The sequence below is a fragment of the Bufo bufo genome, chromosome 3 (genome assembly GCF_905171765.1).
Source record: "Bufo bufo chromosome 3, aBufBuf1.1, whole genome shotgun sequence".
In the NCBI taxonomy this organism is placed as follows: Eukaryota; Metazoa; Chordata; class Amphibia; order Anura; family Bufonidae; genus Bufo; species Bufo bufo.
In genome coordinates this window covers 581,362,065-581,506,243 of record NC_053391.1, presented here as the reverse complement: position 1 = coordinate 581,506,243, position 144,179 = coordinate 581,362,065, and the positions used below count along the sequence as shown (strand labels likewise).

The 144,179-nt window shown below is 43.5% G+C and overlaps 1 protein-coding gene across 1 annotated transcript; it reads right to left on the bottom strand.

Moving 5' to 3' along the window:
- Positions 1-34,804: 34,804 nt before the first annotated feature.
- On the bottom strand, positions 34,805-123,215 carry LOC120993919 (sterol O-acyltransferase 2-like). Its single transcript, XM_040422382.1, has 11 exons — positions 123,112-123,215; positions 103,373-103,655; positions 102,460-102,532; positions 81,789-81,873; positions 56,278-56,323; positions 54,313-54,442; positions 43,682-43,779; positions 43,502-43,600; positions 43,283-43,418; positions 39,402-39,547; positions 34,805-34,938 (listed from the first exon to the last, which is right to left on the bottom strand). Exons 1-11 carry the CDS (start codon positions 123,213-123,215, stop codon positions 34,888-34,890), a joined length of 1,251 nt encoding a protein of 416 aa, XP_040278316.1. The 3' UTR covers positions 34,805-34,887.
- Positions 123,216-144,179: the final 20,964 nt, after the last annotated feature.

Below are 144,179 nucleotides of genomic sequence, written 5' to 3'. Positions count from 1 at the left end.
CTATTCAGTAGGACTATCAGCTGTGTATCCACCTGACTTCTCCTCAACGCAACTGATGGTCCCAACCCAATTTATAAGGCAAGAAATCCCACTTATTAAACCTGACAGGGCACACCTGTGAAGTGAAAACCATTTCAGGGGACTACCTCTTGAAGCTCATCAAGAGAATGCCAAGAGTGTGCAAAGCAGTAATCAAAGCAAAAGGTGGCTACTTTGAAGAACCTAGGATATGACATATTTTCAGTTGTTTCACACTTGTTTGTTATGTATATAATTCCACATGTGTTAATTCATAGTTTTGATGCCTTCAGTGTGAATCTACAATTTTCATAGTCATGAAAATAAAGAAAACTCTTTGAATGAGAAGGTGTGTCCAAACTTTTGACTGTACTGTATATGTTAAAGGCATCCCTTCTTCTGTCTCATTCAGTAGCTATATAACTACTGAGAGAGATGTATTTTTTTTAAATACATTTACACATTTAACCCTCCATTTTAATTATATTATTTACCCCAGTGTTAAATTCACCCCCCCTGGATGCTTGTTTTTTTCCTACAGTGGGGTAGATAATTACACACAGGGTTTTAAAGAATAAACTTCCTGACTCAGACCAAGAGCCGACTCAGCGAGTCAGCAAGTGAATCGAATCATCCGCGCATGCGCATTGCGCAACCTAAGCTTCGGTTCACTTGCTTCTTGTCAGCTCAGCGAATGAACCGAAGATTCGATTCATGAATCGGTTCATTTGAATGAACTGATTCAAATGAACTGATTCAAATGAACCGATTCATGTGAAAGATCCGAACTTCCCATCTCTAGTTTACTCGCAGTAAACCTTTCCGGCAACCTGTGGCAGTGTCTCCTTCTCGGCCCGTGCGCACAGTGCAAGAAGAAGCCGATGCCAGCAGTCCGCAACGGCGCATCAGGCTGAGCCTGTGCGCACACGCGGGATCTCAAAGCGGGAGGAGGGAGGGAGAGGCGGCACTGAGGACTAAAAGGCGGCGCTGGGCACGAACGGTGATGCGTGCGGCCGGGCACCAGGCATTCACAGACCTCCCCTGCTTGGGCCCCTTAATTCAATGATTGACAGGTTAGTAAAACCTGTTTTTCTGCAGAATAAAGCCACAAATAGCTTTTATAAGGCCACCTTAGAAATCAGAATACTACCCTGGACATGAGCATGTGTTTAGCTCACAGGGCTTATAGGTGGTGACAGAATCCCTTTAATCATATACATAAAAATGATAATTTGGGGCAGGGTAATGAGCCCAGTCCTCCACCCCATAGAGCAAAGTGTGCAGATACTGCATATGTTTGGAAAATGTAATAAAAAGTTTGTGAAAAAAAGAAAGAAAGAAAACCTCCCTGAAATGAGAAGTGCACCTCCCTGAAATGAGTTTTTGCAGGTTGGGATGTCTGCTCAGCTTTCCTGATGTCCATGCACAAGTGCGGAGGCTTGAGAAGATATGAGGGTAGGTGGGAGTTGTGTTACTCAGCTTTCTCAGACTATTCTCATGTCTCTCCACATGTGCCATGCAGGACAGCAGAAAAGCCTTGGTGCTATTACATCATGTAATGTCAATCAGATTTTCTGCTATCCTGCAAGGCATAAATGCAGATAATAAGAACATGGAAAGGCAGTGTCACGGCCACGTTTTTGGCCGTGACTCCTTGGGAGCCGCATACAGTTGCCCGCGGTTTGGGTTGTTGTTTCAACCGCAGCTTGAGGCTTGATGTTGTTTGCCTCAAGTGCGGTTGCCGCGGACAACAGGTATGTGTGCGGTCCCTTTGGAGTTTGTGTGCGTGTATGTATGCACTGTTGTTAGTTTGTGTGCACTCTGTGTATTATGTGGTGTGCACGGACACCTTTCCTGCACTGTGGTTGCCCGTGGCAACGTTTGGTGATGTGTACATGTGGTGGCAGTGTCCCGGCCTTTGGGGCTGACTCCCAGGACACGGCTGTCACCCATGTCGTTGCCTGCGGAAACAACCACAGTGTGTTTGTTGTGTTGGACACTTTCCCTTTAAGTTGGTGTTTTCCCTTACCTGTGGTGCTGGAAGGGTTAACTCCCTTCCCAGTGTGTGTGATGTCACGGGGTGTGTCTGACCGTTGGGTGTGGCCTTTTAGGCCTATAAAGCCTCTCACTTTGGCATGGCTCAGTAGGTTGCTTCAGTCATGCTTTGCTGTTGCAGCCTCCTGTGATTTCCATCTTCTTGTAAGGGCCACCCTTCCGGTCATAAGTTCTAATTCTGTGATGTGTTGTTGATGTCTTGTGTCTTTGGTTTTTGTGCAGCTATGGATGTCCTGGTCCCTGTGTGTCTGCATGTGTGTGCTGTTACCTTTGTCTGTGTGGACAGCCTTTCCTAAGCACGGGTTCCAGTCAGCAAGGCTGAGACAGGTTTGGTTGGAACTGTTTGGTTCACCTGTCTTATCCATAGTCATGTTTATGTACCCCCCTTCTTCATACTGCTTGGCCAGTAAGACTCCTGCTCCTCCGTGCCTAGGAGGAGTGGGTTGTCTTACCCTGCTCCTTAGCCCAGGGACCGGTCGGAGGGTAAGTCAGGGATCCGAGGTTCCTGCGCATGGGTCCTCCTACCATCAAGGTCGGCCCATGCAGGTAGGAGACAGGGTCAGCGTTAGAGATGCAACAGGAGGTGACCTGCTCCCTGATTGTGTTCCTGGCGAGTAGCGACTGGACATCTTCCGTCACCGCACGGCTGAGGATTTCCCCCATCCTCAGCCGTGACAGGCAGAGGGGAGGGGTTCACTCAGCTTTCCCAGAGACTCCTGTCTCTGCACATGTGTCATGCAGGATAGCAAGTAATGTCTCCCAGCTGTCCTGCATGACACAGAGGATGGGGGAAGGGGGGCACTCACTTAATCAAACTTTTCTCATGTCTTTTCTCATGTGCCATGCTTGAAAGTTGGGTGGTATTACATCATGTAATGCCCCAGATTCTTGTCAATATATGCTGAACACCGCCAGAATCTACCAGATCCCATTCACTATAATGGGTCTGTTGGGTTCCGGCGTGAGTACTGCCATTTTGTAGAACAAAATACTGCTGCACGAGGTGGGGCAGGGGAAAGGTTAGGGAGGGTAGTGAGAGGAGCCAGGGCGTATAGTGGGAGGGACTAGGAACGGGCATGGGGGCCCAATTTAAATTCTTGCTATGGGGACCAATGATTTCTGTGTACGCCCCTGATTGGCTGCCAGTGTACCTCACTGCATGTTTCTTTACATTTTTTTCTTCATATCTTTATTTAAACTTTGCTGTTGATTGGAGTCCAGGAAAGAAGTATTGCATATAATGGAATCTCCTGATTGTAATAAAATTGTCCTTTTCATTTATACATTTTTTCATAGACAAAGCATTTTTAAGGAAGGGAATTATGTGGGTGCTTACCGATTACCGGTAAGTGTAATCTAAATTTTCTGCTGGATTGCAGGGTGGTCTGTAACCATGGAAACGAGCAGTGTCTAATGTAATGGAAAAATTAATCCAGCCATCAAAGGAGGCAATTTGGACAATCACAGTACATTAGTAAGTGCCTTGTATTAACTTTCTCTACATGATAAATGTGGACAGCACACATATAACATTCTTGTGCTGTCCACATTTTTTTGCGGCCCCATAGAAATGAATTGGGTCCGCCTTTGATCTGTAAAAAATGCAAACGTTTGTGTGCATGAGGCCTAAGGGTCAAGAATAGGACATGTTCTATTTTTTTGCGGAGCCGCGTCATGGAAGTTCGGGGCTGAAGCCCGGAAGTTCGGGGCCGCTCTACTGAAATGGGGATGCGGAGAGCACATAGTGTGCTCTCTGCATCCCGTTCTGCCTCATTGAGAATTAATGGGTCTGCACCCGTTCCCGATATTGCAGAACGGATGCAGACCCATTTGCGAACGTGTAAATGGACCCTAAGTGAGTGGCTTATTACGCTTTGGCCAAAATGTACACCAATGCCTCATTCAACATCCAGCATAGAGGCAGGGCAGAGTGCTGGTTGCAGAGTGCTATTGCATTTGTGTTTTTGAGTTTGTATATGTATTTCGCCATAGCGATGTGCACCTGCATATAGGGTTGTGCTGACTGAATCCCCCACATTTTTTCTTTGTAGTATATATTGGAGGCGTGGCGATCTCCATGCAGTCATGCACACCTGACCAGTTAGTCTGCCCTGGAGGCTGGTTTTAAAGTCAGTATAAAACTGAGTCTACTTTTACAGCGCCTACCAGTAGCCATTTGGCTCCAGGAGAAGTATATAGTGGGCTAAGCATGCATGTTGGTACTTGCATCTCTGGATCCGATGAAAGCTGTCACGGCACCGGACGGGGTTAAAAGCAGAGTGTGCTTGGCGTGCATGCTGTACCTGCATTCCCTGGACTTTGTGTGGCTATCATGGCCTATAAACAGGTAGGAACTAGTCTTAGGGACCACTCATAGAGGCGACCTTGACGTGGTGAGTGGCTTATTACGCTTTGGCCAAAATGTACACCAATGCCTCATTCAGCATCCAGCATAGAGGCAGGGCAGAGTGCTGGTTGCAGAGTGCTATTGCATTTGTGTTTTTGAGTTTGTATATGTATTTCGCCATAGCGATGTGCACCTGCATACAGGGTTGTGCTGACTGAATCCCCCACATTTTTTCTTTGTAGTATATATATATACATATACATATACAATATATATATATATCTACATAGCACTCAGTCACTGGTAGTTGACCGGGGCGGTCTTAAAGGGTTGTGTCACTTCAGCAGATGGCAATTATAAGGTAGAGAAAGTTAATACAAGGCACTTACTAATGTATTATTATTATCCATATTGCTTCCTTTGCTGGCTTGGTTCATTTTTCCATCACATTATACACTGCTCGTTTCCATGGTTACAACCACTCTGCAATTCATCAGTGGTGGTCGTGCTTGCACACTATAAGAAAAAATGCCAGCCTCCCTGGTGGTCGGGACCGTGGGAGCTCACGTAGGCTGGTGCTTTTTTCTATAGTGTACAAGCACGGCTATGATGCTGGACTGCAGGGTGGTCGTAACCATGGAAACTTTTTCTGAATAATAAATGCTATTTGCTGAAGTGGCAAAACCCCTTTAAGTACTGTACCGTGCAAGCGCCGATTCCATAGACGCATGCGCAGCCATGATATTTCAGGGCTAGGTGTGGTTATGTCGTCTTTGCCATGTCAGTCAAAGAATACAAGCAGAGCCTTAGGAGCAACAAGGTGCAAGAGCAATACCCTCGTTGCACTAAGGGGCAATTTGCATAAAATTGAAAAGCTAATTTCTCTGGATTTGGGCCATATCACGATGGGACGAAGGGCATTAGAATCTGCTGAAAAAGGCACGTCTGCCGCCTGCGCAGGATTTATTGCAAAATATGTAGTGACAGATCACCTATAAGCAGTTGTAGGACTTGTCCAGGATTTTAAATGGTCTCGGACATCCCCTTTTAATATGTTTCTATTGATTTCTATAATTTTCTTTTTACTACAAGTAAAAGAAACTGGTTACTAGAGTCTGTAGTATTTCCGTTTTTGAGTTCAGACGCTTTATAACGCGTTTCAGCCCCTTCGATGTAGATATCAGTGAGGATCTGAGCTCTTGTTTCTTCGCTCTTGGCATTTTCTTACATTTTCCCTAAATAGGAAACGCTGTTAGAAGGTGGAGTTTCTCTTTTATGGTTTTTGCCCATCTTATAAGGTGACTAGAATATGTCATCACTTTATGATCGCTGGGGGTCTGGCCCCTGGTATTTCCACCTATCTTGAGAATGGAGGGGATGCAGCTCTGGTTTAGCCTCATGCACACGACTGTATCTATTTAGAGGTCCGAAAAATACACAACGCCTGTGTTGCATCATTTTTATTTCTCTTTTCTGTGGACTGATTGACTTCAGTGGGTCCGTGGTCTCCTTTTGCAGCCAAGTATATGACATGTTATTTCCATTTGCGGAACAGACATGCAGAAAGCACACAGATCATCCATGTGCTTTCAGCATTTGTTACGCAAAAAGATAGCACATGTCCTATACTTAAACGCAAAATGCAGACCGTGGACCATTGAAGTCAATGGGTCTGCGAAAAAAAAGAGACAACATAGACATCACACAGATATCATGTGTTTTTTATGAATCTGCATTTTGTGGACCATAAAATATATACGGTCTTGTACATGAGGCCTTAGAGCGGCGTGCCCTTCTGTTTTCCCCTGGATTTTCAGGCAACTGCGATGAGACCCCTTCATTTGGCAGAATAAGGTGGGCTCCAGTTCCCTGCACAGCTGAGTAGCGGGAGCGCAGCACTAAATGCTGTAGTCCCTTCATACTCAGGATCTTGGGGATCTCAGACTCCCACCATTGAGAAAGTCAGTGCGTAGCCTAGCAGTATTAACCCATTAACCACTACTCACATTTGGACGTGCCCGTGCTTCATCAGCAAGACACTCTTCCCAGCTCACAGCACCACAATCGCCTTTCGGGATTTTTTTTTTTTTTCAGTGAATCTATGGCTTCAACTTTACTGGATTAATGTGGTCATCCCTGGCAACGTTTGGTCGTCAATTAGAACTTGGGCTCTGTTCACATCTAATACACACTTGCATGCTGGAGCAGATGTAAGAACGAAAAAAAATCCAGTTATTAGGCTACGTTCACATCTGCTGCAGCGATTCTGGCAGAGAACAGCCTGGCAGAATCCTCCGGATCCGGCACTGCTGGATGCAAACAGAATGCCAGCTGTCCCTATTAAGTATAATCTCACATTCTGTCAAAGATGCCAAGAATCAGCCAGACACAGAGCACTGCATGCTGAGATTTGTGTCCGGCTGATTTGCGCCATTTTTGCAGGATCTCCATGTAACAGATGTAAAAGTAGCCTTACTCGTGACTGTGACTTGAAGACAAACGCTTGTAAAATCGCTCAAAACACAGAACGCACTGTGGTCCTCACCGCTCTGCAGCGTCTCCTGGCGCATCCTTCTTCTCACCGATGTCACTGGGCGCAGTGACGGATTCGATGTGTACTGGTGTATGCAGGGCATTTGTAACGTATATTTGAAGAGTGGTGCCACATGTATGTAACTATATAACTGCCTGCGTCTGCTTCTGACTCCTACTGTAATAATACATGACGATCTTTGAGTGACCCAGCCGTTGAGCTGCAGACGTCAGTGCTGGATTTTTTTGCAACTCTTGGGTCACTGTTGTGGCCATTTGCAGCCCCATCCATTTCTATGGCTACACAGCGAAAATGGGTCACACAACTGGTGTCGCCGTGTACCCCAGCCTCATTTTTGCAGAATCTTCTTGTATTTAGCGTCTGAATGCAAGAAATAAAGCTTACCAGCCAAAAAAAAAAGAAGATCTTTTGGCATACGTGTGTGGGCACAGTGTCCTGTACGCTGGGACAATTACTTGATGTTTATACTGGAGGTACATCACTAGTGCTGTGTGAACAGGGCCTTAACAGGAATTTTGACCATGGTAGCTTGTCACATGGGTATGTAGTGACCCCTTCTCATTGCTTGACACCTCTTCTGGGAGTCACCAGCCTATACTGATCCATTTTTGACAAGAGTCAGGAGGTTTTTCACTTTTGAATGTTTTCCATTCACTGACACTAAGCAGATGTCTCAAATGATGTGGAACCATGAGTTATGTGGCAGGCGCAGCACTATGAAGTGCCTTTTGCGCTGTGGCATTAGAAGAATTTTGATATCTCTGACTTTTAGTCTAACCACACTGTCTATTACTCTGTAATTCCTCTAGCGCCGTTCTATGGAAACAGTAGGTTTAAAGAGCACACCAAATGCTTCAAATAACTTATTTATTAACTTCAACTTTTCTTCATATATAACACTGCCTCCTCCGCAGCAGATAGTCCATGTACAAAACACGTGTTGAATAAAGTATCATAAAATGGCGGTATTTATAAGATGGTGGTTCAACTGTTCAATCTTGTCATTCAACATAAAATGGTGGATATATTTCTCTCTTGAGTATCTGTACTCTCACTTTAAGTTATTTAAGCACGCTATGATCTCTCTGAGAGGTATATCTGAGGTCTAACTAATAGTTTACTTGCAGTATGCAGTTAGCAGTGACTATTTGCAGATTGGTGGAGTATGATCTGGTATTATAATTGAATTAGTATTTGGTGGAACTGTAAGTAAACACATATATATCTAGTTCAGAATACAGTTCTAAACACAATACTAACAATACGAACATTATATAACTGTTTTAAATACCTATTTTGGCCTCTCCTGCTTCCATAAAAACACAGCTTTCAGTGGAGTGAATGTCTATTCAGCTCCTGTCTCTGGTAAATAATGATTCCAGCAGCTCCTGCTAGGGGAATTTCCAGACAGGTTGTGTGTGAGGCTGGCTATGATTGGTGAAAACTCTTGCTGTGTGAGAAGCTGGCTGTGATTGGTCTAGACTTCTACCCAGCAACAACAGATTAACACTATACTTTCTGTTGAAGAAGGGCTGGAATTGTCTCAGGTAGCCCGAAACGCGTAGACAAGACTGCTAATTTTTGTAATTCATGGATGAGTTTTTAACCGCAAGCTGAATAAATGCACATTCCTTTATCCAAGTGGAGCTGGATTTCTCTCAACTTCTTTCTGCTATACTTTCTGTTGTTTCTGCTGTGTCACTGAACTTACCTTACATTACAAAATAAATCTTAAAGGCATATTATCTTTTTCTGCTTCTGTGAACACAAAATATAACAGTTATATGACATCCAAAACATGATGTCACAGTAAATAACTCTTCTTTTGTCTTTAACACATAAACATGTGAACTGTATTAAGGCTATTGGCAGGTCTAGCTGTATACACATATAAGCTATACTAGCAACCTAGGACAGGTCTTAGCTGGCCAGCTACACTCCCACCAAAATTACCTATACTTCTATGTTCTTAATGGTAAAACTTGAACATGAATTTAGGGAATTTTCCATCAGGTTCTCAACTTCCAAGTGTCTTTTATCACTCTCAAGTAGAACAACTAACTTCTGTATAGGACGTTCCAACTTGAGTGGAGTAGTGAGACGTTTTCCTTTTTTGTCAAGTTTTGAGTCTCCTATTTGTAACAACACTCTTCTTACTAGTTTGTCTTCATCCTTTTGAACTTCTAGAACTTTGGCCAATTTCCATTGACTTCTAGGTAAATCTTCTTCTTTCACTAACACTATGTCACTAACTTGGACATTTCTTCTGGGTGTTTGCCATTTACTTCTTAGCATAAGATTGGCTAAGTACTCTTTCTTCCATCTATTCCAAAACTGTTCTGATAGATATTGAACTCTTCATCATCTCCTTCTGGCATATAAATCCTCTTTGGTAAACTTGCCAGGCGGTGGCTGTATGTAATCTGACTTAAGGTGAAGTAGATGGTTGGGAGTTAAAGGGTCCAAAATTGTTGGATCGTTGATGTTATCAACTGTAAGTGGACGACTGTTAACAATAGATATTACTTCATAGAATAGGGTCCTAAGTGAAGCATCATCTATTCTTTCGGCGTTCTTTTTCAACACTGAACTTAACACATTTCTCACAGTTCTGATTTGTCTTTCCCAAACTCCTCCTGTATGGCTTGCACGTGGAGCATTCATATGAAAATCACACTGTTTATCTAACAAATACTCAGTTACTTTTTCTTTATCGATCTCTTTTAGAGCTTTCTTCTATTCATTCTTTGCTCTGACAAAATTAGATCCTTGGTCAGATCTAAGCTCTCTGACGGTACCTCTAATCGCTATGAAACATCTTAAGGCGTTGATGAATGCGTCAGTTGACATATCCTCTAACATTTCCAGGTGAATTGCTCTGGACCTCAGACATGTAAATATTAGTCCATATCTCTTGTACTCCTTGCGGTTCTGTTTGGTGATGAATGGGCCAAAACAATCCATTTTTGCTATAAAGAAATAGTGGTGATGGGTTTACACGATCTGCCGGTAAATCTGCCATTGTTTGCTCTTCGGTAGGTCTACGTGCCTTTCTGCAGACTACACATTTACTTATATACTTTGCTATAACTTTGCTTCCTTTCACAATCCAGTAACCACCTTCACTCAAACAGCTTTGGGTAAAGCTTCTTCCTTGATGCAAGGATATGTTGTGGTAGTGATCAATAATCAATCTTGTGATTGTAGAGTTTTTGGGTAGAATTGCTGGATGCTTCACTCTGCTAGGTAACGATGCATTTTCCAGTCTCCCTCCCACCTTCAGTATACCATCCTGCAGAACAAGATTAAGCTTGTACAATGGGTGGTTTCTTGGAAGCCTTTTAGGTTCTTGACTAAGTCTCTTCAACTCTTCACTGTAGAATCTCTGTTGAATGAGTCTTTTGACTGTTTCTTCAGCTTTCATTCTTTCTTCTACATTCAACAATTCCTTTTTTCTGATTCCCTTTGCCAAACATTTAATTCGAGCTACTACATTTATGACTTTATTCCATTTTGAACATCTGGCTAGTCTTTCAAGTATGTCATCTTGACACTTGGCAGCAGTGCTCAATGTTTGTACAACTTTTACTTCTGGATCACCCATAGACAATTCTGTGTAACCTTTACTGGGCGTGATTTCCTTTTCCCAAAGGAACTCTGGACCGGCGAACCAGTTAGAATTTTTCAATTCTGTTGCATTCAGGCCTCTTGAAGCATGATCTGCTGGGTTATGCATTGTGTCATTGTGAAGCCAATGTTCCGGATTTATTTCCTGAATTTTCTCAACTCTGTTGGTGACAAAAATACGGAATCTTCGAGCTTCGTTGTTCTTTGTATCCTAGGACAACTTGTGAGTCTGTCCAAAAATATTCTTCATCTATTTTCAATTCCAATTCTTCTCTCAGAAACTTGCTTACTGATGCTGAAACAACAGCTGCTGTCAGTTCAAGTCTGCATATTGTCTGAATACTGGTAGGTGCAACTCTGGCCTTCCCCATAACCAGGGCACAGTGTATCTTTTCTTCTCCTCTCACTCTGATGTATGAGCACTGACCATAACCATAACTACTGGCATCTGAAAAGTGATGATGTTCTATTTTCTTGTACTTTCCGAAATCATGAGGTACAAAACATCTGGGTATCTGAACTTCTCTCAAGTTTTGTAAGTCTCTTATCCAACTCTCCCACCTTGGCCTCAAATTTTCAGGTATGGGCTCGTCCCATCCCAACTTCTGTCTGCATAATTTTTGCAGTATTTCTTTTGCTCTGAGGATTACTGGGGCCAAGAATCCCAATGGATCAAATATAGAAGGCACTGCGGAAAGAATGGTTCATTTAGTTGCAACTTTCTCCTCAATAGATACTTCAAAGAAGAACTCGTCGTTCTCTACATTCCATCCCAATCCAAGTAAGTTCTGAACTGGAATATGATCATAATTGAGATCTACATTCTTCATTGTTGCTGCACGTTCAGAGTCACTGATGGATTCCAGTACCTCTCAGTTGTTTGAGATGAATTTGTGAAGGCGCAGGTTTCCTCTTGCGCATAACTCTTGGCTTTCTTTCACTAGTTTGATTGCAGATTCTGTGGACTCTAGACCTATAAGACCATCATCTACATAAAAGTTTTTCGTCTGAAAATTTGCTGCTGATGGGCAATCCTTTTCATTCTGATTAGCTAAGTACTTCATACCATAATTGGCGCAACCTGGAGATGATGCTGCTCCAAACAAGTGTACTTTCATTCTGTATTCTGTTGGCTCTGTATCTGTATCTCAATCCTCCCACCATAGAAACCTCAGGAAGTCTCTATCTTCATTTTTCATATGAAACAGGTGGAACATCTTTTCAACGTCACACATGACCACTACAGCATACTTTCTGAATCTACAGAGTACTCCAGGCAGAGCTTTTGTAAGATATGGTCCTTTTAGTAGATGATCATTCAATGCAACACCATTGTACTTTTCTGAGCAATCAAATACTACTCTAATCTTATCTGGTTTCTTTGAGTGGTAGACACCTTGATGTGGGATGTACCACATGTATCCTTCTTTAGGCTGATTATTAACTTTCTCTACATGTCCTTCTTCAAGGATGCCTTCCATGAATTTCAAATAATCATTATTGAATTTGGGATCTCTTCCCATCTTTTTCTTCAAACATTTCAATCTTGCTAGGGCAGGATTTCTGTTATTTGGCAGACGAGGTTGTTCCCTAAAAGTTAAGGGCATTTCAAGTGACCTTGTTGATTCTGCTGAATACTTTCTTCTAGAGTGTGTACGAACTTTATGTCTTCTTGGGATGCACTCTTTTCTTTAGAACTTATGTTGCAAAGTTGGATTCAAGGATCTTTATTACTTTTGGTGGACTTACAGTTGGTAACTCTTGGATAGATATTCGATGACACAATCCTGTCACCTGTCTTGAGTTTGCGATCTGCTGTTTTCCTCCAACAACACCCCGTCCTAGATGAGTTTGAACAGTGTAGGGTTCACCCTTTCCTCCTGTGATTACCGTTCGTGGTACCAAGGCTTCGGGACAATCGCAGCCTATCAACAGTCCAACACCAAACTCCTTCAGCTGGGACATTTCATGAGATATGACAGATAGGTGCTCCCATTCATTGGCTGTTTCACAGGTACAGTGCTGCCCATAATTATTCATACCCCTGGCAAATTTTTACTTAAAGTTACTTTTATTCAACCAGCAAGTAATTTTTTGATGGGAAATGACATAGGTGTCTCCCAAAAGATAACAAGCTTTTATTTACATTTGAGCAAAAAGTGTCCAGTCCAAAATTATTCATACCCTTCTCAATAATCAATAGAAAAGCCTTTATTGCCTATTACAGCAATCAAACGCTTCCTATAATTGCAGACCTGCTTTTTGCATGTCTCCACAGGTATTTTTCCCCATTCATCTTTAGCAATGAGCTCCAAATCTTTCAGGTTGGAGGGTCTTCTTGCCATCACCCTGATGTTTAGCTCCCTCCACAGATTCTCAATTAGATTCAAGTCTGGACTCTGGCTGGGCCACTCAAAAACGTTAATGTTGTTGTCTGCTAACCATTTCTTCACCACTTTTGCTGTGTGTTTTGAGTCATTGTCATGCTGAAATGTCCACTGGTGACCAAGGCCAAGTTTCTCTGCAGACTGCCTGATGTTGTCATTGAGAATCCTCATGTATTGCTCTTTTTTCATGGTGCCGTTTACTGTAATTAGGTTCCCTGGTCCATTGGCTGAAAAACACCCCCAAAGCATTAGGTTCCCCCCACCATGTTTGACAGTGGGGATGGTTGTCTTTGGGTTGAAGGCTTCTCCTTTTTTACGCCAAATGAAGGAAACATCATTGTGACCAAACAATTCAATTTTTGTTTTATCTGACCATAACACAGAAGACCAGAAGTCTTCTTCTTTGTCCAGATGAGCCTTTGCAAAGGCCAAGCGAGCTTTTGTGTGCCTTATCTGGAGAAGTGAAACCCAGCAGTGTGCAGTGTCCGTTGGATTGTCTGCCTTGAAACATTGCCACCAGCAGAGCCCAGATTCACCAGGATGGCCTTGGTGGTGATCCTTGGATTCTTTTTCACCTCTCTAACTATCCTCCTGGCCAGCACAAGTGTCACTTTTGGCTTCCGACCACGTCCTCTAAGATTTTCCACAGTGCGGAACATCTTGTATTTTTTTGCTCAAATGTAAATAAAAGCTGAGAAATGTTTTTATTCCACAATAATGCCTCTTGTACATCGTCTTATTATCTTTTGGGAGACACCTATGTGATTTCCTGTCAAAAAATTACTTGCTGGTTGAATAAAAGTAACTTTAAGTCAAAATTTGCCAGGGGTATGAATAATTATGGGCAGCACTGTAGGTATGCGATCTCGATCTAGAGGTATATCGTCTTTTGTATAAGCTGGAAGTAGATCAATTGTTGGCACTTATGTATGGAGTGGTTCTCTCCACAGAACATACACTTTAAGGTAGTCTGAAGATTTGTCGGTTCTGCTCTCTACTGATCCCATTAGTGACTTTGAACTTGCTCTCGTAGGTATCTGGACGTTTAGCTGCTGTGTTAGTTGCAAAGCTAGTTGCTCTTGCACATCTTATCTCTATTGCAGGCTTTTCTTCTAAGGATTTTAAGACGTAAGATGATGTTCCTTATTGACGAACTCAGAGAACTCATTAAAACTTGGGAAGTTCTTGCCTAGATCTAACTGTTCAGTCACATAGCGATTCCATCTAGAAGCCACTTCTTCAGGTAGCTTAGTTAGCATCCTGTGGTTTTCTAGATAGTCATTCAGTACTTCCAGTCCTTGAACGTGTGGGATGGCATTGCTGCATGCTTGCAGGAAGTCACTGTACTCTTGGAGTTTTAAGTGTTCTTTTTAGTGTTCTAAGGACCTTTTTTAGGCCAGTTATTCAGTCTCTCTCTAAAGAAGGATGACCATATCTTGCATTCAATTTTTCCCAAGCTTGTTTGAAGGCTTCTTCATCTTTTCTATAGGAGTTACCTTCAAGAACTTTCTTTGCTTTCCCACCAACATATCTCTGAAGGTAGAATAACGACTGAAGCAATGATGCTCAATGATCATTTGAAAACTTACCTTCCACTCGATGAACTTCAGTACATCTCCTGAAAATACAGTGGGTTCCGAAACGGGAAGTCTAGCTAGGACTGTTCTCTGTGGTCTTGCTGGGACAATGGTTGTAACACTCTCCTGAGCATTGCCGTGGCATCTAGGAATAGAATCATCCGGTTCTATTTTCTCACTTAGTTCTGAATTAGGTAAGTCCTTTTCTTCATCTTTTCCGGTAGAGATAGAGGGTAAATTCACACACCTTTTTCCTTTGTTTTTATGAGCAGAAATGGAAGGATAATAACTTTTATTTTTTTCACTACATGCTGGAGATTTCCTTCCATTCTCCTGGGCATATGAAGGAAAGTAGGAGTCTTTTCCTTCACTTAGTACATATTTTAACCTATGACTACTCTGACTCATATCCTCCTCATGTACTCTGAGTCTGGCTTCTATGATCTTAACTTCTTTCTGCTTTTCCAGACTTTTCAATTCAGCTTCCATTTGATGGCGCTGTGCCTCCATTTCAGCTTCCATTTGATGGTGCTGTGCCTCCATTTCAGCTTCCATCTGATGGTGTTGTGCATTCATTTCAGCTTCCATCTGATGGCGTTGTGCATCCTTTTCAGCTTGCTTTTCAGCCATCAGTTGACGCTGTGCCTCGATGACAGCTTCCATCTCAATTTCTGCTTTCTTGACAGCAAGTTGTTCAGCTAATTACTTTCTATTGGCTGAAGTATTTGAGGACTCTGATATGTGGGTGGCACTTCTGCTAGCGAATGAAGCCACACTTGTGATTGTGGTTCCCGCGAAGGACCTAGCATAGTCTCTCATAAAAAGCTTGTTCATTCTACTTCTTGCTTTAACTTCATCATAGTTTTCTGCAGATGATAGTTCTCTCATGAGCTTTACTAAATCTGACCGTAGTACATGTGTCCATGTTCCTTACAATATCCTGGGAAGGTGTCGTAAGTGACTGCAGGTTGACATATGCTGCCATAAGCTCTGATTCAGATTCTTCTACTGTATCACTCAAGTTCCTTTTTATACTTTCTTGCTTTAGCTTTCTACGAATGTCTTTAATGTATGATTTCCACTTCTCATACATTCTGGCGAACATGCTGCTTCTTGCTCCAAATTTTCCAGCATCTTTGGGGTCGGTTTTCTGGCACGTGATGAACGTCTTAGTTCATCCGCTTGGGCTATATTTGTTTGAGGCAAGACTAATGCTGCAAAATAATCTTCTACCTCAGACAGGTTCCCTTGCTCTTTAACTTCTACTCTATCTACACTCACCTAAAGAATTATTAGGAACACCTGTTCTATTTCTCAGTAATGCAATTAATGCAATTATCTAGTCAACCAATCACATGGCAGTTGCTTCAATGCATTTAGGGGTGTGGTCCTGGTCAAGACAATCTCCTGAACTCCAAACTGAATGTCAGAATGGGAAAGAAAGGTGATTTAAGCAATTTTGAGCATGGTTGTTGGTGCCAGACGGGCCGGTCTGAGTATTTCACAATCTGCTCAGTTACTGGGATTTTCACGCACAACCATTTCTAGGGTTTACAAAGAATGGTGTGAAAAGGGAAAAACATCCAGTATGCGGCAGTCCTGTGGGCAAAAATGCCTTGTGGATGCTAGAGGTCAGAGGAGAATGGGCCGACTGATTCAAGCTGATAGAGGAGCAACGTTGACTGAAATAACCACTCGTTACAACCGAGGTATGCAGCAAAGTATTTGTGAAGCCACAACACGCACAACCTTGAGGCGGATGGGCTACAACAGCAGAAGACCCCACCGGGTACCACTCATTTCCACTACAAATAGGAAAAAGAGGCTACAATTTGCACGAGCTCACCAAAATTTGACTGTTGAAGACTGGAAAAATGTTGCCTGGTCTGATGAGTCTCGATTTCTGTTGAGACATTCAAATGGTAGAGTCCGAATTTGGCGTAAACAGAATGAGAACATGTATCCATCCTCTGATGGTTACTTCCAGCAGGATAATGCACCATGTCACAAAGCTCAAATCATTTCAAATTGGTTTCTTGAACATGACAATGAGTTCACTGTACTAAAATGGCCCCCACAGTCACCAGATCTCAACTCAATAGAGCATCTTTGGGATGTGGTGGAACGGGAGCTTCGTGCCCTGGATGTGCATCCCTCAAATCTCCATCAACTGCAAGATGCTATCCTATCAATATGGGCCAACATTTCTAAAGAATGCTATCAGCACCTTGTTGAATCAATGCCACATAGAATTAAGGCAGTTCTGAAGGCAAAAGGGGGTCCAACACCGTATCAGTATGGTGGTCCTAATAATTCTTTAGGTGAGTGTATCTTTGTATCCTCTAACAGTGGCATGGTAATACTAGGCTCAGACATTTTACTTTAAATGCTATAACAATCAATACAAATATTAAGATGCCTTTTACTTTAAATGCAATATTGACAAATGCAGAAATAAATGACTTTGACTTTAAATGTAACAGCGATAAATACAGGCAATAAATCACTTTCATTGAGGAAGGAGTCATAGTTAACTCCGAAACGCATATGGTATGGTAAAGATTTCTCATGGAAACAGACAATTAATCCAATCGGTATAACTTCTACTGTCGATTGGTACTATTTCTGCTGCCTTCGTTAAATGGGCATACCAGCTATCTATCAACTCCCCGAAGATCCCCAGAGCCGTTGCGAGGTTTACTCACTGGGAGAGCCAACGAAGTCTGGATTACGATCTCCAGTTCCATAATACGTGGGATGCCACAGTGTGTGCGGCGAATTCGGTGGAGTCCAACGAAACAGTGAGTAGAACCAAAGCTGAGCAATAAAAAATAAGACAATATCTGTCACATATATACAGCGAATGTATGTGCACAGAAATTTAATGTTTCATTTTTCAAGGACTGCCATAGGTCCATCGAGGCCAACACTACTATGAAATAACATTGCATTAATTTGCCTTTTTATATCCGGAACGAAAAAGATAAGGACAATACAATTGGAACCCCTCATAATCTAGCTGGTAAACAAATGTAACAATCTATTCTGTCTTCAATAGATTTATGTAATATACAGTTTGTAGAGGAGGAAATTAGCGCATTGCACGAACATTGCCATCTCTCTGTAAACCACAGATATATACATCATGTCGACAGTTCATCACTAAAATGCCATCTATTTTTGATTGTATATTTTTAATAGGAATACGATTGATACTATTGATATGAACTCCATGCATGTTTTTTAAACACCGTACATTTTAAAGGGTATAGACCAGGGGTGCACAACCTGCGGCCCGGGGGCCACATGCGGCCCTTAATATCATTCTGTGTGGCCCCCAACCATCTGGTGACAGACATGTATGTCTATGTCTTGTGGCTGCTCACATGCATTTTTCATGTATTCTCCCATTAGATGGGAATTCTGTAGGTGTAACCAGATATTTATAGTATATACTGTATGTACAATACGCCATAAATACAGTATTTCAGTTGGTAATACCCCTTTAACTTTTATTTTCGGCTCTTGGGATTCCTTCAGTCTGACAATGTGGCCCCCAACCCGAAAAGGTTGTGCTCCCCTGGTATAGACAGTGTTTTATATATATGATTTGTGATATATTTTAGTACAAATAAATTGGAATTGTTTATATAGTCTGCCTCCATGTGTAGCTGAATGTAGGTGTGCCCTACCAAAAATACAATACAATTTTTACATACACTAGCGAAGATTGGGTGAATCTTTCCAGTAGGTGCACCCTTTCCATATACTGGACAATAGGTGAGCCATCTCTTACCAATATTCCTTGAATAAAGGACTTTCACTTTAAATGCAATAGAGTCCGTGTAATACAAACTATCCTTTGTTTTACTTTAAAGTGTTTATCTGAACACAAAAATGTCTCTTTATGCCAAAGCCTTTATGTAATGATAAGTAATAAAAGGAAAGCTCTGACCTTATTCTGAAGAGCAGGATACTGCGATGTGAAGGTTGCTGGAACAAATGTCTGTCTTAAAGGAGATTTGTCTTTTCTTGATGTGATGCGATGCTCTTTGCAGACTTGCGATGCTTTGTGATGACTTGCGATTATCTGTGATGACTTGCGATGCGCTGGCTTGGATACGCTACTGCAGGCTTTGGGCCTAGTGGCGGGAAACTAGCTGGCTGCAGTACGTGGTCTCTCCGTGGATAGCGGTGCAGGCACTCTAGCTCTGGACTTTGGCCTCCCACCATGCTTCTCTTTCTCTCTCTAGGGATCGCAGGAGGGTTGGCGCTCTTTCTCTATCTTGCCTTTGCCGTTCTGCCACTTTAAGAGTCGGCTGCAGTTTGACTAATGCACCCGTTTTATGGCCTTTATGGTAGCTCTGCTGAGGTGTCTTTGCTTGCTCACTCAGGGAACAGTTGCTGCGCGGTGGTATATGCTGGCGCTTCGCTGCTCTAATGCGCCCTTTACTGTGCAAGTTAAGAAGCGCTATCACTTCGCCCTCTGTGGGGAATAGTTCCACTGTGGCAGGCGCAGCACTATGAAGTGCCTTTTGTGCTGTGGCATTAGAAGAATTTTGATATCTCTGACTTTTAGTCTAACCAAACTGTCTATTACTCTGTAATTCCTCTAGCGCTGTTCTATGGAAACAGTAGGTTAAAAAAGCACACCAAATGCTTGAAATAACTTCTTTATTAACTTCAACTTTTCTTCATATAACACTGCCACCTCCGCAGCAGATAGTCCATATAAATAACACGCGTTGAAAAGATATCACAAAATGGCGGTATGTATAAGATGGTAGTTCAACTTTTCAATCTTGTCATTCAACATAAAATGGTGGATATATATCTCTCTCTTGAGTATCTGTACTCTCACTTTAAGTTATTTCAGCACTTTATGATTTCTCTGAGAGTTATATCTGAGGTCTAACCAGGGCCTCCATCAGAAATTTTGGGGCCCCTTACACAGCTCAAGGCCTGGCCCCCCCTTCTACCCCGCCCCTTTAGAATCTGTCCGGACTCCGCCTCCCGGCCCCCCTCCACCCCCAAGGACCCACCCCCAATTTCATAATTTTTTTTACAACTACAGGTAACGAGTGATGTCATAGCGCAGCGGACGTACCTCCCGGCGGCCACTGCTGTTTTAAAGTAGCAGTGGCCGCCGGACCCAGAGGTATGACCAGGTGCTGCATGAAAGTGTATGATGTCAGTGTGTGTGAGTGTGACTGATCGATTGACTGCACTGAGTACAAATTGCAATCAGTCAGTCAGGTCAGTAGCGACTCTAGGAACACTATATAGGGGGGGCACATAAGATACCACAGTCAAAAAGGTGGGGGCCACTAATCATTTTCACCACTTAATCATACTACTGTAAAAAACTAAATAAGTATACAGTATATAAATAAGATATCAAAATACGAGAGTATTGCAGTATGCAGGGATGCCACATTATAGCACCACTACACATTCTTCACATTTATTATCAAAAAGCATCATACATAACAAAAAAAAATTTTTTTACTGTCCCTTTAAGCAAAAGCCAGAATATAATAAAAGACAAAAACAGACATTAAACTGCATTAATAACATAGTAACATAGTACATAAGGCCGAAAAAAGACATTTGTCCATCCAGTTCGGCCTGTCATCCTACAAGTTGATCCAGAGGAAGGCAAAATAACCCTGTGAGGTAGAAGCCAATTTTCCTCACTTTAGGGGAATAAAAAATTCCTTCCCGACTCCAATCAGGCAATCAGAATAACTCCCTGGATCAACGACCCCTCTCTAGTAGCTATAGCCTGTAATATTATTACACTCCAGAAATACATCCAGGCCCCTCTTGAATTCCTTTATTGTACTCACCATCACCACCTCCTCAGGCAGAGAGTTCCATAGTCTCACTGCTCTTACCGTAAAGAACCCTTTTCTATGTTTGTGTACAAACCTTCTTTCCTCCAAACGCAGAGGATGTCCCCTCGTCACAGTCACAGTCCTGGGGATAAATAGATGATGGGATAGATCTCTGTACTGCCCCCTGATATATTTATACATAGTAATTAGATCTCCCCTCAGTCGTCTTTTTTCTAACGTGAATAACCCTAATTTTGATAATCTTTCAGGGTACTGTAGTTGCCCCATTCCAGTTATTACTTTAGTTGCCCTCCTCTGGACCCTCTCCAGCTCTGCTATGTCTGCCTTGTTTACAGGAGCCCAGAACTGTACACAGTACTCCATGTGTGGTCTGACCAGTGATTTGTAAAGTAGTAGGAATATGTTCTCATCACGGGCATCTATGCCCCTTTTGATGCAACCCATTATCTTATTGGCCTTGGCAGCCGCTGCCTGACACTGTTTTTTGCAGCTTAGTTTGCTGTTTATTAAAATTCCTAGATCCTTTTCCATGTCAGTGTTACCGAGTGTTTTACCATTTAGTATGTATGGGTGACTTGCATTATTCCTTCCCATGTGCATAACTTTACATTTCTCAGTGTTAAACCTCATCTGCCACTTATCTGCCCAAGCCTCCAATCTATCCAGATCCCTCTGTAGTAGTATACTGTCCTCTTCAGTGTTAATTACTTTACACAGTTTAGTGTCATCTGCGAAAATTGATATTTTACTATGCAAGCCTTCTACAAGATCATTAATAAATATATTGAAGAGAATAGGGCCCAATACTGACCCCTGAGGTACTCCACTAGTGACAGTGACCCAATCTGAGTATGTACCGTTAATAACCACCCTCTGTTTTCTATCATTGAGCCAGTTACTTACCCACTTACAGATGTTTTCTCCGAGTCCGAGCATTCTCATTTTATATACTAACCTTTTATGAGGTACAGTGTCAAATGCTTTGGAGAAGTCCAGATACACGACATCCAGTGATTCGCCGCTATCAAGTCTAGTACTTACCTCCTCATAGAAACTGATTAAATTAGTTTGACATGACCGATCCCTCACGAAGCCATGCTGATATGGCGTTATTTGCTTATTTCCCATAAGATGCTCTAACATAGCATCTCTCAGAAAACCTTCAAACAGTTTACCCACAACAGATGTTAAACTTACCGGCCTATAGTTTCCAGGCTCTGTTTTTGGACCCTTTTTGAATATTGGCACCACATTTGCCATGCGCCAATCCTGTGGGACATTCCCTGTCAGTACAGAGTCCGCAAATATCAGAAATAAGGGTCTGGCTATGACATTACTTAATTCCCTTAGGATACGGGGGTGTATGCCATCCGGTCCTGGCGATTTGTCTATTTTGATTTTTTTAAGTCGCTGTTGTGCTTCTTCCTGGGTCAGACAGGACACTTTTAATGGCAAATTTATTTCAGCATTCAGCATTTCATCTGACAGTTTATTTTCCTCAGTGAATACATTGGAGAAAAAAATATTTAACAGCTTTGCTTTCTCCTCGTCGCTCTCTGCGACTCCCCCCTCATTACTCTTTAAAGGGCCGACACCTTCAGATTTATACTTTTTAACATTTATATAATTGAAGAACATTTTAGGGTTAGTTTTACTCTCTTTGGCAATTAATCTCTCGGTCTCTAGTTTGGCCGCTTTTATTTGTTTTTTACATGTTCTGTTTTTTTCCTTATAGTTTTTCAGTGCTTCCGTGCTACCCTCCTGTTTTAGGGTTTTATATGCTTTCTTTTTGTCATTTATTGCTTTCTTTACAGTTCTGTTTATCCACATTGGTTTCTTTTTGTTCCTTAACCTTTTATTCCCATACGGTATGTACCTCTCACAATGAGATTTTAGGATGTTTTTAAAGATATCCCATTTTTTGGCTGTATTTTTATTTTTGAGGACTTTGTCCCAGTTAGTTAGGCCTATGGCCTCTCTTAGTTGGCTAAATTTAGCTTTTTTGAAGTTTGGTATTTTTGTTTCTCCCTGTAGAAACGCTCTTTTGAATGATAATTGGAAGGTTATTACTTTATGGTCACTATTTCCCAGGTGTCCCCCAACCTGCACGTCTGTTGTTCTGTCAGGTCTATTGGTTAATATTAAGTCCAGTATGGCCGTCCCTCTAGTCGGGTCCTGAACCAGTTGGGAGAGATAATTGTCTTTGGTTATTGCCAAGAATCTGTTTCCTTTATGAGATATACAAGTTTCAGTTTCCCAGTCTATATCTGGGTAGTTGAAGTCCCCCATAATAACCACCTCATTATGATTTGCCGCCTTGTCTATCTCGTTTAGTAGTAGATTTTCTGTGGACTCTGGTATATTAGGTGGTTTATAGTAGACTCCTATTAGTAATTTATTGTTGTTTTTAGCTCCATGTATCTCTACCCATAGTGACTCCACATGTTCATGTCCCTCACTTATATCTTCACGGAGTGTGGGCTTTAGACAAGATTTTACATAAAGGCAGACCCCTCCACCTCTCCGGTTTTGACGATCCTTTCTGAACAGACTGTAACCTTGTACATTAACTGCCCAGTCATAGCTATCATCCAGCCATGTCTCAGTTATTCCCACTATGTCATAGTCCTCCTCACACATCACTAATTCTAGTTCACCAGTTTTATTAGTCAGGCTTCTGGCATTAGTATACATACATATGAGAGGTTTATGTATATTTTTTACCCTACACCTTTCCTTCTGAACTGTTCTTGTCCCTCCTTCCATTTCTCCCCCAGTCCCACTACCTTGCCCCCGGTCTCTATCTGCACTATCTTCCCCTTCTATAGTGTAATTACCCTCCCCCCCAGTCCCTAGTTTAAACACTCCTCCAACCTTCTAGCCATCTTCTTCCCCAACACAGCTGCTCCTTCCCCATTGAGGTGCAGCCCGTCCCTACGATAGAGGCTGTAGCCGACAGAGAAGTCGGCCCAGTTCTCCAGGAACCCAAACCCCTCCATCCTACACCAGTTCTTGAGCCACTTGTTAATTTCCCTAATCTCCCGCTGCCTTTCTTGTGTGGCCCGTGGTACCGGTAGTATTTCTGAAAATACTACCTTTGAGGTCCTTGCCCTAAGCTTTTGCCCTAAATCCCTGAAATCATTTTTAAGGACTCTCTACCTACCCCTAACTTTGTCATTGGTTCCGATATGGACCATGACCGCTGGATCTTCTCCAGCCCCTCCCAGTAATCTGTCAACCCGATCCGCGATATGTCGAACTCTAGCGCCAGGAAGACAGCACACTGTTCGGCGATCACGGTCTTTGTGACAGATTTCCCTATCTGTTCCCCTAATAATTGAGTCTCCCACTACCAGCACCTGTCTGGCCTGCCCTGCTCTCCTGGTCCCCTGCTTACCGGAGCTGACATTCCCCTGACTGGCAGAGGAAGTGTCCGGCTGCGGCAGTGCCGTCCCTGGACTGATATCCCCCTCATCTGCCAAACGTGCAAACTTGTTGGGGTGTGTCAGATCAGGGCTAGCCTCCCTGGCACTCTTCCCTCTACCCCGCTTTCTAAATGTTACCCAGCTAGCTACCTCACTTTCCTCAGCCTCCTCTCTGTCACCCTCTCCCTCATCTACCCCAAAGAAATTTACTTACAAAAGAAGCTATTCAGTCGTCTGCTGTGCCGTCCTCTGATTGCTTTTGCGGATTCTTTCAACTCCTTTCTCTCTCTTCCTCAGTGCGCAGGCGCACTGTTATGGGGGATCTGTGGATCACACTGTTATGGGGGATCTGTGGATCACACTGTTATGGGGGATCTGTGGATGACACACTGTTATGGGAGACCTGTGGACGACACACTGTTATGGAGGATCTGTAGACGACACACTGTTATGGGGGATCTGTGGATGACACACTGTTATGGGGGATCTGTGGATGACACACTGTTATGGGGGATCTGTGGATGACACACTTTTATGGGGGATCTGTGGATGACACACTTATGGGGGATCTGTGGATGACACACTTTTATGGGGGATCTGTGGATGACACACTTTTATGGGGGATCTGTGGATGACACACTGTTATGGGGGATCTGTGGATGACACACTGTTATGGGGGATCTTTTGATGACACACTGTTATGGGGGATCCGTGGATGCCACACTTTTATGGGGGATCTGTGGATGACACACTGTTATGGGGGATCTGTGGATGACACACTGTTATGGGGGATCTGTTGATGACACACTGTTATGGGGGATCTGTGGATGACACACTGTTATGGGGGATCTGTGGATGACACACTGTTATGGGGGATCTGTGGATGACACACTGTTATGGGGGATCTGTGGATGACACACTTTTATGGGGGATCTGTGGATGACACACTGTTATGGGGGATCTGTGGATGACACACTGTTATGGGGGATCTGTGGATGACACACTGTTATGGGGGATCTGTGGATGACACACTGTTATGGGGGATCTGTGGATGACACACTGTTATGGGGGATCTGTGGATGACACACTGTTATGGGGGATCTGTGGATGACACACTTTTATGGGGGATCTGTGGATGACACACTGTTATGGGGGATCTGTGGATGACACACTGTTATGGGGGATCTGTGGATGACACACTGTTATGGGGGATCTGTGGATGACACACTGTTATGGGGGATCTGTGGATGACACACTGTTATGGGGGATCTTTGGATGACACACTGTTATGGGGGATCCGTGGATGCCACACTTTTATGGGGGATCTGTGGATGACACACTGTTATGGGGGATCTGTGGATGCCACACTTTTATGGGGGATCTGTGGATGACACACTGTTATGGGGGATCTGTGGATGACACACTTTTATGGGGGATCTGTGGATGACACACTGTTATGGGGGATCTGTGGATGACACACTGTTATGGGGGATCTGTGGATGACACACTGTTATGGGGGATCTGTGGATGACACACTGTTATGGGGGATCTGTGGATGACACACTGTTATGGGGATCTTTGGATGACACACTGTTATGGGGGATCCGTGGATGCCACACTTTTATGGGGGATCTGTGGATGACACACTGTTATGGGGGATCTGTGGATGCCACAGTTTTATGGGGGATCTGTGGATGCCACACTTTTATGGGGGATCTGTGGATGACACACTGTTATGGGGGATCTGTGGATGACACACTGTTATGGGGGATCTGTGGATGACACACTGTTATGGGGGATCTGTGGATGACACACTGTTATGGGGGATCTGTGGATGACACACTGTTATGGGGGATCTGTGGAGGACACACTTTTTATGGGGGATCTGTGGATGACACACTTTTTATGGGGGATCTGTGGATGACACTCAACCACTCTCAAAGCCAACTGGTCAAACTTGTTAAATGGATACCAAACACAATATGCACAATAATAACACCCCCACCCCCTCCAACACTTAATTAACCCCTTCATGGCCTAAACATTTTTTTTCAAAGCAGAACACACAGCTAAATGGGGCTGGGTGGGCTGGCAAGGGAGGGGTTAATAACAATAAGTGATGGAGGATCATGACCCTGTGGGATAATTCAGAAAACAGCTTTGCATTTTACCTCCGAGCAAAGACCACACAACATTATCCCACAGGGCCATGATCCTCCATCACTTATTGTTATTAACCCCTCCCTTGCCAGCCCACCCAGTTCCTTATGGAAACAAGTAATAACCTAATGGACCTTAATGAATCATTGGGGTCCGTCCAAGTGGTCCAACATGTGTGTGATGGAGTGGAGGCTGGAGCATGGAGCGGGCACTGACTCCTTCCTGGGCTGGCTAAGTGGGGCGAGGGCACTAGGGCAGCTGGGCAGGCTTCCACAATTCTTCCCAGTCCCACTCCCAGAACAGAAGTTCCCACCGCCGCGCCTGGCTGCAAGCCTGCAAACCAGAATTGACTGTCTGGCAGTGGCAGGCAGGCGGCGGTGCGCTAATCTGAAGGCGGCGTCACGGCGTGAGGCAGCGGGCAGCGTCTGACGTCACCTGCGCAGCTGCGTTCCCCTGCGCAGCGGCTCAGAGAGCTAGAGCCTTTAAAAGGGGAATGCAGCCTGTATACCAGGTATACGGGAATCAGCAGGAAGGGGGGGGTCGGGCAAGGAATAATCAATTGCCTCCCTCTAGCGACGCAATGAAGTTCAAGTCACTGACAAATGGGAGGAAAAAAATATATTGAAAAAAATAAAAATTGGAACTGGCCGGGCCCCTTACTGGGGTATCGGCTGTACCCCCTGATGGTGGCCCTGGGTCTAACTAATAGTTCACTTGCAGTATGCAGTTAGCAGTGACTATTTGCAGATTATTTGAGTATGATCTGATATGGTTGTATGCAATTGGAATTGCAATATGGAATCTGAATGCTTGCAATTTGTAGCTTGCAATTTGTATTTGCAATTATAGGGTTGCAACTGTATCTGCAATAGTATTTGCAATTTAATTTGTACTTTGCAATTGGTGGAACTGTAAGTAAACACATATATATCTAGTTAAGTATACAGTTCTAAACACAATACTAACAATAGGAACATTATATAACTGTTTTAAATACCTATTTTGGCCTCTTGTTCCCATAAAAACACAGCTCTCAGTGGAGTGAATGTCTATTCAGCTCCTGTCTCTGGTGAATAATGATTCTAGCAGCTCCTGCTAGGGGAATTCCCAGACAGGCTGTGTGTGAGGCTGGCTATGATTGGTCTAGACTTCTGCCCAGCAACAACAGATTAACACTATGCATTCTGTTGTTTCTGCTGTGTCACTGAGCTTACCTTACATTACAAAATGAATCTTAAAGGCATATTATCTTTTTCTGCTTCTGTGAACACAAAAGTTATATGACATCCAAAACATGATGTCACAGTAAATAAATCTCCTTATGTCTCTAACACATAACCATAGGAACTGTATTAAGGTTATTGGAAGGTCCAGCTGCATAAACATATAAGCTATATTAGCAAACTAGGACAAGTCTTAGCTGGCCAGCTACACAAGACTTCGCTGTCGTCATCAGGAGGATGACTGTCCATCTCCTCATTCTCTTCCTCCTGTTCTAACCACCCACGCTGAACAGATAGAATTAAACTTCCATGGGTACTACCCTCTGTAGCGGAGGCAACCGTCCCCTGCTCCTCCTCTTCATTGTCCAATTTGCGCTGAGAAGACGGACACAGGGTGGTCTGGCTATCACTCTGTGTAATGTCTTCTTTCCCCATTTCCACCTGTTCCACATGCAAAGCGTCAGCCTTAATTGTGAGCAGCGAGCGTTTGAGTAGACACAGAAGTGGGATGGTTACGCTGATAATAGCGTTATCGACGCTCACCATCTGTGTTGATTCCTCAAAGTTTCTTAAAGCCTCACAGAGATCAGAAATCCATGTCCACTCCTTGCTTCTGATTAGCGGAAGGAAATGCGACGACCATGTAACTTCTGGAATTCCACTACTGCCCTCTGCTGCTCACAAAGCCTGGCCAACATGTGGAACGTGGAGTTCCAGCGCGTGCTCACTTCGCACAACAGCCGGTGAGCTGGCAATTTCAAGCGCTGCTGCAGCATTGAAAGACCAGCTGAAGCTGTCGATGACTTGCAGAAATGTGCACACACGCGGCGCACCTTCACCAGTAGCTCAGGCAAATCGGAGAAGGTTTTGAGAAACCGCTGAACCACTATGTTTAAGACGTGGGCAAGGCATGGGATGTGTGTGAGCTTGCTGAGCTCCAAAGCTGCCACCAAGTTATGGCCATTATCACACACAACCATGCCTGGTTGTAGGTTGAGTGGCGAGAGTCACAGCTCAGTCTGGTCTCTTATCACCTGCAACAGCTCTGCGGCGGTGTGCTGTTTGTCCCCTAAGCATATCAGCTTCAGCACGGCCTGTTGACGCTTCCCCACTGCAGTGCTATACTGCTTCCAGATACCGGCTGATGGCTGACTGCCGCTGCACGCGGATAAATCGGAGATGGAAGTGGAGGAGGAGGAGAAGTGGGGGGTTGGAGCCACTAACATAGGTGCTGGCGGAAACCCTGATCGATGTAGGGCCCGCAATCCTTGGCGTCGGTAACACATATGCCATCCCAGGGTACGACTCGCTCCCAGCCTCCACAACATTCACCCAGTGTGCTATCAGGGAAATGTAGCATCCTTGCCCGAATGCACTTGTCCATGTGTCCGTGGTTAAGTGGACCTTCCCAGTAACTGCATTGGTCAGGGCACATGTGACGTTTCGGGACACATGTTGGTGTAAGGCGGGCACGGCACACCTTAAAAAATAGTGGCGGCTGGGTACAGAGTACCGTGGTATGGCTGCCGACATCAGGCAGCGGAAGGCCTCAGTGTCTACAAGCCTAAATGGCAACATTTCCAGGGCCAGTAATTTTGAAAGGTGCACATTTAGTGCTATGGCCTGTGGGTGGGTGTCTGAGTATTTGCGCTTGCGTTCAAATGCCTGAGGTAAGGAAATTTGGACACTGCGCTGGGACAGGGAAGTGGATGCGGTCGCTGATTGTGCTTGCGAAGGTCCATGTGCAGGGCGCGAGGCATCCTCGCCTGCACCTTCAACAGGCGATTGGTCAACACGTACCATAGGGGAAGAAGAGGCAGTGGTGTGACCCGCAGACACAGATTGTGGACCCAGGCGTTTGTCCAACTTATTACGGTGCTTGTATGTCATTTGGCGGATCATGCTGGTGGTGGTGAGGTTGCTAGTGTTCACAGCTCATTTTGGTGTGGCACAGGTTGCAAACTACTATTCTTTTGTCATCCGCACTTTCCTTAAAAAAGCGCTATACTGCAGAACACCTACCCCTTGGCAAGGGAGATTTACGCAAGGGGGTGCTCCGTGGAACAGTTGTGGGCCTGTTTGGTGTGGCCCGCCTTCTCCCTTTTGTTTTCCCACTGCTTCTTGCAGCCTGTTGCGGTGCTGCAGATCACTCCCCCTCTTTACTGCTGTCCTCACTCGGATTTCCACCTTCCCAGGTTAGGTCAGTGACCTCATCGTCCACCAAGCCCTCTTCCACTTCCTCACTCTGATCATCCTCCTGATTTGTTGACCCAACCACAACCTCAGTGATTGACAACTCTGTATCATCCTCTTCATCAACCTCTTGAGACAGTAATTGTGGTTGACTCAATGGCAACAGTGTCTCATCATCATCCACCTCATTACACACTAATTGCCGATCCCCACCGTCATCTTGTTGTGACAGTGGATGCTGTAGAGGTTGGGAATCAGGGCACAAGATCTCATATCCCTCTTTAAGTGTGCTTGGCGAGAGGGCCAAATCAAGTAATGGCGATGAATAGAGCTCCTTGGAATATCCGAGTGTGGAATCACTTGTTTGGCCAGACTCTCCATGGTGGGAGGAAGGAGGATCAGGGTGAGGATTCTGTTGACCAGACTCTTGGCTACTGAGACTGGACTTGGTGTAAGACAGGGTGGTTCTTAACCAACTAGAAGCATTATCTGCTGCAATCCAACCGACCACCTGGTTGCACTGGTCTGACTTCAATTGTTTTGTCCTGCGACGCCCTGAAAACTGGGACATGAAGCTAGGTATCGTGGATGATTGTTTTTCTTGTGCTCTGGCTGCAGGGACCATTTCAATGTGCCCAGGGCCACGGCCACGGAGTGAACCATCAGCATCACGGCCACTTCCCCATCCCTTAATGCTCGCTTTCTTCATATTAAATGTTATATGCACGCTTGACACACAAGATGTGGCACAGATGTCACAGTTCACAGCAAGCACAGTATATGGAAAAAGTACGTAAAAGTATGGAAAAAGGAAAATAGATTTCACTTATATTTTTTCTATCTGTGGCCCTGACACACAGAAGGTATTGCACAGATGTCAGAAGTAACTGCAGATACCCTTCTATAGGAAAAGTACGTAAAAGTATGGAAAAAATATACTAGATTTCACTTATATTTTTTCTATCTCTGGCCCTGACACACAGAAGGTATTGCACAGATGTCACAAGTCACTGCAGACACCCTCTATAGAAAAAGTATGAAAAAAAAAATTGATGGCTATATTATATTGCTGCCACTACACACAGCAACAAAATAGATTGCGATCACACTACCTACACTATCTGTCCTTTCCTAAGCGCAGCTCTCTCTGACTAATAATGAGCCGAACACGCACCATCACGTGTTCCGGCCAGCCAATCACTGTAATGCCAGTAACAAACAAGGCTACGGCATTACAGTGATGACAGTACTTACCTGCACGTTTATTGGCTGCATAGCAGACAAGAAACGTGCAGGGAGCAGACTCGAGCATGGCGCTCGAGCACATGCGGTACTGGGCCAAGTACCGCCATGTGCCGAGCATAGTCATGCTTGAGCCGAACAGCAGTTCGGCCGAGCATGCTCGCTCAACACTAGTCATCCGCAAAACTGGCATACTGCTGCGGAAGTCCAGGCCTACAGGTACAGTAGGCGAGGAAGCAGGTCGGACCTCCGATAAGCAGGTGGACTGACAGGATGATCCCACAAGTAGAGTGTGCTGACACAGCCAGGGAAGACCAAGGATAACCAGATTCACGGATGCTGGCAGCACATAGAAGGAGATCATCTCTGAATGCAGAACCCCTATTTGCAACTTAAGGGGCATAGTAACAGAAAGCACAGGTTCAGGAAGTGGCAGTCCATTTATGGAAGCAACAGACAGAGGCCTTTCTAGACGGATGGTAGGGAAACGTTACCGAAGGAGCAGAGCTTGCTTAATGAAGTTACCGTCTGACCCAGAGTCCAAGAATGCAGGCACAGACAGTGTGACTCCCTTGTGAGAGAGAGTCACCGGAACTGAAAGTTTCGGAGAGGACTTCTCCTTGTCTAGGACCACCTCTCCAACTGATCCTAGACATTGGTGTTTCAGGCTTCTGTGGACAATTATCGCACAAAGTGGGCCTTGCTTCCACAATACAGACACAGGTTCTCTGCTTTGCGGCGTAAACGTTCCTGGTCAGACAATCGAAGGGGCTCTATTTGCATGGGCTCTTCTCATGGGGTGGACATTAGAGGAAGAACCGGCCTCTGCAAGGATGGAGCCAAATGAGGTGGTCTTCTGGTGCATGTGACCTCCTTAGAACGTTCCCTGAAACGCATATCTATCCTTGTGGCCAAGGTGATCAGGTCATTCAGAGTAGACGGACGGTCGCGACCAGCTAATTCATCCTTAATGTGGTCAGAAAGGCCCTCCCAGAACACCGCCAGTTGAGCCTCATTGTTCCATGCAAGTTCGGCAGCCAGGATACGAAACTCGATGGCGTACTGACCCACAGACAAGGAACCCTGTCATAGACGCAGCAAAGCTGATGCAGCTGGGGACGTGCGGCCGGGCTCTCCAAAGAACAGCCAGAAGGTAGCCAGGAAAGACTGAAGATTAGTGGTCTCTGGACCTCCATGTTCCCAAATAGGATTTGCCCAAGCAAGGGCCTCATCAGACAGCAGGGACACAATGAAGACAACCTTGGACCACTCAGTGGGAAACCTCTGCCCATGCAACTCAAAGTGGATCAGGCACTGGTTCAGGAATCCACGACAGATTTTTGGATCTCCACCATAGCAGGATGGCAGAGGGAGTTGCACACCAGGGGCACAAAAATCCAGATTCACCGTTGTGGATATTGCAGGGGTAGCAGCGGCTGGCGACCCTGCAGTAGCCGGAGAAGAGATGGCATCCACATGAGCAGCAACATTTTGCATGAACTGCATCATGACATCCTGACGTTCGCTCTGATGCCTCACTTCATGTAACAATTCCTGAACTACAAGCTTGGGGTGATCAGCGGGGTCCATGGCCTCAGTGTACTGTCACGAACTAGCGGGTGTAAACCCACTGTGCCATGTGTCCTACCTTCCCTAAGGGCATTGTCTAAGTGAACCCCTCGATCTTCACAGTACCCCTCATGGTGGGGATAGACTTTTCCGAGGGAAACACCAGGCCGCTACCTCGTAAGGAGGATAAGCACACGAGGCAGCTGGTTCAGGCGGACCAGGAGGTACCTGAGAAAGGTACCAGAGGTATAGGCATTGTCAGCAGGCTGAGTCGTTACCAGGAGTAACAGTGCAGGACCGAACGATGAGGCAGAGGCGAAGTCAGACAGGCAAAAGGTCAGGGCAGGTGACACAGGTACAGGTCAGGCAATCTGGATCGGCAACAGGAGAGTCAAGGCAAGCAGGCAGAGATCAAACAGGTAGCAGAGTCCAGGAATACAGGTACGAGTCAGGAACACAAGCGTTTATCAGGAACCTTAGCAGGACACAAGGACCTTGACACTGAGGCATCTGGGAACGGGGCTGAGCCACTTATATATGTGCAGGAGGGCTAGGATTGGTTGGCGAGGTCACATGATCCAACCCATAAAACACAGGAGGTGACGCGCGCTGGTGCTGAAAGGAAACACTGGCAGCAGATCACCGCTGAACACGGCGCCCGGGACCGCAGTGGTAAGCAGCCGCTGTTACACGGACCTTGCTGTTTGGAGGTGTTGCGAGCAGTGGTTACATAAGGGTATGCACACACATTGAACTGGCTCCGGACAGCCCAGTCAGACCACCAGTAGGGAAGGACCATCGACAAGCACAAGCATCTCCCATAGTTTTGCTGTCCACCACCCAGACACGAAAGTAAATTAATTGGGCTGCACTCACTGTCCAAAAGGTGAGGTGCTTCAGTGGAGTGGATATAATCCAAGGAGAAAACCGTAAGAGAAATACCACTGCACACTCAGGGTTAACATGCAAATAAAATTATTTTATTATGACATATCCTCCATTTAGAACATGGGCAGATATGGAAAAATTTCTGTTTTTTTGTGACTCTAAATCTAGATGTTTCGGTCAGTCCCAGACCTTGGTCACAAAAGTCAAGAGAAGGAGGAGCAGGAGCAAGTAGAGAAGACCCCCGTGGCACAGCGTGAAAGCTCTGCGGGGGAGACTGGAGGCACATGCCTGGTTGCCAGATTTATCACTAATCATGCATTTATGGGACCAGCTGGTATGTCAGGCCTGTTCAGGACCTACTGTAGCTAGCTGCAACATCTGTAGGCAAGTGTGCCACCTTGTGGATACCATGTGGATCTGGTATGCCTCCATGCCCAACTGTATCTCATCTTGTATCCAGACTAAAGGCGGCCCAACTTGCTATTAGAACCTTCTATCAATTGTACAGTTTACCCCAATATATTTATTCTTAATATTGTAATCACAGTGCATTCGGAAAGTCTTCAGACCCTTTCACTTTTTTCACATTTTGTTATGTTGTCACTTTGTGCTAAAATAAAAAAATATACCCCATAATTAGAAAATGAAAGCATTTTTAGAAATGTTTCCAAATTTATTAAAAAAGAAAAAGAACATTTTGCATGGGCATAAGTATTCAGACCCTTTGCTATAGCCGCCCATTTCTCTAAATCATCATTTGAGGCCTCGTCCACATTTCCATTTTTGACTGACTTGTGTTGTTTGCATTTTCCTAGACAGCACACGTACAGCACAAGGAGTCAACCATTTGACTTGGTAGCCACTTATATCTGACACTTAATGGACAGTTTTCTTCCTTATGGAGAACAGCTTTTTTGGATTTGAGAAATGGTCCAATGATCTTTCAAGTTACAATGGCCTCGGGTTACAATATTTCATCATAGAATCATCTTTTCTGATCTATTCTAATTGGAAACCACACTCAACATCCAACAGTCCAGAATTGGGGCATGTGTGATGGCTGGCAGATCCAACCAAGCAGCACTGCCATTTCACTGGTAAAACACCTGTATTATTGAAGTACACTGATTGCTCGGTGATAGGAAATAAATGTCTGATCAGCAGGGGTCCGACTGCTGGGACCCTTCGATCATGAGAACTGGGATCCTGTATTCCCTAGTTTCATGGAATCTCCCATTCAACCCTGCCAGAGATAGAAAATCCTTTATACTTGGCCAGCTTCAGCAGTTCCATAGAGCTGAATGGAGAGGCAGCTTACATGCATGACCACCACTTCCTTCGACCTGGGGAAAGCAGGGCCCCCATTCTCAGTGGGACCCCTGCCAATCAGACACTTTTCGGCTATCCTTTAGATAGAAGATAAGACTTTCTACTGGGGCAACCCATTTAAACCATGGGATATCTTCACAGATGTTACATCTTAACCACTGAATTTAAATTAACTTTGAATTTAACTATTGATCCTTCCCTGAGGTAACCAGAATATTTGTTCTCTCAGACACTTTTAGAAAATTTATGTCATCTGATATTTTATTTATACAGTAGATTTTCTAGAAAGCGGTATGACAACAGGTACATATAATGTCATCATTTCAGCCTCTTGGATGTCAGTTTCCTATATCTGGAAGAACATTAGAACATACTGTGGTCATCACAGATGTTTGGAGATAGAGATATATTGTTAAGCAGCTACTATAGTCCCAATCATAAACGGCATGACCATGAGCGTGGAGTAACCAGTCCCCAGAATGTTTTCTGCAAAAAAAAAACCAAAAAAAACATGAGAGGTTATCCCATTATTACATCATGTAGTACATCACAATCTGTTTCTAACAATGCTAGAACCAGATGTCTCTCTATTCACAGTTCCAGATGCTCTGCTAGATTTATATCAAAACCTGGCAGCTCAGGAGGTGTGTCCTTTCTGCTGCAGCTCAGGGGGTGCGACTTTCTGCTGCAGCTTTCGGGAAGTAGCAACGGGAGGCAGTTGAAGGATGGAACTGGGAATGTGTCCCCACCTCCAGTGAAGTTGATAGAAAAATAACAAAAACAAAACAACAGCAGGTGGCGATATATTTTAATGAGTAACTCAGTATACAAAATTTTTAATTACATACAATTACAAAATAATTCAGATCCAGGTGCTGGTATTAGATATTAAAGGGGCTAACAAATAAAGGTGATAGGGCTATTTCACATGTTACAGATATTAAAGAGGACCTGTCACACCTCCTGACATATCTGTTTAATAACTACTTGCAATCCCCATGTAGTAACCATTTTTGGAACATATATTCTTATGACTCTATGTTGAGCCATTCTTTTATTATTCCTGATAGATGTTTATGAATGAATTGCTAGAAAGTCTGCATTGAAGGTCCAGATGGGTGTTACCAGTTTGGGGGGGGTCCATGCAGTCTGAAATTATCCAATCAGTGCTGCCAGTGTTGAATGTCCAGGAAAACACTCCAACTGGTAAGCCCCATCTGGACCTTCATTGCAAAATGCTAGTGATTCATTAATAACTTATAGCAGGAATAATAAAGCAAATGGCACACCATAGAGCCATAAGAATAGATGCTCCAGAATTGTTATTACATGGGGAATGCAAGTAGTTACTAAAATAGACATGTCAGGAGAGGGGACAGGTCCTCTTTCAAAGGGGTTGTCTAATAATAGTGACAGGCCAATTTCACATCATACAGGGAACTCCCCTTGTGCAGGAAACTCTGGCAGAATATCCTTGCATTACATTACAAATAAACCACATAATACTACATTGTCCTGGCAGCAGTCCCTGTATGGGAAATACATGGCCAGAAGCAGCCGGCCCTGGGGAAAACAGCCAGGCGTTCCAGGAGCCAGACAGCCCCTCTAATACAGTCCTGATCAAAAGTTTAAGACCACTTGAAAAATGGCAAAAAATCATATTTTACATTGTTGGATCTTAACAAGGTTCCAAGTAGAGCTTCAACATGCAACAAGAAGAAATGAGAGTGAGACGAAACATTTTTTGAGCATTCAATTAATTAAAAATAACGATTAAACTGAAACAGGCTGTTTTTCAGCTGATCCAAATTTTAGGGCCACATGCCTTTAAAAGGCCAAATCTGTGCAAAGATGTAGATTCATTGTCATTTTCTGTCAGGTAGTCACATGTTGTGATGGCAAAGGCAAAATAAACCTCTCTCTTTCTGAACGTGGTCGGGTTGTTGAACTGCATAAGCAGGGTCTCTCACAGCGCGCCATCGCTGCTGAGGTGGGACGCAGTAAGACAGTCATTTGGAATTTCCTCAATGATCCTGAGGGTTATGGAACGAAAAAGTCAAGTGGAAGACCCAAAAAAATTTCATCAGCAGTGAGCCGGAGGATCCAATTGGCTGTACGTCAAGACACTTGGACGATCCTCAACCCAAATTAAGGCCCTTACTGGTGCTGACTGCAGCCCCATAACCATCAGATGGCATCTGAGACTGAAGGGCTTCAAAAACAAAAAACGTCTTCAAAGACCTCGTCTCCTTGAACGCAACAGAACTGCTCGTTTGGACTTTGCAAGAGAGCACCAAACACGGGACATTCAAAGGTGGAAGAAAGTTTTATTCTCTAATAAGAATTTTTTTTTAACCTTGATGGTCCTGATGGTTTCCAACGTTACTGGCATGACAAGCAGATCCCACCTGAGATGTTTTCTACGCGCCACAGTGGAGGGGGCGCCATAATGGTCTGGGGTGCTTTTTCCTTCAGTGGAACAATGGAGCTTCAGGAAGTGCAGGGGCATCAAACGGCCGCTGGCTATGTCCAGATGTTGCAGAGAGCATTCCTCATGACTGAGGGCCCTCGTCTGTGGGTTTTTCAACAGGACAACGCTACAGTACACAATGCCCACAGGACAAGGGACTTCTTCCAGGAGAATAACATCACTCTTTTGGCCCATCCTGCGTGTTCCCCTGATCTAAATCCAATTGAGAACCTTTGGGGATGGATGGCAAGGGAAGTTTACAAAAATGGACAACAGATCCAGACAGTAGATGGCCTTTGTGCGGCCGTCTTCACCACTTGGAGAAATGTTCGCACTCAACTTATGGAAACGCTTGCATCAAGCATGCCGAAACGAATTTTGGAAGTGATAAACAATAATGGCGGAGCTACTTATTACTGAGTTCATGTTTGGAAGTTGGATTTCTGTTTTGGGGGGGGTTTAGTTTTTTTTTTTTGGAGGTGTGGTCCTAAACTTTTGATCAGCTGAAAAACAGCCTGTTTCAGTTTATTCGTTGTTTTCATTAAATGCTCAAAAAATGCTTTGTCTCACTCCCATTTCTTCTTGTTGCATGTTGAAGCTCTACTTTGGAACCTTGTTAAGATCCAGCCATGCTAAATATGAGTTTTTGCCATTTTTCAAGTGGTCTTAAACTTTTGATCAGGACTGTATTACCTATACATTTATATAATACATGTGGCAGTCATTATTTTCTATTGGGTTGTAGCTAGGGATGAGCGAATCGACTTCGGATGAAACATCCAAACTTGATTCGCATAAAACTTTGTTCTAATACTGTACGGAGCAGGAGCTCTGTACAGTATTAGAATGTATTGGCTCTGATGAGCCGAAGTCTAGCGAGACTTCGCTCAATAACTTCATAAATTAATTTGAACTGTAAAAAAACATTTCCCGAACTCGGCTTCGGCTCCAAGGTACCACTTGGAACCGAACCCGAGTTCGGGAAATGGTTTTTTACATTACAAATTAATTTATGAAGTTATTGTGTGAAGTCTCGCGAGACTTCGCAAAGCAATAACTTCGGCTCATCGGAGCCAATATATTCTAATACTGTACGGAGATCCTGCTTATCCCTAGTTGTAGCCCTTCTTCACAGTATTACTGGAGACACTTTGTGGTGCACATTGTTTTGTATGTAGTCTTGATAGCACAGGAGCTTAGTCAGGTCTTCTGCAGTTTTATGGAGTGGTGCTGTAGTGGTAGCACTTGTCTGGTATGCATAGTGTTTATGCCTATGTCGGCGTGCATTGCGGGTGATGCAAGTTAGGCTCCTCCCTGTCGCGGCCTGCTATTGGCTAGCTCCCACGTTTTCATCCACGTGAAGGGGAGATGCAGCGGCGGCCATGCCGGTATGAGAAGTGTCACGGGGGAGCGAAGTAAGTACAACCTCTGTGAGGGACCCAGGCATATATGGGAGGGCATTATAGATCTTTGATAACCCCTTTAACTTATTTAAAGGTTTTGATCATGTCCCCTTTCCCTTCTTTGCTCAAGGCTATACAGATTAAGTTCTTTTAGTCTATCCTGGTATGTTTATGCATAAAGGGGTTATCCAAACTCTATAATGCTTCCTCTAATGCCCAGGACCCTCACACCAGTTGTATTTACCTTGTTACCTGGCATCCGCTTCGCTTAACGGCCACCGCTGCATCTCCCAGTCGCACGGATCAAGACACGCTATGGAGGCTGATCACCATCGCAGCCTGCTATTCGCTCTCCCGTCGTTGGATGTTTTGATCCGCGTAATGTGGAGATGCAGTGGCGGCCGTGCGGGCAACAGAAGCGACAACCTGGGTGAGGGGCCCGGGAATTAGAGGGGGAATTATAGGGTTTGGATAACCCCTTTAAGACCCTCCGTTATTTTTGTAGCCTGTCTTTTAAAAAAAGTTTTTCCTCTACAGCTTTCAGTTTCATTGCATTTTCAGACCATTGCATTCTTCTCTACAGTGAATCAACTCAGAGAGCTGCTCTGACGCTGTGTCCCCAAAGGTGCCCATAGCCTTTAAAATCATCATTTGCTGGAAGCACATTATCCTGCATAAGCGATCAGCAGCTATCGGGAACATTTGGCTTATTCCCCATAATTGCTTGGGCATAAGCCCACGAGGGATTCTAAGACTGCACACACTTTTGTGTTCTGTATATCAATACTTTTAAAGGTGTGGTAAACGTAGAAAGGGATGTGAACTGGGAACACTGAGCGTCAGGGCACAGAATGTCCCATTCATGTATTTTATATTTGCACTATAAATATTACATTGAATACAATGTTCCTTTCTTGCTACAGCAAGCATTTATGTGTCTGTGCGTCCATGGCTGAAAACCAACCAGAATGTGTCAGTCAGGAATCATCTATTGTATTAGTAGAATCTAGAATAGGTCATCTTCTCCTACTGATCCCTAATCTGTATTTAGTACATTAATCACTATTCAGATTTACCTCTGTGAGGGGGCAGTGGATCTGGGCGTACCACTCCTGACAATATAAGCACAGCTGGATCCCCTGACCAATGAAGAGGAAGGTCCATAACATCACATTCCAAATTGGGCTGGTCCGTTTATCATTCATCATGAAATTAAATATGCCTGGAAGACATAAGAAGGAAGTCTTAGGCTACTTTCACATTAGCGTTTTTTTGCGGATCCGTCATGGATTTGCTAAAACGCTTCCTTTACAATAATACAACCGCATGCATCCATCATGAATGGATCCGGTTGTATTATGTCTTCTATAGCAAAGACGGATCCGTCTTGAACACCATTGAAATCCAATGGGGGACGGATTCGTTTTCTATTGTGTCCTGCGTCCTCTTCCACAGCACATCACGGACATAAACACGCTGCTTACAGCGTTTTTCTGTCCCCGATGGGGACGTAGCCAAATGGAACGGAATGCATTCTGGTGCATTCCGTTTCGTTCAGTTCAGTTTTGTTCCCATTGACAATGAATGGGGACAAAACTGAAGTGTTTTCTTCTGCTATTGAGACCCTATGACGGATCTCAATAGCGGAATTGAAAATGGTAGTGTTAAAGTAGCCTTACTTATACCAATACATAACATATTCACTCTACACATGCTGTAAGGAACCTACAAATAAACCACAGAACCTTTGCGTATCCAAGCATAAAGCTGGTTATACAAGCCATAGCTATGTCCACAAATATTTGAAGGGATACATTTAAACAACCCCAGTTATTACCATCTCCGCTGTAAAGATATATTCAAGCCTGCAACTCACATCGGATAGCACAATAGACCGCACATTGAATGCAACGATCAGGCGGGTAAGCGGAAAGCTAAAGACCACCTAGAAATCCGAAAGAACTTGAGCAGCGCCAGGTGAGAAGCTTCTGCCTCGATTAACAACGAGGCAAGTGCAGGAGGAAGAGCACACGGACAGAAACACAGATTGTCCATGGGGTGGTAATGTAATAACACTTATAAAGTATCCTACTAATCAAAAATCTGGGTGGATAAAAATCAATGATTTTAAAAAATAAATAAAAAAACTGATTTTTTTTATTTAAATCAGATTTTTTTTTATATAAAATGCTTTTTGAGGAAAATATATTACCATCCAAAGGTTATACCATCATGAAATAAAGATTAGTTTTTTAATTATGTAGAATAACCTCTGGAAGAGCATGACCTTGTGAATGGATTAATGGAATTTATTTATTTACATATAGTTTAATTTTTTTTGTAAATAAATTCTATTAATCCATTCACAATGTCATGCTCTTCCAGAGGTTTTTGTAAGATTATTGGGCAGTTTTTCTGCCTACAAGATATTATCACAGATGCTTGGTTTACTTTTGCAGTTCTCAAAACTGAATTTGACTCAGCAGAGATCACATGCCTCTTCTTCACAGCAAAAATGGTATAACATGAACAGAGTTGAGAAAAAGACCTTAATCCTAACTTCTACAAACCTATGAATACAGAATCAACCTAATCAAACTAATATGAAAAGTTGTTATTCTAAAAATCTTCGTCTACTTGCATATTATAAGATACCAGCAAGAATTAGTCTCTATGTAGAAAACTATGATTTAAATCAAGCCTTACTGACTAGTGATTTAAATTGTGATTTAAATCAGTTTGATTTAAATCAAACCCAGCCTGTCAAAGATACATGATCTATATATGAATTAGTATTTAATTATTGAAGAGACTGAAATCAACTTCAGAGGACTAATTTATTCATTATTTTTCTGCAATAACATTTTGTGATTTAACTCTTGATTTGCAGGAATTATCCATTTATCTATCTGTCACATGAATCATGGTTCAATAATTTATTTATTTAATGATTTACGAATATAATGATTAATATATGGATCAAGTTTGATGAATGGGAGAACATATTAGAATCCAAATGAGTTGACTTTTTATACATCATTTTATTTTTTGGTTTTATTCCATTGTATTTTTTTTATATTTTTTTGGTATTGTGCACTAAGTATTAAAAGGATATAATGTACAACTAACATAACAGACTATTTTTCATGCCATACTAGATGATAGAGTGCCTGTCATCAAAGCGATTATTTATATTCTAAATATTAATTTGGCTTTGGGTGCTCCAAGGACAGTGCACCTTGATCCAGAGGTCTAGGAAGGTGAGCCACTGTCCACAAATATGCCCACTTGGATTGGCTAAGTGTGCCTTTTTGTTTTAAAGGGCTTGTCCGGCCATTAAAAAAAGGCTCCAAATGGTGTAAATGAATAAAGTAATTTATTCTTACCTTTCCGATCCCACACCACTCCTGTTCTGATGCTTCATGAGCCTCTGATGATTTCTGCTTTCCAATCCCCTCTGCTCCTGTTGCTGATGTTTTGCAGTCCCCCACTGATTTCTGATCCCATACTGCTTTCATTCTGATGTTTCATGGTCCCCCATCAGTTTCTGCTTTCTGAAGCACAGACCAGTGGAGACTGTGAAGTGTCAGAACGGGAGCAGTGGGGGAACAAAGGTAAAAATAACTTATTTTACTGTGCAGAGCCTGTTTTAAAATAAATAAATAAATTGTAACAGGGAGCCATGGTTCGGGCAGCATGAAACTCCTGACAAGTTCTCTTTTAAAGGGTTTTCTGGGTGTTTAGTATTGACCTATTCTCAGGATAAGTCTTCAATAGCTGATCAGTAGGGGTCTGACTCCCAGCATCCCCTCTTATCAGCTGTTTGAAGAAGCATTGCCGCCTCTTCCTAGGCCTATGACATCACTTTCATTGGTTACATAGCATATGTGCAGCTCAGTCTCATTCAAATGAATGATACCAAGCGCAATCGATATGCAATGGACAGCACTATGCTTGGTAAACTGCGGTCGGTGGGGATGCCAGGAGTTGGATCCTGCTGATCTGATATTGATGACCTACCCAGACAACTTTAAATAAAGAAGACAGAAAACCAATGTTCAGATGGCCTGGCAGAGTGCAAGAATAAGAAAAAAGCAGGGGGGCAGTGAAGAAAGCTAGGTGCTGGACCCAGAGGGCTGGTGACAGGTGAGACTTTTTTTTTTTAATTGCTGCACCCTACCTGGCCATCTGAACATGGGTTACCAATCTTGGAGAACCCCTTTAATTGCTACTTCCTCTTCAGTATACTGCCCATCATTTCAGAAGCGAATGTAATTACAAGTACTCATGGAGCGCCACCTCCTCTTTAAACAGCTGATTAGTGGGGGTGCTGGTTGTCGGACCCCTGCTGATCTGAAATTGATGAACTATCCTGAGGATAGGTCATCAATATAAAACTCCTGCACAACCCCTTTAAGAAACATGATCTCATAAATTCATCTAGAATTATGTACTTGTAGAGAGTTGTACATGATCAATCGCAGGTTAATCAACTGAAATGCACTGGTCTGCATTATCGTTACTGTACTTACGGTAGTACATTGACAGATTATTGAGTCTTACCAGAAATGCAGCAGCTTTGGAGCTACCAAACATGATGTTGAATTTTAGATGTATGTGGATAACTAAACATGCACATGAATAAAGTCTCTGTAGTAATGACATATTTTCAGCTAACCAAGGACATATATTCCAGAGAGGCAGATGGATGCTTTAGGGTCCTGAGAGGATGGGGCCCACTCTTGGTTAGGACCCATTCTCTTTGTTATTGGGTGGTGAGAACTTGTGCAGGGTTTACATCTCCTGAGGAAAGGAGGTGGGATATCGACTCACCAGACATTTCCGTTTTGGGTGTCATGAACCAGAAACATAATGGGGACCCATTTTCTGCTATGTATGCTACTGCAACTGCTAACATTATGTAAAAGACATAGAAGAAAATGGTGGTCATATATACCTCCAAAAAGAGCAAAAAGGCAGAACATGACCGGGTAAAAGAAACCAAAAGACATTGTTAAAGCATATTCATGTACAGTGGCAGAGATGAGGAATACAGCCAGCATCACTCCTGTGCGAAAACGCTTCTTGAGCAGCTGAAAGATAAAGAATATTTCAGTTGTTGAGTGCAGGTTCACACCTCCAGATTGTCCTAATACTCTTCTGATGAAATCCTCACCCATAGCAGATCCTGGTAGACATAATAATACAACCAGTCATGGATGATCACATTCCATGTGCGGAAGTAGTTGGAGAAGGACTTGGAATTCCACCAGTCCTGTAGAAAATGGAAACAGCGGCTTTATGGTAAAGCAATCAAATGCAAACCATTGTATAAGATGAAGAAAGGTGCAGTCACCTTATAAAACCTGCGATCTGCAAAGCGGAGCATCTCAGCAAATGCGTTCATCCAGCAGTGCAGAAATCCAAAGAATGAGATTAGCAGCGCAAAGGTACCTGGAAAATAGAACAATAAAGACAAAATCAAAGCCAAGTTCATTACAATTTGGGACACATTTAGTAAGACCGGCGTTTTGGATGCTGGTCTTAATAAAGGTCCATAGCTGGCGGTGGATCCGCCGAAGTTATAAAGAGGCACAGGCCTCTTCATAACTTCGCCACATCCAGCGCCAATTATAAATGTAAGCCAGCTAATGAGCTGTCTTACACAGGGCCGGATTAAGAGCATCATGGGCCTGGTGCAGAAGATTTTAATGGGCCTTTTTATAGAAAATGAAAACACAACACAGAGCAACTTTTTATAGCACAAATAAAGTGTGAATTTACGCAAAATTACACATGTGAAAATACGCATGCATAAAGTTTGAAGTGTGAACGGGTCTACGTAATCCCATTCAAGTCTATTGGACTAAAGTTCATGCGTAATTTTGAAGCAGATTTACGCACGGGTTTGCGTGTGAAAAATCTGCTGTGTAAACTTAGCCTGTGAAAAATCTGCTGTGTGAACTTAGCCTAAGTGTACATCTCTGGCCACAGTTTAAATATACAGCCATCTATATAGATGGCTGTATTATGTATAGCCACCCCCCAAGGAGTTAACTAGTGCTGCTGGATATGTCATTCAGGAGCATGAAAAAGCTATTCACGACTTTTCCATGCTCCTGAATGGCATATGTGTTTATAAAAGCTAATCTATTATAAGCAGATATGCCATTGAGGAGCTTGGAAAAGATAGGTAGGCAAGAAATAGTCACCTAGCTTTTCCATGCTCCTGAATGGCATATCTGCTTATATGCATACATGTTTATAATAGCCAAGCTATTATATGCAGATCTGCCATTCAGGAGCATGGAAAAGCTAGGTGAGAAACAGTCACCTAGCTTTTCCATGCTCCTGAATGGCAGATCTGCCTTTAGGCATATCTGTTTGTAATAGCTGATCTATTATAAGCGGATATATCATTCAGGAGCATGGAAAAGCTAGGTGACAATTTCTCACCTAACTTTTCCATGCTATGCTCCTGAATGGCAAATCTGCCTTTAGGCATATCTGTTTATAATAGCTGATCTATTATAAGCAGATATGCCATTCAGGAGCATGGAAAACCTAGGTGATAAATAGTCACCTAGCTTTTCCATGCTTCGGAGTTGCAAATCTGCCTATAGGCATATCTGTTTATAATACCTGATCTATTATAAGCAGATATACCACTCAGGAGCATTGAAGAGCTAGGTGACTATTTCTCACTTAGCTTTTCCATGCTCCTGGATGGCATATCTGTTTATAGTAGATAAGGCTCAGCTATTATAAAGATATATATGCCTATAAGCAGATATGCAATTCAGGAGCATGGAAAAGCTAGGTGAAAAAAATCATCACCCAGCTTTTCCATGCTCCTGAATGACATGTATAAATTATACAGTATAATAGGTGAGGTGAGCCAATGCTGATTTACTTACCGCCTATGAGTTGTTTTCTGGGCAGTACACTGAAGGCTGCTGAACGCGACTCACCGCTGGCAGCACCCCTGACTCCACGCAGGAAGAATTCTGAACTTCCTGCGCGCAGCAGCCATCACGGTCTTTCACTTTACGGCATGGCCTAGGCCCCAGGGGAGGAGTCTGACGTGACGACGCAGCGCGGCGTGCACAGCTGACCTGTCACCTGACCTGATCTGTCAGCTGACACTGTCCTGGTGAGTTCTGTAAAGGGCCGGCCTGGGAGATTTCTCCTTGCGCGCCGGCCCTGTCATCATCTGACAGTCGGCACGGTTCGGTCCTACTAAAGGGCTGCGGGGCGGCCGCCAGGCAACCTCAGCGAGGCGGCCCATGCGGGCCTAGCTCCGGTTGGCCTATGCGGGCTGCTGGGCCTATTTTCATGCAGGGGCCTGGAGCTGCAGCTCCATCCGCCCCTACGTTAATCCGGCCCTGGTCTTACATTTAGACCATTTAGAAAATGATGAATAAGTCCCCTTCCCACAATTTTAGACCTGGCGTGAGCAGGGAAAAGTCGCAGATAGCGGCGCAACAGTTATCTGTGCCTGAAATACGCCTAATTTAGGCATATTTCAGATTAGTAAATGACCCCCTTTATGTTTTATCTTATATTCAGGCCTCAGTGATAACTGCTCTTGTCATCATAAAAACAATTGGGAAGTTGTCACAATCCCACCCACATTTCTATTCTTATCATCATAGAATAATATACTGTTGGTTACGGTCCTGTCCTATAACAATTTAGGTGTAAGCTGTTGTCTCATCACAGTCAGATACAGGGAAAGAAAAAGAGAGTGTTAGTCGCTGGACCTTCAAAAGGAGGGTCCAGGAATAACTTCGCAGGGCGCCAAAAGGAAGGCAAAAAAGCGAACAGTGTAAAAAAGAGTAGGGAAAAGTTATATTAAATTGGACAAAAGTATTTCTTAGTAGAGCATAGGTGGGCAGGCTGACAATGGTCTCAACCTAACCTTGAAAAGCTCAGGGTAGGTGATAGAGAAGGAGAGTGGTGAAGGTTGGAAAACGCTAAAAGGACCAAGGGGGAGGCGACAAAATCCCTAGAATCTAAGACATGGATCGTATAGATCCCTGAAATGAAATCTATGAAGCCTATAAAAACTAATACAGTAGCGATACTTACACACTTAAAGGATGTGTACACCCTCAGAATCAGATCATATAAAATTAAAATAATGATGTAAATAATAAAGTATAAAATCAAAATGTTAGTGACTCTTTTCACCCAGGAGGGTAATGTGGGATAAAGCTCAAGACACCCACACGAAACCTTGAACCTTTTTTCTTTTATTCCAAAGCCAGGGTGGGGGAGTGAAAGCTTTCACTCCCCAACCCTGGCTTTGGAATAAAAGAAAAAGAAAAAGGTTCAAGATGCAGTGTTGAGTGGTCATTGTCAGATTCTGACATCTCTACGGGCGACCCAGGTGCAGGTGGTGTGGTGTGGGTGTCTTGAGCTTTATCCCACATTACCCTCCTGGGTGAAGAGAGTCACTAACATTTTGATTTTATACTTTATTATTTACATCATTATTTGATTTTATATGATCTGATTCTGAGGGTGAACACATCCTTTAAGTGTGTAAGTATCGCTACTGTATTCGTTTTTATAGGCTTCATAGATTTCATTTCAGGGATCTATACGATCCATGTCTTAGATTCTAGGGATTTTGGCGCCTCCCCCTTGGTCCTTTTAGCGTTTTCCACGCACCACCACTCTCTGCCTCATCACAGACCAGCCTTTAGTATGAGAGCCACGGGTCGGGCTGCCACGACCCCCAGCAACAAGTTGATTTTGCCAGTTGAATTTACAATCAGCTTCCATTGCAGTCAACGCTACAGAGGAAATATAGAACAGGCAGCCTTCAAATGAATACATGGACAAAGGTAAAGGGATTTTTCCCATTGTCATCCACAAGATATGCCATAAATGACTAATAGATGTGACTCCAGAGTCTTTATGGCACATCACAGTACCAGAGGATCCTCCAGTGAGACCAGGCTCTGACATATTTGCAGCTACCTTTTGGAGCTAATTCCTTGCCACTAGGGTCTATTTCTTTGTTTTAAAACCTTTTTGACTTTATTGATAATATAGGAGTTGGGCCCCGAGAATCATTTCCTCTGGTAGGCCCAAGGAATCACAGTCCAATACTGTGCGGGTCACTCTTCTGGAACCTGAACCTCTCCAGAACCTCCAGAACAGAGGTCCCCCATCCTACCCAATGAGGTGGCTACCACATCAAGGCAAAGAATAAGTGGACAGATAGTAACGCATGTCCTCTGCTCTCTCCATTCTTCTATGATAGTCATGGAAATAGCTGGGCACGCTTACCCCACAGTAGTAAATGTAGAGAGCCGTGCACATTCATGGCTGAGATTCGGATGCTGTCAGATCTGTAGACAGTTCTCCTTACTGCAGCAGGAAATTGCATTTTTGAAAGCTGAAATATTTTAATTATCTGTTAAACAAACTCCAGCTAGGACTGCTGCAATGCCACTGCCACAGAGGACCCCCAGAAATGGCAGATGGGTTACTGTAGGTTCTGGAAGTCTTAGAGTGGTGGATAGAAGACATGTCCCACAGTCGGTGGTTCTCCATAATTCATTTGCAGCACTCTCAGAATGTAAGGACAACATGGATATGGACTCAAGCACAAAGGGTGTGAAACCATCGACTCCTATGTCTAATGTATGCAACAAAAAAGATAAAGTGAAGTCTCAAAGGAAGCAGCTGTTGCTGGGTGATTCAATCATAAGAAGTGTGGAGCTTAAAGAAAATGGTTTTGTGAGATGTCTCCCTGGGGCTACTGCTAGAAGAGATAGAAGACGTATTATTAATATTGTTAAGCAAGCAAAGCAGGAAGGGGACGTGGATGTTCTTGTCCATCTAGGGACAAATGACCTGGCTTGCAATGAAGTGTCAGAGGTGAAAAAATCTTTTATCACACTTGGTAATGACGTACAGGATTTTGCATCCACCATTTCATTTTCTGAAGTTCTGCCTGTGCATAATGTTCAGAATGATAGGCAGAGGCGCATAAAGGAGTTCAACATATGGCTTGGTAAATGGTGTCAAGAGCAAGGATTTGGCTTTGTTTCTCATGATAGCTCTACTTGGAATAGAAAGGAACTGTACAAAAAAGATGGTTTGCATCTTTCTCTCAAAGGAACAAATGTACTTAGTGAACAACTCCAAGAATTTGCGAAAGAGTATTTAAACTAGGAAGGGGGGGCAAAAGAGTGAAAATAAAAGAGTCCATTTGCCCCCCGAAACAATGCCAGAACAGGTCAGAAGCACAGAGGTTAAGAAATTATAAGCTCAGAGTCCTGTCTACAAATGCTCGCAGTTTAGGTAAAAAAATCAATGAACTTGATTCAATAATGGCATCTGAGAATGTAGATTTAGTGGCTGTTACGGAGACATGGTTTAATGAAAGAAATGACTGGGACATAACCATACCAGGGTACTCTTTATACAGAAGAGACAGAGAAGGCAAGAAAGGAGGAGGAGTGGCCCTGTATGTGAAAGATAGCATTAAATCTAACCTAATACAAGTTGGTGAGGCCAACATAGAGTCAGTTTGGGTTACGTTGCAGTTTGCTAACCATGCAGTAACTCGTGTAGGTGTGATATATAGACCACCTGGTCAAGTTAAAGAACTAGATGATCTACTAGTTGAAGAAATAGCTAAAATGACAATGAAAGGAGAAGTTATCATTATGGGAGATTTCAATCTCCCAGATATAAACTGGAAAACCAAAATAGCAAGTTCTACCAGGAGTACAGATATTCTAAATTCCCTACTGGGGTTATCTCTACAACAAGTGGTTGAGGAGCCAACCCGGAGGGAGGCCATTTTGGATTTGGTATTCACAAACGGGGATTTGGTATATGATGTCATTGTAGGCGAAACCTTGGGAACTAGTGATCACCAGTCAGTGTGGTTTAATATAAGAACTGTGAAAGAGTCCCACCACACAAAAACAAAAGTTTTAGATTTTAGAAAAACAGACTTTTCAAAAATGAAATTAGTCATAAATGAGTCCTTATCAGACTGGAACGGATTACATGGAGTCCAGGAGAAATGGGACTACTTAAAAGGTGCATTATTGAAGGCAACAGAAAATTGCATTAGACTTGTCAGTAAAAACAAAAAAAGGAGGAGACCACTGTGGTACTCAGCAGAAGTGGCCCAAATCATTAAAAATAAAAAGCTAGCATTTTGTAATTATAAAAAAACCCAGAGCAATGAAGATAAGGAAATCTACAAGATTAGGCAGAGAGAGGCCAAGCAAGTTATAAGAACTTCTAAAGCGCAGGCAGAAGAAAAACTAGCTCAGTCTATGAAAAAAGGGGATAAGACATTAATCAGATATATAAATGAAAAAAGGAAATTAAAACAAAGAATAACTAAATTAAAAACAAAGGACGGAAGGTATGTAGAAGAGAATAAAGGGCTAGCCGACTGCCTTAATGAATACTTCTGTTCAGTTTTTACAAAAGAAAAAGGAGAAGGACCTCCACTAGAAAGAATGACTAATAAATCGTTTGATGCATGTATCTTTACAGAGGAAGATGTTCTAAGTTTGCTGTCTAAGGTGAAGACAAATAAGGTGAAGACAAATAAGTCACAGGGGCCTGATGAGATACACCCAAAATTATTAAAAGAGCTTAGTGGTGAGCTGGCAAAACCGTTAACAGATTTATTTAACCAATCATTAGTAACAGGAGTCGTCCCGGAAGATTGGAAATTGGCTAATGTCGTGCCCATTCACAAGAAAGGTAGTAGGGAGGAATCGAGCAACTATAGACCAGTGAGTCTGACATCAATAGTAGGCAAATTAATGGAAACCCTATTAAAGGATAGGATTGTGGAACATCTAAAATTCCATGGATTGCAAGATGAAAAACAACATGGGTTTACTTCAGGGAGATCATGTCAAACAAATCTTATAGATTTTTTTGACTGGGTGAATAAAATAATAGACGGTGGAGGTGCAGTAGACATCGCATATCTAGATTTTAGTAAGGCTTTTGACACTGTCCCACATAGAAGACTTATCAATAAACTGCAGTCATTGAGCATGGACTCCCATATTGTTGAGTGGATTAGGCAGTGGCTGAGTGACAGACAACAGAGGGTGGTAGTCAATGGAGAACATTCAAAACAAGGTCATGTTACCAGTGGGGTTCCACAGGGATCTGTACTGGGACCGATTTTGTTTAATATCTTCATAAGTGATATTGCAAAAGGCCTCGCTGGTAAGGTTTGTCTTTTTGCTGATGACACAAAGATAGGTAACAGGGTTGATGTTCCTGGAGGGAAACGCCAAATGGAAAAGGATTTAGGAAAACTAGAAGAATGGTCAGAACTCTGGAAACTGAAATTTAATGTGGATAAGTGCAAGATAATGCACCTGGGGCGTAAAAACCCAAGGGCAGAATATAGAATATTTGACACAGTCCTGACCTCAGTATCTGAGGAAAGGGATTTAGGAGTAATTATTTCAGAAGACTTAAAGGTGGGAAGACAATGTAATAGAGCAGCACGAAATGCCAGCAGAATGCTTGGATGTATAGGGAGAGGTATAAGCAGTAGAAAGAGTGAAGTGCTTATGCCGCTGTACAGAACACTGGTAAGACCTCACTTGGAGTATTGTGCGCAGTACTGGAGGCCATATCTCCAGAAGGATATAGATACTCTAGAGAGAGTTCAGAGAAGAGCTACTAAACTAGTACATGGATTGCAGGATAAAACTTACCAGGAAAGGTTAAAGGACCTTAATATGTATAGCTTGGAAGAAAGAAGAGACAGAGGGGATATGATAGAAACTTTTAAATACATAAAGGGAATCAACTCGGTAAAGGAAGAGAGCATATTTAAAAGAAGAAAAACTACCACAAGAGGACACAGTTTTAAATTAGAGGGGCAAAGGTTTAAAAGTAATATAAGGAAGTATTACTTTACTGAGAGAGTAGTGGATGCATGGAATAGCCTTCCTGCAGAAGTGGTAGCTGCAAATACAGTGAAGGGGTTTAAGCATGCATGGGATAGGCACAAGGCCATCCTTCATATAAGATAGGGCCGGGGGCTATCCATAGTATTCAGTATATTGGGCAGACTAGATGGGCCAAATGGTTCTTATCTGCCGACACATTCTATGTTTCTATGTTTCTATGGCCACCTTTCCACTCATTCTCTGCCTAGGTGCAGTGCCTACCTGACCAAATGTAGCACAGATAGATGCAGGTCCTAGAGTGGAACATCTATGAGACGTTTCTGGCATATCCTGTGGAAATGTCATATATATCTAAGGTGGGAATACTGCTTTAACATCTCTCCATTTTGACAGGAGACAGGAGCAGGGTTCACCCTCACTATGATATCCATATGCTCTAATTGACCACAGCCCTGCAGCATCTTGAGATTTAGGTCAGTAAGGCCTCATGCACACGGCCGTTGCTTTGGTCCGCATGCGGACCCATTCACTTCAATGGGGCTGCAAAAGATGCGGACAGCACTCCATGTGCTGTCCGCATCCGTTGCTCCGTTCCGTGGCCCCGCTAAAAAAATATAACATGTCCTATTCTTGTCCGCGCTTTGAGGACAAGAATAGGCATTTATATTGAAGGCTGTCCGTGCCGTTCCGCAAATTGCAGAACGCGCACAGATGCCATCCGTGTTTTGCGGACAACAAAACACACCACGGTCGTGTGCATGAGGCCTAAATATGATTTTTATTATGATTATCATTACAAGCACAAATTACAATTCATATTTAATGTCCATTTGTTTGTTGTTTAATTCATCAGTGTAGGTGACATTTTAGGCTACTTTCACACTAGCGTTCGGGGCTCTGCTTGTGAGCTCCGTTTGATGGCTCTCACAAGCGGCCCAGAACGCATCCGTACTGCCCTAATGCATTCTGAGTGGATGCGGATCCGCTCAGAATGCATCAGTCTGGCAGCGTTCAGCCTCCGCTCAGCTCAGCAAGCGGACACCTGAACGCTGCTTGCAGCGTTCGGGTGTCCTCCTGGCCGTGCAGAGGCAAACAGATCCGTCCAGACTTACAATGCAAGTCAATGGGGACGGATCCATTTGAAGATGACACAATATGGCTCAATTTTCAAACTGATTTGTCCCCATTGACTTTCAATGTAAAGTCTGGACGGATCTGTCTGAACTACTTTCAGACTTTGAATTTTTTTATTTAAACTCTAATGCAGACGGATCCGTTCTGAACGGATCCAAACGTCTGCATTATAGGAGAGGATCCGTCTGTGCAGACACCAAGAGATCACCTATAACTCCTGAAGTCTCACTTTAACGATATAGAGATAGATAACGATTTAAAGGGGTTTTCCAGGAGTTTAATATTGATGACCTATCCTCAGGATAGGTCATCAATATCAGATCGGCAGGGTTCCTACACCCAGCACCCCCACCGATCAGATCAGCTGTTTGAAGAGAAGGGTGCGCTCCGTGTGAGTGCTGCCTTCCCTTCATTGTTTACCTGCTTGCTGTCGACATCGCAGTGGCGAGCAGGTGTATATATGTTCCTATACACTTGAATAGGAACAAGCCGCCCCATAGAAGTGAATGCAACGGCATGTAATTATACGTTCACGGCTGGGACATGGTCTTGTTGTGCACCGTTACACATTAACCGTGCATTCTGGTTGCCTGTGGCAACGTGTTGTGGTGCAGCATGTTTGTGCTTTCCTCCTTCTTCTGGTTCTTTCCCTGTCTGGTTCTGGAGGGGTTAACTTCTGGCTAGGTGTGTTCTGGGTGTGGCCTCATGGCTCTTCTTAATCTGTTGTTGTGAGCGTGAGGTCAGTAGTTCTCCAGCCTTGGTGTGTGCTGGAGCTATGCTCCTGCCCTGGATATTCCTTTCTTCCAGTATGAGGGCCAACTAATTAGACATCAAGGTCTTGCGATGTCATCCTTCTGTATTTTCCCCTTCCTTCCCTTGAATATGTTTGGTTAGGGTTTATGTACAGGGTGTGTTGTTATGTCTAGTATTGTGTTCCATGCCTGGTCTGTTTAGTGCTGGTGTTCCACCCTGTTACTGCGGCAGGTAAGTGCTTGTTGTTCTGGTGTGTTGTTGTATCTGGGTTCTTACCTGCCGATCCAGTTGCTGTTCACTGACTTCCCTTACCCTTGCTGCTTGGCCTGTGAGACTCCTGTTCATCCGCGTTCTGGAGGAACAGGTCTTCTCTAGCTCCTAACCGTTATACAGGGATCATCAGGGCGACTCGGGGTCCGAGGTTCCTGTGTATGAGCCCACCTACCATCTGGGTCAGGATAAGGGTGGCTTAGGAGGTGACCCGCTCCCTTTTCCTGGTTATCAGGCCTAGCTGCTTCCCTGTTTACCCACGCTATACAGTAGGGAGTTTTCTCCTACTCCCCATTATGACATATACCTGCCATGATGTCGACAGCGTGCAGGTAAACAGTGAAGGAAGGGCAACGCTTGCACTGAGCACAGCCTTCTCTTCAAACAGCTGATCGGTGGGGGAGCCGGATGTTGGACCCCCGCCAATCTGATATGGATGAGTCATCAATATTAAAATCCTGTAAAATCCCTTTAATGATACTAGAAAAAGTACAATGCCAAGAGGTGAAGAAAAGTACCGATGTACTTTTCTTCACCTCTTGGCATTGTACTTTTTCCAGTGACATGTCTAGTTGAAAATTTCAGTCTGTACGAGAAATATAAAAATATTTCTTGCAGAAATGTATGCAATCTAAATACATTCCAGCCCACCCAGGTCTTTATGCCATCTGTCCACCATCAGCAAGTTAATACAGGCAGTTTTCAATTAATAGTACAGCTATAACACACAGACTTAGTGGCTGAAATAAGAGATAACTGAATGTGTGTGGGGAACGGGTGGTTAATAGCAGGAGCGTAACAAGTACGTAAAGGGGTTTTATGAGGTTAGAGAAAAGGATCTGCTTTACTTCCAGAAACAGCACCTCTCTTGTTCATGGACTGTGTCTGCTCTTAGTCTTACCAGGCAGGGTGGCATGGAAGATGGAAAGCACCAAGGTCTTGGTACTGAATGGCTGCTTGCTCATGTTTTTGAATACCGGGGTGCAGAGTGTGACCATGATAAAGTACAAAAAAAACACACAGCCAAGGAACTAGTGATATTGAGAAAATTAAAAACAGATTATATTTCACACCATACTGTACATTCTTTTTTATTGTCACCTTAAAGGGACAATAACTTTTATAAGGATGACCTGTCCTCTGGATAGGTCACCAGTATCTGATCAGCTGTTTGAGAAGGCAGCGGCGCTCACAGTAGTGCCGTGCCCTTCTCCCAGCTTTCCCTAGGCCATGTGATGTCACGTTCATCGGTCACATGGCCTAGGTGCAGCTCAGCCCCATTTAAATGATTGGGGCTGAGCTGTGATACCATGCACAGACGCTATCAAATAGACAGCACTGTGTTTGCTGAGCAGAGAGAAGGCCACGGCACTCACAGGAGCACCGTTTACTTCTCAAACAGCTGATCAGCGGGGTCCCGGGTGTAGGACCCCCAGCAATCAGATATTCAAGACCTATCCTGAAGACAGGTTATCTAACTCCTAGAAAACCCCTTTAAAGTGGCTATACTATAATGTATCTATCAGCTATGCACACACCACTGTCTTATGCATACAGTAAAGGAATAGGGGAAAAAAAAGAAGGAACCTAGAAAATATTCAGAATAATGGCTTTGTTAACGACTGAGACAATAATGTAACTTCAGTAAGTAAAGCGCCTTTACCATATGACAGAGGTGCTTTAAAAGGGTTGCCTCACTTCAGCAAATGGCATTTATCATGTAGACAAAGTTAATACCAGGCACTTACGAATGTATTGTAATTGTCCATATTGCTTCCTTTGATGGTTGGATTCATTTTTCATCACGTTATACACTGCTCGTTTCCAGCGGTTATGACTACCCTGCAGTCCAGCAGTGGCGGCCGTGCATGCACACTATAGGAAAAAGTCCTGGCACTCCCAGAAAGGCTGGTGTTTTTTCCTATAGTGTGCAAGGATGGCAAACGCTGCTGGATTGCAAGGTGGTTATCACCGCTGGAAATGAACAGCAAAGGAGGCAATATGGATAATCACAATACATTAGTAAGTGCCTTGTAATAACTTTGTGTACATGATAAATGTAATTTGCTGAAATGAGACAACCCCTTTAAATACAGTCATGTACTAGATGCTAATAATGATTCATTGCACGTGTCATTCATGGGGTTTAAGAATATTAGGATTTCCTTGCCTTGGCCCTCACTGATTAAACTATTTCATTGTTGCATTTGAATGGACCACAGCAATGCACATAAAACTATGCAACAGTGGGAGCCATTTTCCATTTAGTAAAACATTAACGCCATTACAATACATGTAACTAAAGATATGGGCGTATCTCTAGCACAGGGATCAGCAAAAAAGATATGGGTGTATCTCTAGCACAGGGATCAGCAACCTTTGGCACTCCAAGTACTGTGATACTACAACTCCCAGCATGCAGCTTAGGTCCCTTTCACGAGCGAGTTCCAAGCATCAGCGAGAGCACCCGTCCTGACATCCCGTCCTGTATAACACTGACAGCATTAGGTCAGTGTTATTCAATACATTCCAGAACTGTAGGGGTTACATAGCATCATAAATTAATATAATGCTATGCGACCCCATGAGTGCTGGGAGGTCAGGACGCATGCTCTCGCTGACATATGCTGCAAGTCCAATCCATGGAACTCACTCGTGTGAAAGAGACCTTACACAGTTGTTCTTGTAACTCCCATAGAAATGAAAGGAGTATTCTGGGAGTTGTTGATTCAAAACAGCTGGAGTGCTGGAAGGTGCTGATCCCTGCTCTAGAGCAACCAGCATCCCAATCATTAAATATATCATGACACTAGTTGGTTTGGAGCCAGTTCTTCCCATCTATGGCCTGTCTCAACTTACACCTTACCTGGGCAAAGTTCTTAGCCACATATTTCCACCTAATGTATGGTGTCCTGTGTGGAGGCAAAACAGAAGAGCGTGACACAATGTGAACCTGAGAGATTACAGAACACTTTACACATTTTTATCTTGAGATAACCTATAGATAATATGTTATGTATTTATAGCTTTATTTTATTAGTTTCAAAGTGTCCTGAAAATATACTCCGCAAGGCATCATAATATGTAACAAATGTTCGCAATGTAGCCCAGATGTACATACATGTTCATAGTGTTCAGCCAGGTAGATGGGCAATCTTCAGCCATGTAGTCCGCCGAATATGCTGACGCAAAACAACAGGGCCATGTGACTACGTCTTCACTGCCTGGCCCTGTCAGTCAAAGTGTTGGGGGTGCAGCCGGGAAGAGAATGAGTGGAGCCTCTATGTCCTATGACAATGCCCTCATTGCACATAGAGCCTAATTGCATGAACATAAAAGGCTGATATCTCCACATTGGGGGAATGGATAAGGATGGGACCAACAGCATTAAAATGTAGGGACCGGTACATATCTCCCATGCAGATGGATGGATATGACACATCCTGTTTTACTGAATTAAATTGTTACTGTATAGATTGGGACAAAATGACCAGAGTCATCTTATATTTATAAGGTGAGCAAGTTGAAGAGAACCTGTCATCATGAAAATTCAAATTAATATGCAGGCAGTATATTATAGAGCATGAGGAGCTGAGCTGATTGATATATAGTTTTATTAGGAAAATAATTATTATAAATTGTATTTTATACATTTAAATTCCTGCTCATTCTGGGGTTTTATGTCTAGGAGGCGGTCCGATCAGTCATTGACAGCTACCTGTGTATACACAGTCATAGAGGAAGGCTGTCATCACTGATAGGACTGCCTGCTTGACTTCGAAGCCCAGAATGAGCAGAAATTTAAATGAATGAAATACAAATTATAAGGAATCTTTTCCCATAAAATGATATATCAATCTGATCAGCATCTCCTGTTCTATAACATGCTATCACGGCACAGTGTGGGAGGATAACTCCACACCGACCACAAGAAGGAAGGGAAAAGGTACTAGGCCTGGAAACTAGGGAAAGGGGGAAGGGTCACCACCTAGTGAATCCCTAACCCGAGCCCTGACTACTATAAGTATGAACAGACCTTGATGGTAGGAATGTTCATATGCTGGAACCTAGGGCCCTATCTGACCCTAAAGGGCCCTGGAAATAGTGTCAGGACCAGTGATGACCTGTTCCTTCCCAGCTGAAGGAACAGGAGACTCCCTCAGGCCTAATACCAAATGGTAGCCGAAAACCACAAACAAGAAATAGGGAAAAGACATTTAACTTCAAAATATGCAGACGAGCAGGAACTCAGAGGAGAACCAGACACCAGCTCTTCGCAACCAAAATAAGCTATCAACCACATAGCATGATGGGAGAGGCCAGACTAAATAGAGGAGTAGGAATTACCACTTAAGCTACACCAGAGGTGTGGTCATACCGAGCAACAACACAGAATAGTGAAACCAGAGAGGCTGTCAGATCACATCACGTGCAGCCAGTCTCCTAGATCTTCTGACCCCTGTCGCAGGAGAGACCATGACAGTACTCCCCCTTCTACGGGGACACCCAGGACCGATTTTATCTGGATGAGCTCTGTGAAAGGCTTTCACCAGACAACTATCATTAACGTCGGCCGCTGGAACCCACATCTTGTCCTCTGGTCCGTAACCCCTTCAGTGAACGAGATACTGGAGGGATCTACGGAGAATTCGTGAGTCAACTATCCTGGAGATCTGAAATTCTGTCCACCATGACAGGAGCAGGAGGCAAGGAGAACGGTTCAACAGGTTCGACACATCCTTTCAACAATGACCTATGGAACACATTATGAATCTTCAAAGCCTGAGGAAGTTCAAGACGAAAGGCTACCAGGCTAATAATGGCAGTGATCTTATATGGGCCAATAAACCTTGGACCCAACTTCCAAGAAGGTACTGTCAACTTAATGTTTCTTGTGGACAGCCACACAGAATCACCCACTCTCAGGTCCGGACCATTCATGCGTCTCTTGTCAGCCATACGTTTATACTTGCTGCCCATTTTTTTTAGATTATTTTGAATTTTCTGTCAAATAGATGAAAATCGTTCCTCTTCAGGTATACCAGAAGTCTCCGTACCAGAAAATGTGCCGAATTGCGGGTGGAACCCATATGCCCCAAAAAACGGCGACTTAGTAGTGAGTAGTATACCGCAGCTGTTTTCGTGAAACTCAAAGTGACAGGTGGCCACGCCCCTTTTCCAGCTGTCCAGACAAGCCCTAATATGGTATATTCAGGCTACAACTCATTTAAGTTTTAAAAATAGCTTGACTTTCTGTGACCTTCACAGACATGTCAGACATGTCAGCGCATGTTCTTATATATTTATATACAGTAACTATCTGTTATCTATAAATCTTTTATCTATCTATAATCCAAATTAATAAAATATTACTAAAAAAATGTCATCTATTTGTCTATCTATCCATCTATCACATATCTTTTTATCTATCTATCTATCTATCTATCTATCTACTAATATGTTATATTCAGGCTACAACTCATTTAAGTTTTAAAAATAGCTTGACTTTCTGCGACCTTAACAGACATGAACAGACACGTCCATAGCCATCTATCTTTTAATATCTATCTATCTATTTACGCCCTTATTGCGCTACACGCGCAACAAAAAAACTAACATTTTTATAGCCGGTTTTACATTCGCCTACGTCAGACTCTATTCGCATTCCCTTTTGTTAGTGGACCTGCAATCTTTGAAATTAAATTTGCTTTTAATTATATATGATCGTGTTTAATAAATCAAAGGCATCCGTGATTTAGGCAAAATATTTGAGCGCCGCATCTAACTCAGATATGTATCATTTATAAATATTAACAATAGCTAATTGTGACACTCAACTTTACCTGATGCCGATTCTGTCTTCCTATTTTGTCCTATTTCATACTCACAGCTATCACAGATATTCAACATATCTATCTAACACAGATATGTAGCATTTATAAATATTAACAATAGCTAATTGTGGCACCCAACTTTCCAGGGTTTTGATAACAAGTACAGTTGCAAGAAAAACTATGTGAACCCTTTGGAATGATATGGATTCCTGCACAAATTGGTCATAAAATGTTATCTGATCTTCATCTAAATCACAACAATAGACAATCACAGTCTGCTTAAACTAATAACACACAAATAATTAAATGTTACCATGTTTTTATTGAACACACCATGTAAACATTCACAGTGCAGGTGGAAAAAGTATGTGAACCCCTAGACTAATGACATCTCCAAGAGCTAATTGGAGTGAGGTGTCAGCCAACTGGAGTCCAATCAATGAGATGAGATTGGAGGTGTTGGTTACAGCTGCCCTGCCCTATAAAAAAACACACACCAGTTCTGGGTTTGCTTTTCACAAGAAGCATTGCCTGATGTGAATGATGCCTTGCACAAAAGAGCTCTCAGAAGACCTACTATTAAGAATTGTTAACTTGCATTAGTCTGAAAAGGGTTATAAAAGTATCTCCAAAAGCCTTGCCATCAGTCCACGGTAAGACAAATTGTCTATAAATGGAGAAAGTTCAGCACTGCTGCTACTCTCCCTAGTAGTGACCGTCCTGTAAAGATGACTGCAATAGCACAGCGCAGACTGCTCAATGAGGTGAAGAAGAATCCTAGAGTGTCAGCTAAAGACTTACAAAAGTCTCTGGCATATGCTAACATCCCTGTTAGCGAATCTACGATACGTAAAACACTAAACAAGAATGGATTTCATGGGAGGATACCACAGAGGCTTCCACTGCTGTCCAAAAAAACATTGCTGCACGTTTACAGTTTGCACAAAAGCACCTGGATGTTCCACAGCAGTACTGGCAAAATACTCTGTGGACAGATGAAACCAAAGTTGAGTTGTTTGGAAGAAACACACAACATTATGTGTGGAGAAAAAGAGGCACAGCACACCAACATCAAAACCTCATCCCAACTGTGAAGTATGGTGGTGGGGGCATCATGTTTTGGGGCTGCTTTGCTGCATCAGGGCTTGGACGGATTGCCATCATCGAAGGAAAAATTAATTCCCAAGTTTATCAAGACATTTTGCAGGAGAACTTAAAGGGCTTCTGTCACCCCACTAAAGTGTTTTTTTTTTTTTTTTGGGCTAGTTAAATTAGTTATATTGCGATATATGAAAATATAATGCTCTTACTTACTTTGATTCAGTGCGCCTGCGCCGATGACATCACCGAAATAGAAGACGTCATCGGCGCAGGCGCACTGAGGGAGTGCTGAGGAGGCGAGCCTCCTCATCTCAGAGCGCCTGCGCCGAATGAACACAGGCACAGTATTTTTGAAATGCCGACAGGGCTGGCCGGAGGAGGAGATCCCGGCTGGCCCTGTCAATTAACACGACGAGGGGGCGGTTTTCTGCAGCTGCTACCAGCAAGTAGCTGCCCTACTTGCTGGTAGAGACCTAATTTACATATTATAAAACTTCGTTTTTAGAAGAAACTGCTGAATCAAAGTAAGTAAGAGCATTATATTTTCATATATCGCAATATAACTAATTTAACTAGCCCAAAAAAAAATAATCACTTTAGTGGGGTGACAGAAGCCCTTTAAGGCCATCTGTCCACCAGCGGAAGCTCAACAGAAGATGGGTGTTGCAACAGGACAACGACCCAAAGCATAGAAGTAAATCAACAACAGAATGGCTTAACCCTTAAGGACCGGGCTTATTTTCACCTTAAGGACCAGGCCATTTTTTGGAAATCTGACCAGTGTCACTTTAAGTGCTAATAACTTTAAAACGCTTTGACTTATCCAGGCCATTCTGAGATAGTTTTTTCGTCACATATTGTACTTCATGACACTGGTAAAATGAAGTCAAAAAAATTATTTTTTTTGCAAAAAAAAATACCTAATTTACCAAAAATTTGGAAAAATTTGCAAATTTCAAAGTTTCAGTTTCTCTACTTCTGTAATACATAGTAATACCCCCAAAAATTGTGATGACTTTACATTCCCCATATGTCTACTTCATGATTGAATTATTTTGGGAATGATATTTTATTTTTTGGGGATATAAGGCTTAGAAGTTTAGAAGCAAATCTTGAAATTTTTCAGAAATTTACAAAAACTCAATTTTTAGGGACCAGTTCAGGTCTGAAGTCACTCTGCGAGGCTTACATAATAGAAACCACCCAAAAATGACCCCATCTAAGAAACTACACCCCTCAAGGTATTCAAAACTGATTTTGCATACATTGTTAACCCTTTAGGTGTTGCACAAGAGTTATTGGCAAATGGGGAGGAAATTTGAGAATTTCATTTTTTTGTCTAATTTTTCATTTTAACCCATTTTTTCCACTAACAAAGCAAGGGTTAACAGCCAAACAAGACTGTATCTTTATTGCCCTGACTCTGCCGTTTACAGAAACACCCAATATGTGGCCGTAAACTACTGTACGGCCACACAGCGGGGCGTAGAGTGAAAGGTGCGCCGTTTGGTTTTTGGAGGGCTAATTTTGCTGGACTGTTTTTTTGACACCATGTCCCATTTGAAGCCCCCCTGATGCACCCCTGGAGTAGAAACTCCATAAAAGTGACCCCATCTAAGAAACTACACCCCTCAAGGTATTCAAAACTGATTTTACAAAACTTTGTTAACCCTTTAGGTTTTACACAAGATTTAATGGAAAATAGAGACACAATTTCAAAATTTCACATTTTTGGCAGATTTTCCATTTTAATATTTTTTTCCAGTTACAAAGCAAGGGTTAACAGCCAAACAGAACTCATTATTTATGGCCCTGATTCTGTAGTTTACAGAAACACCCCATATGTGGTCGTAAACCACTGTATGGGCACACGGCAGGGCACAGAAGGAAAGGAATGCCATACGGTTTTTGGAAGGCAGGTTTTGCTGGACTGTTTTTTTTTACACCATGTCCCATTTGAAGCCCCCCTGATGCACCCCTAGTGTAGAAACTCCAAAAAAGTAACCCCATTTTAGAAACTAAGGGATAGGGTGGCAGTTTTGTTGGTACTAGTTTAGGGTACATATGATTTTTTTGGCACGTTTTTTTTTTTTGTTATTTACAACATTCATCTGACAGGTTAGATCATGTGGTAATTTTATAGAGCAGGTTTTCACGGACGCGGCGATACCTAATATGTATACAATTTTTTTTAATTTATGTAAGTTTTATACAATAACTTCACGGTTTGATTGGCTCTATTTTGGGGTGCATATGACTTTTTGATCGCTTGCTATTACACTTTTTGTGACGTAAGATGGCAAAAAATGGCTTTTTTTACACCGTTTTTTTTTTTACGGTGGTCACCTGAGGGGTTAGGTCATGTGATATTTTTATAGAGCCGGTCGATACGGATGCGGCGATACCTAATATGTATACTTTATTTTTATTTATGTAAGTTTTACACAATGATTTCATTTTTGAAAAAAAAAAAATCATGTTTTAGTGTTTCCATAGTCTAAGAGCCATAGTTTTTTCAGTTTTTGGGCGATTATCTTGAGTAGGGTCTCATTTTTTGCGGGATGAGATGACTGTTTGATTGGTACTATTTTGGCGTACATGCAACTTTTTTGATCACTTTTTTATTACCTTTTTTGGGAAGTAAGGTGGGCAAAATTTCTATTTTCTCATAGTTTTTATTTTTTTATTTTTATGGCGTTTACCATGCGGGGAAAGTAACATGACCGTTTTATAGATCAGGTCGTTACGGACGCGGCGATACCTAATATGTGTAGTGTATTTTTTTTTTTTTTTTTTTATTCAGTGATAAATGTTTTTTTTTTTATCTTAACTTTTTTAACTTATTTTTTTACATTTTTATGACCCAGACCCACTTGGTTCTTGAAGATCCAGTGGGTCTGATGTCTGTATAATACAGTGCAGAACCCTATATAGGGCTCTGTACTGTATTTTACTTACACTGAACAGATCTATGCTTTTAGCATAGATCTGTTCAGCACCATGGACAGCAGGACGCCTGAGCAGGCGTCCTGTTGCCATGGAACCTTCCCCCATCTGCCACAACTTCGCAGACGGGGAAGGGTAAGCACAGGGCTGAGGGGGGCTGTCGGGGGGCTCTCTCTCTCTCTCCATCGGGGGGCTGCAAAGGCACAGCAGCCCCCCGATGGAGAGGGAGGGAGCTCCCTGACCGATGACAGTTAACTTTTTCCATACAGCGGTCTGTACGGACCGCGGTATGGAAAGGATTAAACGGCTGACATCTGCACAGATGTCAGCCGTTTATACCAGGGTGTCAGCAATGTGCTGGCACCCTGGTATAACCCACTAGAAGCCAACAAATTTTCAAGGGGAGGCGGGCTGGGGATCGCGATCCCGCCTGCCGCACCGCCCCCGCCTCCCGCAACGCCCCCACCGCCTGCGAAATATTGATTTTAGGCACTCTAAAGTTTCTGATCCCCGCTGTCAGGGACCGCGGGGATCAGAAACTGCAAAAAGCGCAGCAAACCGCAGGTCTGAATTGACCTGCGGTTTGCTGCTATCGCCGACACGGGGGGGGGGGGGTCACATGACCCCCCCTGGCGTTGTGACAGGATGCCGGCTGAATGATTTCAGCCGGCATCCTGTTCAGATTAACCCCTGGGGCGCCGGAATGCCTATTTAAAGTTAGGACGTACCGGTACGTCCTGTGTCATAAGGACTCGGGAAATAGGGCGTACCGGTACGTCCTATGTCCTTAAGGGGTTAAACAAAAGAAAATACGCCTTCTGGAGTGGCCCAGTCAGAGTCCTGACCTCACCCCGATTGAGATGCTTTGGCATGACCTCAAGAAAGCGATTCACATCAGACATCCCAAGAATATTGCTGAACTGAAACAGTTATGTAAAGAGGAATGGTCAAGAATTACTAATGACTGTTGTGCACGTCTGATCTGCAACTACAGGAAACGTTTGGTTGAAGTTATTGCTGCCAAAGCAGGTTCAACCAGTAACTAAATCCAAGGGTTCACATACTTTTTCCACCTGCACTGTGAATGTTTACATGGTGTGTTCAATAAAAACATGGTAACATTTAATTATTTGTGTGTTATTAGTTTAAGCAGACTGTGATTGTCTATTGTTGTGACTTAGATGAAGATCAGATCACATTTTATGACCAATTTGTGCAGAAATCCATATCATTCTAAAGGGTTCACATACTTTTTCTTGCAACTGTATCTAGCTTCTAACATGACAGTTGTCAATTTACACAAACGTACCAAATTTAAAAATCCACAATGTTAATACTGGTGTTACGAGACATAGTCGGCCTAATGTACGAGCAGCTGCAACAATAGCAAACAGTTGTCAAAACATGCCAGCATGTCAAAACCCTAACAAACTATTAAAATCCTAATAAAATCCCTAATACATTCCTATAAAACCCTATCAAGCTATTAAAATCCTAATAAAATCCTAATAAATTCCTATTAAAATCCTATAAAACCCTATCAAGCTATTAAAATCCTAATAAAATCCTAATAAATTCCTATAAAAATTCTATAAAACCCTATTAAGCTATTAAAATCCTAATAAATTCCTATTAAAATCCTATAAAACCCTATCAAACTATTACAATCCCAATAAAATCCTAATAAAACCCTATTAAAATCATATTATGTCACAGAGGCAGCAGCTGCAGCAGAAACTCTGCAGACACCGTCATATTCGTAAGTAGAGAATATGGCAGAGCCGTCGGGCGATTTTCTTGGCAAACTAACTAGCGAAATACCCGCTGACACGTACATTACCGAGTTCTGCGTTTCCAAAGTCATACGGCTACAAACTCAACAATGAGGAAAACAGTATTAAAGGTTAAGGGTATAACTCTCAACGTCGCTAACACCCGACTTGTTAATTTTGACAGCTTAAAATAACTTGTGTGGGATTACTTGGGCAATCCCGATCCCGAGACGCAGAAAACAATAGGTATACAGAAAAACAGCATTTTCAGAAATAGGAAGCGTCGGGACATAGAGATGAGACCACTATGTAAAATGCAAAAGTGCGTCTACACAAAGAGACGACTGACGATGGAATTTACGACACTACCTTTTCGGCTATTAAACATGGCCGCGCAATTTCAACACCCATTTTCTTGTATTTTAGCAGGGCCCTCAAGTTCCGGAAAGAGTATTTTTGTAAAACGGTTGTTAATACAAGCGGATACGCTAATGTTGCGCAAACCCGACAATGTAATTTGGTTTTACGCGTGTTGGCAGAAATTGTACGATGAGCTAACCTGTTTGTTTACAAACATCAGGTTTATCGAGGGAATACTGCAAAATTTTACAGACGATGAACTATTCCCGCCTGTCAAGGTAAATTTGGCAGTCGTCGACGATCTTATGGAGGCGGCTTGCGAAAATTTTGAAATACAAAACGCTTTCACCAAATACGTGCACCACAGAAATTTGAGCATCATGTATCTCATTCAAAACGTTTTTTGTCAGGGTAAGAAAAGCCGGACCATAAATTAAAAAACTAAATACATGGTCCTTTTTAAGAACCCACGTGATAAATTATAGGTTATTACGTTGTCTCGGCAAATGTACCCCGGTAAAACAAGTTTCTTTATAGAAGCTTTTGAAGACGCTACACATGCGCCTTACTGTTAATTACTCGTAGATTTAAGATCCGACACGCCCGAGGAACTACGGCTAAAAACCGGTTTGTTCCCACCAGATCTTCCGGCGGTTTATGTGTGCAAAAATAAACTCTAAAATATGATATTTGTCATCTCGGCGGTGATTCTTGGTAGCGTCACAGCGCCTGTAATGATGTCGAACAGGATCTGACGTAATTTGGATCTTTTAAAAGCGTTGGTCAAAACAAAACCGGCGGTCCAAAAATCAATATTACGCACCGCCAGTAATGATTTGATATCCGCTATTGGCGAGATCGCTCTCAATATCCTTAAAGTAAAGATACCTCTTAGAGAGCGACAAAAAAATATACTGAAAAGATGGCGCAAGGCTATAAAGAAATTAAGCGATAAAAGCTTCCCCATTAAAGACAAGAAGGCATTGTGAACCAATGAGACAGATGTATAGGTTCGCTGCTCGGCTTTGCGATACCTTTAATCACTAGCTTGATAGCTAATAGAGTCGGCGGCTCATAATGGAGTATGCAGAATTTTTTTTCCTGGTTTCCAAACATGAGTTGGACCAGCTAAAAAAAACTGTTGTAGAAACACTAGACATACGACAAACCGTTACGCAGCATTTGGATGGCAAAATTAGTGAAATACTACACAGAAATGACCTTTCAGATGATGAAAAATTAAGAGATACACTAATGTGTTACAGAGATACTTGACGCTCAACAAACAGATAAATGTCAACCCTAACTTTGATTACACAATTGCAACCAGATCAACAACGATCGATAAATGACTCTTCTAGCGGAGATGATGTTAAAGAGATACTTCACAATGTTAATATAAGGTATAGGAAAAATGCTGAACTTTTGTTGAACAAACTGCGACGATCGGCTAACAAGCCGTACTGGAACACTAGGGGTGAATTAATTTACAAAGATCAATTACACCAGGATCCAACATCATCGACCTGATTCTCGTTGCGACGCAGAGTCATGGGTTGCTTAAGGCTAAAACGCCTCGCGGGTGGGACTTCTTCATGGAAACCATTGCCGAAACTGAACGTGCCATCAACCGTGATCGGTAATACAAGAACGAGAGAACTTTACAATAATTTAAAAAGGGGGTCGTACCCCTTTCAGGCAGCAGCCGATCGTAACAACAACCCCTGAGTTAATGCAAGGCTCTTTATTACCTAAAAAGAGAACGCCGCCTTTGTTACAGACGTCTTGGTTAACGTTGTAACTTTTACTTTGAATGTATTTGTACATAGCGCCTGATAATGTTTTTATTTGTTTTACTTTGTTACAGATGGCTTGGTTATCGTTGTAAATTTTACTTTGACGGTATATAAAATGTATTTGCGTGTAATATCTCAATGTTTTTACATAAAATTACTTTTTAAATAAAAATGTAGTCTGTTTTTTCTTTTTTACAATACACATCTTGATTAGTTAAAATGGCATAAACCGCTTGGGAGCGTCGGCGGTAGCAGGTACTTAAAAATGGTGCTAAAATGACCGCGAACGCCAAAATATTGAGAAAACAGTACTACACGCCAAAAGCTGTCGGTTCTTACGGCGGAGTTGAACCCTTATTCAAAAAAGTACGAAAATTCAGTACTCTCTGCAAGCAATACTTTGACACCATTACAATATCGCCCACTACTGCCAGTGCCCAGTTGCACCACTCATATCTGGTGTCACAGTAGCTTGCATTTAAAAAAATAAAACAATTTTTTCACTGTAATATAAATGCAGTTGCCTGCAAGCGTGTGTGTCAGGCCTACAGCGTGTACTGTGCCCACTACTGCCAGTGCCCAGTTGCACCGCTCATATCTGCTGTCACAGTAGCTTGCATTTAAAAAAATAAAAATAAAATTTACTGTAATATAATTGCAGTTGCCTGCAAGCGTGTGTGTCAGGCCCACAGCGTGTACTGTGCCCACTACTGCCAGTGCCCAGTGCCACTACTCATATCTGGTGTCACAGTAGCTTGCATTTTAAAAAATAAAACAATTTTTTCACTGTAATAAAATTGCTGTTGCCTGCAAGCGTGTGTATCAGGCCCACAGCGTGTACTATGCCCATTACTGCCAGTGCCCAGTTGCACCACTCATATCTGGTGTCACAGTAGCTTGCATGCATAGTACAACTAATCGGAAAAAAAATGACAGGCAGAGGCAGGCCACCCCGCAGGGGCCGTCGTGGTGCTGTGATTTCCTTTGGCCCTAGAATAATGCACAGTGTTCAGAGGCCACGTACCCTAAACTCGAAAAGTTCTGAGGACATAGTTGACTGGCTAACACAGGACACCCAATCTTCTACAGCTTGCGCTTGGAACCTTGACGCACCATCCTCCTCCAGCTCAGCTTCGGGCACCTCTCAAGTTACCACTCGCCCGCCTGCCGCCACCACCAACAGTAGCACCACAGCTGCTTCACTTGATCTGTCAGAGGAGTTACTTACACATCAGTTGGAAGAAATGAGTGATGTGCAACCATTATTGCCAGAGGATGTAGATAACAGGGATATGTCTCAGTCAGGCAGCATTACACACATGGACGTACGGTGTGATGATGATGATGTTGTACCCGCTGCTGCTTACTTTGCTGCGTTGTCAAGCGGTTGATGATGACAATGTGTCCGTGGATGTCACGTGGGTGCCCGCTCGAAGAGAAGAAGAACAGGGGGAAAGTTCAGACGGGGAGACAGAGAGGAGGAGGAGACGAGTTGGAAGCAGGGGGAGGTCGTCGCAAGGAGCTAGTGGCACAGTCAGACAGCATGTATCGGCACCCGGGGTTAGCCAGACAGCACGCCAATCAACGCATGCTGTTGCCACCACCAGAATGCCATCATTGCAAAGCTCAGCAGTGTGGCATTTTTTGTGTGTGTCTGCCTCTGATAACAGCGATGCCATTTGCAACCTGTGCCAAAAGAAACTGAGTCGTAGGAAATCCAACACCCACCTAGGTACAACTGCTTTGCGAAGGCACATGATCTCACATCACAAACGCCTATGGGATCAACACATGATGACGAGTACAAGCAGCACACAAACTCAAAGCCACCATCCTCCTCCTGGTCCAGCATCTTCAGCCACGTCAACCACTGCTGTCCTCCTTGCCCCCTCTTAACCACCCGCAACTCTGCCTCTCGCCTTGAGCAGTTCCTGCTCATCTTCCCACAGTCAGGTGTCTGTCAAGGAAATGTTTGAGCGTAAGAAGCTAATGTCACAGAGTCACCCCCTTGCCCGGTGTCTGACCATACAAGCTTTTACCATACAAGCTGGTGGAGTCTGAGGCCTTCAAAAAATTTGTAGCTATTGGGACACCGCAGTGGAAGGTACCCGGCCGAATTTTTTTTTCACAAAAGGCAATCCCCAACCTGTACTCTATTGTGGAAAAGGAAGTCATGGCAGGTCTGGCACAAAGTGTTGGGGCAAGGGTCCATCTGACCACTGATACCTGGTCTGCAAAGCACGGTCAGGGCAGGTATATCACGTACACTGCGCATTGGGTAAACCTGCTGACGGCTGCCAAGCATGGAATGCGTGGCTCTGCAGAGGAGTTGGTGACACCGCCACGACTTGCAGGCAGGCCTGCTGCCACCTCTTCTACTCCTCCTTCTCCATCCTCTTCTCTAACCTCCTCGGCTGAGTCCTCTTCTGCTGCTGAGTCTTGCTCCACATCAACTGCACCCCCCCAGCTCCCCAGGGGCTATTCCACATCCCGGATACGATAGTGTCACGCCGTCTTGGGGTTGACCTGCCTGAAAGCAGAGGGTCACACCGGACAAGCACTCCTGTCCGCCATGAACGCACAGGTGGATCAGTGGCTGACTCCGCACCAACTGGAGATTGGCAAAGTGGTGTGTGACAACGGAAGCAATTTGTTGGCGGCATTGAATTTGGGCAAGTTGACACATGTGCCGTGCATGGCACATGTGTTGAATCTGATCGTACAACGCTTTGTGCATAAGTACCCAGGCTTACAGGACGTCCTCAAGCAGGCCAGGAAGGTGTGTGGCCATTTCAGGCGTTCCTACACGGCCATGGCGCACTTTTCAGATATTCAGCGGCGAAACAACATGCTAGTGAGGCGCTTGATTTGCTACAGCCTGCCTGCTCCAACAAGAAAAAGCCGTCAACGAGTATTTGTATGACCGGGGTGCTAGGACAGCCTCTGCAGAGCTGGTATTTTTTTTGCCACGTTACTGGATGCTCATGCGCAATGCCTGTAGGCTCATGCGTCCTTTTGAGGAGGTGACAAACCTAGTCAGTCGCACCGAAGGCACCATCAGCGACATCATCCCATTTGTTTTCTTCCTGGAGCGTGCCCTGCGAAGAGTGCTGGATCAGGGCGTAGATGAGCGTGAAGAGGAAGAGTTGTGGTCACCATCACCACCAGAAACAGCCTTATCAGCATTGCTTGCTGGACCTGCGGCAACGCTGAAAGAGGAGTCTGAGGAAGAGGAGTCAGAGGAGGAATGTGGCTTTGAGGAGGAGGAAGACCAACCACAACAGGCATCCCAGGGTGCTCGTTGCCACCTATCTGGTACCCGTGGTGTTGTACGTGGCTGGGGGGAAGAACAGACCTTCAGTAAGATCAGTGAGGACGAGGAACAGGACATGAGTAGCTCGGCATCCAACCTTGTACAAATGGGGTCTTTCATGCTGTCATGCCTGTTGAGGGACCCTCGTATAAAAAGGCTGAAGGAGAATGACCTGTACTGGGTGGCCACGCTACTCGACCCCCGGTATAAGCAGAAAGTGGCTGAAATGTTACCGAATTACCGGAAGTCGGAAAGGATGCAGCAGTTCCAAAACAAGTTAAAAAGTATGCTTTACACAGCGTATAAGGGTGATGTCACAGCACAACGGGAATCTATGAGGGGAAGAGGTGAAAGTAATCCTCCTCCTACCACGACCACGCCGGCAAGGACAGGACGCTTTACAGACGTGTTGTTGATAGAGGACATGCAGAGCTTTTTAAGTCCTACGCATCGCCAAAGCCCTTCGGGATCCACCCTCAGAGAACGACTCGACCGACAGGTAGCAGACTACCTCGCCTTAACTGCAGATATCGACACTCTGAGGAGCGATGAACCCCTTGACTACTGGGTGTGCAGGCTTGACCTGTGGCCTGAGCTATCCCAATTTGCGATAGAACTTCTGGCCTGCCCCGCTTCAAGTGTCCTGTCAGAAAGGACCTTTAGTGCAGCAGGAGGTATTGTCACTGAGAAGAGAAGTCGCCTAGGTCAAAAAAGTCTAGATTACCTCACCTTTATTAAGATGAATGAGGCATGGATCCCGAAGGGACTGATGTTTTAAAGCACGTTATTCCAAACAATTTAGGAATGTTAAGTGATTTATGCCCTTTATGGATTAAAACCCGACTCTGCGTCAAGTACGTAATTTTCCATGGGAGTTTCGCCATGTATCCCCCTCCGGCATGCCACAGTCCAGGTGTTAGTACCCTTGAAACAACTTTTCCATCACTATTGTGGCCAGAAAGAGTCCCTGTGGGTTTTAAAATTCGCCTGCCTATTGAAGTCTATGGCGGTTCGCGGAAATTCGCGTTCGCGAACGGAAAATTTTATGTTCGCGACATCTCTAGTGGCAAACACTATTAACATGATTGTGTATTCCGTCCATGAAAATATGAAATATTGAAATAAACAATAGAAGGGAGGTTATATGATTTTCAATAAGATGAATAATTACGAAATTACCTGCGTTATCAAAGCCGACTTTCACACCCGACGCATATTTAAAGATGTATTTCCGTGCGATTTATTATCGGAAAATAAAATCATCGACTGTCCGGCGGCCTATATTTTAAATACAGACCAGTGGCGTAGGGATCGCCATAGCAACCATAGCAGTGGCTATGGGGCCCTACGCCACTAGGGGGCCCGTCCGACCGCATTCATATATATATATTTTTTTTATTAACACACACAGACACTACACACAGGCAGCCAGGAGGTGGCGTAACTACCGAGGAAGCAGCTGCTTCGGGGCCCGACAGTTTATTTTCAAGTTAGTTAAATATCGATGTCTTACTGTTCAGGGCCCCCTTCACAGCAGCGGTCTTAATGTCCAGGCCCCCTCGCTAATGTGCTCTAATCTTACTGTATTCTAAAGTCTCCTGATGTGTCTGGGATTCGAACCCACAACCTCCAATGTATGAAAGCAAAGCAAAGCATTAACCCTCACAGCCATAAAGGAGGCATTGCAACTAATTGAAAAAATTTGACACTTCTACTGTAATAGCTATGTCTATACACATGACAGCTGCCCCAACACACCCAGCACTGCTATATCTCTATATATGAGCAGCTGTCATGTGTATAGATGTACACTTAGCCAGCTATAACAGTAGAAGTCTCATAATTTTTCAGTCAGCAGCAAGGCAGATGTTATGGTCTTGAGGTTAGGTGCTCTGCCTCTGATACAGAAGGTTGTAGGTTCAAATCCCAGCAGAAACCTTTTCTAAAATACAAGCAGTGACTCCATATATTATGGACATACAGGGAGGGACACAGGAAGAGGCTGCATCGCATCGCTGACATGGAGGTAAGTAGAAGTGTTTATTTTTATTTTTTTAATAATTTACTGCCATGGGGGGAGCGGGGGGCACTTGATACTGGCACATGGGGGGAGGGGGGTTGGCACCTTACCTGATACTGGCACCTGGGGGGGGGGGGGTTTGGCACCTGATACTGGCACATGGGGGAGGGGGAGAGGCACCTGATACTGTGGATGGCACTGTTTAGGGGAGGGGGATCTGTGTATGGCACTATTTAGGGGAGGGGGATCTGTGGATGGCACTATTTAGGGGAGAGGGATCTGTGGATGGCACTATTTAGGGGAGGGGGGATCTGTGGATGGCACTATTTAGGGGAGGGGGATATGTTGATGGCACTATTTAAGGGAGGGGGGATCTGTTGATGGCACTATTTAGGGGAGGGGGATCTGTGTATGGCACTATTTAGGGGAGGGGGATCTGTGTATGGCACTATTTAGGGGAGGGGGATCTGTGGATGGCACTATTTAGGGGAGGGGGATCTGTGGATGGCACTATTTAGGGGAGAGGGATCTGTGGATGGCACTATTTAGGGGAGGGGGATCTGTGGATGGCACTATTTAGGGGAGGGGGGATCTGTGGATGGCACTATTTAGGGGAGGGGGATCTGTTGATGGCACTATTTAGGGGAGGGGGATCTGTGGATGGCACTATTTAGGGGAGGGGGATCTGTGGATGGCACTATTTAGGGGAGGGGGATCTGTGGATGGCACAGAGGGGGGGGGCCATAATTTTTTTTTGCTATGGGGCCCATGCATTTCTAGCTACGCCCCTGATACAGACAATTTGTATCAGCGGGGAAAGCAAATGACGTATCTATTTTTTTTATGGTGTGGATTATCACCCACGAATGAAATATTTCCTGGCGAATTTATGAAATTTTTATCAAAAATTTCTAAGACTATAAGATATCAAAACAGACAAATATAGGACGTCGCTAGTTCGGTCTGCGGACATTGCTGCATCTATATCTTACATTGTATCTCTAAAGGAATGTCTTTTCAAATGGTATTAAAAATATTTACAAGTGATTTTAGAAAAAATGACAGTGTTGTACGCTTCTTTGTAACAAAGCGCATGAAACAATTATGTATACGTTGCTGTAATTACGCACAAACGTGTCTACCCTACTGAATTATTGAAAAATGTACTGTGATGCGTCGTGAATAAAGACATTTTGCTTAAATCACGTAGGCCTTTGATTTCTCATTAAACATAATTATGTAACGAAGGAAATTTCCTATGGTCTGGTGGATTTATAGTTTTATTTATATTTTTATATTTGTATATTTTTGAAAGATAGTTAGCTGTATAAACAGTTAATAAATGGATAGCTGTGTGGATAGATAGATAGATATGAAGTAGCTTGATTTAACTGTGTTAGGGTACTTTTCCGGCATAGAGTTCTGTCCTGGGGCTCTATACTGGAAAAGAACTGATCAGTTTTATCCTAATGCATCCTGAACGGAGAGCAATCCGTTCAGGATGCATCAGGAATTCAGGATGTCTTCAGTACAGTCTTTTTTACTTTTTTGGACGGAGATAATACCGCAGCATGCTGCTGTTTTATCTCCGGCCAAAAGAACTGAACACTTGCCTGAATGCCGGATCCGTAATTTTTTTCCCATAGGAATGTATTAGTGCCGGATCCGGCATTCAAATTGCCGCATTGATGGATCCGGTATTCCGATCTGCGCATGCGCAGACCTTTAAAGATGTGAAAAAAAAAATAAAAGGATCAGTTTTTCCAGATGACACCGGAAAAATGGATCCGGTATTGCAATGCATTTTTCAGACTGATCAGGCATTTTTCAGACTGAGGCTACTTTCACACTTGCGGCAGTGTGATCCAGCAAGCAGTTCCGTCGTCTGAACTGCCTGCCGGATCCGCTGATCTGGATGTGACTGAAAGCATTTGTGAGATGCATTCGGATGCGGATCCGTCTCACAAATGCATTGCAAGAACAGATCTGTCTCTCCGCTTGTCATGCGGACTGACGGATCCGTCTTGTATCTTTTTTTACATTTTTAGGAAGGACGGATCCGGGATTCCGATATTTTGAATGCCGGATCTGGCACTAATACATTCCTATAGGGGAAAAATGACTGATCTGGCATTCAGGCAAGTCTTCCGTTTTTTTTGTCGGAGATAAAACCGTAGCATGCTACGGTTTTTTCTTTTGCCTGATCATTCAAAATGACTGAACTGAAGACATCCTGATGCATCCTAAACGGAAACTGATCAATTATTTTCCGGTATAGAGCCCCTGTGACGGAACTTTATGCCGGAAAAGAAAAACGCTAGTGTGAAAGTACCCTGATCAGGATCAAATGCCTGATCAGTCAGAAAAAATTACATGCGTTTGCATACAGTTTTCCTGATCAGGCAGGCAGTTCAGGCAACGGAACTGCCTGCTGGAATCAAACAACGCAAGTGTAAAAGTACCCTTAGGCTCTTTGAGGGTTTTTTGACAAATTGTAACAAGTGTAAAAAGAGAGTGGGGGTTCTCTGTTTATACAGTCTTCTGGCTATAGCCGTGGCCTTTTGAGATCTCATAACAGATGTCCCAGGACTTCTGAAGGGTGTACTTTAATTAAACAAATCAAAATCCCATTCAGTCTAATATAGATGGCTGTAATTTTTATTCAATATATGTTGTTAGTAATATGTAGTTGCTATATGTCGATAATATTTATTCAGCTATACGGCGTTAGTAAGTGGATTCCTTCCAGAAAGGATCCGTTGGCGCTGTAAAGTATCCATATTCAAGAGAGCTGGGTACTTAAAAAACGCTGCTGTTGAAGTAGCACGGAAAGAAGAAAGGCAAGGTGTCGTGCTCTGAGAAGTCCTTGGAGGTATCCCAAGAGCATCTGGTAAAAAAACAAAAGCCAGAATCGACGCCCTGGAAAGTTGGGTTCCGCGGATGGCGTTTTTAAATAGCGTCTTAGGACACGCCCAAACATGCCTTCAACATGCTCGTACATACCCTGACGCGCTTCGCAAAATGGTTTGTCCGTATTTCACAAAATGGACGCCGCAAGCAAAAATAAGATAAAAAGATATGTGATAGATAGATAGATAGATAGATAGATAGATAGATAGATAGATAGATAGATAGATAGACAAATAGGTAGATATCCAGATAGGTAGATAGATAAAATATTTATAGTAATATTTTATTAAGCAGGATTATACACTGCTTGTCCAAAAAAAAAAAGTCGCCACCTGGATTTAACTAAGCAAATAGTTATGAGCCTCCTATTGGATAATTACTGCATGGGCGATAATCTTTCAGCTGGCAACAAGTTATTTAACCCCAAATGGTGCAAGTGGAGTTGCTTCTCATTTCTTAAACAACCATGTCGAAAGACACATCTCGTGGTCGTGGAAAAGATGTTAGCCTGTTTGAGAAGGGTCAAATCGTTGGCATGCATCAAGCAGAGAAAACATTCCGTAGTTTCAGGTGCTGCACATCTCGTATCTTCACAGCATAGACGATTGCCTTCAGATGATACGAGATGTGCAGCACCTGAAACTAAGGATACTGGAAGCCTGTGCTAGCATTTCTCCTGCGGTGTTGCTATCAGTGTGTGAAGAGTGGGAGAAAAGGGTTGCATTGACAATCCAACACAATGGGCAGCACATTGAACACATTTTATAAGTGGTCAGAAACTTGTAAATAACTCATGAAAGAATAAAGTTACGTTAAAACCAAGCACACCATTGTTTTTCTTGTGTAATTCCCAATAAGTTTGATGTGTCACATGACCCTCTTTCTATTGAAAAAACAAAAGTTGGATTCAAAATGGCCGACTTCAAAATGGCCGCCATGGTCACCACCCATCTTGAAAAGTTTCCCCCCTCACATATACTAATGTGCCACAAACAGGAAGTTAATATCACCAACCATTCCCATTTTTATTAAGGTGTATACATATAAATGGCCCACCCTGTAGATAGATAACAGATAGTTATATAAATATATTAGAACATACCCTGACATGTCTGTGAAGGTCGCAGAAAGTCAAGCTATTTTAAAACTTAAATGAGTTGTAGCCTGAATATACCATATTAGGGCTTGTCTGGACAGCTGGAAAAGGGGCGTGGCCACCTGTCACTTTGAGTTTGACAGGAACAGCAGCGGTATACTACTTCAGTGGACTCCTGTCTATGGTTATTTGTGGCAAATTCGGCTAAAGACAAAAATGAGGACCACTCATCCTGGTTCTCCGAGACAAAACATCTCAAATAAGTCTCCAGATTCTGGTTGGTGTGTTCAGTCTGTCCATTCGACTGAGGATGAAAGGCCGAAGAGAAAGACAATTGTACCCCCAGACGAGTACAGAAAGCCTTTCAGAATTTGGAAACAAACTGAGTACCCCTATCAGACACCACATCAGAAGGAATACCATGTAATTTCACGATGTTATCGACAAACACTTGTGCCAGAGTTTTAGCATTATGTAGACCTGGCAATGCTAAAGCGATCAACAACCACCAGAATCACCATTTTTCCTGCAGAATTTGGTAAATCTGTGATAAAATCCATGGATAAATGAGTCCAAGGTCGGGACGGGATGGCCAATGGATGTAAAGATCCGGAAGGCCAAGTATGTGTCACCTTAGCACGTGCACAAGTACCGATAGCTGACACATAATCCTCAACACACTTGCACAACCGCGGCCACCAAAATCTACGAGAGAGGAGAGCGACAGTGGATCTTCTCCCAGGATGTCCTGTGAGAACTGTACAGTGATGTTCCTCGAACACCTTGTGACGTAATTCAGACAACTTCCCCGGAGGGCAAGAATCCGGTGCATCTCCCTTGGCCTCCAACACCTCTGCCTCAAGGTCGGATTATAGGGCGGATATTACTACCCCTTCAGACAATATCGGACCAGGATCTTCCGAATCCCCCCCCTTCCCAGGAAAGCTACGTGACAAAGCATCAGCCTTGAAGTTCTTAACCCTAGGGGGATGGGTGACAATAAAATTAAATCTGGTAAAAAAACAACGACCATCTTGGGTCTGTCGCTTAGCCGACTCCAAGTAAGCTTGATTTTTTTGTGATCGGTAAGCACAGTAATAGGATGAATGGCTCCTTCCAACTAAGACACTATTCCTCAAAAGCCAACTTAATGTCCAACGATTCTCTGTTACCCACGTCATTATTCCTTTCTGCAGCCGAGAGTTTCTTAGAGAAGAATGCACATGGGAGCCATTTACTAGATGAAGGCCCCTGCGACAAGACTGTTCCTACCCCTACCTCGGATGCGTCAACTTCCACAATGAATGGCTGGGACACATCCAGTTGCACCAGTATAGGAGCAGAAGCAAAACATTCCTTCACCACTGAAAAGGCTTGTAATGTCTCATTAGACCAGACTGAGACATCCGAACCTTTCCTAGTCATGTCCGATAAAAGGTTTAACCACAGTCGAGTACTTCAAAATGAACTTACGGTAGTAGTTGGTGAACCCCAAAAACCGCATAAGCGCTTTTAGATTTTCAGGTCGATCCCAGTCCAACACAGCACGGACCTTCTCTGGATCCATATGAAAACCTGAAGATGAGAGTAAGTAACCCAGGAATTGCACTTCCTGAACTGCAATACACACTTCTCCAACTTAGCATATAATTTATTCTCTCATTTAGGATCTGTAACACCTGTCTTACATGATCCTGATGAGTCTCCATGTCTGGAGAATAAATTAGTATGTCATCCAGATACACAACAGCAAATCCCACCACCAGATGATGAAAGATATCATTAATAAAATGCAGGAACACCGCAGGAGCATTAGTTAACCCAAATGGCATGACCAGATTCACAAAATGACCCTCTGGGGTATTAAATGCCGTATTCCATTCATCCCCTTCCTTGATCCTGGCCAGATTATATGCCCCCCTTAAGTAAAATGTGAAGAACACCTTGGCACCAACAATCTGATTAAACAAGTCAGGAGTCAAAGGAAGGGGGTACGGATCACGGACCGTAATCCGATTGAGCTCACAGCAGTCCAGACATGGCCTAAGAGTTCCGTCTTTCTTCTTTACAAAGAAAAACCCTGCTGCCAGTGGGGATTTAGAAGGTCTAATATGTCCCATAGCCAAACTTTCGGCAATATACTCTCGCATGGCCGCTCTTTCGGGTTCAGAAAGGTTATATAAACTAGATTTGGGCAACTTCGCTCCGGGAATAAGATTGATGTTACAATCTTATTCCCGATGTGGGGGTAAATCCTGGCAACCAGTCTCAGAAAAATCAGAAATCAAAGTAGGTACAGCTTTAGTGGTTAAGACAGAAAGAGATGTATTAAGACATGTTGTCCATGCAATAATCACTCAATTGAGACTCTTTTTCGCTTGCCAGTCAATGGTAGGATTATGTTTACCTAACCAAGGTAAACCCAGAACCAATGGGGCAGGCATACCTTCCAGCACAAAACACGAAATGGATTCCTGATGAAAATCACCTACTCTTAAACGGATGTCCTGCATCATCTGTGACAAACATTTCTAAGTAAGTGGTGCAGAGTCAATTGCAAACACTGAAATATTTTTTTTCACAATGCAATTGCAGTTAACCCATGCATACGGACGAACTGACCATCTACTAGATTAACCCCTGCCCCACTGTCAATAAACACCTCAGTTCCCACAGTTTTGGACTCTAGTGCCACCTCGGCAGACAGGAGAAATCAGGTACTACCAGCAATTGACAAAAGTACGTTTTCTGACTCCCCACCCACACCACCTAGAGTAAGATGGGAACTAAACATTTTTTTTATTTTTGTTTTCACCTTGACGCTGAACGTAAGGACAAAACATTAACAAAATGTCCTCTTTTTCCACAGAAAAAACATACTCCCTTCTTATGACTAAAACCCTTGCAAACAGGCCCAGGGGTAGCTTCCCCTAACTGCATAGGTTCATCACCAGACATAAACTCAGGAGTCTCTCCACCCAAAGTGTCAGAGGAAGCCGCCACGTTATATGATGATTCGCCCTGAGAGGGAGGGACCTTAGATCTCTCTCTCAGGCATCTATCAATACATACGGCAAGGGACATAGCCGCTTCCAATGACTCAGGATTTTCGTGACAATCCAATGCATCCTTTAGCCTCTCGGATATTTCCTGACAGAATTGGCTACGGAGAGCTGGATCATTCCACTCTGTATCCGTAGCCCATCTTCTGAATTCAGAGTAATAGATCTCCACAGAATGCTCTCCCTGCCATAAACCACGTAACTTAGTCTTGGCCAGGGAGATCAGATCCAGAGGGACTGTGATCCAATCGGTAGAGAAAAAGCCCAAGACAGAGTCCCCTTTAAGCAATGAAATGATAATACCAACTCTTTGGCTCTCCCCAGATGAGAGCAGATGTAACTTAAAGTACAATTTACACGACTCTCTGAACCAAATTAAATTATTTGCTTCCTCCTGAAAATCTGTCCGGAAGCACGACCTTAGGTTCAGGACAGGCCTGGTAACTACTACTGGCACCAGCAGCCTGTGATCCCTGACACAGCCTTACTGACACAAACAAAATGACGGTTTTCAGCGGTTGATAATGTCACAGCCTGGTGTGGGAGGATAACTCCACACAGACCACAAGAGGGAAGGGAAAAGGTACTAGGCCTAGAAACTAGGGAAAGGTCACCACCTAGTGAATCTCTAACCCGAGCCCTGACTACTATAAGTATGAACAGACCTTGATGGTAGGAATGTTCATATGCTGGAACCTAGGGCCCTATCTGACCCTAAAGGGCCCTGGAAATAGTGTCAGGACCAGAGATGACCTGTTCCTTCCCAATTGAAGTAACAGGAGACTCCCTCAGGCCTAATACCAAACGGTAGGGGAAAACCACGAATAAGAAATAGGGAAAAGACATTTAACTCCAAAATATGCAGACGAGCAGGAGCTCAGAGGAGAACCAGACACCAGCTCTTCACAACCAAAAGGAGCTATCAACCGCATAGCATAATGGGTGAGGCCAGACTAAATAGAGGAGTAGGAATTACCACTTAATCTACACCTGAGACCAGAGGTGTGGTCATACCCCACAATAACACAGAAGAGTGAAACCAGAGAGGCTGTCAGATCACATCACGTGCAGCCAGTCTCCTAGATCTTCTGACCCCTGTCACAGGACAGACCATGACGACCTGGAGACGACCCAGGAGAACTAGAGCAGGCTCCACCCAGTTGATCCGAACATATGAAGATACCGGAGCCTATACGGGGAGAATGGAGCGGCGCCCAGGGATATTAGTAAGTGCAGGGAGATCCCTGGGCGCCGCTCTCCATGTCTGTATGCTTAGTTTAGATTTTTTATTCTAGTGAAAGGTCCTCTTTAAAGCATACCTACACTTTCAGAGAACGTCTGAAGCTGCAAAGTGTGTTTACATGAAATACATGAGAAATAGCATTATATCAGACCATTATTTTACTTGTGCCAAGCATTTTTAGCAGTTTTCTTCTTTGCAAATAGCATCTATAATTCTCAGTTGTCTCTGTGCTGGTGGGTGGAGACAAAATGCTCCCCTTACACATGCAGACAACATATTCTGCTTTTTGCATCTCACTCACTCAGAAACACCATATAGGCCATTACAGAGAAGTACTGAGCAGTACAGATGTGAAAAAAACACTTTGGGTGAGATACACCACTTACTATTAGCTGTTGAATCATGTCTATGTTGTATCTGTCTCTCAGGTCCTCTCTGTACTTCCTCCCTCCACCACCCCCCACCCCCCTTCTTAGACCTCTATGGGATGATATTATCTGATCCTTCAGTGAGCAGCCATCTCAGTCTCACAAGACAAATTTCTCACAAATTTCAAAAAGTTAGTTTAGAATAGGAAGGGGAAACGAAAACAGCTGATAACTCTAGAACAAGTCATTTTTCTCTAATAACATATGTTACAAAATGTCTTATATTCAGCTGTACTATTGATTTATGCAAAGTTGTGTGAAAGTACAAATGACCAATTAAGGTGCCCATATGATATGATTTTAGCATATGTTCCAGATGAACAAAAGGATCCAACTTTGAAATTCAATATGTCCGATCCTTCTCTTTCCTGTTATCAACTGGCGTTGGAAAGTCGGGATCTCCTCATACACATTAGATTGTTGAAAACAGTGGGTTCAGCCAGCAATATTCTAATATGTATGGGTGTCATTAATCACAACTTGTCTTGGGATTTACCTTGGATAGCTGTCTCTGTAAACCAGTGTTGGACAGAACAGAAAATAAAGATAACTTGAAAGTGAAGGCATCTTGGCATTTTTCTCTGCAAAATGAAAAAATCATTAAAACCAAAGTCATAAAACCATATGAAACTTCTCCTGTACAGAATCTTTTATGTGTAATTTAAAGGTGTTGTCCAAGTGTTTAATACTGATGACCTATCCCCAGGATATGCAGGGGCGGGCTTGGCATTTTTGGGGCCCCAAGCAAAGTTCGGTCGGGGGCCCTAATCAGGACAGCCCTGTCTATCCACATCATCAGGGCGCTGATACAGTTGAAAGCTGTGGCCTTGGCCAAATCTTGAAATCCAATAGCCAAAGTCTATCTTGTTCCTGTTTCAGGTCATTTTTCTATTTTGTTAAAATATAACATTTAATGTGTTTTTATTAAAAACAAAAAAGGTATATTACCCAAAACTAACTGTGCTACAGTACATTGTTTAAAGGGGATATTAGCTAATATCCCTGCTGATCTCCCATAGCAGTTAGACAAAATCTTTGGGAAAAAGAAAAAAAGAAAAAGATTCATATGTTCACTTTATGTTTTTTTTTTGAAACATGAAATTTTATTGAAGTTTTTGCGGATAATACAAATAATGACAACTGTATAAATCCATCATAGAATGCATACAAAGTCATAAAGGAAATGTAAGGGGCAGGAGAGGGAAGGGAAGGTAGGGAGAGATGAAATAGGGAGAGGGAGGAAGAAGGATATGAGGAAGGGAAGGGGAGGTGGGGGGGGGGAGGTGTAGGGTAACAAAATAATACATAATGAATGAACCAGATATACTGATAATGTCCATTGTAAATGGATAAATTTCACAATGAAAGCCAGTATACTATAACTTAAAATATCATAACATAAAGTGGTACATTAATATGTGTATACACAGGTATATAATATATCATGAGCAAGACAATTGTAAAATAATATGAATAGATTGTGGAATAATATTATGAATTATTTTATAGGGCTAGTGAGTTTGCTGTACTAGAATTAACGTGAAAATTACTCTTCAACCATACTCCCCATTGGTTATAAAATTTCTCTTTTTTAAAAAGAGCTGATGCAGCCACTCCTTCATACCAACAGTTATCTTCGACCAATTTAATGGCATCAAGATCTTTAGGAATTTGTTTAGATTTCCAATGAGATGCAATAAGGTGACGTGTCGCTATGCATATATGCCGAAAAATAGTTCTAAATTCAAACGGGATTGATTCAATGCCTATAAAGAGGAGTGCCAATTGTGGAGAGGGAACGATTGATAAATGGCAGACCATTTCAAAGATACTAAAAGATCTATGCCAGAGAGAGTTAATCGGAGGGCAATCCCACCAGCAGTGAAGGAAGGAACCTTGTAAATGTCCGCATTTCCAACAGGTCGAGGGAGTGTCTGCGAAAATTCTATTTAGTTTCATTGGGTGATAATACCATCTATATAGAATTTTCCTAGATGTGTCTAGGTGAGAGATGCATCTTGAGATGTTAAATATTGCGTCAAGTGCAGATGACCACTGTTCTGGAGAAAGAGCGAAGGATAGCTCGTGAGACCATTTAGACTTAATCGTTTGTAGAGGGTCTTCTAGTGGAGTAATAAGGACTTTATATGAGTAAGATATCCCTTTACTGTAGCTAATATAGTTTAAAAGCCATTTTGTGAAGAGAAGTGCATCTGGAGTGTTATTGATCCGACTAAGAGGCTGTGTGAAGAGGGTATTGGCAGTGGCATGTCTGATTTGAAGATATTTATAAAAATCTCTTGTAGGGAGATCATGAGACTGTGAAATTTCTGAGAAGGGTTTCAGAGTATTATTTATGAATAGATCATTAATAAGGCATAAGCCATTCTTCTTCCACGTCGAGATATCTAAGTCTGGGATATAGGCTTCCAAAATTGAAATGCTAAAATCTTGAGGGGAATAGGTAAATAAGTGACGTTTGTTAGCTATAACGTCCCAAGTGTTAAAAATTGCTTTAATGGTAGCCAATTTATTATTTGGCATAAATCTAAACAGTGACATGGCTGTAAGGAGATCTTTTAGAGCATGTGTCCCAAGAGAGGATTTTTCTATGCGACACCATTCTTTTTGTTGGTCGTTATGCCATAAATGTTTTACTTGGTCTAGGATTGTAGCTCTATAATATTGTATTATTGAGGGACAGTTTAAACCTCCTTCTTTTTTGGAAAGGTACAAAATATCTGCTTTTATTCTATGATATTTGCCTCCCCATATAAAATGTAAGATACATTTCTGTAAATCTTTGAGAAATTTTATGGGTATTGGAATAGGTAGGTTTCTAAAGTAATAAAGGATTTTGGGCAGAATACTCATTTTAATAACAGCGATTTTGCCTAACCAGGAGATGCCTTGTGTTTTAAAACTAGTTAATTTCGACTTAATGTCATGAAATAAGGGAATATAGTTGAGAGTGAATGTTTCACTCGGAATAGCTGTTAAATTGATTCCTAGGTAGGGGATTGATTTTTTAACCCAATTAAACTGGAAAGTTAGTTTTAGGGATTTAACATTTTTTTCCGGAATTCCTAGGTTTAGGATTTGAGATTTTGTAGTATTAATTTTATAATAGGATGCCTTCGTGAAAGACGAAAGTATATCGCAAGTGTGAGCAAGAGAGGTGGTAGGGTTAGTTAATAACAAAAGGACCTCTTCCTAGAAGAGACCTATACGGTGGTCTTTACCTGAGATGAAATACCAGTAATTTTGGGGGATGATCTAATATGAGAAGCGAATGGTTCCATTAAGAGTGCAAAAATTAAGGGAGATAGGGGGCATCCCTGCCTAGTACCGTTTGAAATGGGGAATAGGTGGGATTTAAAGCCAGAAGAATAAACAAAGGCTTGGGGGAAGGAGTATAAGTTTAAAATTCCCGTTAATAAGGGGCCAGTAAACCCAAATTTCTTCAGAACGGAGCTAAGAAATCCCCAATGTACCCTGTCGAACGCCTTCTCCGCGTCCAGGGAAAGGAGCATGGAAGGCGCTCGACGGGCGTGAGCTATTTCAATTAGATCCAGAAAACGCCTTGTTCCATCAGAGGTTTGGTGATGTTTGACAAATCCTACTTGATCAGAGTCTATCAGACTTGGTAGGATGTCTGCCAGACGGTTAGCTAAAATTTTGGAAAAAAGTTTTAAATCGGTGTTTAAGAGGGAAATCGGTCTAAAATTAGCTGGCGTATTGGGGGCCTTTCCAGGTTTGGGTAGAGGAATTATTATTGCTTGAAGCATTTCTGAAGGGATGCCTTTATCAAGTAACATATATTGAAAGCAAGATGAGAGGTGGGGAACAAGAATATGGGAAAAGGATTTATAATATTCGTTAATAAACCCGTCTGGGCCTGGGGATTTATTTATTTTAAGGGTAGAAATTGTATCCTGAATTTCTTGTAAAGATATAGGTTTGTTTAAAAGAGAAAGTTGAGTTGGGGAAAGAAGGGGGAGTGATAAGTTATTCAAAAAAGAGTTAATGTCTTCTGTAGTTGGTTGATGGGATTTTGGGTCGTGTTTTAAGTTATATAGGGAATGATAGTATTTGGCGAATTCTTCAGTTATTTTGAGGGGATTTATTATTTTACTCTTGTTTGTAGACCACAAGAAGGGGATTCGAGTGTTTGCTGCTCTATTTTTGAGTTTGTTTGCTAACATTTTAGACGCCCTATTTCCTTGTCTATAAAATTGAGCCTTTGATTGTCTAAGATGTCTCTCAAAATTATTTTGCAACAGGAGGTAAATCTCATGTCTAGTGTTAATAATTTTCTGAGAGATATGAGAGGTTGGAGAATTTCTATTACTTATTTCCAAGGTTCTAAGTCTATTGTGCAAATCTTCTAACTTGAACATTCTTTTCTTTTTTTCCTCTGAGGAATATTTAATAAATAGACCTCTTATTACCGCTTTATGAGCGCACCATAGTGTTGTTGGATTAATCTCTGCGCTAGTGTTTAGTTGAAAATACTCCGTTAACGCACTTGAAATTAATTCCTTGTAATGTTTATTTGATAGTAGAAGGTTATTTAACCTCCACGGAGAGGAGTGTTTGAGGTTAAAAGTTTCTTGGATGGATATTGTGATAGGGGCATGATCGGACCAAGTAATCAGGCCTATCTTGGAGTCCACTACTTTTTGGAGCAACCATTTGTCAACCAAAAAGAAATCTATCCGTGAGTATGAGTTATGTGGATTAGAAAAAAAGGAGTAGTCTGTTTCAGAGGCATGAAGTGACCTCCATGCGTCAAACAGCTCTTCTTTGTGACATAAATCTTTGAGTTTGTAGTTGTCCTTTTTACTTAAGGGTGAAGATTTGTCAATACGAGGATCCATTACCAGGTTAAAATCGCCACATATGATGGTGGAACCTTTCTTCTGGGTTGAGATAGACTCCAAGATAGACCTAATAAAACTTAAAGTTCTAGAGTTAGGGGCATACAAAGACACTAAAGTATATGGTGAATTATTAATCAAACAGGTAACTATAATATATCTCCCCATAGGATCTATGTCTAGGGATAAGGTTTGGAAGGCGATGGATTTTTTAACAGCAATTAGAACACCCTTTTTCTTATCAATGGCATGTGAGAAGAGAATGGTGGGAAAATCCTTATGTTTCATCCTTGAACTATCTATTTAGTTTAAATGCGTTTCCTGAACGCACATTATATCGCAGCCCAATCTGAGAGCTTCTTTCCATAGAAAAGCACGCGCAGAGAGGTGTATGATAGGAAATATGTGCGCAGAGAGGATATGATAGGAAATATACCTGCAGCATTGTAATATTCAAAGCACTACCAGTGTACCACATACAAGTAGCATTTGAGAAAGTAATAAGATAACAAAGGGTAAAAGACATGAAAAACATAAAAGTGATATATAAAAGTCCGGTTCTATGTGAACCAAAGCGACCCCAGGTCGCAAACATAACTCGGGAGGTGGCGATAATATTTAAAGAGGTACTCTACTTCCAATATTATCACACCAGTCTGAAGTTATTTGGGTCAGACTGAGAATAAAACATTTATCAAGATACTAGCCAATACTAAAGCAAGTGCTTATCTGGGAGAGATATTAGCTTTAGGAGAACCCACTACTGTCCATTCCTGGGCAAGTGTGTTATATTTCTTTTTTGGAGGACTTTTCGGTTCTTCTGGGTCTTTGGTGATAGCGTTCTTAATAAGAAAATTCAAAGCTTCTTTGGGGGATATTAGCACCACAGTGCGACCGTTGTAATGCACTAAAAGCTTGACTGGGAAACCCCACTTGTAGAGGATTTTTTGCTCTCTTAATATTTGAGTAACTTTGATAAATTCCCTCCGTCTGGCAAGGGTAGCTGGTGATAAATCTGTGTAAAGTAAGATTTCTTGAAACCGTTCAGGAAGATCAGGCTTCTTAGCTGCAGCTTTAAGAATTGAATCTTTAATATGGTAGTAGTGAATCCTTGCAATGGTATCTCTAGGCAAGGAAGCTGGAATAGACTTTGGTTTTGGAAGTCTATGGACTCTATCTATTAGTAGGTCTGTATTTGAGGCTTGAGGTAGCAGAGCCGAGAACAGGTCAATCAAATAGTCCTGCAGTTGGTCATCTTGTACTGTTTCTGGAATATTTCTAAACCGGATATTGTTCCTTCTGGATCTATCCTCAATATCTGCTAATTTTAGCTTAATAGCAGCTATGTCGTCATCAGCAGAATTGTGAGCGTCCACAAGGCAGTTGTGGGCATTAGTAAACTCCTCCATTTTCTCCTCTAGATGAGCTGTTCGGTCTCCTATAGCATTTATGTCTGCTTTTAGTGAGGATAGAGCTGTCTTGAGATCGTTATTGAAAGAGGTTTTCAGGTCAGACAATAGCTCCTTCATAGCCTCATAAGTTATAGGGACCGCATTATGGCTTTTCTCTGCGCTCATAGGGTCTGTGTGTACCGGAGATAGAGAAGGAGAATGTGACTTGCCTTGTGCTTTATCCGTTCTGTAGGACGGTGAGTTGATAGCTGGTGAGCTTTGAGGCGATCCGGAGACTGTAGCAGCTTCCTCATGTATCGGGGAAGAAGGTTCCCGCTCGTCGGCGCCATTTTGGAGCGAAGCTGGGCTGAAGAAGCTGGTAAGTTTAGCTGGAGTTCCTGATCTCTTCTTGCCCCTCGGCATCTTTAACATGACGATTCGGGTCTCTTGATGATAGAGGAGAAATTAGGCTAGAAATCGCTTTGTTATACGGGTCCTGTGAGCCGCTTTAAGACTGGAAATAGCGGAGCTACAGAAGCATGCGTCCGCTCTGGTGCGCTCCAAGCCACGCCCCCCTCACTTTATGTTTTAATTTAGTTCGTTTTGGATAATATATTTTCTTTGTTTTTTAATAAAGACATATATAAATGTTATATTTTAACAAAATAGAAAAATGACCTGAAACAGGAACAAGATAGCCTTTAACCATTGGATTAGAAAATTTGAATATACAGTTGTGTTCAAAATTATTCAACCCCCAATGCTGTAAAGGGTTTTAGGGAATTTAGTGTACATTTGTAATTGTGTTCAGAATGAAATCTTACAAGGACTTTTTTAAGAACCAAATGCAACTAAAATGACATCAATTGTTTTTGTAATACAGTATTAAATGTTTTTTTTGTGATTTCTTCATTGACACAATTATTCAACCCCTTAAAGACTACCACTCTTAAGAACAGAGGTTCATTCAAGTGTTTTCGATCAGGTATTGAAAACACTTGTGGATGTCAAGGAGCAGCAATCAAGCATAATAAGCACCAATTAGGCAGATTTAAAAGGACTGTGATACTCAGCTCCTTCTAGACATTTACTGATGTGTTTACAAACATGGTGAAGTCAAGAGAATGGTCCAGGAAGACAAGAGAGGAGGTGATTTCTCTTCACAGGAAGGGCAATGGCTATAAGAAGATTGCAAAGATGTTAAACATACCAAGAGACACCATAGGAAGCATCATTCGCAAATTCAAGGCAAAGGGCACTGTTGAAACGCTACCTGGTCGTGGCAGAAAGAAGATGCTGACTTCGACTGCTGTGCGCTACCTGAAGCGCAAAGTGGAGAAAAGTCCCCGTGTGACTGCTGAGGAACTGAAAAAAGATTTGTCAGATGTGGGTACTGAAGTTTCAGCTCAGACAATAAGGCGCACACTGCGTAATGAAGGCCTCCATGCCAGAACTCCCAGGCGCACCCCCTTGCTGTCTCCAAAGAATAAGAAGAGTCGACTGCAGTATGCCAAAAGTAATGTGGACAAACCACAAAAGTTTTGAGATAGTGTTCTGTGGACTGATGAAACAAAATTAGAACTGTTTGGGCCCATGGATCAACGCTATGTTTGGAGGAGGAAGAACAAGGCCTATGAAGAAAAGAACACCTTGCCTACTGTGAAGCATGGTGGGGGGTCAATCATGCTTTGGGGCTGTTTTGCTTCTACAGGTACAGGGAAGCTTCAGCGTGTGCAAGGTACCATGAATTCTCTTCAGTACCAGGAGATATTGGATGAAAATGTGATGCAGTCCATCACAAACCTGAGGCTTGGGAGACGTTGGACCTTTCAACAGGACAATGATCCCAAGCATACCTCCAAGTCCACTAGAGCATGGTTGCAGATTAAAGGCTGGAACATTTTGAAGTGGCCATCGCAGTCACCAGACTTAAATCCGATTGAGAACCTCTGGTGGGACTTAAAGAAAGCAGTTGCAGCGCGCAAGCCTAAGAATGTGACTGAACTGGAGGCTTTTGCCCATGAAGAATGGGCGAAGATACCCGTAGATCGCTGCAAGACACTTGTGTCAAGCTATGCTTCACGTTTAAAAGCTGTTATAACTGGAAAAGGATGTTGTACTAAGTACTAAGATTGAATGTCACTTGGGGGTTGAATAAAACTGATAATGATGTGAGCACAGAAAAGACATTTGTGGTTATTTCATTATAAATGTTATGTTATATTTGTCTGACTTACAAGTGCCTCTTAGATTTAATTGTAAGCAAGATGACTGAAATGATCAAAATCAATGTCAAACTGGCCAAAACACTCAATTTCAGTGGGGGTTGAATAATTTTGAACACAACTGTATCATGGGTCACATTTGGGGTCTTGACTTGGCCAAATCTACCTCTTCTACTGTCTGAGGTGAAAACTGAAATGGTGTCCCACCCACAGCACTACCTTTTCGGACCAGACTGTCATTTCAGCTGTGTCTCTACAGAGTTGTGTCTCTGCAGAGTTTACCACACAGACATGTTAGATTCCTGACTTTTCCATCGTCCCTCTTCCGATAGTGACCCAACAGTATTATCCTGCTGCAACCCCCAATACTGTTCTCCCAAATTCCCCAAATACAATACTTACAAAATAACAGTGCCATACAGAAATTCTCCAAAGTGCTTCCAAAAGTCCCACCAATAGTAATAATTCTCTTCCAGAGTGTCCTCATTAATAATAGTGTCCCATACAGTCCCAATAGTGATAATGCTCTCCAAGAGTGCAGTGTCCTTCAAATTGTGCCCAATAATAATGCCCCTACAATAAACCTAGTAGTATTAAAGCAGCTATGCCCACCTGTAATGCCCCCAGTATGTATAATACCCAAGTAATGCCCCTATGTTTATTGCCCCCAGTAGTGTCAGTAGTAGTATTTAATACCACTCATATTTATAATTGCTCTGCTGTAGTGCCCCCAGTATTTTATGTCCCCAAACAGTGCACCTTGTGTTCATAATTCCCCCTCTCTGTACTGCCCCCTGTATTATTATAATGTCCCCTAGAAGTGCCCCCTTTATTTATGTTTAAATTATTTTATTGAGTTTTTCATGTAGTATAACATCGTTAAATGCAAGCCACAATAAAGGTATTTGTAAATCAGCAAGACAGTATCAGTACAGTTTAGTTTTACAATACCAATCATTGAAATAAGTGACTGTCTTTGGTTGCTGCAAGATGTGCACTAGTATAGACAACACATGTATGGTTAGATTAAAGAATGTGAAATGAAATAGGAGTAAAAAAGAGAGGCTAAAGAAGAGACAGGAGAGAAGAAGAGATGAGGGAAGTAATAAGAGAGAGAAAAAAAAAGGGGGGGTTGTATATATTTAATAATCTCAGGGGAGATGACTCCACAAAACTGGAGGTTCCTTTAGGAAATCTCTCAAGTAGAGAGTAAGGAAAGGAAGTTCGGGAAATTCTGAAAATCTATCCATTTCGACCAGATCCTGAGGACTGATCATTTTCTTCGGAGGAACTCTCCTCCATTCTAGTAATATATAGCATCTCTTGGTACCATTCTCTCAAGTTAGGTACACCTGTCGTGCACCAGTGTCTAGGTATTACCGATCTAGCTGCCGTGATACAGAATCTCAGCAAGCTCTTTTTTTGAGATGCGATTGCCTGCCGGATCAGGCAATCTGCAGGCAAACAGACATTTGTAGACGGATCCGGATGCGGATCCATCTCACAAATGCATTGCAAGAACGGATCCGTCTCTCCGTTTGTCATACGGAAAAACGGATCAGTTTCTATTTTTTTTCCACATTTTTACCGGTCTGCGCAATAATACATTTTAATGTAAATTAATGCCGGATCCGGCATTCCGGCAACTGACCTGGAATTTTGGATGGAGAGTTAACCGCAGCATGCTGAGGTATTTCCTCCGTCCAAAACGCCGTTCAGTGACTGAACTGAAGACATCCTGATGCATCCTGAACGGATTGCTCTCCATTCAGAATGCATGGGGATGAAACTGATCAGTTCTTTTCCGGAATTGAGCTCCTGTGACGGAACTCAGTGCCGGAAAAGAAAAACACTAGTGTGAAAGTACCCTAAGTGGGCTGAGTCTTCTGGCGCAAATGCCTCTCTGAGTCAGGGAATCCCACAATTTAAGATTTTGTCGTAATAAGGCGTTCTTTTTAATCAGTTGTGGACGATCTTCAGGAACAATCCAAGGGGTGTATTTAAGGAGAAGAGGATAAAGGGATTGTTCTAACCCTACCCATTGTTTTATTTCCCCATTGTACTGCCAATCAAGTAATCTTGTGAGGGATGCCGCTGTGTGATAAAACTTGAGATCAGGAAGGCCTACCCCCCTTGAGACTTAGGTCTGATTAAAGTGGAGAATCCTATCTGAGGGCTAAGGTGTCCCCAAACAAATCGGGTGATTGCTTTTCTTAATTTTCGAAAGAAGGATGAGGGCGGTGTTAGTGGAATGGTTTGGAAGATGTACAAGAATTTGGTAAGATGTCCATTTTGAGGACGTTTATTCGACCGAACCATGACAAGCCTTTTTTGTAAAAGTAGTGAAATCCTTCAGCGTTTGTTCCAATAAGGGAAGGTAGTTCAGATTAAAAAAATAATCCATAGTTACTGGAATATGTATTCCCAAATATTTAAGCGAAGATGGTTGATGTCTAAACGGGAATGAGGTGAGGAGTCTGGCAAACTCACACTGGGGGATAGATATATTGAGGATTTCAGATTTTGTGTAATTAACCTTGAAGTTGCTTAAGTGGCCAAATCTTTCAAATTCACTTAGTATCGAGGGAAGGGATATGTGGGGCTGAATAACGTATAACAAGAGATCATCTGCGTATAATGCTGCTTTATATTGGGACCCCTGAATGTGAAGCCATGTATTGATGAATTAAGGCAGAGAGCATTGGCCAAGTGTTCCATCACTAGGATAAACAACAACGGGGATAACGGGCATCCCTGTCTGGTTCCATTTCTGATCGGTATAGAAGGGGATAAAAACCCATTTACCCTCACTTTGGCTGTGGGGTTAGAATATAGGGCACTAATTTTATGTAAAAACTTGGGTCCTAATCCTATTTGTCATAGAGTGGAATCCAGGAAAGCCCAGTGGACTAAGTCAAATGCCTTCTCAGCATCCACCGACATTAGGCATAAAGGAGAAGCATCAGATTTTGCTATGTTAGTGATAATCAGGGTTTTAATCGTGTTGTCTCATGCCTCGCTTCCGCGTACGAAGACCACCTGGTCCGTGTGTATTACCTTTGAGATTATAGGAGCCAACCTATCTGCAAGAATCTTAGAATATAGTTTAATGTCAATGTTAATCAATGAGATTGGCCTATAGTTAGATGATATAGTGGGGTCCTTTCCTAATGTAGGTATTACACTGATGTGTTTCTCCAGCGATTGAGTAGTAAACGGTGACTCTGGGCCGATGCTATTAAAGACCTTTGTAAAAAGGGGGAAATTAGGTAATTGAAGAGTTTGTAAAAAGCGGTTGTAAATTCATCGGACCCTGGGCATTCTTGATAATGGTCATCACATCTCTTTCAGAGAAGTCATTGTCTAGCCCTTCTCTGTCATGTTCAGGTATTGTGGGTAATGCTGTGTCGGAGATGTATTCAGCTATGCGCGTAGAAAGAGAAGAATGTGTCATGTCTGAGAATTGGCCTTTGATGTTATAAAGCTGGGAGTAATAAGATCAAAATTTTTCAGAAATTTTCCAAATCCCACTTTTTAAGTACCAGTTCAGGTCTGAAGTCACTTTGTGAGGCTTACATAATAGAAACCACCCAAAAATGACCCCATTTTACAAGCTACACCCCTCAAGGTATTCAAAACTGATTTTTACAAGTTTTGTTAACCCTTTAGGTGTTCCACAAGAGTTATTAGCAAATGGAGATGAAATTTCAGAATTTCAATTTTTTTGCAAATTTTCAATTTTAATCCATTTTCTCCAGTAACAAAGCAAGGGTTAACAGCCAAACAAAACTGATTATTTATGGCCCTGATTCTGTAGTTTACAGAAACACCCCATATGTGGTCGTAAACTGCTGTACGGGCACACGGCAGGGCGCAGAAGGAAAGGAATACCATACGGTTTTGGAAGGCAGATTTTGCAGGACTGTTTTTTTTTTACTTTATGTCCCATTTGAAGCCCCCCTGATGCACCCATTTTTGGGTGGTTTCAATTATATAAGTGACTTCAGACCTAAACTGGTCCTTACAAAATGGGTTTTGGAAATTTTCTGAAAAATGCTTCTAAACTTCTAAGCCTTGTAACGTCCCCAAAAAATAAAATGTCATTCCCAAAATTATCCAAACATGAAGTAGACATATGGGGAATGTAAAGTAATAACTATTTTTGGAGGTATTACTATGTATTATAGAAGTAGAGAAATTGAAACTTTGAAATTTTAAAATGTTTCCATATTTTTGGTAATTTTTTTTTATAAATAAAAATGTATTTTTTTTTTACTCCATTTTACCAGTGTCATGAAGTACAATATGTGACGAAAAAACAATATCAGAACGGCCTGGATAAGTAAAAGCATTTTAAAGTTATTCACACAAACTGACACTGGTCAGATTTGCAAAAAATAGCCTGGTCCTTAAGGTGAAAAATGGCTTGGTCCTGAAAGGGTTAAACAGGAGATGTGGCACGGATAATTTAACTGTCCGCAGCTGACACAGTTTACAGAAAAAGTACACTGGATGTCACTGATATTTTATGGATGCGCACACTTTACACAGGAGATGTGGTGAAAATAATTTAACGGTCCGCAGCAGCCTATTACACGGTATTTAGCGGTAAAAATATATATTGCTGTTGTCACACACAATAGTCCTTAAAAGGACTTTTGGGTTCTGACAAGTTTTTGGGATAAAAATCTTTCTATTACACTCCCTACATTGGCTGTCCCTTCCTATGCACTACAAACATATATTGCTGCTGTCACACAACATTGGCATTACAGTGAGGGCAGTACTTACCTGCACGTTTATTGGCTGCGTACAGAGCAGCCAAGAAATGTGCGGGGAGGAGACTCGAGCATGGTGGGGAGGAGACTCAAGCATGCTCGATCATCACTCCCCCCAGCATTGCCCCCCTTAATTATAATGCTCTCCTCTCTGTACTGCCCGTGTATTTTTTTCCCAAGAAGTACCTCCTGTATTTTTGTATGTTCCCCAGTAGTGCCTTGTGTATTTGTATGTCCTCCAGCAGTGGCCTCGGTATTTGTATGTCCCCCAGTAGTTCTTCCTGTATTTTTATGTCCCCCAGTAGTGCCCCCTGTATAGTGTTGAGCGAACCCAAACTGTTCGGGTCCGTACCGAACTATACGATTTTGGGTACCCGGACCCAAACCCGAACTTTGCCGGAAAAGTTTGGGTTTGAGTTTGGTGTTCAGGCATTTAATAAAGCTTGTTGAAAGGCTGCAGGGCAGCAAATCAACTAGTGTTTAGGCTGTGGGCACTTAGAAGCCATCACAGCCATGCCTAGTAATGGCATGGCTGTGATTGGCCGGTGCATCATTTGACCCAGCCTCTATAAAAGCTGGATCACGTATAGCACCGCCCATCAGCTCTGAGTAGTGCAGGGACAGGAAGCAGGCAGCTGAAGTGAGGGAGAGTGTTAGGAATCTCATCTGGCTATTTGTTCTGTTGGTGACCTATAGTGAATTTTTTGTGGGTGCTATACACCAGCTTTGCACCCCTGACAAAGAAATATAATAATTAATCTGGCTGTTAATTCTGTGGGTAACCTATAGTGATCTTTTGTGGGTGCAATGCACCATCTTTGCACCCCTGACAGAAATATAATTATACTGGCTCTAAATTCTGTGAGTGACCTATAGCGACTTTTTGTGGGTGCAATCCACCATCTTTGTACTCCTGACACAAAAATATAATAGTTTATCTTTCTGTTAGTTCGGTGGGGGACATATTCCCATTTTGTGTGTGAGGTACACCTGCACTGCATACGTGACAGGGAAATTAATATAGTTAATCCGTCTGTTAGTTCGGTGGGTGACATATAACCATTTTTTGTGTTAGGTACACCTGTAGCTGGCGAGCTAAGACCTGTCCTAGGTTGCTAGTATAGCTTATATGTGTATACAGCTAAACCTGCCAATAGCCTTAAAACAGTTCCTATGTTTATGTGTTAAAGACAAAAGCGTTATTTACTGTGACATCATGTTTTGGATGTCATATAACTGTTATATTTTGTGTTCACAGAAGCAGAAAAAGATAATATACCTTTAAGATTCATTTTGTAATGTAAGGTAAGCAGTGACACAGCAGAAACAACAGAATGCATAGTGTTAATCTGTTGTTGCTGGGCAGAAGTCTAGACCAATCACAGCCAGCTTCTCACACAGCAAAAGTTTTCACCTATCAAAGCCAGCCTCACAGACAGCCTGTCTGGGATTTACCCTAGCTCCTGCTACTAAAATCATTATTCACCAGAAACAGGAGCTGAAGAAACATTCACTCCACTGAGAGCTGATCTTTATGGGAACAAGAGGCCAATATAGGTATTTAAAACAGTTATATAATGTTCATGTCGTTAGTATTCTGATTATAACTATATACTGAACCAGTTATATATGTGTTTACTTACAGTTCAACCAAATTGCAAGCATACTGAGCCATACAATTGCATACAAATTCAATTGCAAGTTTCAAATTGCAAGCATACTGAGCCATACAATTGCAAGTTTCAAATTGCAAGCTACAATTTCAAGTATACCATTGCAAGCATTCAGATTCCATATTGCAATCCAAATTGCATACAACCATACCAGATCATACTCAACCAATCTGCAAATATTCACTGCTAACTGCATACTGCAAGTGAACAGTTAGACCTCAGATATACCTCTCAGAGAGATCATACAGTGCTGAAATAACTTAAAGTGAGAGTACAGATACTCAAGGGAGAAATATATCCACCATTTTATGTTGAATGACAAGATTGAACAGTTGAACCACCATCTTATACATACCGCCATTTTGTGATATCTTTTCAACACGTGTTATGTACATGGACTATCTGCTGCGGAGGTGGCAGTGTTATATATGAAGAAAACTTGAAGTTAATAAATAAGTTATTTGAAGCATTTGGTGTGTTTCCATAGAACAGCGCTAGAGGAATTACAGAGTAATAGACAGTCTGGTTAGACTAAAAGTCAGAGATATCAAAATTCTTCTAATGCCACAGCGCAAAAGGCACGTCATAGTGCTGCGCCTGTCACAACACCTGCACTGCATACGTGACCGTGAAATTGATATAGTTAATTCGTCTGTTAGTTCTCTGGGTGACATATAGCCAATTTTTGTATGAGGTACACCAGAACTGCAAACTTGACAGGGAAATAAATATAGTTAATCCGTCTGTTAGTTCGGTGGGTGACATATACCCAATTTTTGTGTGAGGTACACCTGCACTGCATACATGACAGAGAAATAAATATAGTTAATCCGTCTGTTAGTTCGGTGGACACTGGCGTAACTATAGGTGTCGCAGCAGTCGCAGTTGCGACCGAGCCCCTAAGCCCGGGGGGGGGACCAGAGGGCCCCCCTTGCCAGTGGTGCTGTATATTTCCCTTAATAAGATGCAATGCATCTTATAAAGGGAATACTAGTGAGCGCTTCCATTATTGAAGCGCTCACTAGTCTGCAGGAGGAGGGGGAGAAAAGCACTGTGAGCGCTGTGCAGTACTTACCCCTCCTCCTGCTCACTCTTCCCAGGGCCCGCGCTGCTGTGTCCTGGCTGCCTGCAGCCTCAGGACGTACAGAGCGCACTCTGACCTGATACTGCAGGAAATCAGATAACAGCAGTGCGGGCTCTGAGAAGAGATGTGAGCCGGGAAGACAGCCTGACCGGGAGAGAAGCGGCAGAGCAGGCGAGGTGTGTTTGTTTATTTATTTTATAGTCTGATCTGAGGTCTGATTGGGGGTTTAAATGGTCTGATTGGGGGTCTGAATGGTCTGATTTTGGGTTTGATTGGGGGTATGATTTGGGGCCTGAAGGGTCTGATTGGGGGTTTAAAAGGGTCTGATTGGGGGCCTAGAGGATCTGATTGGGGGTCTGAAGGGTCTGATTAGGGGTCTGATTGAGGGTGTAAAAGGTCTGACTGGGGGTCTAGAAAGGTCTTATGGGGGTCTGAAGGTCTAATGGGGGTCCGGAGGTCTAATGGGGGTCTGATTGGGGGTCTAAAATTCTAATAAGGGTCCAATTAGGGGTCTAGAGGTCTAATAAGGTCTGATTGGGTGTCTGGAGGTCTAATGGGGGTCTTATTGGAGGTCTGGAGGTCTATTGGGGGTCAGATATGGGGTTTTGGAGGTCTAATGGGGTCTGGAGGTCTAATAGGGGTCTTATAAGGAGGTCTTATCTGAGGTCTGATATTAGGGCAGGGTCTGACATGGAGGTCTAATGGAGGTCTGCTATGGGGTCGGAACAAAGGTCTAAAGAGGGTCTGGTCTGAGATGTGGGGGGGTCTCATCTGGGGTTTGATATGGGGGTCTGATCTGAAAGGTAAGGGGGTATTTTTTTTGTACTGGCACACTATCTGTGTGGTACCAGTATTTTCAGGGGGACTGTTTCTGCAGTATAGTATTGGGGGGGGGGGGGGGCAGGATGGGATGTTGAGAATGTGAGGATGATGGAAAAGTAGGAAAGTAAGATGTCTGTTTGTTAAACTCTGCAGAGACAAGACGCGGCTAAAAGAAATCATCATGGTGGTCTAGTCTGAAAGGAGAAGATGAGGAAAGAGAATATCTTCATCAGAGGAGACATCACTGGATGTAAGAGGTACATATGTGGCGCTATGTGACCCTGTATTTTCTGTAGCGCTGTAAGTAATGTTTTCCTAGTATGTCTTTAAAGGGGTTGTCCTCTTTCTTTTCGTATGAGCGCTGTCTTCTCTGCTCTGTTTACCTGCTCACCACTGCAATTACAGTGGCGAGCAGGTGAAAAGAGCAGAGAAAGCAGCTCTCATATGAGCGCTGCCCTCTCTTAAAAAAGCTCATTGGCGGGGGTGACGGGATACCCCCGGTGGTCTGATATTGATGATCTATCTTGAGGATAGGTCATCAGTAGTAAAAAGAGGACAACCCCTTTAACAGTAGGACTGGAGGGAATGGGAATTTGGCGGCGGGGAGTTTAAATTTTTGCCTCAGGCAGCAGAAAGGCTAGGTGCACCCGTGTCTCTAAAGCACAGAGGGAAGGTGGGGGGAGGGGGCAAGCTGAACTCTTGCACCAGGGCCAAGAGCCTTTAGCTACTCCCCTATCGGTGGGTGAAATATACCCAATTTTTGTGTGAGGTACACCTGCATTGCATACGTGACTGGGAAATTATTATAGTTAATCTGTCTGTTAGTTCGGTGGGTGACCTCAAAGAATGAGGAGAGCATCAAATAAGGGACATGGCCCTGGTTGTGGTGCTGCTGGTGTTGGTGGAGCTCCTGTTGCAGGGAGAGGACGTGAGAACAGAGAGGCGACAGAACGTTCAGCGTTATTTTGCAGGCCGGAATACCAGTGTATGAATGGTGAGGCCAGAACAAGTAGAGGCGTTAGTAGATTGGGTGGCTGACAGTGCCTCCAGTTCCTTCGCATTGTCTTTCACCCGATCCGCTGCTGAAAGTGCAGAGTTGGCACCTGCAGCCCATGGGCATCTGTCTTTCACCTAACCCCCTTGCAAATCAGCCAAGCAGTCTGAGCCCCAAGTAATGCAGCAGTCTCTTATGCTTTTTGATGACTCTGCTGGCAGGGTTTCCAAGGGCCGTCCACATAGCCTTGCCCCAGAAGTGGAAGAGATTGAGTGCACCAGTGCTCAACCACTTATGTTTCAGGATGTGGACATGGGAGGACCACTGCAGTACGTCTTCTGATGATGACGAAACACAGGTGCCAACTGCTGCGGCTTTCTGCAGTGTGCAGACCGGCAAGGAGGGCAGGGGTGAAGAGTGGGTGGAAGATGATGTGGGGGATGATGAGGTCCAAGACCACACATGGAATCAAGGTCATGCGAGTGACGTGTGCAGTTCGGAGGAAGAGGTGGTGGCCACACAGCGCCAGCCGCACAGCAAAAGAGGGAGCAGGGTGCAAAAGCAGAGTGGCCATCCCCTAGCCAGTACGCCTGCTACTGCCCACTGCACCCAGGGACTGAGCACACCAAAGCTAGCTCCAATGAGTTCCCTGGCATGGCAGTTCTTCAGACAATATGCTGACGACAAGACATGAGTGGTTTGCACGCTGGGCAATCAGAGCCTGAGGGGAGGCATAAATGTTCTAAACATGAGCACCACCTGCATGACCAGGCATCTAAATGCAAAGCACAAGCTGCAGTGGCGTAAGCACCTCAAAAACCACAAAAGATCTCATGCTCCTCCTGCTCCCTCTTCTGCTCCAGTCTCGGCCTCTTCCTCCCCCTCTGGAGTGACAGTGGCACCCCGCAAACAGAGGATGTGGCAGCAACACCACCACCTCTGTCACCGTCACCAAGCATCCCCACACTGTCCCATGGAAGCGTTCAGCTGTCCATCTCCCAAACACTGGAGAGAAAGAGGAAGTACCCCCCCTACCCACCCGTGATCCCTGGCCCTGAATGCTAGCATTTCAAAATTCCTGGCCTTTGAAATGTTGTAATTCCATCTGGTGGAGACAGCGACTTTTAAAAACCTTATGGCGGTGGCTGTCCCACAGTACTTGGTTCCCAGCCACCACTATTTTTTCAGGCGAGCCATCCCTGCCCTGCACAACCAAGTGGCGGACAAAATTAGGTGTGCACCGCGCAATGCCATCTGTGGCAAGGTCCACATAACCACTGATACGTGGACCAGTAAGCACGGGCAGGGACGTATTTTTCTCCCTAACTGCACACTGGGTAAATGCAGTGGCGGCTGGACCTGAGGCGGATAGCAGTTTGGCGTATGCCCTTCCGCCACCGAGGATTGCAGGACGTTTTTCTTTGCCTCCTGTTGCCTCCTCCTCCGCTTCCTCCTCTACTACCTCCTCATCCAGTCAATGTAACACCTTCACCACCAACTTCAGCACAGCCAGTGGAAAACGACAGAAGGCTGTTTTGAAACTCATCTGTTTGGGGGAAAAACCCCACACCGCGTAGGAGCTGTGGACGGGCGTGGAACAACAGACCGATGAGTGGTTGGTGCCACTGAGCCTCAAGCCCAGCCTGGTGGTGTCCGATAACAGGCGAAATCTCGTAGCAGCTCTGGGCCTAGCCGGTTTGACACACATCCCTTGCCTGGCGCATGTGCTGAATTTGGTGGTGCAGAGGTTCCTGAAAAATTAACCCGATATGTCAGAGCTGCTGTAGAAAGTGCAGGCCATCTGTGCACGCTTGCTGCTAGCCTGTCTGTGCTGCAGAGTAACTTCGGCCTTACCGCTCACCGCCTCATATGCCACGTACCCAAAAGGTGGAACTCCACCTTGCACATGCTGGAGAGACTATGCAAGCAGCAGCAGGCGATAGTGGAGTTTCAGCTGCAGCACGCATGGGTGAGTCGCTCTGCGAAACAGCACCACTTCACTACCAATGAGTGGGCCTCCATGCGGGACGTGTGTGCCGTGTTGCACTGTTTCGAGTACTCTACCAACATGGCCAGTGCCGAAAACGCCGTCCTCAGTGTTACTATCCCACTTCTATGTCTCCTTGAAAAAACACTTCGAGCGATGATGAAAGAGAATGTGGCACAGGAGGAGGATGAAGAGGGATCATTTCAACGGTTATCAGGCCAGTCAGTCATAAGTGGCTCGGAGGGTGGGTTCCTGCACCAACAGAGGCCAGGTACACAACTGTCCAGCCAGGGCACAGTTCTGGAGGATGAGGAGGAGGAACAGTGTTCACAGAAGGTTGGCACCCAAAGCAGCTCATGGACATCACTGGAGCGTGGCTGGGGGATACAGAGGAAACAGACTATACACCTCCCACAGAGGACAGCTTGTCGTTGCCTCTACGTACTGACTGATGGGTCTGCCCCATTCAACTTCTGGGTCTCCAAATTGGGCACATGGCCTGATCTTGGCCTTTACGTCTTGGAGGTGCTGGCCTGCCCTGCAGCTAGTGTATTGTCCGAACATGTGTTTAGCACGGCAGGGGGAATGATCACAGACAAGCGCAGCTGCCTGTCCACAGCCAACGTGGACAAGCTCACGTTCATTAAAATGAACCAGGCATGGATCCTACAGGACTTGTCCGTACCTTGTGCTGAATAGACAAGTATACCGGCCGCACCCAGCCATTGTTATACTCCAGCGCACTTTCTCTTTGCATTCTCTTTTCTATTTCCCAATGTTTTGGGGTCTTCCAAAATTTATAAAAATTAATTTATAAAAATAAATAAATAAAAAAGGAAAAAAATAAATAGAAAATACAACAAACACAGTGTTGGCTACTTCCTCCTCCTCCTCCACCGCTTCTACCTACACCACCACGTTCACTGCCTCCTCAACCTCCTTCTCCACTTTGACCTCCGCCTCTTAGTTCAAGATTATTATTTTTTCTATTCTATGTTAGTTTATGTCATTTCCCCACATTTGTTTGCAGGGCAATTGTCCTGCTCTTACCTCTCATTTTGCTTCCTTTTGCAGCCCTCTAGCCATTACTATGACTATTTTACAGGCATTTTAGTGCCCCAAATTTCGGGTCCCCACTGACTTCAATGGGGTTCGGGTTCAGGGTCAAGTTCGGGTCCCGAACCCGAACTTTGAGACGAAGTTCGGCCTAACCCGGCGAACCCGAACTTCCAGGTGTTGGCTCATCCCTACCCCTGTATTTTCACACCCCCAGCACCATGTGTACACCATGTGTAGTGAGGAAGGATGGTCAGTATGGCCGACATGCTATTACCTTTACTTTCATCCTGTAGCACAACTGGAATTGTCTCTCTACAAAAAGAGTAAGTCTTCATTAGGAAGCGAACCTATAAAAAGACAGAATAACAATGCATCAGTAATTCATTTCTTATCGTATATGTAGGCCCTAAATAAAAGGAGTTGTCCAGGTTCAGAGCTGAACCCAGACATACCCTTATTTTTACCCAGGCAGCCCCCTGAGACTAGTATTGGAGCATCTCAAGGTCTCTTTTGTTTTTAATAACACACTGCCGGGCGGAAACTTCCGTCCGGCAGTGTTTGGTGACGTCACAGGCTCTGATGGACGGGCTTTAGCGCTGCCCTAGCCGTTTTACTGGCATGGGCAGCGCTAAATCCCGCCCATCAGTGTCGGTGACGTCACTGGGCTTCCTGGCATCCCCATGGAGAGCACCGGTACGTCACCAGATCTCCGAAAAATGCCTTTGCCCTGCGCGATTTAGTGCAGGGCAAAGGAGAGCATCGGAGCATGAACTGCTCCGATGCTCAAGTCAGGGGGGCTGCCGGGGTGAAAATGAAGGTATGTCCGGATTCAGCTCTGAACCCGGACAACCCCTTTAACTAAAGCAGACTCCAGCTGGATCCATTTTCATGCTATAAAATGTAAGGAGATAATAACAGTTTGGTCTTAGAGTTCACACTATGCTTGACAGCTCCAGATGTTACATGTGCAATGATCTAAAAATCTCACTGACATTTTCTGTTCTAGTGGTGTGGTCCTGTACCGCATTAAAATGCAAATTGTGGACAGCATACAGTCATTGTTTTATTTTCTTGGTGGTGAATTTGAGGGAGCAGTTGCACATTTTCTCTTCATAGGCCCTTCCCTGTGGCCATAAAAAGAAAAAATGTGAACCAAGGTTAGGCACTTGCTTGGTCTCTGAACTCACCTGTTCTAGAATGACGATGAAGCTCGAAGCTGGAGGCAGTGGGTAATGGTTTACCACATAGATGGGGAAAATGCAGAGTACACATGTCTGGCTCACAAGCAGGAATATCCCCAGACAGGTGGATAGCAGGAGCTTGTGCTTTGACTTTGGATACCAGGAGCCCCAGAAAGACAACACTTTGTAGGGCACCAGGAGCGAATATATGAACAGGCAGATCCATGACCAAACCACAGTCCCAAATTGACCAAAGGTATAAAACAGGAGATCAAACTCCAGAACTAACCTGATGATAGAAAACAAAACTCAGAGGACAAAGATATACAGAGATCTGCATCAAGAAAAGTGGGTAAAACAATAATAAAAAAAAATCATACAGAAAACCAATAGCATTATCTTCTCAGGGTGGACGGAAGCATGGTCTGTTATCAAGGTTGACTGCAAGGACCGTGTCCAAAAAGCTCCTCTCCTGGTATGTAGGTATGTGGTTCCTCAAACTCTACAACATGATAGAGGAACACACTTCCCAGCAGTAGGACAGGACATACTAGGAGCATTGGAGACAGAATAGGCTCACACACCGTCTATCATCCACACTGAAGCTCAAGATTCAGAAGGCAATGGCAGAGAATAGAAAAATCTGGACTCCCTATTGCTCTTTGCTCAGGAAGAACCACCCCAATAGGAAAACAAGCATTAGCCCCATAAGGTTCCTTTTGGGGTCCCCCCTTCCCAAGATGGTATTTTCCACCATAGATGCAAATGTTACTTTCTGATCTCGCCTCATATGTGGGGGCCTGCAACAGAAATTGATCTATATATAGATCCTTATTCTTTTCCCAAGCCCCATTACCTGAAGTATTCTGTGTGAATTAGTGTCTATGCATTGTCCCTCACAGCACTCTGCGACACTGTACAGGTTAACTCTCTCTTGCTCTGTTGGCAGGTGCTAGGCTGTAAGTAGGGATGAGCGAATCAACTTCAGATGAAACATCCGAAGTTGATTTGCATAAAACTTCATTAGAATACTGTACGGAGCGAGCGCTCCGTACAGTATTAGAATGTATTGGTTCCTATAAGACAAAGTTATTACTTTGTGAAGTCTCGCTGGACTTCGGGTAATAACTTCAGAAATGAATTTCTACTGTTAAAAACCTTTTACCGAACTCGGTTTCAGTTCCAAGTGGTACCTTGTAATGTTCAGGCTCCAAAACCTCGGAACCGAACTCGGCTTCAGTTCCAAGGTACCACTTAGAACCGAAGCCGAGTTCGGTTCCAAGTTTTAAAGTGGTTTTTCACTGCAATAATTAGAGATGAGCGAATTTTGAAAAAATTTGATTCGCCGGTTCACTGAATTTTTTGGGAAAAATTTGGTTTGATCCAAATTTATTTGCTGCAAATTACATAAAAAAAACTGCTATTTCCTTGCTGCAGAGAGCCTTTATAGGGGTGTACAACACTGTGCCTTGCAGTAACGCGCATAGAGAGTCTGCTGTGGGAGTGAAATAATACTGTGAGTCAATATGACATGCAGATGACAGGCGTCACTCTTAGAATCACTGCACACTTCACTTATTTGGGCAGTCACGGGGCCAAAACTGACTAAATAACTCAAGTATGAACTCAGACTTACAGGTCGATGTTAGCGCCAAGAAGAAGCGCACTCCTTTTACACCGTCGTCAGCTGATTCCACATAGCTGTCTACAGAACCTGTTCTATCAAACGCTTATACAAGTAGAGCCCCCGACAGAGTGGAGAGGGTGTCAGCAGTAAGTTTGTGTTGATGTCAACACAAAAACAACAACCTACAAAAAACTGATCCTGTCTGTGGAGCATACGCCTTCACTCGGTCAGCATTTGGTCAGTAATCCATCAGTGTTGCTAATGCCAAAAAAAGGAGTGGAACCAAAACAGAGATGATACAGTGCCTTGCAAAGGTATACACCCCCTTGACTTTTTTCGTGTCTTTGTGCCTCAACCTGGAATTAACATGGATTGTTTGAGGATTTGCATCATTTAGTTTACAGAACATTCCCACAACTTTGAAGATGTTTTTTTTTTTTTTTATTGTGAAGCAAACAATAAATAGGACAAAGTAACAGAAAAAGTCAATGTGCATAACTATTCACCCCCTAAAGTCAATACTTTGTAGAGCCACCTTTTGCAGCAATCACAGCTCCAAGTATCTTTGGGTAAGTATCTGTAAGCTTGCCACAACTTACCACTGGGATTTTTGCCCATTCCTCCTTGCAAAACTGCTCCAGCACCAAGTTGGATGGTTTGCACTTGTGAACAGCAATCTTTAAGTCTGACCACAGATTTTCTATTGGATTGAGATCTGGGCTTTGACTAGGCCTTTCCAACACATTTACATGTTTCCCCTTAAACCCCTCAAGTGTTGCTTTAGCAGTGTGTTTGGGGTCATTGTCCTGCTGAAAAGTTAAACCTCTGTCCTAGCCTCAAATCACGCACAGAGTGATGTAGGTTTTGTTCAAGAATATTCCTGTATTTAGCACCATCCATCTTTCCCTCAACTCTGACCAGTTTCCCAGTCCCGGCTGCTGAAAAACACCCCCACAGCATGATGCTGCCACCACCATGTTTCACTGTGTGGATGGTGTTCTTTGGGTGATATGATGTGTTGGGTTTGCGCCAGACATAGTGTTTTCTTTGATGGCCAAAAAGTTCAACTTTAATCTTATCAGACCAGAGTACCTTCCTCCATACATTTTGGGTGTCTCCCACATGACTAGGGATGAGCGAACCCGAACTGTATAGTGACACGGACCCGAACCCGAACATTTTCGTAAAAATCCGGGTTCGGGTTCGGTGTTCGGCGCTTTCTTGGCGCTTTTTGAAAGGCTGCAAAGCAGCCAATCAACAAGCGTCATACTACTTGGCCCAAGAGGCCATCACAGCCATGCCTACTATTGGCATGGCTGTGATTGGCCAGTGCACCATGTGACCCAGCCTCTATTTAAGCTGGAGTCACGTAGCGCCGCACGTCACTCTGCTATGATCAGTATAGGGAGAGGTTGCAGCTGCGACGTTAGGGCGAGATTAGGCAGATTAACTCCTCCAAAAGACTTCATTCTGTGATCGATCTGCAGCTGTGGATCATTGAAGTGCTATTATTGACTTGCTCACTTTTTTGAGGCTGCCCAGAGCGTTTTTAGATCACTTTTTTTCTGGGGTGATCGGCGGCCATTTTGTGACTTGTGGTGCGCCAGCACGAGCTATCACCAAGTGTATTTAACCATCGATAGTGTGGTTATTTTGTGCTATATCCTACATCAGCTGCAGGCTGAGCCTGTGTCACCGAAGTGCATTTAACCATCAACAGTCTGGTTATTTTTTGGCCATATACTACATCAGCTGCAGGCTGAGCCTGTTTCACCCAAGTGCATTTAACCATCAACAGTCTGATTATTTTTTGGCCATATACTACATCAGCTGCAGGCTGAGCCTGTGTCACCGAAGTGTATTTAACCATCAACAGTCTGGTTATTTTTTGGCCATATATTACATCAGGGGCAAGTTGAGCCTGTCACCCAGCGCCTAAAAAATAGACCTGACATTTCTATTCAACCAAATCTGCACAGTTTTAGCTGGTCAAGTTATTTGTAGTGACCGTCAAAGCAGACTTTTTGTTCTGGGTTGAAGCATTCCCAAATTTTCTATTCTGAAAATAACTAGTTTGTGGTATTTCAGGCCTACTTGAAATCTATCCCAAAAAGAAAATCTTACATTGAAGTTATTGATAGTATCATTCAAAAAAAACCTAAGACACACGCTAGCGTGCTGATAGAAGTGTCATTCTGTGATTAAACCTATAACTGTCACACAGCGCAAAAAAAAAACAGGTCTCACATCTTTATTCAACCAAATCTGCACAGTTTTAGCTGGTCAAGTTATTTGTAGTGACCGTCAAAGCAGACTTTTTGTTCTGGGTTGAAAAAGCATTCCCAAATTTGCCATTCTGAAAATAACTAGTTTGTGGTATTTCAGGCCTACTTGAAATCTATCCCAAAAAGAAAATCTTACATTGAAGTTATTGATAGTATCATTCAGAAAAAACTAAGACACACGCTAGCGTGCTGATAGAAGTGTCATTCTGTGATTAAACCTATAACTGTCACACAGCGCAAAAAAAAAACAGGTCTCACATCTCTATTCAACCAAATCTGCACAGTTTTAGCTGGTCAAGTTATTTGTAGTGACCGTCAAAGCAGACTTTTTGTTCTGGGTTGAAAAAGCATTCCCAAATTTGCCATTCTGAAAATAACTAGTTTGTGGTATTTCAGGCCTACTTGAAATCTATCCCAAAAAGAAAATCTTACATTGAAGTTATTGATAGTATCATTCAGAAAAACCTAAGACACACGCTAGCGTGCTGATAGAAGTGTCATTCTGTGATTAAACCTATAACTGTCACACAGCGCAAAAAAAAACAGGTCTCACATCTCTATTCAACCAAATCTGCACAGTTTTAGCTGGTCAAGTTATTTATAGTGACCGTCAAAGCAGACTTTTTGTTCTGGGTTGAAAAAGCATTCCCAAATTTGCCATTCTGAAAATAACTAGTTTGTGGTATTTCAGGCCTACTTGAAATCTATCCCAAAAAGAAAATCTTACATTGAAGTTATTGATAGTATCATTCAGAAAAACCTAAGACACACGCTAGCGTGCTGATAGAAGTGTCATTCTGTGATTAAACCTATAACTGTCACACAGAGCAAAAAAAAACAGGTCTCACATCTCTATTCAACCAAATCTGCACAGTTTTAGCTGGTCAAGTTATTTGTAGTGACCGTCAAAGCAGACTTTTTGTTCTGGGTTGAAAAAGCATTCCCAAATTTGCCATTCTGAAAATAACTAGTTTGTGGTATTTCAGGCCTACTTGAAATCTATCCCAAAAAGAAAATCTTACATTGAAGTTATTGATAGTATCATTCAGAAAAACCTAAGACACACGCTAGCGTGCTGATAGAAGTGTCATTCTGTGATTAAACCTATAACTGTCACACAACGCAAAAAAAAAAACAGGTCTCACATCTCTATTCAACCAAATCTGCACAGTTTTAGCTGGTCAAGTTATTTGTAGTGACCGTAAAAGCAGACTTTTTGTTCTGGGTTGAAAAAGCATTCCCAAATTTGCCATTCTCAAAATTGTGGTGAACGGGAACAATGAGGAAAACATCTAATAAGGGACGCGGACGCGGACGTGGACATGGTCGTGGTGGTGTTAGTGGACCCTCTGGTGCTGGGAGAGGACGTCGCCGTTCTGCCACAGCCACACGTCCTAGTGAACCAACTACCTCAGGTCCCAGTAGCCAGCAGAATTTACAGCGATATTTGGTGGGGCCCAATGCCGTTCTAAGGATGGTAAGGCCTGAGCAGGTACAGGCATTAGTCAATTGGGTGGCCGACAGTGGATCCAGCACGTTCACATTATCTCCCACCCAGTCTTCTGCAGAAAGCGCACAGATGGCGCATGAAAACCAAGCCCATCGGTCTGTCACATCACCCCCATGCATATCAGGGAAACTGTCTGAGCCTCAAGTTATGCAGCAGTCTCTTATGCTGTTTGAAGACTCTGCTGCCAGGGTTTCCCAAGGGCATCCACCTAGCCCTTCCCCAGGGGTGGAAGAGATAGAATGCACTAACGCACAACCACTTATTTTTCCTGATGATGAGGACATGGGAATACCACCTCAGCACGTCTCTGATGATGACGAAACACAGGTGCCAACTGCTGCGTCTTTCTGCAGTGTGCAGACTGAACAGGAGGTCAGGGATCAAGACTGGGTGGAAGACGATGCAGGGGACGATGAGGTCCTAGACCCCACATGGAATGAAGGTCGTGCCACTGACTTTCACAGTTCGGAGGAAGAGGCAGTGGTGAGACCGAGCCAACAGCCTAGCAAAAGAGGGAGCAGTGGGAAAAATCAGAACACCCGCCGCCAAGAGACTCCGCCTGCTACTGACCGCCGCCATCTGGGACCAAGCACCCCAAAGGCAGCTTCAAGGAGTTCCCTGGCATGGCACTTCTTCAAACAATGTGCTGACGACAAGACCCGAGTGGTTTGCACGCTGTGCCATCAGAGCCTGAAGCGAGGCATTAACGTTCTGAACCTTAGCACAACCTGCATGACCAGGCACCTGCATGCAAAGCATGAACTGCAGTGGAGTAAACACCTTAAAAACAAGGAAGTCACTCAGGCTCCCCCTGCTACATCTTCTGCTGCTGCCGCCTCGGCCTCTTCTGCTGCTGCTGCCGCCACCTCGGCCTCTTCCTCCGCCTCTGGAGGAACGTTGGCACCTGCCGCCCAGCAAACATGGGATGTACCACCAACACCACCACCTGCGTCACCAAGCATCTCAACCATGTCACACGGCAGCGTTCAGCTCTTCATCTCACAAACATTTGAGAGAAAGCGTAAATTCTCACCTAGCCACCCTCGATCCCTGGCCCTGAATGCCAGCATTTCTAAACTACTGGCCTATGAAATGCTGTCATTTAGGCTGGTGGACACACACAGCTTCAAACAGCTCATGTCACTTGCTGTCCCACAGAATGTTGTTCCCAGCCGCCACTACTTCTCTAAGAGAGCCGTGCCTTCCCTGCACAAACAAGTGTCCGATAAAATCAAGTGTGCACTGCGCAACGCCATCTGTGGCAAGGTCCACCTAACGACAGATACGTGGACCAGTAAGCACGACCAGGGACGCTATATCTCCCTAACTGCACACTGGGTAAATGTAGTGGCGGCTGGGCCCCAGGCGGAGAGCTATTTGGCGCACGTCCTTCCGCCGCCAAGGATCGCAGGGCAACATTCTTTGCCTCCTGTCTCCTCCTCCTCCTACTCAGCTTCCTCCTCCTCTTCTTCCACCTGCTCATCCAGTCAGCCACACACCTTCACCACCAACTTCAGCACAGCACGGGGTAAACGTCAGCAGGCCATTCTGAAACTCATATGTTTGGGGGACAGGCCCCACACCGCACAGGAGTTGTGGCGGGGTATAGAACAACAGACCGACGAGTGGTTGCTGCCGGTGAGCCTCAAGCCCGGCCTGGTGGTGTGCGATAATGGGCGAAATCTCGTTGCAGCTCTGGGACTAGCCGGTTTGACGCACATTCCTTGCCTGGCGCATGTGCTGAATTTGGTGGTGCAGAAGTTCATTCGCAACTACCCCGACATGTCAGAGCTGCTGCATAAAGTGCGGGCCGTCTGTTCGCGCTTCCGGCGTTCACACCCTGCCACTGCTCGCCTGTCTGCGCTACAGCGTAACTTCGGCCTTCCCGCTCACCGCCTCATATGCGACGTGCCCACCAGGTGGAACTCCACCTTGCATATGCTGGACAGACTGTGCGAGCAGCAGCAGGCCATAGTGGAGTTTCAGCTGCAGCACGCACGGGTCAGTCTTACTGCGGATCAGACCCACTTCACCACCAATGACTGGGCCTCCATGCGAGACCTGTGTGCCCTGTTGCGCTGTTTCGAGTACTCCACCAACATGGCCAGTGGCGATGACGCCGTTATCAGCGTTACAATACCACTTCTATGTCTCCTTGAGAAAACACTTAGGGCGATGATGGAAGAGGAGGTGGCCCAGGAGGAAGAGGAGGAAGAGGGGTCATTTTTAGCACTTTCAGGCCAGTCTCTTCAAAGTGACTCAGAGGGAGGTTTTTTGCAACACCAGAGGCCAGGTACAAATGTGGCCAGACAGGGCCCACTACTGGAGGACGAGGAGGACGAGGATGAGGAGGAGGTGGAGGAGGATGAGGATGAAGCATGTTCACAGCGGGGTGGCATCCAAAGCAGCTCGGGCCCATCACTGGTGCATGGCTGGGGGGAAACACAGGACGATGATGATACGCCTCCCACAGAGGACAGCTTGTCCTTACCTCTGGGCAGCCTGGCACACATGAGCGACTACATGCTGTAGTGCCTGCGCAACGACAGCAGAGTTGCCCACATTTTAACGTGTGCAGACTACTGGGTTGCCACCCTGCTGGATCCCCGGTACAAAGACAATGTGCCCACCTTACTTCCTACACTGGAGCGTGATAGGAAGATGCGCGAGTACAAGCGCACGTTGGTAGACGCGCTACTGAGAGCATTCCCAAATGTCACAGGGGAACCAGTGGAAGCCCAAGGCGAAGGCAGAGGAGGAGCAAGAGGTCGCCAACGCAGCTGTGTCACGGCCAGCTCCTCTGAGGGCACGGTTAGCATGGCAGAGATGTGGAAAAGTTTTGTCACCACGCCACAGCTAACTGCACCACCTCCTGATACGGAACGTGTTAGCAGGAGGCAACATTTCACTAACATGGTGGAACAGTACCTGTGCACACCCCTCCACGTACTGACTGATGGTTCGGCCCCATTCAACTTCTGGGTCTCCAAATTGTCCACGTGGCCAGAGCTAGCCTTTTATGCCTTGGAGGTGCTGGCCTGCCCGGCGGCCAGCGTTTTGTCTGAACGTGTATTCAGCACGGCAGGGGGCGTCATTACAGACAAACGCAGCCGCCTGTCTACAGCCAATGTGGACAAGCTGACGTTCATAAAAATGAACCAGGCATGGATCCCACAGGACCTGTCCATCCCTTGTGCAGATTAGATATTAACTACCTCCCCTTAACAATATATTATTCTACTCCAGGGCACTTCCTCATTCAATACTATTTTTAATTTCATTTTACCATTATATTGTGGGGCAACCCAAAGTTGAATGAACCTCTCCTCTGTCTGGGTGCCGGGGCCTAAATGTGTGACAGTGGCCTGTTCCAGTGGTGGGTGACGTGAAGCCTGATTCTCTGCTATGACATTAAGACAGATTCTGTGCTGACATAAGGCCAGATTCTCTGTTACGGGACCTCTCTCCTCTGCCTGGGTGCCTGGGCCTAAATGTGTGACAGTGGCCTGTTCCAGTGGTGGGTGACGTGATGCCTGATTCTCTGCTATGACATGAAGACAGATTCTGTGCTGACATAAGGCCAGATTCTCTGTTACAGGACCTCTCTCCTCTGTCTGGGTGCCGGGGCCTAAATGTGTGACAGTGGCCTGTTCCAGTGGTGGGTGACGTGAAGCTTGATTCTCTGCTATGACATGAAGACAGATTCTGCGCTGACATAAGGCCAGATTCTCTGTTACGGGACCGCTCTCCTCTGTCTGGGTGCCGGGGCCTAAATGTGTGACAGTGGCCTGTTCCAGTGGTGGGTGACGTGAAGCCTGATTCTCTGCTATGACATGAATACAGATTCTGCGCTGACATAAGGCCAGATTCTCTGTTACGGGACCGCTCTCCTCTGTCTGGGTGCCTGGGCCTAAATGTGTGACAGTGGCCTGTTGCAGTGGTGGCTGACGTGAAGCCTGATTCTCTGCTATGACATGAAGACAGATTCTGCGCTGACATAAGGCCAGATTCTCTGTTACGGGACCGCTCTCCTCTGTCTGGGTGCCTGGGCCTAAATGTGTGACAGTGGCCTGTTCCAGTGGTGGGTGACGTGAAGCCTGATTCTCTGCTATGACATGAATACAGATTCTGCGCTGACATAAGGCCAGATTCTCTGTTACGGGACCTCTCTCCTCTGCCTGGGTGCCTGGGCCTAAATGTGTGACAGTGGCCTGTTCCAGTGGTGGGTGACGTGAAGCCTGATTCTCTGCTATGACATGAAGACAGATTCTGCGCTGACATAAGGCCAGATTCTCTGTTACGGGACCGCTCTCCTCTGTCTGGGTGCCGGGGCCTAAATGTGTGACAGTGGCCTGTTCCAGTGGTGGGTGACGTGAAGCCTGATTCTCTGCTATGACATGATTACAGATTCTGCGCTGACATAAGGCCAGATTCTCTGTTACGGGACCTCTCTCCTCTGCCTGGGTGCCTGAGCCTAAATGTGTGACAGTGGCCTGTTCCAGTGGTGGGTGACGTGAAGCCTGATTCTCTGCTATGACATTAAGACAGATTCTGTGCTGACATAAGGCCAGATTCTCTGTTACGGGACCTCTCTCCTCTGCCTGGGTGCCTGGGCCTAAATGTGTGACAGTGGCCTGTTCCAGTGGTGGGTGACGTGATGCCTGATTCTCTGCTATGACATGAAGACAGATTCTGTGCTGACATAAGGCCAGATTCTCTGTTACAGGACCTCTCTCCTCTGTCTGGGGGCCGGGGCCTAAATGTGTGACAGTGGCCTGTTCCAGTGGTGGGTGACGTGATGCCTGATTCTCTGCTATGACATGAAGACTGATTCTGCGCTGACATAAGGCCAGATTCTCTGTTACGGGACCTCTCTCCTCTGCCTGGGTGCCTGGGCCTAAATGTGTGACAGTGGCCTGTTCCAGTGGTGGGTGACGTGAAGCCTGATTCTCTGCTATGACATTAAGACAGATTCTGTGCTGACATAAGGCCAGATTCTCTGTTACGGGACCTCTCTCCTCTGCCTGGGTGCCTGGGCCTAAATGTGTGACAGTGGCCTGTTCCAGTGGTGGGTGACGTGATGCCTGATTCTCTGCTATGACATGAAGACAGATTCTGTGCTGACATAAGGCCAGATTCTCTGTTACAGGACCTCTCTCCTCTGTCTGGGTGCCGGGGCCTAAATGTGTGACAGTGGCCTGTTCCAGTGGTGGGTGACGTGAAGCTTGATTCTCTGCTATGACATGAAGACAGATTCTGCGCTGACATAAGGCCAGATTCTCTGTTACGGGACCGCTCTCCTCTGTCTGGGTGCCGGGGCCTAAATGTGTGACAGTGGCCTGTTCCAGTGGTGGGTGACGTGAAGCTTGATTCTCTGCTATGACATGAAGACAGATTCTGCGCTGACATAAGGCCAGATTCTCTGTTACGGGACCGCTCTCCTCTGTCTGGGTGCCGGGGCCTAAATGTGTGACAGTGGCCTGTTCCAGTGGTGGGTGACGTGAAGCCTGATTCTCTGCTATGACATGAAGACTGATTCTGCGCTGACATGAAGCCAGATTCTCTGCTATGGCATGAAGAGACTGATTCTCTGCTGACATGAAGCCAGATTCTTTGCTATGGCATGAAGAGACTGATTCTCTGCTGACGTGAAGCCAGATTCTCTGCTATGGGACCTCTGTCCAATTGATATTGGTTCATTTTTTTTTTTTAATTTTAATTTTAATTCATTTCCCTATCCACATTTGTTTGCAGGGGATTTACCTACATGTTGCTGCCTTTTGCAGCCCTCTAGCTCTTTCCTGGGCTGTTTTACAGCCTTTTTAGTGCCCAAAAGTTCGGGTCCCCATTGACTTCAATGGGGTTCGGGTTCGGGACGAAGTTCTGGTCGGGTTCGGATCCCGAACCCGAACATTTCCGGGAAGTTCGGCCGAACTTCTCGAACCCGAACATCCAGGTGTTCGCTCAACTCTACACATGACTTTTCGCAAACTCACAACTTGCCTTTTTGTTTTTAGCTTAAACTAATGGCTTTCTTCTGGCCACTCTGCCATAAAGCCCTACTCTATGAAGCGTACGGCTTATTGTCGTCCTATGTACAGATACTCCAGTCTATGCTATGGAACTATGCAGCTCCTTCAGGGTTACCTTAGGTCTCTGTGCTGCCTCTCTGATTAATGCCCTCCTTGCCAGGTCTATGAGTTTTGGTGGGCGGCTGTCTCTTGGCAGGTTTGCTGTTATGCCATGTTCTTTTCATTTGGTTATGATAGATTTGATGGCACTCCTGGGGATCATCAAAGATTTGAATATTTTTTTATAACCTAAACCTGACTTGTACTTCTCAACAACATTGTCCCATACTTGTTTGGAGAGTTCCTTGGTCTTCATGGCAGTGTTTGGTTAGTGATGCCTCTTGCTTAGGTGTTGCAGCCTCTGGGGCCTTTCAAAAAAGGTGTGTATATGTAATGACAGATCATGCGACACTTAGATTGCACAGTAGACATAATTGGGGTCATTTATCAAAATGGTGTAAAGTAGAACTGGATTTCCAAAAGAGCTGTCAAAAATGAAAGGCAGAATCTGATCGGCTGCTATGTGCAACTAAGCCAGTTCTACTTTACACCAGTTTGATAAATTACCCCAAATGTCCTTATAGTGTCCACAACAGTTATGTCCCCTAGAGTGCCCCAATAATAATAACACCCTATATTGTGTCCCAGGTAATAATCCCTGTATAGTGTCCCCAGAAATAATAGAATTGTCCCTACAGTGCCTCCCTAATAACAATGCCCCCTAAGATTCCCCCATATAGTCATTTCCCCCACACTGCCCCTCCACAGTAGTTTCCCCCACACTGCCCCTCCACAGTAATTCCCCCCACACAGTAGTTTCCCCCACACTGCCCCTCCACAGTAATTTCCCCCAATAACAACACCCTCACACAGTAATTTCCCCCACACTGCCCCTACACAGTAATTTCCCCCACATAGTAATTTCCCCCACACTGAACCCCCACAGAGTAATTCCCCCACACAGTAGTTTCCCCTACACAATAGTTTCCTCCACATTGCCCCCACATAGTAATTTTCTCCACACAGTAATTTCCCCCAAAACATAGTAATTTGCCCCACACAGTAGTTTCACCCACATTGCCCCATATAGTAATTTGCCCCCCACATAGTAATCACTCCCATAATAATTTGCCCCCACATAGTAATTCCTCCCATAATAGTTTGCCCCCACACAGTATCCCACCTTAATATTTTTCACCCACATGTCCTCCTGTGTGCCCCGCACATTTCCCCCAAAGTTGGCACATAAAGTAATAAAAAGGAAGAAAAAAAACACCTAAAAGCTAAATACTCACCTGCGCTTGCAGAGGAGAGGAAGGTGCGCACACTTCACTGTGCTGCTGCATCCCGGCACAAGCGCACACACGATGACGTAATCATGCACGCCTGCGCCGGAATTTCACTACTGCATAGGCCTCAGGCGGTGGTGTGCGCTCCTGTGCCCCGTCGCAGTATTTGGACGTCAGCGCTCCAGCAATGAGCGCTTCCATCTGTATTGATGGAAGCGCTCATTGCTTCTGGCACCCCCTGAGAGCCAGCTCCTGGGGCGGACCGCACCCCCCGCCCCCACCTGGGCACGCCACTGACAGTTCCTATGTTTGTGTGTTAAAGACAAAAGCAGAGTTATTTACAGTGACTTCATGTTTGGATGTCATATAACTGTTATATATTTTGTTCACAGAAGCAGAAAAGATAATATGCCTTTAAGATTCATTATATGGATGTGAGGTAAGCTCAATGACACGGCAGAAACAACAGAAAGCATAGAGTTAAACTGTTGTTGCTGGGCAGGAGTCTAGACCAATCACAGCCAGCCTCACACACAGCAGGAGTGTTAACCAATCACAGCCAGCCTCACACACAGCTTGTGTGGAAAATTCCCCTAGCAGGAGCTGCTAGAATCATTACACCAGATTACAGAAGCTGAACAGACATTCACTCCACTAAGAGCTGTGTTTTATGGGAGCAAGAGTCCAAAATAGTTCCACCAAACCAAATTGCAAACCAAATTCAAATTCCATATTGCAATCCAAATTGCATAATACCATACCAGATCATACTCAACCAATCTGCAAATAGTTACTGCTAACTGCATACTACAAATTGCAACCAAATTCAGCATGTAGAACTATTAGTTAGACCTCAGATATACCTCTCAGAGAGATCATAAAGTGCTTAAATGACTTAAAGTGAGAGTACAGATACTGAAGAGAGAAATATCTCCACCATTTTATGTTGAATGAAAAGATTGAACAGTTGAACCACCATCTTATGCATACCGCCATTTTATGAATCTTTATGCAACACGTGTTTTGTACATGGACTATCTGCTGTGGAGGGGGCATTGTTATGTATGAAGAAAAGTTAAAGTTAAGTTAAAGAAGTTATTTCAAGCATTTGGTGTGCTCTTTAAACCTACTGCTTTCATAGAACGCGCTAGAGGAATTTCAGAGTAATAGACAGTCTGGTTAGACTAAAAAGTCAAAAGATATCAAAATTCTTCTAATGCCAAAGCGCAAAAGGCACTTGATAGTGCTGTGCCTGCCACAGTGGAACCATTACCCTCAGATGGCGAAGCGATAGCGCTCCTCAACTTGCACAGAAAAGAGCGCATTAGAGCAGCGGAGCGCCAGCATATACCGCCGCGCAGCAACTGTTCCCTGAGTGAGCAAGCAAAGACACTTCAGCGGAGCTACCATAGAGAAGTCTGCACAGAGCATCGCAAGTCTGCACAGAGCATCGCAAGTCATCATAGAGCATCGCAAGTCAGCGCAGAGCATCGCAAGTCAGCGCAGAGCATCGCTTCATCAAGAAAAGACACGTCTCCTTTAAGAAAGACATTTGTTCCTGCTCTTCAGAATAAGGTCAGAGTTTTCCTTATTACGTATCATTGCACATAGGTTTTGGTACAAAGTGAAATTTTCGTGTTTAGGAATAAAAGACAAAAGGACAGTTTGTAATACACTGATTCTTTTGCATTAAAAGCGAAAGTCATTTATTGCCTGCATTTATTGCTGTTACATTTAAAGTGAAAGCCATTTATTTCTGCATTTGTCAATATTGCATTTAAAGTGAAAGGCATTTTATTATTATTATTGATTGTTATATCATTTAAAGTAAAATGGCTGAGCCTAGTATTACCATGCCACTGTTAGAGGATACAAAGATACAGTAGATAGAGTAGAAGTTAAAGAGCAAGGGAACCTGTCTGAGGTAGAAGAGTCTGATGCAGCATTAGTCTTGCCTCGAACAAATATAGCCCAAACAGATGAACTAAGACGTTCATCACGTGCCAGAAAATCGACCTCAAAGATGCTGGAAAATTTGGAGCAAGAAGGAGCATTAAAAGAGATAAAGTTCGCCTGGATGTATGATAGGTGGAAATCATACATTAAAGACTTTCGTAGAAAGCTAAAGCAAGAAAGTATAAAAAGGAACTTGAGTGATATGGTAAAGACGGTAGAAGAATCTGAATCAGAGCTTATGGCAGCATATGTCAACCTGCGGTCGTTTACGACACCTTCCCAGGATATTGTAAGGGACATAGACACATGTACTGCTGTCACTAAAGATTTGTTAAAGCTCATGAGAGAACTATTATCTGTAGAAAACTATGATGAAGTTAGAGCAAGAAGTAGAATGAATGAGCTTTTTATGAGAGACTATGCTAGGTCCTTAGGTGGTACCACAATCTCAAGTGTGACTTCCTTTACTAGCAGAAGTGCCACCCAGATATCAGAGTCCTCAAATACTTCAGCCAAAAGAAAGGAATTAGCTGAACAACTTGCTGTCAAGAGAGCAGAGATTGAGATTAAGATGGAGCCTGCTAGCGAGGCGCAGCGCCAACTGATGGATGAAAAGGAAGCTGAAAAGGATGCACAATGCAATTAGATGGAAGATGAAATGCAGGCACAGCGCCATCAAATGGAAGCTAAAATGGAAGCACAGCGCCAACAGATGAAAAGTCTGAAAAGGCAGAAACAAGTTAAGATCATAGAAGCCAGACTCAGAGTACATGAGGAAGATATGAGTCAGAGTAGTCATAGGTTCAAATCTGTACTAAGTGAAAAAACAGACTCCTACTTTCCCTCATACGCCCAGGAGAATGGAAGGAAATCTCCAGCTTGTAGTGAGGAAATAAGTCATTATGCTTCCATCCCTGCTCAGAAAAACAAATAGAGGCCTAGTCCAATGTTAGAAAAAAGGTGTGTGAATTTACCCTCTATCTCTACCGGAAAACATGAAGAAAGGGACTCACCTAATTCAGAACTAAGTGAGAAAATTGAACCGGATGATTATATTCCTAGATGCCAAGGCAATGCTCAGGAGAATGTTACAACCATTGTCCCAGTAAGACCACAGAGAACAGTTCTAGCTAGACTTCCTGTTCCGAAACCTACTGTATTTTCAGGAGACGTACTGAAGTTCATAGAGTGGAAGGCAAGTTTTGAGATTATCATTGAGCATCATTGCTTCAGTCCAGTTGACAAGTTATTCTACCTTCAGAGATATGTTGGTGGGGAAGCCAAGGAAGTTTTTGAAAGTGACTTCTATAGAAAAGACGAAGATGCCTACAAGCAAGCTTGGGGAAAATTGAATGCAAGATATGGTCATCCTTTCTTAGTACAAAGAGCCTTTGGAGAGAAACTGAATAACTGGCCTAAAATAGGTCCTAAAGAACACTTAAAACTCCAAAAATATGCTGACTTCCTGCTAGCATGCAGCAATGCCATCCCACATGTACGAGGACTAGAAGTACTGAACGATCTAGAAAACCACAGGAAGCTAACTAAGCTACCTGAAGCAGCGGCTTCTAGATGGTATCGCTATGTGACTAAACATTTTGATCTAGATAAGGACTTCCCAAGTTGTAAAGAGTTCTCTGAGTTCATCAATAAGGAAGCACGGATAGCATGTAATCCAGTAACATCATCTTACGTCTTAAAATCCTTAGAAGAAAGGCCTGTGAGAGATATAAGACGCGCAAGAGCAACTAGCTTTGCAACCAACACAGCAGCTAAAGGTCCAGATACCTAAGAGAGCAAGTCCAAAGTCACTACTGGGATCATTCAGTAGAGAGACAGAACTGACAAATCTTCAGACTACCTTCAATACACAAGTGCCAACAATTGAAGAAGTCCCCAAATGAAAAGAAAAGGTTTGTACTGGAAAACCAACTGTGTTTTGGATGTCTAAGAAAAGGCTATGTTACTAAGGAGTCTAAGAAAAAGGCCACATGCAGCGTTTGCAAACGATGCCATCCTACACCACTACATGGAGAACGTTCAAAGAAGGATACATCCTCAATACATAAAGATACTGAGGAAGGAAATAAAGTATCGGTATTCTCTTGCAGAGTGAGGGAAGGAGAAAGCAATGGCACATCAATGGTTATACCAGTTTGCATTTCAAATCCTAAAAGGAGGAACAAGAAGGTATACGCCTATGCGCTACTGGATGCCCAGAGTGATGTCACCTTCATTGATCAATCTGCAAGAAATGACAAGTGGCTACAGAACCAGTGACGCTCAAACTCACCACAATGACAGGGAGAGACACATTAGTGAACAGTAAAAGGGTCAAAGGACTGAGAGTTAGAGAACTTCATTTAAACTTCACATTAGTTCTACCTCCGGCTTATACAAAAGATGATATACCTCTAGATCGAGAACGTATCCTACCCGTGAAACAGCCAATAAATGTGAGCACCTATCTGTCATATCTCATGAAATGTCCCACTGAAGGAGTTTGGTGTTGGACTGTTGATAGGCTACGATTGTCCCGAAGCCTTGGTACCACGAAAGGTAATCACAGGAGGAAAGGGTGAACCCTACGCTGTTCAAACTGATCTAGGATGGGGTGTTGTTGGAGGAAAACAGCAGATCGCAAACTTAAGACAGGTGACAGGATTGTTTCATTGAATATTTGTCCAAGAGTTACCAACTGCAAATCCAGCAAAAGTAATCAAGATGCTTGAATCCGACTTTGCAGACATAAGTTCTAAAGAAAAGAGTGTATCCCAAGAAGACACAAAGTTCGCACACACTCTAGAAGAAAGTATTCATCAGAATCAACAAGGTCATCTTGAAATGCCCTTACCTTTTAGAGAACGACCTCGTCGGCCAAATCTTGTCCTAGCAAGATTGAAATGTTTGAAGAAAAGGATGGGAAGAGATCCCAAACTCAAGAATGATTATTTGAAATTCATGGAAGGCATCCTCAAAGAAGGAAATGCAGAGAAAGTTAATAATCAACCTAAAGATGGAGAAGTGTGGTACATCCCACATCAAGGTGTTTGCCACTCAAAGAAACCAGATAAGATTAGTATAGTGATGAGCGGTAGGGGTCATATTCGAATTATCGATATTTCATGAATATTTTGTAGCATATGCGTTGAATATTCGCGAATTCGAATATTCGTTATATTCTATATATTTTTTTATTTGAAAAATCGGCATGGTAATAATTGCGTAATATGCGAATATTAAGCGATCATTACAGGTGTGGGTCAAAAACAAATATATAGCACTATAGAATTTAGTGCTATATATTCGTTTTTTAGAATATTTGTAATTTTTTTCCATCTGAACTCATTTTCACTTTAAGGACCAGTCCATTTTTTGCTGATACCTCTTTTCTTTGTGAAAAATTAAAAAATTTCATGAAAAATTTAGCATTTTTCTAACTTTGAAACTCTCTGCTTGTAAGAAAAATGAACATGCCAAATAAATTATATATTGATTCGCATATTCAATATGTCAACTTTAAAAAATGTGGTGGGGGGGGCAAGCTGCAGCATCCCTGGGGCGTCGGGGGTCTCACAGCTAAGGGTGCTGTGGACCCCAGACACCCTCAGATCCGGGTGTTGCACACACAAAAAAACTTTTTTTTTTCCACTCTCCCTGCCTAACTAAAGCTCCCCCCACTGAGATTGTGAAAACTCAGATCCGATGGTATATTCAAACCCCCAGGCGTTCCCATGGTGACGGGGACGCTTATCGGGGAGGAGTATGCCAAAGACGAATATTCTAAAAAACAAATATATTTGATATAGTGCTATATATTTGTTTTTTAGAATATATACGTCATTTTTCCCATCTAAAGTCATGATTCCTCCCTGCTTAAGTTGCTTGTGTGCCAATGACTCATTGGCCCACAAGCAAGAAGCAGGGAGGAATCATGTTTTCAGAAGTTAAAAAATTTACGAATATTCGATATAGCAAATATATAGCACTCTATTCGAAATATTCGCGAATTCTCGAAGTTGCGATATTCGAGATAAATATTTGTAATTCGAATATTCGCGCTCAACACTAGATTAGAGTAGTATTTGATTGCTCAGCAAAGTATGATGGTGTTGCATTGAACGATCATTTACTAAAAGGACCAGACATCTCGTCTGCCGAATGCAGGGGCCGCGCGCATACGCAAATGATTCACAGCGATCCAGCCTCTTCTTTCATTCATAGAGGCGCACGGTGCCGGGTGGCTGCGCATGGGTTGATCTTTATTCCTTTGTGCCCCGTCTAAAACAGAGCCGCGAAAGATCAGCGCCGGGCGGCCGCGCATGCATGGATCTTTATTCCTTTGTGCCGCGTCAGGCTACTTCTCAGAGCCTCCTTAGTGCCTTCATCTGCAGGAGCAGAGGGCTAGGAGCAGAGGACAGGAGGCAGGATGGGGTCAAGCTCTGGACAGCAGCATGCCTGATCCGGGGGGCTCCAGCAATGGAGCTGTGGGGGATTTTTGGCTGCTCCCTTCTGGTTGTGTTCATAGTGGCTGCTGCATTATTGAATGGAGGGACACAGAGGGAATGAAATTGAATGGAGGGACACAGAGGGGATGACATTGAATGGAGGGACACAGAGGGGATGACATTCTGAAGTGGAGGAACACAGGGGACGCCATTATGGAGTGAAGGGACACAGAGGGAAGGACATTATGAAATGGAGAGAATGGAGGGACATTGTGTCCCCTGTGTCCCTCTACTTCATAATGTCCTCCCCTCTGTGTCCCTTCAATCCATAATGGCATCCCCTGTGTCCCTCCATTCCATAATGGCGTCTCCCCTGTATCCCACCATTCCATAATGGCATCCCCTCTGTGTCCCCTCTGTGTCCTTCCACTCCATAACGTCTTCCCCCTATGTTGCTCCATTCCATAATGGAGTTCATCCTGAATTCCTTTATTGTCCTATATTGCAATATTGTTGGTGGATTTGGTGGTGCATTTATTCAAATAAAAATGATACTCACCTATTTTTAAGTTGTCCCGGTCCTCCGATACTTCTCCGGCACATCCTCTCTCTCCACTTCTGTCTCCGAAGTCTTCGGGCGGCCGCACATGCTCTGATCTTCATATACGCTAATCTTCAGATACAGCTCTGCTACATCTGTCTTCCTCTACACTACCAGCATTGTGTTTAAATCACTTTATATACAGCTCTACTACATCTGTCTTCCTCTACACTACATTTCATTCTTGGTGTCTAATTCATGAAACTCAGTTTCTCTCCATTCCATATTGTTTTCCCCTGTGTCCCTCCACAGGACATTATGAAGTGGAGGTCCTGGTAGTGTAGAGGAAGACAGATGTAGAAGGGCTGTATCGGAAGCTTTTTATCCACAATGCTAGTGGTGGAGGGGGAGACAGATATAGCAGGGCTGTATCGGAAGCTTTTCATCCACAATGCTAGTGGTGGAGGGTGAGACAGATGTAGCAGTGCTGTATAAGAAGTTAATCAGCCACATTGCTAGTGGTGGAGACAGATGTAGCAGGCTGTATCGGAAGCTTTTCATTCACAATGCTAGTGGTGGAGGGGGAGAGAGATGTAGCAGTGCTGTATAAGAAGTTGATCAGCCACATTGCTAGTGGTGGAGACAGATGTAGCAGAGCTGTATCGGAAGCTTTTCATCCACAATGCTAGTGGTGGAGGGGGAGACAGATGTAGCAGTGCTGTATAAGAAGTTGATCAGCCACAGTGCTAGTGGTGGAGACAGATGTAGCAGAGCTGTATCGGAAGCTTTTCATCCACAATGGTAGTGGTGGAGGGGAGACAGATCTAGCAGAGCTGTATATAAAGCTGCTGAGCAACAGTGCTAGTGGGGGAAGGGAATAGACAGATGTAGCACAGATGTATATGCGCGGTTCAGACACAGTGCTGGTGGCAGAGAGAAATAGACAGATGTAGCAGAGCTATATAAAGCTGTTCAGCCACAGTGATAAAGGGGGAAGGGAATAGACAGATGTATTAGAGCTGTATATGTGGCGGTTCAGACACAGTCCTGGTGGTAGAGAGAAATAGACAGATGTAGCAGAGCTGTATATAAAGCTGTTCAGCAACAGTGCTAGTGGGGGAAGGGAATAGACAGATATAGCAGAACTGTATATGCGGCAGTTCAGACACAGTGCTGGTGGTAAAGAGAAATATACAGATGTAGCAGAGCTTTATATAAAGCTATTTAGCCACAGTGCTAGTGGGGGAAGGGAATAGAAAGATGTAGCAGTGCTGTATATGCAGCGTTTCAGCCTAAGTGCTGGTGGCAGAGAGAAATAGACAGATGCAGCAGAGCTATATAAAGCTGTTCAGCCACAGTGCTAGTGGGGGAAGGGAATAGGCAGATGTAGTAGAGCTGTATATGCAGCGTTTCAGCCTCAGTGCTGTTGTGATAGAGAGATAGACAGATGTAGCAGAGCTGAATATGAAGCTGTTCATACATAGTACTAGTGGGGGAAGGGAATAGACAGATGTATTAGAGCTGTATATGCGGCGGTTCAGACACAGTGCTGGTGGTAGAGAGAAATAGACAGATGTAGCAGAGCTCTATATAAAGCTGTTCAGCAAGAGTGCTAGTGAAAGAAGGGAATAGACAGATGTAGCAGGCTGTATATGTGGAGGTTCAGACACAGTGCTAGTGGTAGAGAGAAATATACAGATGTAGCAGAGCTGTATATAAAGCTGTTCAGCCACAGTGCTAGTGGGGGAAGGGAATAGACAGATGTAGCAGAGCTGTATATGCAGCGTTTCAGCCTCAGTGCTGTTGCGATAGAGAGATAGACCGATGTAGCAGAGCTGTATATGAAGCTGTTTAGACATAGTACTAGTGGGGGAAGGGAATAGACAGATGTAGCAGAGCTGTATATGAATCTTTTCAGACACAGTGCTAGTGGGGGAGTGGAATAAAGATGTAGCAGAACTGTATAGATAGCCATTCAGCCAAACTGATGTGAGGGGACTGGGGAAGACACATGTAGCTGTGCTGTATATGCATCAATACAGATACATAGTGTAAGGTTAATACACAACTGTAGTACAGCTGTAATGGAAACAAATCTGCATCAGTGCTGGTGGGTGGGGGTTGGTCATGTTTTATAGGAGTCAAAAGCACAGTTTATAAGTCTACTAGCTAACATGCTTTTGGGCTAATGTATAATATGGAATTATATTTTTTTCTGCCTAGAATGGGTTTGTAAAAGATAAGACTGAGATTTTGTGTGTAAAACTGTGCATGACAGCTACATGTTACTGTACACTGAGGTCACTGACCATAGCTCTCTGAGTGATGATTACCCAGCAGGGGGGAGGGGCCTCACAGACACTGCAGGCTGCCAGACTGATGACTCATTCTCTCCACATGAATGAGCACGCAAGGACTGAGTTCTCAGTCATAAGCAGGCGTGGCCGGCCTTCACTCAAACTGCCTAAGCCCGCCCAGCCTTAGCAGCAGGAAACCAGGAAGTGAACAGCAGAGCTGGCTGAAGGTGAAGGGAATACCCCTTTAAGTCTGATTACATACAGCCACCACCTGGCAAGTTCACCAAAGAGGATCTATATGCTAAAAAGAGATGGCGAAGAGTTCAATATCTATCAGAACAGTTTTGGAATAGATGGAGGAAAGAGTACTTATCCAATCTGATGCTAAGAAGTAAATGGCAAACACGCAGAAGAAATGTCAAAGTTGGTGACATAGTGAAAGAAAAAGATTTACCTAGAAGTCAATGGAAATTGGCCAAAGTTCTAGAAGTTCAAAAGGATGAAGACAGACTAGTAAGAAGAGTGTTGTTACAAATAGGAGACTCAAAACTTGACAAGAAAAGGAAAATGTCTCACTACTCCACTCAGGTTGGAACGTCCTATACAGAAGTTAGTTGTTCTACTTGAGAGTGATAAAAGACACTTGGAAGTTGAGAATCTGATGGAAAATGCTTCAAATTCATGTTCAAGTCCTACCACTAAGAACATAGAATTATAGGTAATTTTGGTGGGAGTGTAGCTGGCCAGCTAAGATCTGTCCTAGGTTGCTAATATACGATGCTCGATACGATACCGGGATTTTCATTTTTTCGATACTGGCCTGCGCTTCTGAGCAGTCAATAGTATCTCTGAACATGAGCGTGCTGCTGTCAGCGCGCTCATGTTCCCTCAGCAGCACAGGGGGGAAGAAAGCAGTCTCTCCCTTATCCCTGTGCTGCTGATGCCGCTGCCACCAATGGGGAGAGAGGGGCGAAGGAGGGGAGGGTGCACTGCGCCACCAATGATAGTACTTTTCATGGGTTCGGACTTTGTTAAGCAGCAGGCTAAACAGAGTGGCGCCCGGGGATGTCCCCGCATTTACTATTATTCCTGGGCGCCGCTCCGTTCGCCCACTGTGCGCCTGTGCCCCATTACAGTCTCCTGCAGTCCTGCTCCATAGGGTAGGGTTGAGCGAACCCGAACATTTCAGTAAAGGTTCGGGTTCGGTGTTCGGGTAATATTAATATACCATCGGATCGGGGTTTTCTCCAATCACCATGGGAACGCCTCTATGTTAGAATATACCATCGGATTTGAGTTAGATCGTGAAAACTCAGATCCGACAGTATATTCTAACACAGAGGCGTTCCCATAGTGATGGGGACGCTTCAAGTTAGAATATACTGAGAACTGTGGACATAACGGCCCCCTGCTGCCTGGCAGCACCTAATCTCTTACAGGGGGCTGTGATCTGCACAATTAACCCCTTAGACCCCCCTCCCTCCTCAGTATTAAAATCATTGGTGGCCAGTGCGGCCCCCCCCTCCGTATTAAAATCATTGGTGGCTAGTGCGGCCCCCCACCCCCTATTAAAATCATTGGTGGCTAGTGCGCACCAGCGTGATAATGCACCCGGGACGCATACGGAGCCAAAACGTGACGCCCGTCTGAAAGAGGCCTAAGGCTACTTTCACATTTGCGGCAGTGTGATCCGGCAAGCAGTTCCGTTGTCGGAACTGCCCGCCGGATCCGCCGATCTGGATATGACTGAAAGCATTTGTGAGATGCATCCGGATGCGGATCCATCTCACAAATGCATTGCAAGAATGGATCCAACTCTCCGCTTGTCATGCGGACAGACGGATCCATCTTGTATCTTTTTACACATTTTAACCGGTCTGCGCATGCGCAGACCGGAAGGATGGATCCGGCATTCCGGTATTTTGATACATTCCTATTGGGAAAAACAAATAAAAACCATGTGATTCGCCATTTTTTAGTCACCTTGTCACCCCAAAAAATAGGATAGGACTGTTCTATTATGGGCCGAACGTTTCATAAAATGCGAAATGCACGCTGCTTTTTTTGGTGCTTTTTTTTTTTTTCACGTGGTATTGAGTATCGCAACACTTTTTTTTATGGTGACGGAAGCGAATCAAAATTTTGGTATCAAAACAACCCTACACCGATCTGATCGGCATAGCGTTGTCACGGTACCAAAATTTTGATTCGGTTTTGATTTGGCGACTAAAAATTTAATTTGGCTCCTAAATTTTTCAGTTCAGGAGCCAATGGCTACTAGGTATTTTTTTTAGTCTGGAGCACTGCCCCCTTTCCCAATTTTACATATAAAATATATGAACAATAAATAAATAAACATCGCCACTTCCGAAAAGTCCAAACTATTCAAATAAAAAAAATCTGCGCGATTCGCCATTTTTAAAAATGCGGAATGCAAGTGGCTTTTTTGTTAAATTTTTTTTGCGTGGTACCGAATGGTATTGAGTATCGCAATTTTTTTATGGTATCGAAACCGAATCAAAATTTTGGTATCGCAACAACTCTAGTAAGCTCAATGACACAGTAGAAACAACAGAAAGCATAGAGTTAAACTGTTGTTGCTGGGCAGGAGTCTAGACCAATCACAGCCAGCCTCATACACAGCAGGAGTTTTAACCAATCACAGCCAGACTCACACACAGCTTGTGTGGGAAATTCCCCTAGCAGGAGCTGCTAGAACCATTACACCAGTAGTGAAAAGCTGAACAGACTCCACTAAGAGCTGTGTTTTATGGGAGCAAGAGGCCAAAATAGTTCCTGCAAACCAAATTCCAATTCCATATTGCAATCCAAATTGCATACAACCATACCAGATCATACTCAGCTAATGTGCAAATAGTTACTGCTAACTGCATACTGCAAATTGCGACCAAATTCAGCAAGTAGAACTATTAGTTAGACCTCAGATAGACCTCTGCTGTGGAGGCGGCATTGTTATATATGAAGAAAAGTTGAAGTTAATAAATAAGTTATTTCAAGCATTTGCTGTGCTCTTTAAACCTATTGCTTTCATAGAACGGCGCTAGAGGAATTACAGAGTAATAGACAGTCTAGTTAGACTAAAAAGTCAGAGAAATCAAAATTCTTCTAATTCTTCATAGTGCTGCGCCTGCCACAGCCTGCCCGCCACTGCTCCATTCCTAGCCACAAACTTTCCCACTGCCCTGTTAACCTTGATGCGGGCCTTATTGACTTACTCCACTGACCTTGCTTCCTGCCACATACGACAGGGAACAATGTCAGACCAAACCGTTATCAAATTTGGGAACATCGACCACAATCTCAACAGGTCAAACTTAATGTCCCTAATGAGTTTCTCTAACTGGCTTGATCCCCAAATCATTCCCCCCGACATGCAAAACTAAAATGTCCAGGGCCCTATCTAAACGACCAAAATGATGTAACTCCTGCAAAACACTTCCCCACAACATACCTCGAGACCCCAGCCACCACACAACCGCGACCTCCCTCTCGAAACCTAGCTGACGCCTATTTGGCCATACATCCACCCTAAGTGCACCCCAAAAAAACAAAAGAGTGTCCAAGGATGCACACTAACGCCGCCGAACCTCCTAGAACAGAAAACAACATAACATGTTACCACTTAATCAACCTTTATACCAGACTATTCAACCTCACATATGATCTGAACCTGATAGACTCCCATCTACCTATCCTTTTGATAACTTCCTCGCTCACCCCCAGCCTTGCTGCCTCCGTCCCATCCCCGATCCTAAATCAATGGCCGGTGAAATCTGCTGGATCAACCCCCAAGCCATTTAAGCACTTTTTTAAAACTGCCAAAAACTGAAAGCGCGCCAAAAAGGACCCATTCTCATGCTTGAGAAGAGGTCCGCTACTGAGACTAGTCCCTGCACTGTAATCCTGCAAACACTTCACCGGGCACAAAAAACACCCTGGAACCACAAACAAAATAACCCTACGCCCTCTCCCCTCCCTATCCGTTTTAGACATCCGAATCCTAATTACTACCTACCCTGTCCTGATACAGATCCACATCTTCCGCATAAAGACCCCCCACACACCTAACACTCTTACATACCAATTCCCCCAAACGGAACACCCCCAAAAAAGCCAAGGAAAAAGACAAGTTAAATAAGCGGACTTCACCCGGGGAACTACATACTAATGCTGCCTGCCCCCCAAGCTTCAACAATAAGGTGAACGAAACCGGCCTCCTTCTGTCCGCCTGCCCCATCTCCAACCTTTCAAAACCTGTTTCACTAAGAAATCCTTCGTGAAATCTTGGAGACCCCTCGCCTTGAAGCCGAAGGCCAAACCCGCAACACAACTATTCAACTGTGATACTGACCAACCCTCTTCTCTAATGTGCCCTGGATATAACAACAACGGGACTTCTCCCTCATCCACCCTCACTCCAAAATTCTCACACCAACGCTCACAGCCTCCAAGCTTTTCATAAGCCACCCATGTACCTGCACTCAATGATGCCTGCAAAAGACCCCCTACTGTACCTCCAAAAGCTCCCATAAGGACTCCGGACACTCCAACCCTTCGGACTCCACTTCCGGGGCCAGCTGACGAAATCGCTCCCACTGCGAACGAGAGAGGGCATCCGCGATGCAATTAGACACACCAGGCACATGAACAGCCACCACCCACGCATTAAGCGATAAACAAAGCAATAGCAAATGCTGCAACAAACGAACCACGGGACGAAGCGGTCAAACCATTGATTGCCTGCACCACCCCCAGATTATCACAGTGAAAACGGATCTTCCTGTTCCTAAATTTTCCGCCCCATAAAATCACAGCAAGAACAATCGGAAACAGTTCCAGGAGAGCCAAATTAGGCACACAACCCCATAAATATCACCAATCCAGCCAATGACCCGCACACCATTGCCCATGACAATAGACCCCACCCCCCCAGCTGCATCTGAAAATAAATCTAAATCAAAACTGTCTACCACCTCCCCCATAACCAACGTTCTGCCATTAAAATTCTCTAGAAACCTCGCCCAAATCCTCAGATCTCCCTTCAATTCCCGTCCCAGCCTAATAAAATGATGAGGAGCCAAAACCCCTGCCGTAGCCGCCGCCAACCGCCTACAAAATATCCGCCCCTTCGGCATAATCCAGAACACGAAGTTCAACTTCCCTAATAAAGACTGCAGCTCAGGCAACTGAATTTTGGGTGACCTCAGTGCCTTTTTAACCTTCCCCCCGCAAATCAACCACTTTTTCCTCCGGGAGACGACACATTCGTTCCGTATTAATAACAATCCCTAAAAAACTCAATTCCGTCGCGGAGCCTAATGTCTTATCTTTGGCCAGCAGCACCCCAAACAACCCAAAAACAGATCGCAATGTGCTTAACAACATCGAACAAACTCGCAAATATGCCGGACCCAAGCAAAGGAAATCATCCAAATAATGGATGAACAACCAGCCACGTCCACTACTACCCATTCCAAAAACCAACTAAACGCTTCAAAATAAGAGCACGACACAGAGCAACCCATCGGCAAACACCTGTCAACAAAATAGCCCCCCTCCCAAAAACAACCCAACAAATGTAAACTATCAGGATTAACCAGAAGGAGACGAAAAGCCGCCTCAATGTCTGCCTTGGCCAACAAAGTACCTGAGCCCGGCTTACGCACCCATGCCACAGCCGCATTAAATGACGTATAAGCCACCGAACAAAGTTTAGGGTCTATACCATCATTGACCGACGACCCTTTTGGAAAGGATAAATGGTGATTTAGTCGAAACTTGTTCGGCTCCTTCTTGGGCACCAACCCCAATGGTGAAACCCTCAAACTAACCAACGGTGGCTCTGCGAATGGAACATCCATCCTACCCAACAAAACCTTCTTTGCAAATTTTTTAGACACCACCTTCGGATGTTCCAGAGCCGAACGCAAATTTTTTTCCCATGCCAACCGCCTGTGCGGGAGTCGACGGTATACTGAAACCTTGCAAGAAACCTCTTTTCAATAACCGCTTCCTTATTAGGGTATCTATCTAGATACTGTTCCATCTTTTCCACCCGCACAAGCGTCAGCCCCTTTTGAAGCGGCGTTGGCCCCCTTTTGCCTATTACCTTTAAAACATCGATTGGCTCCGTGATTACCCCCGCAATATGAGCATTCATGCTTAAATTTGCAGTTTGCCCCAAATTTGCAGCTTCCTTCATTACAAAGGAAGCACAACCCTTTTGCGGACGCCACTGCGAAACTAACCTGACCCGATTACCCTGAATACCCCCGAAAGGACTGCCCCGGTCTTCCTGGTACCGTTACCCGCAACCATAAACCAATGTATTCATGGTCCCACCTTATGTTAGGGCGAACTGCCTTTCTCTGCCTGAACTGCTCATCGTAACGGAGCAAACCCAAACCCCTATAAACCTGATACGCCTCCCCTATTGCATTCAAATAACAGAACAGGGCCGAGCAACACTTGGGTGTCTTTTCCCCTATAACACTCGCCAGAATGGCAAATGCTTGTAACCAATTGGCGAAAGTGCACGGGATCAATCTATGCCGGCGCTTATCTTCCTCATCTTTTTTCCCCTCATCCTTTTTCGCCATATCCAAATTAAAACGTTCCAATGGAAGTAATGAAAATATATCTACATACTCCCCCTTCCATATACGCTCTCGCACTTCCTGCTTCAAATGCGCCCCCAGCGGGCCTTCAAAGCATAAATACACTTTCCCTTTTGCCCCATCGTCCACCTTAGGCCTATCATCTTCCCCCCGGCCTGTGTCTGCACAGAGACTGATCCCCCAGCCCGAGACGGCAGACTCCCCACGGCTTCGCCCCCGCCCCAAGCTGGTAATGGAGACAAACCCGCGCCCCCCCCAAACCATTAACCCAACCCGCCAGGCTACTCAGCAGCTATCCCAGGCCCCCAACTAACTCCCCATGACTCCCCCCAGCCCCCACACCCCCCGGGGTGCTACCTAGTGAAAGCAAGGATCCCCAAGCTGTCTCACCTGGCTATAAAATTCCTAACACAAATATACAAATAAAGTTAAGAACAAAGGAATTGTGGGTGGGCACTCAAACTATGGACTAGGCAGAAAGCAATTTATTATGAGGTCAATAAAATATAAAATATAAAATGTTACAATAAAATACAAACATAAACAGTCCTAGTATTGATGGACAAATAACATGTACAGTCGTGGCCAAAAGTTTTAAGAATTACATAAATATTGGAAATTGGAAAAGTTGCTGCTTAAGTTTTTATAATAGCAATTTGCATATACTCCAGAATGTTATGAAGAGTGATCAGATGAATTGCATAGTCCTTCTTTGCCATGAAAATTTACTTAATCCCAAAAAAAACTTTCCACTGCATTTCATTGCTGTCATTAAAGGACCTGCTGAGATCATTTCAGTAATCGTCTTGTTAACTCAGGTGAGAATGTTGACGAGCACAAGGTTGGAGATCATTATGTCAGGCTGATTGGGTTAAAATGGCAGACTTGACATGTTAAAAGGAGGGTGATGCTTGAAATCATTGTTCTTCCATTGTTAACCATGGTGACCTGCAAAGAAACGCGTGCAGCCATCATTGCGTTGCATAAAAATGGCTTCACAGGCATGGATATTGTGGCTACTAAGATTGCACCTCAATCAACAATTTATAGGATCATCAAGAACTTCAAGGAAAGAGGTTCAATTCTTGTTAGGAAGGCTTCAGGGCATCCAAGAAAGTCCAGCAAGCGCCAGGATCATCTCCTAAAGAGGATTCAGCAGCGGGATCGGAGTGCCACCAGTGCAGAGCTTGCTCAGGAATGGCAGCAGTCAGGTGTGAGCGCATCTGCACGCACAGTGAGGCGAAGACTTTTGGAAGATGGCCAGGTGTCAAGAAGGGCAGCAAAGAAGCCACTTCTCTCCAAAAAAAACATCAGGGACAGATTGATCTTCTTCAGAAAGTATGGTGAATGGACTGCTGAGGACTGGGGCAAAGTCATATTCTCTGATGAAGCCACTTTCCGATTGTTTGGGGCATCTGGAAAAAGGCTTGTCCGGAGAAGAAAAGGTGGGCGCTACCATCAGTCCTGTGTCATGCCAACAGTAAAGCATCCTGAGACCAGTCATGTGTGGGGTTGCTTCTCATCCAAGGGAGTGGGCTCACTCACAATTTTGCCCAAAAACACAGCCATGAATAAAGAATGGTACCAAAACACCCTCCAACAGCAACTTCTTCCAACAATCCAACAACAGTTTGGTGAAGAACAATGCATTTTCCAGCACAATGGAGCACCGTGCCATAAGGCAAAAGTGATAACTAAGTGGCTCGGGGACCAAAACGATTACATTTTGGGTCCATGGCCTGGAAACTTCCCAGATCTTAATCCCATTGAGAACTTGTGGTCAATCCTCAAGAGGCGGGTGGACAAACAAAAACCCACTAATTTTGACAAACTCCAAGAAGTGATTATTAAAGAACGGGTTGCTATCAGTCAGGAATTGGCCCAAAAGTTGATTGAGAGCATGCCCAGTCGAATTGCAGAGGTCCTGAAAAAGAAGGGCCAACACTGCAAATACTGACTCTTTGCATAAATGTCATGTAATTGTCGATAAAAGCCTTTGAAACGTATGAAGTGCGTGTAATTATATTTCACTACATCACAGAAACAACTGAAACAAAGATCTAAAAGCAGTTTAGCAGCAAACTTTGTGAAAACTAATATTTGTGTCATTCTCAAAACATTTGGCCACGACTGTATATTACATATAAAATCCTAGTATGCTAGGCAATCCAAAATGTATATCGAGACCTGCAACATGTACAATCCTAAAGTTGCAGGCAATGCAAATCGCAATGTGTGTACTAGGACCTGCAACAGTATAGCAATGGGACTGAAACTTGCAGCAATGTGAAGGTTAAGTTGCTTGAGACATCAGTGAGGACCAATCTTAGTGAATGCTATAGGTCTCAATATACATTTTGCATTGCCTAGCATACTAGGATTTTATATGTAATATACATGCTATTTGTCCATCAATACTAGGACTGTTTATGTTTGTATTTTATTGTAACATTTTATATTTTATATTTTATTGACCTCATAATAAATTGCTTTCTGCCTAGTCAATAGTTTGAGTGCCCACCCACAATTCTTTTGTTCTTAACTTTATTTATACTGGCAGGGTGAGCCAGGTCGATTGGTTGCACCTACACCTTGAGCCGTCCCTTTTTTGGATCTATTACAAATATACAAATAATTGTATATAAAATTGGTGGATGATATCTTTAGATGCACTCGATCACTGGATTTGAGGTTAACTTCACATTCAGATCTCTCACCTCCTGGATGTTAACTGAACATAGTGAGGTACCGCAACACTTCATTAAACAATATGTTTTATTATACTCACATAGATAAATAAGTATCATACATATAAAAGTATAAAATGATGCTCAGAATCGCATGCCCGACCCGGGTTTCGCCTTCGCTTGCTTCGTCAGGGGCTGCTCTGAATACACTTGTTCTCCCCACCCTTTTATACTCAGGTGAGCACTAATTAAATAGACCATTTAAACAATCCCAGAAGTGCAATTCCAAAAATCTCCATAAAATCGGCAATATAAACAAATCTTCTATAAAATCATCTTTCTGCTCCTGATGACCCACCGCTTAAAGACTGCACCCCAGCTACCTCCGTACTGGGTGCACTCCAATTCGATCCCAAATCTTCTTCAGCCTCCTGGTTCGCAGGGCGATCCCTATGCCTGCTGTCCCTGACAAGAGGCCTGGGTAAACTACAGTCCCCTAACTGCCCAGCCTATGTGCTCCTGGAACTGCCACCTCTCCCACACCGAGCATCCCTCCCCCCCACCCTGGAGGGAGGGGAGCCCGCAGTTTCCGCTCCAGAGCCATTGTTGCTCGCTGGTGAGGACAGGGGGAGAGACCCCCGCCCTGCTCTGGGCTCCGCCATACTGGGAGATTCCTCCCACGCCAGAAGGACGCGGCTAAGGGCTGCCCGCTGCTCTCCCGTTGTGGAGGGTCCCTGGAGGGGCTCTCAATCCGGTGCCGAGCCCTGGGGGTCTAACTAGGGCTAAGGCGCGCTGGCGGATGTACCCGCCGCAGCAGTCTCCCTCCTGACTGCGGGCCAGACGCACCCGCCGCCTCCCCCTGCAATAAGCCTGCCACCTGCTCCTGCAGCCACCCCGGGCCATAGACCTCCACTGCCGCCCGCAACCTCCGCAACATTTCCTCCACGGATTCCATATGCGCTGCCCGGTAAGCTTTTCTCTCCTGCGCTTATTCTAGATTGGTGCCTGTCGCCCAAGCCGTCCCTCTTTTAGCACCTTAACCCCTCCCCTAGCAACACACACCCTTTTCCCCTTTTCCTTCTACCAATAACCCTTTCTTTTTTTTTTTTTTTTTTTTTTAATTGTCTATTTATTGAAAAAAAAACAACAAGAATAAACATGTATAAAAAACTGTTTCTCTGGCGTACACTGTTCATGTTACAGAGATATAACGAAGAGCATTGAGCAAAAGATAGCATGTATTACATCGCTATGCAAATAAACAGGTTCAAAGCATGTATTAAAAAAATACAGATATAATAGTCATTGAAAAGTAATACCGTAGTAGGAATCAACAGATTACTATAATGACAAAGTATCTATTATCATATAATCTGTATGAAGTCATACAAAAAATTACTATAAGAGAGAGATTTGGACACACAATGGAGAGTGACAAGACATGAAACAGTAGGGTTAGAATGGGGGGAAAAAGGTGAAGGCCCAGTCATTCTGAAGCATCAAACACCAGGTCCCATTGCATCCAAACTCTGTCTAACTTATCAACCGAGGCAAGCAATGTGGCCGACAAATGCTCAAGGCGTCTGACTTCTAGTATACTAGCGATGAGTTCAGCTCGTGACAGGCAATTTGCCTGTTTCCAAAATCTAGCCAGTAAACGTCTGGCCGCAGTCAGAACATATAACATTAACTTCAATAAGTGTTTCTTCAGAGGTATATGTGGGATATTTAGCAGATTTGTGTAAGGGTCCAGGGGAACCTAACTTCAGACTGTAGAGAACTTCCTGCACCATGGCCCAGAAAGGAGTAATAATCCGGCATTCCCAGAAATATGGATATGTGAACCTTCCTCTGTGCCACATCTCCAACATCGATCCGAAATATTAAGATTAAACTTATGTAGTAATCGTGGAGTGTGGTACCAGAACATCATTATTTTGTAAGTGTTCTTTCTGTGAGTAACACAGGTTGATGTCATCACAGCTCTCTGCCAGATCGTTTTTCCACTCTTCCAGGGGAATAGGGCGGTGTAGGAGCGATTCCCATTTAGACATATATAAGTGCCGGATAGATGTAAAAGAGGTTGGGGACGAGAGGAGCACATATATTTCAGATATAAGACCTCTGGTCGATTCCGAAAGCTTACACGTCTTCTCAAAGGACATGGGGATAGATACTTGTTTAGAGTGAAATCGAGTGGTAAACAAATGCTGAATTTGTAGCTAATGGTACCTAGTTGCCTCCGGAAGTGACCTAGAGCTCCTAAGTTCGTCAAATGGAAGTAATTGTAACGTTCTGTAATCGATCAGATCTGCAAATCTAAACATTTTCCTGGAAAACCACGATTTAAAAAAAGAAACTTGTGACCCAGCACTAAAGAGAGGGGTAAATAAGAAGGACGTCATGGAGGACCTCTCGGAAGTTAGAGAAAAACGATGCTTACAATATTGCCCTATTTTGTATGTGTGTAGCATTGGTCCTAATAATTCTGGTAATTGGGATTGGGGACCACAACAGAGAGTTAGGATGTATTGGGGCGATCCATCATTTTTCAATTTCCATCCACCTGGAGTAAGCATAGAGTCTAGACCACGCCGGTAGCCATCTAAGGTGGGTGGCCCAATAATATTTGGCAATATCTGGAACCGCCAACCTCCCCTGAGTCTTCAGGGCCACAAGGGTACTACTGGCTATCCTATGTCTCTTCCCATTCCATATAAATTTATAACGGCCTGCAGTGCCCGTAGCTCCGTTCTTGGTACATGTACTGGGAGAGAATTATGGAAATATATAGATGAATACGATGCCGTCAGGTTTACTCCCAAATAACCCAAGGTAGTATCTTGCCATCTAAAACGGTAGTTGGACTGAAGCGGGATTAAGACTTCTGCGGGTAGATTCAAAGGGAGGGCTTATGTTTTCGTGGAGTTAACCTTATATCCGGAGAGCTGACTATATACTGCTAGCAAACCAAATAAATTTGGTAAAGTAATATGTAGGTCAGATAGAGTAAGAAGAACATCATCCGCGAATAATGATATTTTATATTCAACTTGATTAACCATGATTCCATGGATGTCTGGGTGGGACCTAATTGCTGCAGCTAAAGGTTCAATGCAAAGCACAAACAAAAGAGGGGAAAGCGGACACCCCTGTCTGGTGCCATTTTTATCAAGAAAGGGGCTCAGTTAGCATATGGTAATTTAATTGTCGCCGTAGGACGGTTATATAGTGATCGGAGTGCTAAGAGAAAAGGACCGGAGAATCCAAAAGCCTGCAGGGTGGAAAACATGAATAACCAACCTAAGCGATCAAACGCTTTTTTTTTTAGACTTAATAGTAACGCCCGTTTATGTTGCCTATTGGCAATATCTATCAGGTTAATAAGCCTCCTCGTGTTATCTCCACCCTGACGGCCCCTCACAGTAGTAAGAGGGTATATGTTTCGTCAAAGTGACAGGTACCACTCCCCCTTTTATACGCCCCCTTTTATATCGCTTGATATTAATTTTATATCGCTTGATATTAGGTTTATATCGCTTGATATTAGGTTTATATCGCGTGATATTAGGTTTATATTGGTTATCACTTCTCAGATTCATGCTAATATCAGTCAGTTCACAAATGCATGTAAAAGCACATTGCTTAAAATCAAGACTTTCTCAGACCCATCACAGGCTGTATTCTTGTAATCGAGACGTTTCTAATGCATAGGTCATGACATATTACTACAAAGGCTGTGTTCTACAAGGTAGTGACAGCTGTTTAGACTTTCTACGGCCATGCTCGTGAAACCGTCTGGACATGCCACAGGCTGTATTCTTGTCATTGATTTTATTCTACTTGAAAATGTATTTATATCAATTTATACAGTTTGATAAGTTACATTTCATAAAATCTTATTGATAACCCCATTTATAACATTGATAAGCTTTTGATATAAAAGCTACCCACTATAAACATATAAATTCTTATAAAACATAATCTAACTAATCGAGCTACATCAACTAATAAATATATTAATCGCTACCACCTGGTATAGTTTACAACATGAACAGCCTATATAAACAGGTCCCAGTCTGTGCATTGCTAGCACAGAGCTACTTAGGCTAGGAGAGGCATGGGCCACCAGGGCATAAAGACACTTAAAAAGGTAAGCACCATTTGTCTGTTATGCTTTTAAATCTTTCACTATTTTTGAATATAACTCATGAATATGACTTATGTTATCTGTATCTAAGTAACGGTGCTTATTTATAGGGTGTAATGCTGTTATAACTAAATGTCTTTTACTGCCTACAAATGTTGCTATATTTTAACTAACAATATCTTTCACTATTTACTGAATATGACTTATGTTATCTGTATCTATGTAACTGTGCTTATTTATAGGGCTTAAAGCGGGCCCTAACTGTCTTTCTTTTATCGCCTACAAATGTTGCTATGTTTTAACTAACAATATCTTTCACTATTTATTGAATATGACTTATGTTATCTGTATCTATGCTTATTTATAGGGCTTAAAGCGGCCCTACAAATGTTGCTATATTTTAACTAACAATATACATTTCGTTTAGATGGATTCTTACCAAAATTATGGGGGGATGACATTATACCTGATGCGCAGCTGCTTATCGTGGCCGATGATTTCTATGATTCGTACATTAGCGACGGTGGGGCGCAATTGCTTTCAGACGAGTCGCCCAGTATGGCGCTATCTCATACTGACATTTCAAGCGAACCCGATTACAATCCGGCGTCTCCTTGCCTGGTCGGTAAGTATAACCATCTTATGCTTTTATTACATATATAGTTTTAGAGCTAGTTATATTTCATGCACGTTTATTACAGACGATCAAATCCGCGACATTTTAAGAATTGTGAACAGAGACGTTGATACTGAAAATACAGAACATTCAAGCATTGAAGTTACTAGCAACAGCAATTCTGACGAGCTAAAGGAGAACGATCCGTCGCGAGTTATCGATCTCACAACCCCAGGGCGAACTGAAATGAAACAGACGACCAGGCTAGCCAGAACACGTAAGGCTCGATCGACTTCTTTGATGTTGTCTGTTTTAAACATTATCTATATTTCTAATACACTTTTTTAAAACGCAGCGCTGGAAAGAAAAGTGTATACAATGATGACATCGCGACACTCTCCGATGATGCCCTACAAAAGCGTCGCAAGCGGGGCAAAGAGCGTGAGGACCAAAACGCATTGCTGCTGTAATATATTTTAAACAATGTCTATAAGTCTAATACTTTTTTTTTAAATGCAGCGCTGAAAAGAAAAATGGCCACGACCGGTGTCTCTAAAGCGGTATCAAAGAAATCTAACACAACGGGTAAGGCTCCCTCTACAGCCGCTCAAAAAACAATGTCTATAACTTTTAAGCGTGTATAAACAATGGTGTTTAATCAAACCTTGTAATTTAAAGTTTTTCAGCTGCCTGGTAGTAGCGCAAGTGTCAACAGAACTGTTTCATTCCCCGAACCACCAGAGTCGGTCACCAACGCCCGCGACAGTTGGCTGTCTGAAAATCCCGGAATGCCGATTATCCGCTGTCCTGATGCCCGTAAGTTAATATTACACGGCGCTCTGTTTTAATTAGACCTGCTTGATGTTCTTAATACTTACAGCGGGCTGCTTGTCTTTAAATTTTTAATAAAAGTCATAATGACATATCTATCTATCAATTTATCTACCTATCTATCTATCTATCTATGTATCCATACAGCCAAATACCCCAACTATCTAAATGCTATCAATTTATCTATCTATCTATCTATCTATCTATCTATCTGTTAGCTATCTATCTTTCCATCTCTCTGTTATCTATCTATCTATCCATTTATCTATCTATGTATCCATACAGCCAAATACCCCAACTATCTAAATTCTATCAATTTATCTATCTTTCCATCTATCTATCTATCTGTTAGATAGATGGATAGATAGATCGATAACTATCTATCTATCTATCTATCTATCTATCTATCTATGTCTCTATACATCCAAATACCCCAACTATCTAAATTCTATCAATTTATCTATCCATTTATCTATCTATATTTCTATCTACATATCTATGTATCAATTACCTATCTATCTTTCGCGGGGGGAGCTGTTTTAATTAGCGAGCTTGAAATTCTTAATACTTATATCTTAATGTTTGTCCTTAAATTTCAGCCAAAAGAAAAGAAAGCAACAAAGCCCGAATCGTTAAAGAGAGACGACGATCGACCACAAAACAGCATCAGGAACAGTTTACACCGATAGCTGGAGTTCTAACAACGCCGCGGCCGTTTCTAAAGAGAGGTGAGCCAACTAGCGTAATAAATGATATTACAGCTTTATGCGACATAACACCAATACCCAATACGCAGGATGTAATACCTTGTAAAAAGCGCATCACATTTGATACGCCAGACACATGCAGCAACGTACAACAGATAAGCGAACCCCAACAGCGATACGCGCTGTCGGGTGGTAATAATTCAATAAAGAATTATTAATTATGGTCATAAAAATAATTAACCATAAAAAAAAATTTTTTTTTTAAATTTGGCATCAATTCTTAAAATCATGACCTGGTGAATTGTAGACAACCTAATTGATACAATTCACATCTGAGTCCGACTATTTCCTCAGATAAATAAGTTCTTTTTGACGTGAGATGACGTTAATGATAAAATGTAGTTTTGCATTATACAATAATACACAGGTATTATAAAAATATGCAGATTTATTGGTTACAAGATTATAAACATATACAAGTAAATAAACACAATGATACATGCAAATGAATATATATAGCGTTAATATAAAGCATTACAAGCTTAACAATACATGTGAGTGGAAATAACTTGTCACATTATAACCAAGCTATTATAAGGTTAGGATATCAAAATATGAACATAAGTTATATACAGTACAGACCAAAAGTTTGGACACACCTTCTCATTCAAAGAGTTTTCTTTATTTTCATGACTATGAAAATTGTAGATTCACACTAAAGGCATCAAAACTATGAATTAACACATGTGGAATTATATACATAACAAACAAGTGTGAAACAACTAAAAATATGTCATATTCTAGGTTCTTCAAAGTAGCCACCTTTTGCTTTGATTACTGCTTTGCACACTCTTGGCATTCTCTTGATGAGCTTCAAGAGGTAGTCCCCTGGAATGGTTTTCACTTCACAGGTGTGCCCTGTCAGGTTTAATAAGTGGGATTTCTTGCCTTATAAATGGGGTTGGGACCATCAGTGGCGTTGAGGAGAAGTCAGGTGGATACACAGCTGATAGTCCTACTGAATATTACTTTAAGAAATGAAGGTCAGTCAGTCAGCCGAAAAATTGGGAAAACTTTGAAAGTAAGGGCTATTTGACCATGAAGGAGATTGATTCGGTGCTGCGCCAGATGACCTGGCCTCCACAGTCACCGGACCGGAACCCAATCGAGATGGTTTGGGGTGAGCTGGACCGCAGAGTATAGGGAAAAGGGCCAACAAGTTCTAAGCATCTCTGGGAACTCCTTCAAGACTGTTGGAAGACCATTTCAGGGGACTACCTCTTGAAGCTCATCAAGAGAATGCCAAAGAGTGTGCAAAGCAGTAATCAAAGCAAAAGTGGCTACTTTGAAGAACCTAGAATATGACATATTTTCAGTTGTTTCACACTTGTTTGTTATGTATATAATTCCACATGTGTTAATTCATAGTTTTGATGCCATCATAGTCAGGAAAATAAAGAAAACTCTTTGAATGAGAAGGTGTGTCCAAACTTTTGGTCTGTACTGTACATTACTTCTGTTCAGAGAAAACCTCATGATATCAGGATGGGCATGTCTAATCCTAGACATCAATATACAGGGTGGGCCATTTATATGGATACACCTTAATAAAATGGGAATGGTTGGTGATATTAACTTCCTGTTTGTGGCACATTAGTATATGTGAGAGGGGAAACTTTTCAAGATGGGTGGTGACCATGGCGGCCATTTTGAAGTCGGCCATTTTGAATCCAACTTTAGTTTTTTCAATAGGAAGAGGGTCATGTGACACATCAAACTTATTGGGAATTTCACAAGAAAAACATTTCGCAGATTTTGGTGGCCGCGGTTGTGCAAGTGTGTTGAGGATTATGTGTCAGCTTTCGGTACTTGTGCACGTGCTAAGGTGACACATACTTGGCCTTCCGGATCTTTACATCCATTTGCCATCCCGTCCCGACCTTGGACTCATTTATCCATGGATTTTATCACAGATTTACCAAATTCTGCAGGAAAAACGGTGATTCTGGTGGTTGTTGATCGCTTTAGCATTGCCAGGTCTACATAATGCTAAAACTCTGGCACAAGTGTTTGTCGATAACATCGTGAAATTACATGGTATTCCTTCTGATGTGGTGTCTGATAGGGGTACTCAGTTTGTTTCCAAATTCTGAAAGGCTTTCTGTACTCGTCTGGGGGTACAATTGTCTTTCTCTTCGGCCTTTCATCCTCAGTCGAATGGACAGACTGAACACACCAACCAGAATCTGGAGACTTATTTGAGATGTTTTGTCTCGGAGAACCAGGATGAGTGGTCCTCATTTTTGTCTTTAGCTGAATTTGCCACAAATAACCATAGACAGGAGTCCACTGAAGTAGTATACCGCTGCTGTTCCTGTCAAACTCAAAGTGAAAGGTGGCCACGCCCCTTTTCCAGCTGTCCGGACAAGCCCTAATATGGTATATTCAGGCTACAACTCATTTAAGTTTTAAAATAGCTTGACTTTCTGCGACCTTCACAGACATGTCAGGGTATGTTCTAATATATTTATATAACTATCTGTTATCTATCTACAGGGTGGGCCATTTATATGTATACACCTTAATAAAAATGGGAATGGTTGGTGATATTAACTTCCTGTTTGTGGCACATTAGTATATGTGAGGGGGGAAACTTTTCAAGATGGGTGGTGACCATGGCGGCCATTTTGAAGTCGGCCATTTTGAATCCAACTTTTGTTTTTTCAATAGAAAGAGGGTCATGTGACACATCAAACTTATTGGGAATTACACAAGAAAAGCAATGGTGTGCTTGGTTTTAACGTAACTTTATTCTTTCATGAGTTATTTACAAGTTTCTGACCACTTATAAAATGTGTTCAATGTGCTGCCCATTGTGTTGGATTGTCAATGCAACCCTCTTCTCCCACTCTTCACACACTGATAGCAACACCGCAGGAGAAATGCTAGCACAGGTCTCCAGTATCCGTAGTTTCAGGTGCTGCACATCTCGTATCTTCACAGCATAGACAATTGCCTTCAGATGATCCCAAAGATAAAAGTCTAAGGGAGTCAGATCGGGAGACCTTGGGGGCCATTCAACTGGCCCACGACGACCAATCCACTTTCCAGGAAACTGGGAATGCTCGTACCTGACACCCATAATGTGGTGGTGCACCAT

Bases quoted from the DNA above. Each gene is read 5' to 3' on its own strand.
- LOC120993919 (XM_040422382.1), bottom strand. From the start codon at position 123,215: ATGAAGATCAGAGCATGTGCGGCCGCCCGAAGACTTCGGAGACAGAAG. The intron at 56,324-81,788 runs GTAAATCCCAAG...GCCTCCACACAG, and splicing joins TACAGAGACAGCTATCCAAG to GACACCATACATTAGGTGGA. The intron at 43,780-54,312 runs GTAAGACTAAGA...TCTATTTTCCAG, and splicing joins CTTCCATGCCACCCTGCCTG to GTACCTTTGCGCTGCTAATC.